Below are 144,179 nucleotides of genomic sequence, written 5' to 3' on the forward strand. Positions count from 1 at the left end.
CTTCAAGTCTCAGCTATGCAATATGTTATTGGTTCATTGTCCTTTTTGTGTATTAGTCTATATTTTACTGTTGTTAATGACACAGTACCATGAACCCATTATGTGATCTGTAAAAAGCTACAAACAATACATTGTTTATTTTGGTTCAGTGTTCTGGACCAAGGTTAAGGGGCTGCATGTGAGACTGGATTTCTTGGTACCACATGGCATCACATGGACACAGATATAGAGCCTACCTCTGCCTCTCCTGGTTTATGTTCCTCTTATCAGTCATAATTATCTTACTTAATTACATTCTGAGGACCTGTAGTCTAATTTTCCATCCTCATAATGTCTCACATGGGGGATTAAAGTAAAAAATAGGTTTTGAACAAGATGAAGCAATTTGGATCATAAAAGCTGATGATACACATCTTTGAGAAATGTGTATAGGACTCCTGATTTCCCTTACTAGGAAAATTTCGATTGTCAGTAGATGAAGCAAAATTCCCACTTGTCTCATTGTTTGGCATACAATACTGAACTAACAAATCTAAATTAGTAATTTTTCTCAACCTAACTTAATATCATCAGCCATTTAATGAGATGCATGGACTTTTCATGTTGTGAAAAGTTAGGACCTAGGGGTAGGGGCTGGGGTACAATGACAAATAACTGTACAATTTCTACTTCTAATTTTGTTCTGAAACTGTCCTAAATTTGTTCTGAAATCTTACCTTTAATATATATATATACATATACATATATACATATATATGTATTCTCAAAGATACATTTATTCTGATGTAGGGCTTACATTAGCAAGACAGCATAGTTTTAAAGCTGAGAGAATCATGCGGAAATATTTCAGGTAAGTCCTGGAAAATCAATATATCTCCATAGACGTTCCCTACGTGTCTCTCTGCCTGTAATTACTAAGTCCTTGATGTCGTGCCCTCTACTTCCCTCTACTGGAATATGTTGTGCTAGAATCATACACTTAGGCGTGTGTCCAAGATGCTTATAAATGTGTGCACGGGGCAGGTGCAATTTCAAGGACAGTGACCATTTTCATTTATCTTTTATCCTCAGTCCCTAAATATGATCATTCCATAGTCAGCACTCAATATGTGCACATTGATCTGGCCTAAAATGGAGTACAAGTTGAAGATTTGAGATAAGTTTATTTTCAACTGAGATATATATATATATATATATATATATATAATATATATACTATATATATTATATATATATATATATATATATCTCCAAAAGCAACTGAAGGAGGAAAGGTTTATCTGGCTTATACTTCCAAGTCACAGTCCATAAGAGAAGGAGGCTGAGGCAGGCACTCAAGCAGGAACCTGGAAGCAGGAACTTGAGCAGAAATCATAGAGGAATTCTGCTTACTCTCTTGTCCCCATGTGCATATTCACCAATCTTCCTTAAACATCTCATGATTGTCTGCCTAGAGGGTCAAACTGCCCACAGTGGACTGGGCCCTCCACTGTGGATTTCATTAATCAATGAAATGTCTTGCAGACTCGCCCACAAGCCAACCTGGTTGCGATGTTTTCTTAATTGAAGTAATTTCTTCCAAAGATGACTGTGCTTTGTGTCAAGGTGACCAAAAACTAAAAATCACAAGTATTGATTTTGAATATTTTCTTCGACTAAAATTATGAATTATCTAGTGGTTACACGTAAATCAGGGTTTGCTTTAATATGAAATTATTACAATAGTCATCAGGTAAAATGAAGATAAGAATCACGTAACTGGACTTTTGGTTACTTTATTGGGTACTTTTATCTACTATCCTTCTCCATACTTCAACCACTACCTACCCCCCAAATACTAGGTGGCAGAGAAAGAAGATTAGAGGGGGAAATGACACCGAGTTCCTTGAGGCAAGTCCAATTTCTTCTATTTAACAAACAGCAACCAACAGCATCCAGCCAGCCACCAGCCACCTACTATCATACATATATGATTGCTGCCTTTGCTGTATTTTTTAGGTGATCACCAAGACAGAAGTTGAGCCCACACTCATCAAGAGATAATGATGCAAGGGCATGGTTGATAAGATCCCCTATGGAGTTCTGCTACATTTGCAAATTTATTGAGCACCAAGATGGACAAGAAAGGGATACTTAAAAAGGAGATCAAGGAAGCTGTAAAGGATGACACTTATATTCACTATCTTGACTGTAGAGATTGCAATATGAACTGCATGACTGTAAATGCATGTTCCAGCTTTGTTAAGCATCCTAGTTAGTAGAAAAGTTGCCTAGGATTCAGGAATTCTAGGTTTAATTCTCATTATCACAAACACTAGGCATTGTGGCACACACCTATTATCTCAGAATTTAGTAGGTAGACACAGGGGGACCTTGGCTACAAAATGAGTTTATGGCCAGCACATGATACTTAGACTGTCTTATATAACAAAATAGAAATGGAAAACATATTAAATCATAGTCATCCCTTAGTACTCATCAGAGGTAGATGTAGGACTCTTTAAGTCTCCCTAAATTTAGGGATGGCTCACAGTCTTACATAAAATCATGTACTGTTTGATCATGACCTAAAATCTTCTTATATTTCGTATGTTCTGTAAATCATCTCCACGTTCTTCATAAAATCCAGTTCAAGGTAGCTGACGTGTAAATAGTCATTATGCCACATTGCTCATGTAATAATGGTAAGGGGAAAATCTTCACATATTCCAATATAGTTTTTCTCTCCAAATATTTTTAATACATGGTTGGTCAAATATTTACAAATGATACTCCTAGATATGGAGGAACAATTATATATAGTCAAACTGTAAAGTTTCTTGTATGTCAATGATCTACTGACAAAACTATCTTTTAAAACAGAATTATGATTCATTATGTAGCCAGACTAAAATTGATGGTAAGAGAGAAGCAAGTAGAAATATCATTGGCATTTCCTTAGTGTGAGCTCCTTGCAGGGAGCCCACCAATACACCTTTCATTCTTCCTGTGTGAAAGTATGCTAATGCTACTGCTATTGCCAGCTTTATGTAAACAAATGCAATTGCACGAAACATTGATGCAGCTGACATCAATTTAAATGTTATACAATTATGAGCTGTAGTTTATGTCTTCTCAGGAATAACAAAGAAAAATGCAGCTCATGTGTTTTTCAACTGGCAAGTTAATTCCTTGCATAAAGCATGGACAGAATAAGAAAATAATCTGTCACATTTGTGAAACTGGAGACATAGCTGCTAGACAGGTACATTATTTTAATGATACAATGCAAGTTCTTTTACAGTTTTTCATGATAATGGAATTATGCAAATTTGCTTTATGACATGGACAAACAATGTATAATGATAGAAATATGGATATTAAACTGAATTGCTATTATGTTGATGTTCAAATGGATATGGAAGATCTATCGTCTAAAGTCCAGAAATAGACAAGACAGTCATATATTACTTTATGATAAAAATAAATTCTGGTAGATTAATATAGTCTATACATAAGGAGAAGGAATACATGAAAATTTTCTTCTCTTTTTTCTCTTCTCCCTCCTTCTTCCTTCTTCTCTTCCTTCTCTTGGGATTGAGTCTGGGGCCTTGAATATGCAATGTGTGTCCTATACCCTCTACCATTGAGGTACATCTGCAGCCCTCAAAGACCTTACATTCATAATGAGAAAATGATGGAGAAATTGTTGAATAGTAGCAGTATAGTAAGAAAGAATGACAAGACTGAGGAGATGGCACAGTGGTTAAGAGCATCAGTTTCTCTTCCAAAGGACCTAGGTCACTTCCTCGTTTTCTTCTTGCGTTTCAGCTTCTCTCAATGTCCTGCCTTGCATACTGTTTACTTATTTTTGAACAGTTATATAAAATTTTATTTTATTCATAATGAAGTTATTGGTAAACATATTTTTATTGAATATTTTTTATTTATTATTCAAATGTTATTCTCTTTCCTGGTGTCCTGTCCATAAGCCCCCTATCCCCTCTTCCTCTCCTTCTTCTATAAAGATGTTTCCCTTCCATCCATTTCCCCCTTCCAACCCTCCAACATTCCCTTACACTGGGGGTCCAATCTTGGCAGGACCAAGGACTTCTCCTTTCTTTGGTGCCCAACACGGTGATCTTCTGCTACATGTGATGCTGGAGCCATGTGTCAGTCCATGTATAGTCTTTGGGTAGCCGTTTAGTCCCTGGATGCTCTGGTTGTTTGGCATTGTTGTTCTTATGGGTTTGCAAGCCCCTTCAGCTTTTTCAATCCTTTCTCTAATTAATCCAACAGGGGTCCAATTCACAGTTCAATGGTTTGCTGCTAGCATTTGCCTCTGTGTTTGAAGTGCTCTCTGGCTGTGTCTCTTAGGAGACATTTATATCCAGTTCCTGTCAGCATGCCCTTTTTAGCTTCATCAATCTTATCTAGTTTTGGTGGCTATATATATGTGGGCCGCATGTGGGGCAGGTTCTGAATGGCCATTCCTTCAGTCTCTACTCCAAACTTTGCCTCCATATCCCCTCCTATGAATATTTTAGTTCCCTCTTTTTAAAAAGGAGTGAAGCATCCACATTTTGGTCATTTTTTCCTCTTGAGCTTCTTGTGATCTGTGAATTGTATCTTGGGTAACTCAAGCTTTTGGGCTAATATCCACTTATGAGTGAGTGCATACCATGTGTGTTTTTCTGTGATTGGATTACCTCACTCAGGATGATATTTTCTAGTTCATTCATTTGCCTATGAATTTCAAGAAGTCATTGCTTTTGGTAGCTGAGTAATACTCCATTGTGTAAATGCACCACATTTTCTGTATCCATTCCTTTTTTGAAGGACATGACAGCTCTTTCCAGTTTCTGGCTATTATAAATAAGGCTGCTATGAATATAGAGAAGCATATGTTTTTGTGGTATGTTGGAGCATCTTTTGGGTATATGCCCTGGAGAGGTATAGCTGGGTCCTCAGGGAGTGCAATGTCCAATTTTCTGAGGAACCTTCAGACTGGTTACCACAGTGGTTATACCATTTTGCAATCCCACCAACAATGGAGGAGTGTTCCTTTTTCTCCAAATCCTTGCCAGCATCTGTTGTCACCTGAGTATTTTATCTTAGCCATTCTGACTGGTGTGAGGTGGAATCTCAGGGCTGTTTTGATTTTCATTTCTCTGATGACTAAGGATGTTGAACATTTCTTTAGGTACTTCTCAGCCATTTGATATTCCTCAGCTGTGAATTCTTTGTTTAGTTCTGTACCCCATTTGGCTCTCTGGAGTCTAACTTTTTGAGTTTTTTGTATATTTTGGATATTAGCCCTCTATCAGATGTAGGATTGGTAAAGATCATTTCCTAATCTGTTGGTTGCCATTTTGTCCTATTCCACTGATCTACCTGCCTGTTTCTGTGCCAATACCATACAGTTTTTATCATGATTTCTCTGTAATACTGCTTGAGGTCAGGGATGGTGATTCCCTCAGAAGTTCTTTTATTGTTGAGTATATTTTTCACTATCCTGAGTTTTTGTTATGCCAATGAATTTGCAAATTGCTCTTTCTAACTCTGTGAAGAATTGAGTTGGAATTTTGATGGGGATTTTATTGAATCTGTTGATCGCTTTTTGCAAAATGGCCATTTTTACTATATTAATCCTGCCAATCCATGAGCATGGGAGGTCTTTCCATCTTCTGTGATCTTCTTCAATATCTTTCTTCAGAGACTTGGAGTTCTTGTCATACATATCTTTCACTTGCAAAACAGGCCTCAACAGACACAAGAAGATGGAAATAATCCCATGCATCCTATCAGATAACCATAGACTAAGGCAATATACAGCAAAGCAGTAGCTAATATTAAACTAAATGGAGAGAAACATGAAAAAAATCCCACTAGACAAGACTATCCACCCTCTCCCTACTTATTCAATACAGTCCTCGAAGTCCTAGCCAGAGCAATCAGACAACAAAAGGAGGTCAAAGGGATATAAATTGGGAAGGAAGAAGACAAAATATCACTATTTGCAGATGCTATGATAGTATACTTAAGTGACCCCCAAAAGTTCCACCAGAGAACTACTAAGCCTGATCAACAACTTCAGCAAAATGGCTGGGTATAAAATTAACTCAAACAAATCAGAGCCTTCCTCTACTCAAAGGATAAACAGGCTGAAAAGGAAAGAGGAAAATGACGCTCTTCACAATAGTCCCTAATAATATTTCCTTATTCATTACTTTTTAAATTCAGAATTAATTTATCTTTTTTAACTTTCTCTCCAGTTCATATTTTAATGCCTCTTTATTTGTTATTTATTTAGTTTCCTCCCTACTGCAGCCTCTCCTTGCTCTCCTCCCATCCTCATCTTCACACTTCTTTCCATAGCTTTAATTTTCAAAGCCTACTTTTAATTATAATTTTAATAATAGTTCTTCGACACTTTAACCTCGCTTCTAACCCATCACCCTCCACAGGCAGTGGAGAGAAAGCATATGCGAGCAGTGGACCTGTTTAGAAATTGTTCTTTGGAACAAAATTTATACAACTTGTCAGGAAATCAGCAGTTCAGTTCTCAGGTCAGCAGTGGCAGCTCAATCCACTGGCAAACACTTCATGGCTATACCATCAATCCAGTTCAGTAGAGTCAGAAGAGCAAACAAGTATCAGCTGCAGTGACTTGACCTAGCAGAGACAGCCAGTCCTCAGTTGGATAACACAAGCCACCTGGAGAAACGTGGGCCAACAGGGACGCCAGGAGTTCTCAGGTGTGCCTCTCTCAAACAAAGCAAAGATCAGCAAAGACACAAGGCTAAAAAGCATTGTACGGCTTGCTCTACAGGCAAGACTGTAGAGTCCTATTTATATTTTCTTCAAACATCACATGTCCTCCAAGGGTCTCGCCTCAACATGTTAGTCTCTTAGCAAAACTCCATGTACGTCTGTCTTAGCTGACATCATCTGCTATATCAGTAGAAGTGGCAAGAACCCGTAGCACACCACCGGAAGTTTTTGGTGCATTTCTCTGTATAGATTCCTGGAAAATGTAGCTCAACTATGCAATGTAAGGTAGACCAATACATGTGTATCATTGGTGAAGAATTCTTCATCATGTGTCTTTCACATTCTTGCTTTATCAGAACATCATTTTGTCTGTGTCTGCTTCAGTGAAATGTTCCTTCGTGTGTTTGCCCCAGCAAAACACTGTCCAACACAACTGACTTTCCAAAGAACCCATAAGTTTCCACTTACCCTCCCCACCCTTCCTCCTTTTCTCCTCAGAAAAGCAGAGCACCCCCCCACCCCTTCCTATGGCTACCAACCTGCCCTGGCAATCAAATTTCAGCAGGACTAAGTGCATGGTCTCTCACTGAGGCCAGAGAATGTAGCCCAGCTAAGGGAAGGGAATCCAAAGGCAGGAAGCAGAGTCAGAGACAGCCTTTCCTCCATTTCTTAGGACCAAACTGGTGTACATCTACTACTTATGTGTAGGGAGCCTACTCCAACCCAAGCTTGCTCTCTGGTTTGGTTTATGATTCCATCTCTGTGAGCCCCTCTACTCTGTGGTCCCAGGTTAGTTCATTCAGTAGGTCTACTTGTGCTGTTCTTGACCCTGTTGGTGCTCCCAATCATTACTCTTCTCTTCCACAAGACTCCTCAAGCTCCTCCTACTATTTGGCTGTGGGTCTGCATCTGTTTCCATCAGCTGCTGGATAAATAAAGCCTCTCAGAAGTCACTTATAATATGCTCCTGTCTGTAAGCATAACAGTATCGTTAATAGTGTCAGGGGTTGGCTTTCTCCCATGGGATGTGCTTCAAGTTGGGCCAGTCATTGGTTGGCTGTTCCCTCAATCTCTGCTCCACCTTTATCCCTGCACATCTTGTAGGTCAGTCAAATGTGGGGTTGAAGGTTTTGTGGATGGATTGGTATCTCCCTCCCTCTACCAGAAGACCTGCCTGGCTACAAAAGGTGGCCCCTTCAGTCTTCACATCCCCAGTTGCTGGAGTCTCAGCTAGGGTCATTACCATAGACTCCTGGGAGCCTCCCTTGTCCCAGACCTCTGGCTAATCCCAAAGATGACCCCCCCCACCCTGGCTCAGATTTCTATTATCTCTCTCAGTCCTCTGCCTAGTCCCCACAACTCATCCCACTCCCATTTCCCTCTACACCCCCTCTCCCATCAAGTTCCCTCCTTCCATCTACCTCCTGATGTGTAATTTATTTCCCCTTTGAAGTAAGATTCAAGCATCCTCCCTTGAGCCCTTATTACTTAGCTTCTTTGGGTCATTGGATTGTAGCACTATATGTCTATATTACACTTCCATTGTCATGTACCATTGTACATGTTGACCCCTGCATGTGATTTACCTCATCTCGTTCCCATGTCCTTTGCTTCTTCCAGTCTTTACCTACTTCCCCTTTGCCAGCCCCTACTAGTTCCTCAAATATCCCCTACATAAAATTTGCATGAGACAAATTCTTTGGCGTGGGTAGCATGTGCCTCATGACAGGAAGGGCATGTAAGTCTCTTTTCTATTTAGCCTAACAGTTAAGAATGGCTTTCATGAAGTGCAGGCCGACAGGAACTGGATGTAGCTCTCTCCTGAGAGACACAGCCAGAATACATCAAATACATAGGCGAATGCCAGCAGCAAACCACTGAACTGAGAACGGGACCCCTGTTGAAGGAATCAGAGAAAAGACTGGAAGAGCTTGAAGGGGCTCGAGACCCCATAGGAACAACAATGCCAACCAACCAGAGCTTCCACTACCCAAAGACTATACATGGACTGACCCTGGGCTCCAACCTCATAGGTAACAATGAATAGCCTAGGAAGAGCACCGGTGGAAGGGGAAGCCCTTGGTCCTGCTAAGACTGAACCCCCAGTGAATGTGATTGTTGGGGGGAGGGCGGTAATGGGGGGAGGATGGGGAGGGGAAGCCCACATAGAAGGGGAGGGGGAGGGACTAGGGGGATGTTGGCCCGGAAACCGGGAAAGGGAATAACAGTCGAAATGTAAATAAGAAATACTCAAGTTAATAAAGAAAAAAAATGGCTTTCATTTGTTCAAATAGTTGAAGAATAACAAAAATAAAATAACATTGTGATGCCTGAGCGTTGAGTGAATGTCAAGCATTGGTGACCATTGACATGTTTAGTCTGCATGCAGCCATACCCATTTATCTATACATGTATGTGGCTGCTCTTGTAGCACAGGGGCTGGACTATGAGAGAGGTCATGGTTTCATAAAAACTAAAATATTTACTCTGTGGCCTTTTATAGAATCGTCATACTGATCCCTGCATAGAGCAACATTCTGAAGTGGATATTTCTGTAGTGACAGAAATGTTGAGAATTACACTTTTATTAAAAGAGCAGCTGGTATATTATAGTGATTTTAATTGAAATTTATATTACTTAAAATAAAATGAAAAATCAGTCTTTTATACACATTATTCACATATGACTGGTGGCTGTGCTGTTGTGTGGGGGAGCATTTAGAAATTGAGGTTTGTTATGCTAGCAGCTCCTTAGTTACATAGCACCTTGAACATAATGGTCTGTGTATGATTAAATGTAATGTACTGTTTAATAACTTCCTAATTTATCCTTTTGTTTCTGGCTCACAATAAATCTTTTGGAGAAAGTTATTTTTATTTTATTGGACTTTGGAATTTAGGGCTTTTGTAGTAGTTGAGATAGGTCAGGACCTTAATGTGTCTTCCTTATGCTTGAAGTTTACATCCACATATTTACCAGCTATAAGTTGAAAATATTCAGAAAATTTCATATTTATTAAATACATACTCACTTAATTTTGTAACTATTTCTTAAACAGTAGAGTATAATGGCCATTTCCATACACATTTAAATCGTATTCTGTATTTTTGTAATCTGGAAATGAATTTAAGTGTGTGGAAGGAGGGGTGTAGGTTATGTCAAACACCATGTTACTTTATTTTTTAATCAACGAAATAACATACAATGACATACAGAAACTACCACATCAGAATTGGCAAAACAAACAGAAGGAAAAGGGCCCAAGAGAAGGAATTAGAAACAGACTCACTCATTTGCACTGTCAGGGTTTATATAAAAAAACACTAAACTGGAAGCCATAATACATGTAAAGAATCTATAGCATAAAAGGAGAATAATATACATAGATAAAATTAAAATACAACAAAAATATATAAGATAAAATTTTAAAAAGGGAGAAGTCCTACCACAGCATTAAAAGATGAGGAGCCCCAAAGAGGCCACTGATTTTCTTTTTGCCACCTACTGTTGGGCATTATGCCTAGATGATCCTGGCAGGTGGAGGGAGGGGGAATGTGGGAGGGAGAGAGGAGGAGAGGGATAAAATAAGGGGGGCATTATCAGGAATTGGAGGTACAGAGGGTCAGGAAATCGAGTAAGAATATGTTATGGAGGCGATGAGGAGATGGGAATATTTTAGTAGAGAAGGGGAGATAAAATCTGTAGAGATTACCTCCAGTACACAGGCATGGCTTCCGGTCAAGAGATGGGTCTATCCACACATCTCAAAGTTTTTAACCCAGAAATGTTCCTATCCAAGGGAGGAGCAGGGACAAAAAAAATGGAGTAGAGACTGAAAGAAGGGCCATCTTGTCAGCAGACACCAAACCCAGCACTGTTGCAATTGCCAAGAGGCAATTGCTGACAGGAAGCTCCTTGGGAGGAGCTTGGTGTGGTTGCTACTTGGGAGGTTCAGTCCGCACCTGACCAATGTAAACAGACATGGATGTTCTCACAGCTAACCATCAGACTGAGTCAGGGACCCCAGTTGGGGAGCTGAGGTAAGGACCGGAGGAGTGGAGGAGGATTGCAACCCCATAGGAAGTACAATGTCTGCTGTCTGGACCACCCAGTGCTCCCAGGAACTAGACCACCAACAAAGAAGTGTCCTTCCCAGGGAAGAATTCATGGCTCCAGATACATACGTAGCAGAGGATGGCCTTGTCTGACAGCAATGGCAGGGGAGGCCCTCTGTTCTGTGGAGGTTTGATGTTCCAGGATGCTGGAGGGGTGGGGAGGGAGAAGATAGGTGGGGAGGGGAGCTCCTCATAAAGGCAAAGGGGAGGGAGGAGAGGGAGGTTATGGGATAGGGGGGAGCTTGTGGAGGGGTAACTGGGAAGTGGGATATCATTTGAGATGTAAACAAATGGAATGATTAATTTGAAATAAGAGTAGTTTGTTTTTGCAATGAGACTCCCTTGGAGGAAACTATATTTTCATTTGCAAGTGTTTATTGTAATCTCAATTGGCAATTGCTTCTGGGTTAGGGATGGGGCATGTGTAAACTCCTTTTTGTTCTAGAACTCCATCTGCCGCTCAGTATGAATACAGCCTCAGTCTCTGTGGATTCATATGAGCTTTGCTCATGTTGATATAGAGGGCCTTGTTTCCTTGTTCTCCTCCATCACCTGTGGTTGTTACATTCTTTCCATCTCTTCTTCAGGGTTCCCTTCGCCCCAAGGGGAGGGATTTGATGGAGACATCCCCTTTGAGGCTAAGTGTTCCAAATTTTATAATGCTCTGGATAATATCTCTGTATTTATTCTCTTTTTCTGACAATGCCTGAGCAGGATGTTGATTTATGACTATAGCAAAATTTCATAGGGGATTGTTTTCTTACTATTAAAAAAAGAACAGTAAAGTAGTATTTGGTATAACCCTAAGTCCTTGTGCTATCTAGTCTCAGGTACTTGGCTGCCCATGCTATGTCCAGTATGGTTTTGATCTCATGGAGTGGGCTTTACATCAAATCAGTGATTAGTTTGTTACTCCCACAAGTTTTGTTCAATCATTGCACTAGCCTATCTTCCAGAATGGACACTATGGTAGATCAAACTGTTGTGGCTGGGCTGTTGTTTATCTTTCACCTGTGATAGGGTGCAGAATACAAAAGAGCACTGCACGTAATAGCATGCACAGTCCTAAGATGTACTTCCTGTACTGAAGTTGCTAGAACAGGGGTGGGAAGACTCAATGTAGGCACTAACTGTGCTTGCCCATGTTCAAGGTGTTGTGTAGGTGTTGTCTTCAGTAATGGGTCCTCGCCATCATTCGTGTAGAGCAAACTATAGTCTTGGCTATAGCTTGGGTTGTTTAGGGATTCTTATCAGATCCATTTGGTCAACAACTCAATTAGATATAACCCAGTTGCAGGTACTAGAAGCATCATTTGGTGACAAGAGATATCCAGTTTGGGCTATCTCCTACATTATTTAGCAAGTCATTTAAATTCCTTTCACACACACACACACACACACACACACACACACACACACATATATATAACATATATAATATTATATCATATTATAAATTATATACCACATGTTATACACTATATAACATATATATCATATATATTATATTGCATATCATTTATGACCTATGATTTATAATGATATATTTATTTATTCAAATATATTCCATATATATGTGAAAACTTTCTACTGTATTAGATTTCACTTTTGTTATTATACAGGCTTTAGGAATCCAGTATAACATGACTGGATTTGTTAGAATGAATAATAGGATGATCATGACTCAGTATAAGCCAGAGACAACACAGTGTCTAATTTTTTGCTCTTATAACTAAAGTTACTATACATATAAATTCCAGTGGCCTAACTTTTATTGTTAGAAAGAATGATATAATTAAAATGAAGTGGTAAGTCATTTTTACAGACTGTGATGGATAATCTTGGTCATTAACTTTACACCTCAGAAGACAGACCCCTAATTCAAGGAATTGTCCCCATTGCATCGGTCTGTGGAGACATGTTTTTGATTGTTAATTGATGTACAGGGTTCAGTCCACTGTGAGTGGCACCATTCCTAAGCAGGTGGGTCTTGACTGTAAAAGAAGGTTAGCTAAATATAAGCTGGAAGGGAAGTCATTTAATGGCATTCCTTCTTAGTCTCTGCTTCAGTTTCTGCCTCTGAAGGATCAGGAAAAATTCAGACCCCCTAACAAACAGAGTAGAGCCAAAAATGTAGGTTAGCCATTTAAGTAACTCTACTCCAGGAACCAGGGACCACAGAATGAGTAATTACACCAGCTGGTTCAACAACTCTCTCCCAGGAACTAGCTGACCATAAAGTTAGATTAAAATCTTAAAAAACAATCTTGAGGAACAGGGAGTTTCCCCTTGTGATTTTTCACTGGTATTCTCGACATTTTCCAATGACGTCATCCCTACCCCCTTGAGTTGTGGTTTCTTCCTTTAAATACCCCTAGCTACTCAGGGTCAAACTCTTCTACCCCTGCTTGGGATACCAATCTCAACCTCAGTGCACTGTGGTTCCTATCATAAACCTTTGTGATTACAGCAAGTATGGTCTCATGTGAGTTCTTGGGGGTTCATGTCATCCCAAGACTTGAGTAAGGGTCTCCCCTCTCTGGGGGGTCTTTCACCTCCAGGTTTGTGTCTTGAATTCCTGTTCTAGCTTGATTGGAGGTATATTGTGGCCTGGAAGTTCAATCTGAAGTAAATCCTTTCTTCCAAAAGTTGTTTTCAGCCATGAAGTTTATCAAATCAAGTAGTGAATTGTTGGGCCCTACCTTGGGATGTTTTCCTTCCCTCTCACTGAGCCTTTTAGCTTGCTATAGCAAGAAGTTGTTTTCACCCTTGGTAGCTGCTCTGGGCACCTGATTTGGGGCTGGGACTTTCCATGGCACCCTCCCACCCACTCCCCCACCGAGCATTCCAGCTTGTTGTTGTTAAGAAGTTGTTTATGCCCCTGATTGGGCCCGGGACTTTCCACCACACAGATTTTCCTGTTTTCCTGGTTGGGGATTTTCACGTGCCTTGTTGTTTTTCCATGGCTTTTGCCTCAGGTATATAAGAAGATTTCAGTAAAGCCTTGGTGACACTCTCTGAAAATGGGTGACCCGTGTACGTGTTTTCTTTCAATACCACAGACCTATGTCCAATATTCACACATTGGCGGCACAGGCACAGTCATCTGGAGGTTCCACTGAGATCAGGAAAGAGAGGACAACTTGACAGGATTGTTCCAAAAGGCCACCCATCAAGGAAGCGGAACATATTGGGAACAAGTGGTGACCACCGGGCAAAACTGAAAGTAAGTAGCCTACAAAGGTTTTGTCTTAGCCATGGGAACTACAAGTTCCTCATTATTGGTCATAGATCAGCTTGTAAGTTTACTCAAACAGCAAGGTACTGGTATTAAGGTAAAGACAGCCCATGGTTTTGATAAAACTATATAGAACAAGTCAGTCCTTGGTTTATAGCTAATGGTGGTTTGAATATTCCAGATTGGAAACAGCTTAAAAGGGACAAGGTAATAATGGTAAAATATTTTTGTGTATGTGTTCTTTTAGAGTTATGCTAAAATCTAGAGAAGTGAAGTCAATTCTCATTGATGCTTTTAGTCTTTGGACCCTGACTAGAGACAGTTTACACCCTAGACAAGAGAGAGAATGGGGTTGAGAAAAACAGTCCTCCCGGACTCTCCACAGAAGCTTTGTCGAGAGAAGGAAAATGAGCTTAAGCTTTGTAAAAGCTCTTCAAGGGAGAGAAGGAAGGTAGGAGACAGTCCTGCCTCCTTGCTGGTATTGGAGAAGTGCTTATTTCTGGTTCTGGGTCCTTTAGGTAGGATATCTGGGTCCCTTTCATGGGACACCATTTAGTTTTTTCCCCATGTGTTTGTCTGTCCTTGGTGCACCACGCTGTCCATGTATGTCAATTTATGTCTGGCTTTTGCTTCTCATTGCTTGAATGTTTTGTGTTTCATGTTTTAAAAAAATGGTTAAAACTTTAAATGCTGGTTGATTCACCCCTTGATGTAGTTTTAACTTCTTTCAAGACAGGAACAAATAAATAAAAAGCAGTTTCAGTTGGCTTTTGGAGCCCTGCATCTGTAGCCAGGACCTTAGGTCCGCTGGGAAAGCTCTCCAGGAGGCTGGCTAAATGTTTACACTAGCTGATCCTAAAGGGTCCAGGAGCTTCACAGATTCTATGGTAATGGCTGTTTCTCTTAGAAAAATCTTTGACTGTGATTATTGGACTCAACAGCTGACAAGGTGCTTCTCTTAAAATTATAGTTAGAAAAGGTAAAAATGGTGTTTGATCTAAATATTTAAGATATGTGTACCCACATTTTTGTTTCTGATTAGTTTTAAATGTATAATACGCTCTACATGTCTTGGTGATAGTTTACTGACTTTTAAGTTATTGGGTATGGTTAAAAATTTGTAACATTGATAACATAATGTTGGCTTAAAACTGATAATTCAGATGGAGTCATTTTAGACAACATATGGCATGAACCAGTCCAGGGAAACAGGCCTAAATTGAGATAATATTTTAATATAATTCTTATCATAGAAACCAGACTTATAAAAGAATTTAGGGCAATGTCTCTTTGTTGAGGAATTAGAGACTGCACCATCGTTCATTCATATGCAAGAATTGGCAGTCAAACTTTAAAGCATGAGGAATGGACATGGTGTTTTGGAGAGACTGGATTTTAGAGAATAGATGGTTTGTTGGAAGTTGAGTTTTGCTTTCCAAAATTATGGTTGTGCTCTGGTGATACAAAGGAAAGTTAAAGATTATGGTTAATCATTGTCAGTGTTACATTGACTACAGTTTTACAGTTCGATCACAGACAGTCTCAGGATTCTAACTCACACATATTTGTAATTAAAAAAATCAAATAGGTATAGATTGTTAACTTATAAGAACATTACAGCCTGTTTGCTTACTCAAACTGCTATTTCAAAAAAACACATGTAAAATTATTATAGATTTAAAAGTTTTTATGCTGTTTCTTTACTTACTGTCGATTGTAAAAAAATTTTCATTTAGTGAGCTTGCTTATAATTTTGGAGAGCCCATGAAGTGATAACCATTGGAAAGTTGTGCCTTGAGGAATCATTTTGGCCCTATATTATGTAAAAAAATTTTTGTCACTGCTTCAATACAAGAAGACCTACGCCCGATATTCACACACTGGTGACACAGGCATTGTCAGTGAATGATACTAGGATACAGATACAATTAATATGTTACTGAAAGGTATTATATACATTATAATAGTGAATCCTATATCTGCATTGCTGGAGTCCTGTAGATAAAGGCTAACCTACCATATATTCTCTCTCACGTATCTTATGATTCTAAATATATATATATCTTTTAAAAATAGTTTTTAAAAGTTCAGGAGAGTCAGCACCATGCTTTTCAGTAACAAAACATCCCAATCTGTAGAATTTTGTGACTATGTACATAACCACTTGAATTAAAATTATGGTGCTGCAAAGGATACCAACTAGCCATCTTCTACATGCCCTTATCTTTCACTGTTGGTGTTAAGCTGATCATATGAAATCTTCTAAGTAAGAGTAAATTAAATGTCTGAAGGATGCAGAAAGATGTGACCTGCAGGTGCTTTCACTGAAGATGGAGTAAGGCTTTCATTGAAGATGGAGCCAAAGAATGTGATGGCACCCAACTCCTGAAAAGTAAATGAAGAACTTCTTCCTTTGAACTTCACAAAGACCAGCAGTCCAACTCAACACCTGGACATTAGCCTAAAAGGCCAGTGACCTACAATTGGCCTATAAAAGAATAAAGTACTAATTCATGCTGCCCCAAGCAACTGAAAAACAACAGGAGCAAGACGTAATGCTAGGTATGGTCACTTTTAGTGCCATTCTTAGTTCCTACAATTGTGTAGAAGACATTTTTTATTTTATTAAATTGTCATCATTACTAGATATCTTCTAACGGTCAGCATCACGAGTGTCACACGAAGATTTGAATTACTCTAGGGGATTGGAACAGACTTTAAATAAAGTGAATGATTCTTTGATGCAAAACGTCAGCAATCCAAGATAAATGAGAAGGGTAGGTACTTAGAGTGAAGAAAATAACATCTGCTTTCTTGAAATCTCACCCCATGGGTGGTCATGTATTGCATGCCTATTGGTTAATTCCCAAGGTGTTTGAGTAATATGGCTTTATTTAGTTGTATGGTGAAGAGATAATATTTAGTTACAACTATCTTTGTTGTTAGTGTAGAACAACACTAAGCAGTGTTTTAGTTAAGTTAACAACACTGAATTTCCTAACTCCAAATTGATGACTGTCAACCAATATTACAGGGAGAATCAGTTTTTCCTATAGATGATCCCCTTGATAGATTATCTCAAGCCCAAGTGCTCTTTCCTAAACACATATACATACAAAAACTACTGAATGGAGTCAGTAGGAGTGTGTGTGTGTGTGTGTGTGTGTGTGTGTGTGTGTGTGTATGTGTGTGTGTGTGTGTGTGTGTGTGAGAGAGAGAGAATTTGAGAGGAAGTAGTGGGGTAAGAGGGAGGGATAGAAATGATGTAAATACAGTACTTACATGTGAATTGCTTGTTAACAATAAAATTTAATTTTAAAATGTGATGACTTCTTAATCAGAATGTACTCAACAGAGATGCAGTAGAATTAGGTCCCCCAGATGATGGATTCCCAGCTGAAGTTCAGCGACTAGTTCTGAGCTAAGGAAAATAGTATTTACACCTAACACAGTGGCAATGCAGAGCATCCTCAGGGGTTCAACAAGCTTATGCTTGTGGTTGTTTTCCAAACAATGTGGATGTTTGTAATCAAATCTGGGGCTTCTGTAAGCGTATCCAGCACTTTAAACTGCTGAGATATCCCTCCAGCCCGTAATCATAAAATTGATGGATATATAGTCATTTGCTGAATTTTTAAAATCATCTATCATCTATCTGCCTATCTGTCTGTCTATCTATCTATCTATCTATCTATCTATCTATCTATCTATCTATCTATCTATCTATCTATCATATATATATCTCTCCACCTATCTATCATCTATCTACCTGTCTACCATCTATCTATCTATCCATCTATCTATCCATCCATCCATCCATTTATCATTTATTTCCTGTCTGTCTGGCTGTCTATCTATCTATTTTTCTAATCTATCATTTATAATTATTGTCAAGAACACAGTAAGACAGGAATTTACTCTTAGCTTTTTGTGTGTGTTTTTATTTTATTTCTGCTTTCTTAAGTGCCTAGAATTACAAAGTGTTTTGCAAGTCAGATGAATTTTCACTAAAGTATTTATCATCCAAAACATTTTGTCCTTTTAGCAAATGAGTGGAACAGAAAGAAAATATATTTTGTTGCAGAAATTTCCTATAGCTATGCTTTAATTTGAAGATTTTCTTAAGATTATGTGAGTAACATGAAAATATGTTGTTGAAGGAAATTTTTTAATTGCTAAGATTATGTATTTGTAGAGTAAAAAAATCTATCATAGTGTCTATATTAGATCTACCCTAACCCCCAAGACAAATATTATAAATGTGCTACATACATCCTAGACAAGCTTCCTTATTTCATATGTATGCTGGGTTTAGTTTCAATGTTGTGTGATCATTCTGGAATTATTTTCCTGTGAGATGCCCTTCTAAGCCATCTCCTCTTGCTATGGTCTGTTGCCTAGCACCAGCCAACACCTAAAAGCAAAGGTCTCATTACCTCAATCCCCAATTAAGACCTTCTCATTGTGAGTCAAAACATTTTTTTTTGTGTTTATTAACCTGATTCATCTCAGATATTGCTGTAGTAACAGACAGTAGAATAATGCTCACTGTGTAACAAAATCTCTCTAATGACTTTAAAGGATAACCACTTATTTCTTATTTGAAAGCACATCATTATTTTATTTGTACTGGTGTTTTGCCAGCATGTATGTCTGTGCACCAACTATGTTTGTGATTGCTACATGCAGAGAATAGAGGGGAGTATTAGATCCCCCAGAACTGGAGTTATAGATCATGTGGATGTTTGGAGTGAAACCTAGGTTTTCTGGAAGAGTTTGCAGTATTCTTAACTGCTGAGATATCTCTCTAGTGCTCATTTATAATTTGGTATGAGTGATAGTCATTTGGTGATCCTTTGGATAGTCTATCGTGTCTCTCTCTCTCTCTCTCTCTCTCTATATATATATATATATATATATATATATATATGTATTTACATATATTTATATATTATATATCTATATATATTATATCTATATATTTATATAATATATTTAATCTATTTTTATGTGTTTATTGGCAGGCTGGTAAGAAGTTAGCAGGCCTATGATATCTCAACTGGGAAACTTGGCCTTTCGTCATATCTCTGTCACATCTCTTATGCATAAGGTCATATAGGTGTATTGTAATGGTATAAGGGGGAATCCTGGAGTGCACATAGATAAAAGCAAGGTCTCTAAGCTTCTATGAGCATAAAATTTGCTGTAGTCCTATTGATAGATTACTAGGTAAAGCCTAGTCCAGCAGAGACAGAGAGGAATATAATGTGTTGATAATGAAAATTATGAAAAGGTCACAAAATATAACATGTGATACAACATATTATTGATTCCATGTAGCATGATCCAGTAGGGTCGTATCCAAATTTATTAATTCCGAACCTCTGGACAGACACTGAGATTTCTACTAGCTTCACTGAGGCAGACACTGCTTCATACTTTAGCATGAAGCTTATATTCATGCTTAATTTTGGAGTAGTAATAAATTTTTAAAAATTGGTATTCTTTTTTTCATTGAGAGAAAAAGAAATTGTGAAATATAATCTTTCTTTCGAAAATGTGTCAAGAAAGCTATTCTGTCAAACCTACTCACTGCTCTCTGTTTTCACATTTTATGACCCAGAGTTCAGTGTTTGTCTTCCTGTTGTGAAGGGGAGAAGGCAAAGGGGAAATGGCAAATGGCCAGGCTTCTGTTGATTTTCTTCTAAGGCTCTCGCTGGTTTAAAGTAGGTCCAGTAACAAGAGGGAGTTAAAGAGTTGCTGAAATATAATTTCAGGTGAATGCTCTTATATTCTGTTACCATTTTCTCTAATCGACTATAATCTTATCTTATCTCATGGCTTCAAAAATTATTCTGTGTTAGGGCATTGAGGGATATAGATCAGCTGTTAAGAACACAGGATACTCTTGCAGAGGACACAGGTTCAAATCCTAACACCCACATGTCATCTCATAATTATCTGTAACCTGGGCGCAGGGGGTCTAATGCCTTCTTCTGGTCTTGATGGGCATGTATCTTGTGCATGTGGTGCACAGACATATAGACAAAACTGCATACACATAGTATAAAAGGCATTTTTAAAGTTATCGTATGTAGTTACTTCCTCTGAATAAAGTAAATGTGACATTGGGGTATTTAGAAACATTAAAAAAATATATGAATCTTGTTCATGTCCTGAATGTAGTGTTTGGATCACTTTCTAGTACAAAATATGTTATTTAGTACATTTTTACTCAATATTGAAGATTTGTCATAACTTATGCAGTAGGTTCTGTGCATAAGAGAGGTTATATACAACAGAAAGTGAACTGATGCCCAAGAACTGGAAAATCTTGTGATTTTAGCTCACATACACAAGGATTCTGGTTCTCTTGATCATTTAGTCAGTGTCTAAGGTGCTAGAATAATAATTTTCTGCCATTTCATATTTCTGCTCATGACTAGTTATGAGTCCATCAGTTGTAGCATAAAGATTGGCATACTATAAATAGATCTGTGAAGAGCCAAGGTCTTGCGTGTGGGTCACACAATTAAAAAATAAATTCTAAACCATAATGAGAGCTTCTGAGGCCTAAAAGCTAAGAATTTAAAGGGAACAGATGTAAAAGGGGAGGATAAACACCGTTGTTATTTGAAGAATGTTCTCTTTCCTACTCTCAAATTGAATTTCCTAACAATCCGAACTCAGCTTCTTTCATTTATTACTGAATAGACCCCTGTGACCTGCCTTCTCCTTTGATTGCCAAATTTGGTTCTAAGAATAAAGAACAAATGGTGTGCCTTTGGTGCCTTAGAGGAAAGGTGATTATATAATTAAATTTTATTAGGATGTAGAAAACATCTTTTCCAAATCCATTGTCTGTAAAAGCAGTATGTTTTCATTGTAATTGGTTAAAAGAAACAGTCTAAAACAAGTTAACAAATTAGCACTCTTTTTTTTTAAATATCCTGGAAGAGTTGTTAAAATAAAGCTGATTCTTCTATTAACAATACATCTCACCACTAGCAATATGTAAATCACTCTATGATATTTGTGCTTTCAAATGGACAAATTGATTGACTCTATAGAAAATTCATTTTTTTCCCCAGTAAGTAGCAATCCTAAAGAAGGACAATGTAGCTGCACTCAGACTGTGTTTTAGAAAAACTCCTCACAGGAAATGCTGCCTAAAAATATATTTCTTCAGGTAGCACAAGGTTCAAGAGGCATCATTTGAGAATCACTGATCTGTACTGGCAGATTCGACACCATCTGCTCATAAGGAGCCCAGGGGCCTTGCCGCTATACTCTGGCAAAATCCCACAACTGTCTCAAGAGTGAGGTTTTCCTCCTCTGGTGCACAATTACGGTTCCTCACCATTCTCTGGGTACTTCCTCCTTGATTCTGTTTGCCTCATTGCCTAGGGCTGTCACAGGAGCACAATGCAGGCAGCCTGAAGATCCTTTCTCCCAAAATTGCTCTTCCACGTCAACTGATGACATCACCATACTCTTCCATAAAGGATGTAAACACAACCCTTTTCAGGGTTTTGATTTGCATTTCCCCGATGACTAAGGATATCGAACACTTCTTTAAGTACTTCTTGGCATTTTGAGATTCCTCAGTTGAGAAATCTCTGTTTAGCTCTGTACCTGATGTTTTAATAGGATTATTTGGTTCTCTGGAGTCCAACTTCTTGGTTTTTTGTGTATTTTGGATGTTAGTCTTCTATAGGATGTTCAGTTGGTAAAAATCTTTCCCCAATCTGTAGGTTACCAATTTGTCCTATTGACATTGTCCTTTGTCTTACAGAAGCGTCTCAGTTTTACGAGGTGCCATTTGTCAATAGTTGATCTTAGAGCCTGAGCCATTGGTTTTCTGTTCTGGAAATTTCCCCCTGTACCATGTGTTTAAGGCTGTTTCTCTTCTTTTAGATTCAGCATATCTGGTTTTATGTGGAGGTCATGGATCCACTTGGATTTGAGCTTTGTAGAAGGAGATAAAAAATTTGCATTCTTCTACATACTGATCACCGGTTGAACTAGTGGCATTTTTTGAAAATGCTGTCCTTTTCCACTGGATGGTTGTAGGATGCCATACAGGTGAAGGCAGGTACCAGATAGAATGAGGCCTGTCATTAAATGAGAAGGAAGGATGGACAGGAGAAAAGTTTTAGGAAGAAGGGGAGACTGGAACAGAAGAGGACTGGGGAGAAAAAACAGCCAAGAGAACATGGAGGCTGATGTTAAGATTCCACTCTGCACCTTTACAGGTCGTTATGAATGTTCTTAAGGGATGGATGTGTACAGGGCTTTGTATGTTTAGGTGGGCAATTACATCTTATCAATTGGGTCAGAGGTTATTGTGTTATGTGTTCTTTCTTGTGGCAATTGGAGTTTGGGAGAGTGTGTGGCAGCTGGGACACTAGGCCGTCACAGAATTGGGATGTATGTTTTTGGTATGATGGCAGCCTGCCTTGGCAGCTGGATTGGTGGAGGGATTGCTGTCAGGCTCAGAGAGGGACCTTTGGCAGTGTGATATGGGGTGGAGCAGAGCTGGTGAGAGACTTTGCTGATTGAGATTAAGATATCTACTAGATATCTTGGGTCAGTGCAGTGCCGGCCCTAGTGGGGGTGAAAGACAGCATTTTATTTTATTTTATTTTTTTATAATTTTATGGCTTCTTTGTCAAAGATGAAATGACCATATGTGTGGGTTTATTTCTGGGTCTTCAATTCTATTCCATTGATCTACCTGTCTGTCTCTGTACCAATACCATGTGGTTTTTATCACTATTGCTCTGTAGTACAGTTTGAGTTTGAGGTCAGGGGTGGTGATTCCTCCAGAAGTTCTTTTATTGTTGAGAATAGTTCTTGCTATCCTGGGTTTTTATTATTCCAAATGAATTTGAGAATTGCTCTATTTCTGTGAGGAATTGAGTTGGAATTTTGATGCAGATTGCATTTAATTTATAGATTGCTTTTGGTAAAATGGCCATTTTTAATTTAATCCTGCCAATTCATGAGCACAGATCTTTCAGTCTTCTGAGGTCTTCTTTGATTTCTTTCTTCAAAGACTTGAAGTTCTGATTATACATATTCTTCACTTGCTTGGTTAGAGTCAAACCAAGATATTTTATATTATTTATGACTATTGTGAAGGGTGTTGTTTCCCTAATTTCTTTCTCAGGCTCTTTACCTTTGTTTATATGAAGGCTACCGATTTGTTTGACTTAATTTTATATCCAACCACTTTGCTGAAATTGTTTATCAGCTGTAGGAGTTCTTTGGTAGAATTTTTGTGGTCTCTTGTCGGACCCTCCTGGGCTCCCTTGGTGTTTGCACCCTGCTGAGCCTTGCTCTGATGCATGGAGACTTTTGTTTTTAAGAAAAGAACATCTTGGCCTTTGCTGTTTGGCCAATGGGCGGTAACACCATTGAGTCAGTTCCTGTTTTTATCCTGAGAACATAAAATTTGTTTTTCCACTGTGCTTCCAGGTTTTCTTCAACCCTGTGGACTTGGTGTATATATTCTGTGAACCTCAGTAAAGCTTTAGCATTCTCGTAGCATGAATGACCCAAGTCTCTGTCTTCTGTTAAATCTACCAGGCCTACACCTGGTTCTCAGTACTGTGTTGGCGTGGGCACTATCAGTCTCTTAAGTATACTATCATATAATCAATCTTCAAATAGTGATATCTTGACTTATTCCTTTCCAATTTGTATCCCTTTTACCTCCTTTTGTTTTATAATTGCTCTGGCTAGACCTTCAAGTATTATATTGACTATATAGGGAAAGAGGAGGGGGCAGCCTTATTTTGTCCCTGATATTAATGAGATTTCTTCAAGTTTCTGTCCATTTAGTTTGATGTTGGCTACTGGTTTGCTGCATATTGCTTTTACTATGTTTAGGTATGGGTCTTGACTTCTTGATCTTTCTAAAACTTTTAACATGAAGGGGTGTTGAATTTTGCCAAACGCTTTTTCAGCATCTAATGAGATGATCATGTGGTATTTTTTCTTTGAGTTTGTTTACAGAGTGGATTATGTTGATCGGTTTCCATAGATTGAACCATCCTTGCATCCCTGGGATGAAGCCCCTGATCATGGTGAATGATCATTATGATGTATTCTTGGATTCAGTTTGTGAGAATTGTATTTGGTATTTTGGCATAATGTTTATAAGGGAAATTGGTCTGAAGTTCTCTTTCTTTTTTGGGCCTTTTTGTGGTTTTGGTATCAATATAACTGTGACTTCATCGAATAAATTAGGTTGTGGTTTTTCTGTTTCTATTTGTGGAATAGTTTGGGAAGTATTGGCATTAGGTCTTCTTTGAAGGTCTGATATAATTCAACACTAAAACTATCTGGTCCTAAGCTTTTTTTTTTTTTTTTTTTTTTTGGTTGGGAGAATTTTTCTGCTTAATTCTTTTTTTTTCTTTATTAACTTGAGTATTTCTTATTTACATTTCGATTGTTATTCCCTTTCCCAGTTTCCAGGCCAACATCCCCCCTCCCCCACCCCTCCCCTTCTATATGGGCTTCCTCTCCCCATCCTCCCCCCATTACCACTCTCTCCCCAACAATCACGTTCACTGGGTTTTCAGTCTTGGCAGGACCAAGGGCTTGGTTGGGAGACTTTTTAAAATATTTTTATTTATTTTTACACTCCAGATTTTATTCCCCTTCTGGTCCATCCTCTGAATGTTTCATATTCCATCCCCCAGTCTCCATGAGATGTCCCCACCCCACCCACCACACCAGACCTCCAAACTTCCTGGGGCCTCCAGTCTCTGACTGAATCCAGACCAGGGAGTCCTGTGCTGTATATGTGTTGAGCTGCCTGGTTGGTGATCCTAGTGTCTGAGAGATCTCAGGGGTGCAGGTTAATTACGACTGCTGGTCCTCTTACCGGTTTGCTCTTCTCCTCAGCTTCCATTTCCTCAGAGGTTATGGGACTGTTTCCAAGGTTTATCTGATCCCGATTTAACTTTGGCTCCTGATATCTATCTATCTATTTCCTCCAGATTTTTCAGTTTTGTTGAGTACAGGCTTTTGTAGTAGAATCTGATGATTTTTTGAATTTCCTCAGTTTCTCTTGATATGTCTCTCTTTTTATTTCTGATTTTGTTAATTTGGATACTGTTTCTGTACCCTCTAGTTAATTTGGCTAATTGTTTATCTGCTTTGTTGATTTCCTTAAAGAACCAGCTCCTAGTTTTGTTGATTCTGTGTATAGTTCTCTTTGTTTCTACTTGGTTGATTTCAGCCCTGAGTTTGATTATTTTCTGCCATCTTACCCGTCTTGAGTCTATTTGCTTTTGTTTTACAGAGTTCAGGTGTGCTATTAAGCTGCTAGAGCATACTTTCTCCAATTCCTTTATGGAGGCAGTCAGAGCTACGAGTTTTCCTCTTATCACCGTTTTCATTGTGTCCATAAATTTGGATATGCTGTGTCTTCATTCTCATTAAATTCTAAAAAGTCTTTAATTTCTTCCCTGACCAAGTTATCATTGAATGGAGAGTTGTTCATCTTCCATTAGTATGTGGACTTTCTGTTGTTGTTGTTGTTGTTGTGTTGTTATTGAAGATCAGCCTTAGTTCTTAGTCTGATAGAATTCATGGGGTTAATTCAATCTTGTATCTGTTGAGGCTTGTTTTATGTCTGATTATATGGTCAATTTTGGAGAAGTACCATGAGGTGCTGAGAAGAAGGTATATTGTTTTGTAATATGGTGAAATATTTTGTAGATATCTGTTAAATTCATCTGGTTCATAATTTATGTGAGTTTCACCGTGTCTCTGTTTAGTTTCTGTTTCCATAATCTGTCCATTGGTGAGAGTGGCATGTTGAAGTCTCCTACTGTTATCATTTGAGGTTCAGTGTGAGCTTTGAGCTTTAGTAATGTTTCTTTTACAAATGTGGGTGCCCTTGCATTTGGAGCATAGATGTTCCGAATTGAGAGTTTGTGTTGGTGGACTTTTCCTTTGACGAGTATGAAGTGTCCTTCCCCATTTTTTTGACATTTGGTTGAAGGTCTATTTCATTGGATCTTATAATGGCTACTCCACCTTGTTTCTTGGGATTGTTTGCTTGAAATTTTTTAGCCTTTTACTCTGAGGTAGTTTCTTTCTTTGTCACAGAGGTATGTTTTCTGTATGCAGCAAAATGCTGGGTCCTATTTATGTATCCAATCTATTAGCCTATGTCTTTTAATTGGGGAACTGAGTCCATTGATATTAATAGGTATTAAGGAATAGTGATTGTTGTTTCTTTTTATTTTTGTTGCTAGATTTGGAATTATGTTTGTGTGGCTCTCTTCTTTCTTGAGTTTGTTGCAAGAAGATCACTCTCTTGCTTTTTCTAGGGTGTAGTTTCCCTCCTTGTGTTGGAGTTTTCCATCTATTATCCTTTGTAGGGCTGGATTTTTGGAAAGATAGTGTGTAAATTTGGTTTTGTCTTGGAATATCTTGGTTTCTCCATCTTTGTTAATTGAAGAATTTGCTGGATATAGTAGCCTGGGCTGGCATTTCTGTTCCCTTAGGGTCTGTGTAACATTTGCCCAGGATCTTCTGGCTTTCATAGTCTCTGGTGAGAAATCTGGTGTAATTCTTATAGATTTGCCTTTATATGTTACTTGTCCTTTCCCCCTTACTGCTTTAATATTCTTTCTTTGTTTTGTGCATTTGGGGTTTTGAATATTATGTGAAGGGAGGAATTTCTTTTCTGGCCCAATCTATTTGGAGTTCTGTAGGTCTCTTGTATGATTATGGGCATCTCTTTCTTTAGGTTAGGAAAGTTTTTTCTCCTATCACTTTGTTGAAGATGTTTTGTTTACTGGTTCTTTGAGTTGGGAATCTTCACTCTTTTCTATACCTATTATCCCTAGGTTTGGTCTTTTATTATGTCCTGGATTTCCTGGATGTATTGGGTTAGTGGCTTTTTGTACTTTGCTTTTTCTTTGACTGTTGTGTCAGTGTCTTCTATGGTGTCTTGTATGCCTGAGATTCTCTCTTCTATCTCTTGTCTTCTGTTGGTGATGGTTGCATCTCTGACTACCATTCTCTTTTCTAGGTTTTCCATCTCCACTATTGTATTGCTTTGTGATTTTTTTATTGTTTCTATTTTCATTTTTAGATCCTGGACAATTTTATTCAATTCCTTCACCTGTTTGATTCTGATTATGTTAGAATTCCTGGGGGTCAAAGTGTTTCTGGGTGTGGACGGGGGGGGGGGATCAGGGCTGGAGCACAGGAACTGCTCCCAGGTGTATCTTTCAAATGGAAGGATGATGTATCTCAGGCAGGGCAGAATTTTCTGTGTTCCTTTGGCCCCTATGGGTCCCAGTTATGCCAGGTATTGGGATGGGGGCAATCTCCTGTTAGTCTTGGGGTACCATAACTCCTTGGGGTTTAACTGTCTCTGGGTGGGGGCAGGTTGGGGCTGTGGAGCACAGAATCTGCTTCTGGGCACTGATGCAAACTGGAAGGAAGGTGTCAATCAAGTACAAATTGTAAGTACAGAGTTTCCTGAAGAAACACAGGTTGGCATATATTCTGCTTAACATTTGGAGGGTAGGTTGTGATGATGGTGGTGGTGGTTATAGGGAAACTTTATCACAAATTAAGTCTACTCCAATAGTTAAAATTTTTATTCCTTTTCTCCATTTTGGCACAAGTGTTGTTCTTACTTTAATATAATGAATAACTTTGGCATAGTAACAATGTTAATGGCTAATGAAAATGCCAGAATAAAGTATATTATTTATGACTCTAATTATAAGACAACAATAACAGTTGTGTGCTGTGAAAATTATAATCCATTAAAACTTAATACATGTTATAGACTTTAACCCTGGTAACAATCCTGTGAACGTAGATGACTTTACATTTTACAAACAAGGAGACTAAGGTCCAGGGAAGTTAATAACTTGTACAAAATTGCAGGGTTAGTAATTGGCGAAGAGGCAATTCGAGAAGAGGTCACTGAGCTTAATTTAAATGAGCCCATTTCCCAGTTAACCACATGACTTAAAGAGTAGATTGTTGTTTGGTAAGTGTTTCAAATTGTTCTTGCACTCTAATGGTTGGATTCTATACATAAATGGGCACATTTCCATATCCTGTGAGCTTATACTACTGTATTCTGCATCTCCATACTCTAGTTTATGCCTCACTTGTCTCTCTTATCAAATCACTGTGATCTTTGGTTTTCATTATCTCTTGGTAATAATTCTCTTTTTACATCATACCACATCACACAATGTATACACACACATGCCTGTGGGAATGATTAAACATCTCACTACTTTTCTGCATTTTCCCCCATTAAACAGTTTCAGAGCTCTAAATTCAAAGGCTTATTACTCATCCTTTTTCATAGCCATGAAGTATATCATGGTCATGCAGAACTTTAAGTTGTCCAGAATTTGTATGATAATGACAACAATTTTAGTTTGCAATTTTAGTCAATCTGAGCAGTGGTTTAATAAACTTTCTTTGAGATAAGATTCCACTCTGGGGTTTAGACTAGAAACAGTAATCTTTAAATAGTCTATGCTACTCTCAAATTTCTGACCTTTCTGGTTATGTTTCTCATGGGGTGCTGTTGTAAATATTTGTCACTATGCTGAGGAGTAATTATGATTTCTATATGTATATTTTTTATGGATTTTGCTGTGAAGGGGTACAGGCATAATTTATTTCAAACAATTATTGATAGTTTGCTTCCAAAAAGATTACAGTAAGGACCTGTGATGAATGGTCAAATTGGGCTTTTCATCTCTGGGAATAACATAATATCTCTTGGTAGATTTAGTCAGGACTTCTTTCCCTGCTATTATATCTCTGGCTTTTTTGACATATAAACAAGTATATTTTATATAAATAAATGCTTTCTTTGTAGAGCTTTTTTTATGATTGCCTTCCTATATTCTTTACTGTAGTTTTCTCCGGGCTCATTTACATTATCATGAGCTACTTGTAAACTCTCCCAACATATTATTTTATCCTTATATAACATATTAATAGTTTTGTTTATATTAAAGTATTTTCAGACTCATTATATTAGGTTAAAGTGTTTTCTGTCATCCATATATAATATATTGCTTCAAATAGTCTTTCTTCTTTCTTTTATAGGTACTGGTTTTCTACATATATTAAAGATTTTCTCATATTTAATATGATATACAAATTTTACTTTTGCAATTTGTTCTGAAATTTATTTTTTGTACATGGTAAAAGAATGAATTGCTTTAGTACATAAAATGCTGCTGGTCGGATACCACCATTTGCTTTTTATTTGTTTAAATTTATTCATTTATATTTATGAGGCAGGGTGTTGTGTAGCTTGGACTTGCTATGCACCCTCAGAAGTAGTCAAAATCACAGAACCAGATATAAAGGTGATTGCCATGGGCCAGACAGATAAATAAAGAATAGTTAATGTCTAATGGAGGTAAAATTAAATACCACAACATAAAATGTTATAGACAATGCTACATAATACGTGAAACTCCTAAGGAAAAAGAGTGTAGGTGGTAAGTTAAATGTTCTATGCTATTATCAGAACAAAAGCAAGTAAAAAGTACCTGAAAAACAAGGAAGTTAATAAATAAGGGTTGTATAAATAAGATTACAATGATTAAATTAAGTAGTTTTAACTGGTATGCAATCTTCTTAATTTAGGCTTATTGTAATTTCCACTTAATTTCTGCTTGCATTATTTTAAAGTTTTTTTTCCCTTCTGACTCTGCTTTTTAGGCTGAATCTAGTTGCTTTCCATAATTTAGTGTTGTTTGATTTGTTTCTAAAGTTGCGTTTTAATAATTGTCATCTTTTTTGTTCTCTGTTCATTACATTAGAACTGATTTGTATAGCTCATGTGTGTGTGTGTGTTTGTGTGTTTGTGTGTTTGTGTGTGTATGTGTATGTGTAAATATCTCCTGTCGAATCCACTTCCCTTCTAGCCCACCACCTACTAGAGGTAGGGGAAAAGAAAGAGTAATAGGAAATAGGAGTTGTGGACTTGTTTAGAAATAGTTCTTTGGTGCAATTCTAATCTATGTTGTCAGTAGTCCAGTCCACTAGCAAAATATCAAACATGAATCAGCAGCAGTGGCTTAATCCAGAAGAAACTGTGAGGCTCCACCAATTGTGCTGTTTATATGTCCATTTGTTTACAGCTGAGCACTTGGAATTGTATAGGTTTATCTGGGAACTCATTACTGTAACTAATATTCCCTCTCCTAGATGCCATGGCTTAGTTCTTCGTCTCGAGATTGGACCCTGCAGGGCTTTCTCGATTGTCATGCTAACTGGAACAGTCCTTATTTGGGTCTTATTTAGGCAACCACGTTGTTGAAGTTTCAGTGGTAAAGCTTCTCTGTCTTGTTGGGAAGATGCTATCCCTCAACAGGCATCCCAATCCTCTGGCTCTAACAATTTTTCTGTTTCCTGTTTCATGATGCACCTTGAGACCAAGGTATAGAAGTTGTGTTGTATATGTATCAGTCGGGATTAGATACCCAGCAACTGCTCTTTCTTATAGGGTTAATTTTTTCAAAACTTATTTTAATTATGGTTCTTTAATGCTTCAGCCTCCATTCTAGCCCACCAGCTATACCAGAGGTAGGAGAAAAGAAAGATTAATAGGAAATGGGAATTGTGGATCTGTTTAGAAATAGTTCTTTGGTACAATTCTAATCTTCCTTGTCAGCAGTCCAGTCCACTAGCAAAATACCACACATGAATCAGCAGCAGTGGCTTGATCCAGAAGAAACTGCGAGGCTCCACCAATCATCACAAGTCTTCAGAATCAGCAAGAAGCAAGTGGAATACCACCAGGGGTTCTTTGTTGATTTCTCTATGAAGTCACAAGTAAAGATCAGTGAAGGAAGTAATGCTAGGGTGGAGATGCCCAATAAAGACCAGCGGTTATAACTTGAACCACTGAAAGATTGTCATTCACTCTCCATTGGGTTGTACCCCTTTAAATATCACATGTCCTCCCAAGCATCTGCTCCAGCAAAACATCATATGCCCTTTCAGAAGGCAACTTCCAGAAAAACACATGTCTGTTCTCAGCATAACAATTCTCTCGTGTGTCTGACCCAATAAAATTCTTCCACAAGACAGTTTCCAGAAAAACATCACATGACACAACCGAGTCCCAATGGAAATCACAAATTCCCATTTCACCTTTTCTTCATTTTGAGCAGTTATGGATCTCTGTAGTAGACTCTATCTGTTGCAGAAAGAATTGTCTTTGATGAGAAGTGAGAGCTACACTTTTCTGTGAGTAAGTTACTAGTGAGCAAAGTTTACTAGCTTGTGTCTGCTGGTTCATGTGTACAAGTATAATATTATACTAAGCCTAATATATTATGTGAGTTTCATATTGTTCTTTTGTATTTAAATATTTATATATGGGATATTATAAATTTCTATATATTAGAAACTTAGTGTTGCTTTGAGAAGTTAAATTTTGAAAAATATTTGAAAACTGTCTTCACTTACTAAAGCATTTTAAGCTTTCAGGAAAGCATCAAAAATAATATTAAATCTTAATGCCTATCATCTAACTTATATCAGAATTTGCAAATCGTTTTGAAGATAAGAATGAAGTAAAATGAATAACCCTTAGTATGTAATTACATGACATGTTTTTACAAAATCTTCATGAATTTATTTAGTCCCAAGTCTCATTTAACTGGGATAGTCTAGAAACAGTGAATATTAATTATTTTTAACAATTTCTCAGGTACGCAACACATTACTATTTTATTCTCATTAACTCAATCTTGGTTTTGAGAAATTCAAGTTTGTAGGAATCATTCTACTATACTAAAACCCCAAGACAGTGGTCAAACAACCTTTTTTACAGTAGTCTCCTGAGATCATCAGAAATACCAGCTATTTACATTATGGTTCATAGTAATAGCAAAATTACAGTTATAAAGTAGCAATGAAAATAAATTTATGTTTGATGGATCACCACAACATGAGGAATAGTATCAAAGAGTCACAGCATCATGAAGGTTAAGGACTGCTGCCCTAGAACAAAGACTTAAATGAAAGTCAAAACAGGTGACTCCTTGTGCACATAATATTTGCACAGAAAATACTCATGTTTTTCAGCATGTGGCAGAAGCATTTTTGTGTGGCACAGAATCATGTCATTGAAAAAAAACCCTATAAATCTCTATTGAGATGAGGTGAAGGATTATGTGGTTCTTTATGCAGAAAATATCCCCAGTTTCTCCTGCCCTGTCCTCTCATTTGATTTGAGATGAAGGATGTCAGGGTGGATAATAAGGAAGCCAGTTCTCATTTTCACCAAGACTGCCCAAATTTAATACATGTGCTTCAAGCTTCAATGTCCTCCTAAGTAATAAGCTTCCAGGTGTCTTACTTTGTATTTGTCAGATGTGTGCAAGGGCATTATGAGACTTATATTTGCTTTGTTCAACCACCTGTAGTAACATTAATTGAAGTGACAATTATTTACTGTGATCATTAAAGATTTTAGTGCTCTGCCGTCCTCATGTGATTTTAAAAGATTTTTCAGATTTATTGGAGTAATTAGAGGTGGTACACAAAAAACACTTCTGAGAATATTCCTAATGTATTTATACATTTTAAAATTCATGCCACAATGAGCAACATGTAGACTTGGATTATGAAGGACTTTCCTCTCTCTTACGGCATCACTTCCTAGTAAATTATTGACTTTCTATACATTAACTGCTTTTGTATGTTATTCTGTATCTATTTGGAATTCAGTCAAATATAAAAGGATCTCTTAAGACTATTGTAGAATCCTATTTTAGTTTTGTTTCAGAGAGAAAACATATGGTCATGCTCACATACACATCAAACCCACACACACACACACACACACACACACACACACACACAAACACACACACACAGAGAGAGAGAGAGAGAGAAAGAGAGAGAGAGAGAGAGAGAGAGAGAGAGAGAGAGAGAGATGCACACATACACAGGCACACGCACACACACAGATACCCACGCATAAAGGCAGTACATAGATGATTATGAGCTGCCTCATCAGCCCACATTTTATGCCTGAGAAGAATAGAGTAATAGTAATGAGTTTTTTGATAATGATAATAGGAGCTTTTCCTCAGTAGCCATTTCTGGACATAAAAATAGCAGAGGGATTTTGAACAGAAACAGAATTGCAATTCCTTTGTTCAATCATTAGTTAACAAAAATATTTAAGATTTATTAGAAAGAGCAACATAATTTGATTCTGTCTGCAATTAAATAAGGCCACCATTTACCTGAAAAGAAGGTATGCAGGAAATAGAATGGCTTCTAGGAGGAATTACCAGGAGGAGAAGATCAGTCACAAGGGGATTCTTAATTGTTTACTTTCATGTGAGGCACTATGTAAATTATAAAATAATGTGGTTTTTGGGACCATGGTCTAATATCATTAGAAGGTTTGACATTTATCTCCAGCATAAGCCCTATTTATACTCAGAGCATTAATGAAGGAGGCGAATTGAGGCAACGAACTGAGAGTTAGATGTGAACGGTTGACATAAGAAAAAGGGTCTGGCAAGACCTAAGCCCTCAGTGTTAGGTCTTGGTCTGACTTATAGGAAAAGTACAGCTCAAGAGATAAAGGTTAAAATAGAGACAGGGTTTTGATTGACCTGCTGTTAGGGGATATGGGCTGTCCTTTGAGAAATCATTCAGCAAATTTATCAGAACCTCAGAACATTGCAGTGATAAGACAAGGGCTGAGAGCCGAAACTGAAACCAGATCTGTAACTTTTACAAGGATGTACTTATGCAAGGAGCTGTTGTTGTCCTCATTCACCAATCTGTTTGCTATGACAATCTCTGGATGACATTCAAAGATTGTACAAAATATGCAAAGATAAAGAAGACATTTCTGGTTTTTGTTAAGATTTATTTATTTCATACATGAATATTTTGCCTGTCTATATGTATGTGTAGTGTGTGCACGTCCAGTATCCCTGGAAGTCAGAAGAAGGAATAGGATTGCCTGGAACTGGAGTTACAAATGGTTTGCAAATCACCATATAGGGGCTGAGAACTGAGTGCAGGTCCTCTGTAACACCAACAAATACTTTTTACTTCTGACCCATCTCTTCAGTTCTAAGAAGATATTGCTAAGAAATGAGGACAGTCCAGTCCCACACCCCTCTTAAAATGTAGTAAATATGAGCCATTTTCTCTTGTAGTAATTTCTTATTTTATTGGATATTTTATTTATTTATATTTCAAATGTTATCCCCTTTCCCAGTTTCCTCTCCGGAAACTCCCTATCCCATCCTCCTATGCTTCTAGGAGGGTGCTCCCCCACCCACCCACTCACCCAGTCTTGTCTCCCTGCCCTGGCATTTCCCTACAATGGGGCATTGAGCATTCCCAAAAAAATAAGGGTGTCTCCTTCCATTGATGTCCGACAAGGCCGTCCTCTGTTACATATGTGGCTAGAGCCATGGGTCCCAACATGTGTACTCTTTGGTTGGGGGTTTAGTCCCTGGGAGTTCTGGGGAGTCTGTATGGTTGATACTCTTGTTCTTCCTATGGGTTGCAAACCTTTTCAGCTCCTTCAGTCTTTTCTCTAACTCCTCCTCTAACTGGAGGAGGACTCTAACCCTGTTCTCATTCCAATGGTTGGCTATGAGCTTCTGCCTCTGTATTTGCCAGACTCTGGCAGAGCCTCTCAGGAGACAGCTATATTAGGCTCCTGTCAGCAAGCACTTCTTGGCATATGCCATAGTGTCTGGGTTTAATGTCTGTATATGGCATGGATCCCCAGGTGGGGCAGGCTGTGGACGGCCTTTGCTTCAGTCTCTGCTCCACACTTTGTCCCTGTATTTCCTCCCTTGAGTATTTTGTTCCCCCTTCTAAGAAGGACTGAATCATCCACATTTTGGTCTTTCTTCTTCTTGAGCTTTGTGTGTTCTATGAATTGTATCTTGGGTATTGTGAGCTTTTGGGATAATATCCATTTATCAGTGAGGGCATACCATGTGTGTTCTTTTGTGACTGGTCTAACTCACTCAGGATATTTTCTAATTCCATCCATTTCTTTCAGTATTTTCAATAGTTCTCATTACATCCTTGCTGTGAGCCTCTGTCTACACCAGGAGTCTTTACATGCAAGAGCAGAGGACGTTCTAGGTAGTAGATCCCAGTTCTCGGATTTCCTGTGACCAACCTTTATACAAAAATGAGTAGAATTTGGTAGGCTTTTTCTGTATATTCTATATAGCATTGATCCTTTTGAAATTCTTATTCTTTACTTTTTCTTTGTTCCTTTCAAAGATCTCTTTCTCATTATTTACCTTACATCCCAATCAATTCAAGCTTCCCCTCCTTCATCTCCTCCCAGTCCCTTCCTGTCACCTCTGCTTTCTCTTATCTACTCTTCCTCCCTTTGGCTTCAGAGAGAGAGAGAGAGAGAGAGAGAGAGAGAGAGAGAGAGAGAGAGAGAGAGAGAGAGACAGAGAGACAGAGAGACAGAGAGAGACAGAGATAGAGAGAGACAGACAGAGAGAGACAGACAGAGACAAAGAGAGACAGAGAGAGACAGAGAGAGACAGAGAGAGAGACAGAGAGAAAGAGAGACAGAGACAGACAGACAGACAGAGAGAGACAGAGACAGTCAGACAGACAGACAGACAGACAGACACACACAGAGGCCTATCACGGATATCAAGCAACCTTGGCATATCAACTTGCAGTAAGATTAGGCACATCATCTTCTATTGAGGCATCCCAGTTAGGGAAAAGGGATCCAAAGACAGGCTATGTAGTCAGACACATCCCCTGCTCCTGATTTAGGAGTCCCACATGAAGACCTGCCTGCATAGCTCTTACATATGTGCAGAGGGCCAAGATCTGTTCCATTCATGCTCTCGGGTTGGTAGTTCAGCCTCTGTGAGCTATGGGCTCAGATTAGCTGATTCAGTAGGTTCTCTTGAGTCCTCTGAATCCTTCAACTGTTCCCTTATTCACAAAGGTCCACTTAATGTTTGGCTGTGGGTCGCCACATCAGTTTTCAACAGGTGTTGGGCGAAACCTCTCTGATGACATTTATGCTGTCTGCAAGTATATCAAAATATCATAAATACTGTCCAGTAGGCTCCCTCTCATGGCATGGGTTTCAAGATGGGCCAGTCATTGGTTGGCCCTGCCCTCAAATTCTGCTCCATCTTTTATCTCTGTACACTTGTAGTCAGGGCAAACTGGGTCTAAAACCCAAGCCAGGTTTTGTGGCTGGGTTGGTGTCCCAGTAGCTCCATTGGAATACTGCCTAATTATATGAGATGGCTGGTTTGGGCTCCACATCCCCTATTGTTAGGAGTCTTAGCTAGGGCCAGTCTCATAGATTCCTGAGAGTTTCCAATATTTCTAGTAAAAGAATTATACAAAGCAAGAATGCAGTGATCTCCAAAGTGATAATTAAACAGCTAAGGGTAAATATCTTTTGAAATGAGCAGAAGACCACAATCTTCATGTCTCTAAGTTATCACTCACAGCTGTCAAATAGTTGAACATTTGAAGTTTGTGGCCGTTGGTGTCTTCATTTGGAATGACAACTTTTCCTAAATAAAAATTAAAAGAAGCCATCATTTTGGAATGTATTTCAGACCAGGATCATACCGAAGTGGGTTAAATTACATAAAAAGTTTCCCATTAAATTGAAACTAAACATTTTATTTGACCTTCTAAGAAGTTAGGGTAGAGATACAGCAGCCAATTTTCCTTCTGTCCTGATTGGGAGTCCTTCCTGCCTCCATCTTCCCACACAGAGAGAAAATGGGGAGCACCTCAATGCCGACTAGCCAGATGCTTTTCTGTTGCTCTGGCTTCCTGTCCTGGTCACATGAGGAAAAGGTTTTTGTGGTTATTGTTCTGTTCAGGTTACTGGAATATTTATTTATTCTTTTTTATGGATATGTAGCCTGATTCTAGACTTTAAAACTAAAGCCAATCAGGTTACTAAACTCGGTCATAGTTTGGTGCTTTGACATTTGTGTTACTTTATATGCCAGACACCACACTAGTACAAAATAGGTCCCACTAAAAGCCATGTTGAATTTTTATTTATATTTGCACACATAGAACTCTGCAAGTACCAAGTACTCATTATAGAGTGAATATATGGGATATTTTTCCTGTGTTGTTGGCTACAGTTGTAGGCCTTAAATAGATACTGTTATCTTTCCACACTAATGGCTCCTTTGTTCAGCTGACAAATTTCATAACATTTCCTATTCATTTCTCTCCTCAAAATTCCAACACTTCATTATTTTACTGCTACCAAGAAATTTGAAAAGAAATGGAAAAAGAATCTCATTTTGAGACTTTTCATTTGAAGCATAGGTAAATCTAATAGGTAAACTAATTACAGGTAAATGGAGGGTTGCCATGTTTTTCAAATTATTCATCCAGCGCGAGCCAGGGACGGCAAAGTTTGGAAATCAACAGAGATCATTGAAAGGGATAATGTATCAGTAAAATAGGGGAATTTAATAGAACCACTTTGCAAACTCTCCTCTAGTGATTGTTGTAATTGGAGATTCTGAATTGAAAATGTGATAAAAATGTCCATCAACAGGCAGTGTGCCAGCTCTCAGAACGAATCTATCCAGGCACTTCTCAGCATTAGCTCTTTTGAATGTTCCATTTCCTTGTTATTTGATCATGAGCTCATTATTTTCTTTATACAGTTGCGCTGACTAAAATTTGATCTGACCATCTAATACTGCAGATTCCCTTAAACGCGCAGCCACTGGCAATATTGCTGCATGCATCCTGAGCAAGCGGATAATGAAACTGCACTTGAGTTATGCAACTGCTTCGCAATTTCAGCGAGAAAGCATGGTAGTCAGTGGAGCACGAAGATGATGTGCCCACCAGTGCAGAATGTTAGTACCTTGCATACTAAAAGTTTAAATCCTTAGTTAAAACAGTCAGACATGCTTCCAAGAGAATAGCACCCACTCTGATATAATTCTGTGAATTCAGCCCTGTGAACTCTCTTTTCGGTATTTCTGTTTCAAGAAGGTTAGGACATGGAATGGTAAGTGTGGTAATATCCATGCTTTTCCATTTTGTGTTTTTGTGACGTGTGTGTGTTTTATTTCCTATTATATTTCTGAAAAGAGAGATAAAGAAAGGGCATGGAATTGGGTTGGTGAGAAGGATCTGGAGAAGCTAGAGGAGGGGTGTCTTAGTCAGGGTTTGTATTCCAGCACAGAACATCATGACCAAGAAGCAAGCTGGGGAGGAAAAGATTTATTCATCTTATACTTTCACATTGCTGTAAGGAACTCAGGACAGGAACTCACATAGGACAGGAACTTGGAGGCAGGAGCTGATGCAGAGGCCATGAATGGGTGCTGCTTACTGGATTGCTTCCTCTGGTTTGCTTAGCTTGCTTTCTGGTAGAACCCAGGACCACCAGCCCAGGGATAGCACCACCTACGATGGGTCCTCCACTCTTCATCATTAATTGAGAAAATGCCTTATTGCTGGACCTCATAGAGGCATTTCCTCATTGGAGTTTGTGATAACTCCAGCTTGTGTCAAGGCAACACACAAAACCAGTCAGTACAAGAGGAAAACGTGATCAGTATATACTGCATGAAAAAAAGTGTTTTGTGAAAATGGTCAGTGTTTTCTTGCTTAGCATCCTACCTCACTCTTTCCCTAAAAAGAAAAATCCTGACAGTAACCAGAGTAAATTCAGGTTTCCCAGCTTGTTCAAAATATCTCTTTTTGTCTGTTATTTAAGGTATAGTGGGATTGAAGCGAGAGCTCCAGAAGGCCTGGCATCCCCAGATGCTGAATGAGAGAAAACCACATACAGTTCTTCACAGTGCAATTGGCGTTCCTCACAGATAATGGGTATGGGCAAGAAGATGCTATGGTGGCCTGGCTCTTATTAAACCACTCCCTGAAGATCTCCAGTTTCTGTTCAAGAAGGCTCAAAGGAAGATTCTACTTTTGTTAGCTGATCAGATGATCAGAATTGAATACATGCATAAAAATAATCTTATATGCAGGCATTAAATTAGATAAGTTCCTAATACATATTGGGCATCATTGTATTAAATTACTCATTGATCTTGGTTTGACCAAAAAGTCCAGAAGCAGCTGTAGAAAGCAATATGTTTCATACAAAGAAGATAAAAATCTCACTGATGTTGCCCAACTCACTATCATTAATGTACATTTCAGTATAGTCACGAAGATGACATAGAATCTTTGGAATATGTCTTGATGCATTTTGATAGGACCAGTCTGCCAGGCAAGGGCTAAAGGCTGCAACAAAGAAGGAAAAATATAAAAAGATCAGTGAAAAGACCCATTCTGCTGAAGTTCTATGTAAGGGGTTTCTTGTAGAATTTGACATGTGTTTAAATTACTTTCATGGGTTATGCTTTGTGGAAGCTCTGGATTCCACATGTCTAAGGTAGCTCTTCTGAATCCTTTTTAGAACTTTTAATCAGCAACAGTTGATTGGACAATATAAAAGCAGAAACCAGCACAGCAAGCCAACCCCTTCCAGTTGCCAGGGTCAGTAGGTCCAACTCCCTGCAGGCAAACTGCCAACCCCAGAGTAGCATCGACCATGTCTAAAGCATGAACTGAAGTAGAGAAGTTATAGGGTAGATGATTAGAAAAATGTTTGCTTCTTCCCAAAGTTATGGATTTTAATTCATATGTAAACTAGCTAGTGGTTCTGCACAATCATTTACTTGGTGTAAAGAACTTAATTTCCATATAAGCTGTCTCTGATGCTGATTCTGGGCTGTAGCCACTCTGATGGTGAATATTAACTAATGTAGTAAATCAGGGTGTCTGGTTTTTGACTATACTTGTAGTCCCAAGTGGAAAAGTTAATTGAATGGCTGACACAGGAATTGGTTTAGAAATTGGGAATCTGCCCTTGTTAAAATCTTTTATTTTTGAACTATATTGCTTTGAGATCTCATTTTAGAAGAGCATAAGTAGTCATCAGCCACAGCTGTGATGGTTTTTAGTGTCCACAATTGTGTGTTTTTAGGGATTTTCCACCACTGGGATTTATAAGTTGTTCACTAAAATCATTCCTCAAATGGCTGGCTTCTTGGTTGCAAGCTTGCTGATATGGTAGCAACCAGACTCAAGTGCTTGAGCACTTGCAAGACTGTCCACTTACCTATGCCAGAAAGAACAGCATCAAAAGTAAAAAATTGAGGAAAAAAATCATGATGAATGTTGGATTTTACTTAGCACTCCACACGAGCTCTCTAATGTCCTTGGTATTACAAAACATAAGTTTATTTGTCACAAGAATTTAGTTACCATCTTACAAGTGAACATGTATGTGTGTCACCTAGGTAAATGTAGTCACTATTAAAAAAAGAAAGAAATTAAGAGATGGTATGGCAAATTCATGTAATCCAGACAGCAATCCAAATGTTAAGGAAAGGACATCATTGTAAGTTCAAAGCCAACTTGATAACTAAGTTGAAGGCCAGCCTAGGCTACCAGTGAGAACCTGTCCCAAAGTTCCAAAACAAACAAACAAAGAATAACACAGACCATTTCTCATGTGTCTTCTTGTCTGTTTCTATCTTGATAGCTAGTTTCTTTGTGTTACTGGATAATAGACCACTGTGTGATGTTTGTCTATTTGCTTAGTGATGAAAATCGTTTAATTACAACTACTGAAAATTATGAAGTCACTATAAATATTCTCGTGTAGGGTTTTATATGAATTAAGTTTTCAATACGCTGGGCTAAATACATACAAGTGTGATGGATGGATGATATCAATGAGATCTTTCAATTTTCCCTTCACAAACTTTTTGTTGTCTTAGCTCAGCCATTACCGACCTAAGATGACTTGGGTTTTCCCTGTGCCTTACTTTCTGGAGAAATCTTACAGTGCTATATGTTTTATTATGTGGTCTATGATCTCTTCTGAGTTAAACACTTGCAAAACTTGTAAAAAAACTGTACCCAGCTTTATATTGTGCATGTCATAGTGCCCTTTGTTCAAACCACCACCCTTTGGCTCTGAATTTGCTTTAGTTACCTTGTAGAAGCTCAGTTGGTCATATCTGTTAGGGATGTTAGGGGAAGTTTAGGCTGCTTTTCCCTCTTTTGATCTATTTGTCTTTTCCCGTCTGTTCCCTGCTATCTTGATTGCTGTAGCCTTAAAGTACTTAGATGTCTAGTGGCGCCAGTTCTCTATTTCTCTATTTCAGTAAGATATTATTGATAACACCCATAATTTTGTCTTGTCCCTAGTGTGTTTCTGAGGCTTGCATTGTTACCATTCTGTGCTTTCACATTTCGGTAGCCTTGACCTGTCTGGTTCATAAACAGCATATATGAAATGCAAGTGCATGGGTCTCTAGTTCCAACTTCTCTGCCGATTGGACTGGAAATTTCACATATGCTGTTGGCTGAGCAGCAAATACTTCCTGTGCTAAGGATGGAACCCAGAGCCTTGTATATGTGGGTGAGGATTCTACTTCTGAGCCTTGCTTCAGCCTTTGTCCCTCTGTCTCCCTGGGAAAGGATTCTGAACAGACTCAGGTATTCAGTGCTTTCTGCTGGGATCCATGTTCCACAGGAGGCTGGTTGATGTGGTTAGGAGTGAGGCTAGCAGAACATCTCATGGTCTTGGGAGTAGGTTTGGGTCTTTCAGAGAGCAGCAAGCTTCTCAAATGTCTATATTTCTTTACCCCAGCGTGGCTGATCATGAAGATCCCTTCCCCTTGCTATTGACTGGACTGGGATTAGTTAGACTCTAGGGCTGGGGCTGGTTAGATTCTGGGGCTGGGATATTTTAGACTCTCTGGCAAAGCCTCATTGTCTAGAAACTGATAAAACAGTTCTTGCTGAAGACAGGCCTTCAGTAATGGAGGTGTTAGGGGTGGGTGCAGAATAGTAGGGATCAACCAGAAGGTTGCCTTTCTCTTTCCTGCTCTAGAACTGTGTGAAGAGTTTCTTCCACTCTTCTTTTTTTTCTTTTTCTTTTTTTTTTTTTTGAGCTGGGGACCGAACCCAGGGCCTTGCGCTTGCTAGGCAAGTACTCTACCACTGAGCTAAATCCCCAACCTCTTCCACTCTTCTTAAAACATGTTTCCTCCCGATCCTGACTACTGTAACCACTTCTGGCAAAATCTCCAATCTGGTCTAATCCTATTACTATCCTTCCCTGGACTTGTGGTCAGGTGATCAGTTTTATGAAAGAAAATCAGTCTTAAATCACAAATTCCACCCCTATGGATTCATTTAGGAAGCAGGTTTTAGTGTTCAGCTTGCTTGATGTGTCAGCAGCTCGTCAGATTACCACTTACTATGTCATCTGATGTTTTATTATTAGATTGTATATATATATCTAATATTGGTGTGTGTGTGTGTGTGTGTGTGTGTATGTGTGTGTGAGAGAGAGAGAGGGAGAGAGAGAGAGAGGGAGAGGAAGGGAGAGAGAGAGAGAGAGAGAGAGAGAGAGAGAGAGAGAGAGAGAGAGAGTTTGTGTGTACCTGCATGTCTGGATATGACAACATCACATGTAGAGAACAACATTTGACAATGGCTTCTCTCTCCTACCATATGGGTCCTGGGGAATCAGTAGATCACCAGGCTCAGAAAGGAATCACCTTTAACCCCTGACTAGTTCTACATTTTTGAAGTCATTATCCACCCTTGCATCTTCTAAGATCTACACAGTCTTAGGACTACTACCTATCTACTCCTTAGTCTTCATTTTTAAATATTGTTTAGTGTGCGTTTGTGTGTATATGTACACATGTGCCATAATACATAATTGGAGACCAGGGGACAACCCGTTAGAGTGAGTTCTACCTTCTACCATGTGGGTCCAGGGCTCAAAGTCAGTTTATCAGGCTTGATTTCAAGTATCTTAACCCACTGAGCCATCTCAGCAGCCTTCCCCAGTTTTCCTATTGGGTTATTCACAACCGTCTCCCTGAATATTAAGTAGAGAACCCTGTGCTGTTGGGTCCCCAGTCATCCTCCCTTATCCTTGTCTTACTGACAGGAATTTCGAGGCTCTCCTCCATATCCTGACATCTCTTCTGCATTTCCTGTTACCCACAGTACATTGCATTTGTTGATAAATGCCTTTCATTCTGGAAGTGTAGAGGAATAACCTGAGAAATACAGTCTTATGTGATTTTGTCACTGTGGAACTATCATGGAGTCCAGTTACACAAACTATATTAGTGGTGATGTCACTAGGCAACATAACCTTAAGAGGCCAGAAGTATATAATGCAGTCACCCTTCAGTTGAAAAGTCACTTCATGATGCATACCTGCATTCAAATATGAGCTCATCATATCTACACAGCTCATCTCCTTTATTCTTATTATCTTCATATGTATTCAGTGTGAGTAGTGTTTCTCTGAACTTTTTCATCCAGAAAATATAAGCAGCTAATAACTCCTTTCCATTGCAAGTGTTCAAATGTTCCCTGTGCCTTCTAGGTATAGTGCACAGGTTACTCTTAGGGGAATAAACTTTTTAGTCATTTTAGAATTTCATCATGAGAGGCTGGAGGGAAAAGGTAGCTTCATTAGTTATTTATGACCAGAGAAATGATTATTTATTCCAAGTGATCTGTAGTTTGAAGTCAAATATGTACTTATAAATACATCCCCTAGAAGAAAAGAGACCCATCTGTGAACACTGCTGGTTTAGAAAACCTGTGAAAGAGAGTCTAGACATAGCCTAAAGCTTCGTCTCTTTACTTGTCTCCTTTGCCTTGAGTCCCATGCAGGGATCAGGGTGTGTGTGTGTGTGTGTGTGTGTGTGTGTGTGTGTGTGTGTGTGTGTGTGTGTGTTGGTGGGGGTAGCTAAGAAAGAAAAAAATTGACCACTGTGGAGGCAGGCTTTATATGTTCAAACTACATTCATGGTAGGACACAATCTCCTCTTTTCTGCCTGTAGACTATGATGTAGAAGCCTCAGCTCCTTCTCCAGTACCATGTCTGCCATGATGCCGCTACGATGCTTCCCACCATGACGATAATGGACTAATCCTCTGAAACTAAGCTAGCCTGAATTAAATGTTTTCCTTTGTAAAAGTTTCCTTGGTCATGTTGGCTCTTCACAGCAATGACACTCTAGCTAAGACACCATATATGAAAAGGCAGACTGAGTTGATGTTACACCTTGAAGTAAGGCTGCACAAATAATCATGTGAGCCATGAAATCATCTTCAGCCTGTGGGGATAAACATTGTTTCCTATGTTGTAAACATGGTTCTTTTCCTTCCCTTTCTTTTCTTTTCTTAGTACAATTAAAAAATTTATGGGATATATTTTTATTTACATTTCAAATGTTATTCCCTTTCCTGGTTTCCTGTCCATACGCCCCCTATCTCCTCCCCCTCCCCTTCTTCTATAAGGGTGTTTTCCTCCCATCCACTCCCCTTCCTGCCCATCCCTCAACATTCCCCTACACTGGGGGGTCCAACCTTGGCAGGACCAAAGGGCTTCTCCTTCCATTGGTGCCCAACAAGGCCATCTTCTGCAACATAGGCAGCTGGAGCCATGAGTCAGTCCATGTGTAGTCTATGGGTCTTCCCTTTCTTTTCTACATAGTTCCTTACGGTGCCGTCTCTTATCAAGTAATTCTTCCCTAGTCCTCATGTGACCTGGTTACAGTTATCATTTGGAAAGCATCCTGAATCTGTGATTTCCTTGAAGAATCTCTGAAGTGTTTTCCCATTGATATTAGGGTATAGAGATCTATACCATGTCATACTAATGCTGCATGAACTGGCTTGTGTCTACTTCACCAACTGTGAGGAACAGGGTTTCTCTTACCTTGGTAGGTTTCAGCCACATGTGTTACCTATTTCAATTCAGAGCCTTTGTGAAGGTTTTTCTTTCACTCTTTGGTGAACTCTGATAAGTCCTTCAGTACATTCATCAACCCAATCATCTCTCTCCATATATATATGTGTGTGTGTGTGTGTGTGTGTGTGTGTGTGTATTTCCTGAACTTACACTTTTACACTTTATGTAATCACTAATGTCTATTGCTTCTCTTCCCATTCTCATGAGCTTAAACACATGGTCTTTCCTAGAGTTTCCAGGGCAGTCTCCAGGAGAGAAAAGAGTATGCACTTGAGGAAAAGATATGAATGAATCATCAGAGCACTGATGTGGAATGTTTGTTCTATAGACGAAGTTTCTTAACTGGAAACAAAGTAACTGGCAACAGGCTTTAAAAATACAACTGAAATAGATTTTGCACAACACATTAATACGTTAAAGTGAACTCAGTAGCATGCCATACTTTTGTATTAGTTTTAAATGACTACCTTTGTCTAGTTCAACTTTGTTCATCACCCAAAGGAAACCTTAATCTCATTATGTACTTATTTTCTGTTTGCCTCTTTGGTACTCATTGATGCGATTTGTGTCTTTACCCTTCTTGGGTGTTGGCTCTTTGTTCTTCTGGATTTCTCATACAATAGGAGTTGTGAAATCTGTGATCTCTGGAGTTGGATACTCTGACTTGGAACAATGTCTCCAAGTTTCGCCCATGTCACACTTACCAGCATAAAACTCCCTTGAAAGGCTGAATAATATTCTATTGCTGTTTATATCCAGTCTATAACCTCTTTGTCTTTATCCACATCATCTATATCTGTTTCTCATTCCGTGTCACAGTTATTTTTCACAAAACTTACCTTTAAGAACAAATATATGTTCTGAATTTATTTGAAGTAATAGTATATCTCTTTACAGAGAATTTCGAGCTTGAAAACCTAAAGATCCCATCTAGTATAAGTAAAATCATCAAACTGTATATGTTGGTACTTAAAGAAATATGAGAACTTATTTTCAATTCCTTTAGGCATCAAATATTCATCTTAAATTGGTTTGATGAATGCTACAGTACTATAATAACTTGGGAAGATACTATGCACAAATCTAGTTTAATATCTGTGTTTGTAAATGAAATTCTGTCAGAAAACAGCTACATCTATTCATTTCTATCTTGCCTCTAATTTTTTCCATCTTACAAAAAAATTGCGTAGCTTTGACAGAGACTGATATGGCAGAGAAACATTCCTATCTCACCCTCTGTAGAAGAAGCAGACTAAACCCTGTTCAGGATTACTAAAATTCATATGAAATTCCTTTTCAGCCAGGATCTCTTTGGCTTGAATCTCTTCAAGAGAAAAATTGAAAACAAATGATATGTCTCTTATTTTCCTCCTGGGAGTTATTGATTAAAAGTAAAAAATAAGAACTTAGAATTTTGGTCTAGTGAAACCATCCAGACCATGATGGCTGCTTTGGGAATGATTTCAAAGCATGGGAACCCAAGAGAATTACAGATTGCTCACAGCAAATTTTGAAATGATTTTTTTTAAATTATGTGCCCTAAATATTTCTTGATAAAGTTAAGAATAATGACCTCTTATTTTAGGAGGAGAACAAGACTAACTTTCTCTGAATAAAAACATATTAGAGTTTAGTTATTGAGCAATAACTTTGAGTTATTATTTCAATTACCATTGACTCCCATATCACCTTCTGCTGCCATCAATTTTGTAGGGAACAGTTCTGAAATAAAAGTCTTGGACCTTCTGAACCACTTTGTCCAATTAGTTTTCAACACACTGTCTAAACGTCATCTATGTAGACATCAAAGACAAAGAGTACTCATATCTTCTTTCACTTGGATAAAATTGCTTTTCTACCCAATTTTATTTTCAGGATTCTGTTGGTTCCTAAGAAAATGGATTTCAATTGGCCATAGATGACATGATATATTTGAAGAAACTTGTTTGTATCTATAAAGTTAAGATATAGCAATTGAGTTTCTTATTCTGACTTGAGTCTATAAATTAATTTATACTCTTAAAGCCAAAAGTCAGTAACAATATTTCTTTCAGGCCATAGTGATGATGCTTTTTCATTGTTTTCCTTGAGTGTCCACATGTGTAGTGTATGCATATGTGGCTGTGCAAGTACATGTGCCTGTGTTCACATGTGGAAGCCACAGGAAGTTGTCAGGTTTACTGCTCTACAACTTCTCTGCTTTATTCCTTCGAGATGGGACATCTCAGTGAACATGGGCTAGTCTGGTGGCCATCAAGACCAAACAATCCTCCTGTCTGGGATTATAGACAAACATGTACTGTGCTAGAATTACAGTCACATGCTGCCATGCTTGCAATGTTTTGAATGTGGCTGCTTGGGAGTGAACTGAGGTCCTTACGTTTTTTGCATCAAGTACTCTTTTTATTACTGAAAATAGATTACCTCATACAATATCACGATTATAGTTCTCCCTCTCTCCACTACCCCATGTTCCTCCCCACATCTTCTCCCTTCCAGATCCATTCTCTTTCCATCATCTCTCATTAGAAAAGAACAGGCTTCTGAGGGAAAACAAGCAAACATGACAAAATGAAACATGAGATGAGGCTATTCTAGTGATGCTGGATACATCAGGAAAAACGTCTCAAGAATAGGCAAAAGTGTCAGGGATTTACTCATTTTCATAGTCAGAACTCCCATAATAGTAAGCTGATAGCCACAGTATACATGTAAAGAACCCAACACATATCCACATTGCTCTGTGCTTGCTGCCCTGTCTCTGCAATCTCATATGTGCCTTGCTTAGTTGACTCAGATGGCCTTGTTCATCTGGTGTCCTCCAGTTCCTCTGACACTTACAATCTTTCTGACTCTTCTTGCAAGGGATTCCCTGAGTTCTCAGGGAAGGGATCTGTTGGAAATCTCCAATTTAGACTCCCCATCTCTTCCCGTAACGGCTGGCTATAGGTCTCTGTATTTGTTCCTATCTCAGCAAGTACTCTTACCCATGAAGCCACCTCCCCCGTACGATGATGCTGTTTTCAAACAGGCTGATGATTCAGTTATATTGTTTGGTTTTTGTGGTTCTAGTATTAGAAGGTAAAATGATCTAGTTTTTTTTCGTTTGTTTGTTTACTTTCTATTTATGTTAAGTGATGAAAGAATTGCAGGCAGATTTCACTTTCCTGAAGATGATTATACAGTCTGTGATTTTTGTGTGTGATGATTCTCTCATCTGATTGTTACTTTTTCAATGTCTCTTTGTTTCTACAGTGATTTGAAGGGACAAAAGTCTCCCAAAGGTCCCCTGTTGGTGGTACCCATTTAAGGAGGTCGTGGAATCCTTCGGAAGTGGAAACTTGCTGGCAAGAGTATGTCACTGGGGGTGAGCTCTAGAGTTTATAGCCTCTCCTTACATCCTCTCTGACTGCTCTGCTTTCTCTGTCATGCTTCTCACACAGACTGTTACAGCCATCGCTCCCTCAGTAGCACGGACTCTGCTCCAAATGAAGTTTTTCTTTTGTAAGTTACTTCAGTCATGGAGTTTTATCACAGGAAAAGAAAACCAAAAACCAAAACCAAATAATTTCTTTATTAAACTCTAGAAAATAGGAAAAATTATTGCTACTTAAAAACTATTTTAAGAAAACAGATTGGAAGGTTACTATACTCACACTAGCAGCACTGTGACAGCAAGAGTTTTTAGAAAGATATTTTACATGTTTAAGAGGCACATATGTTATGTTGAGAATGAATTTACTAAAGATGTATTTTGGTTTTCCTGATAAACAATTCAAAATGGCATTTGCCACCTTTTAAAATTTACAAGGCAGTTTGATCTTAAACTCAAAAATTAAAATGTGTTATCTCCAAAAATTAATATTAGTGGCTGTAGAAATGATGCTTTGATAATGGATTTATACTTTTCGCATGCACAGGCAATTTCTGTTTCCTTGGATTGAAGCTGAGTTCCTATGACTGCCTGAATTCCCAGCTTAAATCACTTTTTGTCTGTTATGCGGGTGTGTTGGTCTCAGTGCCTAAGCAGTTGTACCAGCGATACCAGTCAGTAAAACTTCCTTAGCCAGTTCTCAGTGTTTTTCATGCTGGGAATATAAGATTTTTCTGATTAATTTCTGTATTTCACTTTGGTAATTAATGATTTCGTGATCAACAGCATTAGGATTCCTAGAAACATACAATCTGAGTGTTGGTTCACATGGTAATATTTCAGTTGCAATCAATAGAGTCTAATCAGGAAGTCCTAAAAAAATGGAGACATTCATGAAAAGGATAATAGATAACGAAGAGTTTACAGATGAGTGAAAAGTTTTGACAGCTGGGCTTGGTAAGGGATGGAGACTGTATAGATAGCAGAACCACCTGTTCACCAGATGAAGCAGGGACAGGCCACTGCTTCGCTTCAGCTGGGTTCTGGTTCCATTTCCTACTAAGTTTTACAGTCAGGGAATGAAATCTCAATTACTCCTGGGACTCACATTCTCACCTGTTCTTTACAGGAGAGAGTGAGTCAATGGCTAAAAATATTCCTTCCTGACTATATCAAAACAGCAGAAATTAATTCTACAATGAAAATAAATTTGCTGTTTTGAAGGAATATGGAATGACTGTGAATGGAAGAAAACTCAATATATATCTTATGAATCTGTATTTATAAAAAGAGTGCAGTTTTATGCTCTTTTTCAATTTAACATACTTAAAGGTTGGTATTTTGATTAGATTTTACAATTTAGTTAATGCTATTGATTTTAGGATTATAAAATTTGATACCTTTTATACTTATTTCTTTGGGAGTATTAACAATTCCCTGATTATAGTTGCTAAAAGAATGAATTTGAAGGCTTATGTGAATTATTTTTAACTAATTGTTAAAATGAAATATTTCTAAGATTATACTAACACAAATTACGTATACATACATATATACATGTAATTTCTAGATTCTCATCTAAGAAGCTGCAACTATATTAATAATGGAAAGTAAATATTTCCAACCAAACTTCAATTACCATTTTGTAATGCCCCAAAAGTATGCTCCTTACTTTCAGATGTTGTACTTTTACGTTAGTTGTCTAGCAGTATTTAGCATCCTTACCGGTGTTCTGGTTTGGATTGCTCTCGGTTTCCACAATCTTGCTTGTAACATGGTTCATTCTCTATCCTTAGTGCTGCTAGCTGCTTGCTTGCTGGGAGTTCAATTTCAGAACTTGCTGAGTTCAGTTTAAGTTTCCACAAAGGGTATCTGCAATCTCCCTCCTTTGTAAAGACAGAGGGATGTACTTAGGTTTCTGATTAGTGATACTAGAACCCCCTCCAGTTTGGTAGAAACTCAGCTTGGATGTAGCCTTCCATTTCTTTCTTTCTTTTTGTTTTCCCTTCACACTTTGCCCAATAGCTTCTTATTGATTTCAGTTGCAGTTGCCAGCTGGGCTTGTTAAGTGGTTGTTTGTGCGAAATCATGATCTTCGGCTTCTAGTACTCATTTATCACTGTCTGGTTCTGTTTCACCCTTGTGTGGAGGACCCAGAACCAAGTGACAGCAAGAGTTTAATAGGCTTCTTAGAACAGTGGTTCTCAACTGGTGGGTCACGACTCCTCTGGGGGGGTCAAATGACCCTTTCATGAGAAGGTCTCCTAACAACATCAGAAAACACAGATATTTACGTTATGATTCATAGTAGTAGCAAAATCACAGTTATGAAGAAGTAACAATGAAAATAATTTAATGACTAGAGGTCACTACAACATGAGGAACTATATGAATGGTTTGCCGCATTAGGAAGGTTGGTGCTACAATTTTTTTTTACAGTGTTCTTCCTGCCTTGCAGATACTCTGAAGGTTTTCCTGCTGTGGTACTATCAGCAAATCTGACCAGGAACATTATCATATAGGAAGACACTCACTGTAGTTGTCTCAAAGAATGGTAGAAACTCATTGTGCTTATCCAGAGAAGAAAATAAAGTGCCACGTTATAAGGTCATGTCGTATACAAGAAAAAATATTTAAAAATTATGAGACACAAAGCCTTTAAACTATCTTTGTTATTCTGAAGTGACAGAATAACATTATTTTTAAATAACTTAATATTTAACAATTATACTGCATGGGTATAAATTACAACTTCAAGATTATAAAAGAAAGAAATGAAAATAGCACAGCAGAGCACTAAAAAAACTATAGCAAATGTCCAACCTAAAGGCAGGCACGAGGAGAACACTGCCTTTCTGTTTTCTTAAACAAGCCAGCAGCATTTTCTTCTTGTTTCTGTTCCTAACTCTGCTGCATCCCTTCAGTTTCTTCTCATTTATGCATTTCAGATGAAACCTAGTCAATCTTAGAAGTCACTCCATTGCTCCAGCCATTTCCTACACTCACAGCCAGGAGCCCCACAATCTCCTCTTTGTGAATCCCTTGTCCTACCTTTCCATATTTCTTTCTGTCACCGTGAGATAGATCCTTCTTTTTGTCCTTGACCATGTTGCAAATCTCTCTTGCCATCACCCTATCGACCCAGCCACTCATGGGAAGTCTGTTTATGTGTCAAGTCATTTTCTATCTGAGCCCTAAGGAAGCCATCATCAATCAGTTTGTCAAATATTTATCAAGTTCACAATAAAACATCAAATTCTAGTGCCCCAGCTCCATTGCACTTTCCTAATATGTGCAGAATCCTGGTAGATGTCTTCTTAGAACTGCCAGCTAGGTAATTTTTATCCAGCCTTTGTAATACTTCCTATATTAAGCTAGGGTTGGCTCTTGATACTCTCATATGTTCACTCATTTTTCTCAGAAATGTATTAGCTCTCCAAGGACTCGTGGGTATATGAGTTTATTGTCTTAAAAAAAACTATTGATTTGGGTACCCTCCAGGGCAGGGACAGAGGCAAGGATTAAGAGAGCATAACCAAAATTGAAAAGGAAGAAACAATGTCCTCTGAGCTGCTTTTGGCTCTGTAGAAATGAAAAATGATGCAAACTCTCAGAATGAAGTCTTAGGCACCAAATAAATCTATCGCAAACACTACAGTCTAGACTTCATCTGGTATATACTCAGGAAAATTTGATCGGGAAGTCTTTTGCTTTTAATGTAACCTGCAGGCTACTGAGAAGTTTAATGTTTAAGGGTGTGGAATGGCAATGAAAAGAGAAAATAAAACCAACAAATAAAGAAAAGCCGCAGCCTTAGTGTTGTGGTCGTAGCACAGCCACAGAGATGTCTGGGTAGTGTAGAGAGAATATCTTTTGTATTTTATGGATGCATCACTGCCAAGAAAACAAAGCAAAACAAAACAAAACAAAACAAAACAAAACAACAACAACAACAACAAGGAGCCCCAAACAAACCTAGGCCCATAGGAAGGGTAGAATACAAAGTGGGCCATCCAGGAGGCCAAAGGCATTTTTTGGATAGAGGCAGGTGCACAGGAGGATTTGTCTCAGGATGTGAAGGAGGACAGACATATGAAAGCTAAGTAGAGGTAACCGGTCATGTGGTAGAACTTAGATAAGAATAAATGGTATATTAAGTTTGTATCTAGCCAGAGAATAGGCCAAAGCTTATGTCCAAGGTGTTTGTAAATATAATAAAGCCTCAAAGTTTTTATTCCTGGGAACAGGGGCATGGGTGGAAAATTCCCCACAACAGGCCAGGGTACTTTGTAATTATCCCTTCATAGGAATTTATTACATTTTTATTTAACGTAAGAACTCCGTAGTGTTGGGTGTAAGACACCCTTAATAGGTCAAATTGCTGCTTATTTGATTAATATTAATTTCTTGCTCAGGAGCCCTTCTTTTTAAATTTTATATAAATAACTTAAATTGGTACCATTTGACTTTACTTTCAAATTTTATATGTGTCTCTTGCCTGCAAAGTGGAAGAGTTCATTTCCATCTTCTGAGCTGGGTGAAGAATTCTGGGTATTGTAGGAGTGTGTTACTTCCTGGGTGTCCTTGCTTTTGAGGTACAGGTGCTGAATTAGTAACTATATAAAGCTGAGTTCAGTTTATAAAGTAGCCAAATTTGTGTGTTCCTGATTTGGTATCTCTTTGGATTTGGTCACCATTCATAATGATTATTTGTTAGATCTTCAAACTTAAATTCCAGGGCTGTCAAGAGACTTTCCATCTCCTCCCACAACATGCTTCTCACATTTTCTTCCTTTCACAAAAGTCTTTTTGGAACACCTAATCTGTCCCAGGTCACACCCAATATACAATGATGAGCAGTGTAGTATTCGTTTGCATCACTTTTTCAAATAAAGCATGTAAATTGATAAATATCAATAGATGCTGTAAAGTAATACTAAAAAAAACCAATAATACAAACAGGGTGAGGAAGATAGAGGAGCATGTGATGGTCAGGTTCTATTGCTGGATTCCCTTTTGACACCAAGGCCCCCCGATTCTGGCTCCTACTTTAGTAAACCTGTGGACCTGTACTTTGCAACCCAGTGCCACCCAGCAATTCACTCCACAGGGATTCCTTTTATGTCAAACCTTTTGCTGTTCTGTCTTCATGGTTTTGCTCTTGTTTGTGAGTTGATCAGTTAGGTTTTGGGACTGCTGTGTTCTCTATAAGGCATTGTTTACTATACATTTTTTACTGACATCTTTTAAATCTTTCCCTGTACTCCTATAATTTTTCTTTTTTAACTCTTCCATTTATGTCTTAAATAACCTTCCATAACTTTTATGACCTCTAGAACCTGAGACTACAATGGTATCTCAGCTTTTTGTCTCGTAGTAATTTTACACACATTGGTATTTTTCTTTTCAATGACAGGCTATTACTAACACCTATCATAACCTACCCTACTTCCCTCTAGCTTCTAATTTTATTAACTAAAACTTAACTATACAGCATACAATAATTGTTTATCCTTCAATAGTCATCTAAGTTGAAGAGATTACTGTTGTTAATAGGCTAGTACAGCATTGACTTAATGTAATATACAAAAAGTTGTGGTTAATGGTTAATATTTACTTATAGAATCCTATTCAGTAAGCACAGGGAACTTCGAGTTACTAGATTTAAAAACTATTTGCTGAAGTATAAACCTTAACTCAACCACATCCATATTTCACTTGAATGCAGCAAATATTCCAACTGAAAAATGCTGCTAAAAATGAAGGGGTGAAATAGCCCCTAATTCACATATACAACAAAGGAAAGTTTAACAAAAGGAAAGAAAATCCAAAGCAACATAACTTCTCCTGGAAAATTACTAAGCTTCCGGTAATGACATTCATTGAGAGTGAGATACACAAACTCCCAGACAGAGAACTACAAAGAATGATTATAAAGCAAGTCGAAGAAAAGCAAAATCTCCTGAGAGAAAACCCAGACAGCTAAATGGACTAAGGAAGGTGATGGGAGATATAAAAGTGGAATTCAAGAAAGGAATACTGAAGAAAAGGCAATCTGAATTGCCAAAAATGCAAAATATGATACCTCAAATAAAAAGCTCTATGGAAAAGTTTAACAATAGATTGAACACAGAATAACCAACCTTTTCAAGATGTACTAATTGGAGAAATCCAACAAGGAGAAAGATAGAATAATAGGAAGGTATGAGTTAGAATGTTAGAATTTTCATGTATTCACATTATCAAAATATCAATCAATGGGTTATGGGAATAGGAGGGCAAGAATATTTCTAAAGCTATAGGAAATATTTTAAAAGAGTCATAATGGGAAACTTCCCAGAGTTAGGAAAAGATATTCCAACCTAGATAGTGGAGGTGTTTAACATACTGCACAGATAAAACTATAGCAACTCATAATAAAAATAGCAAAAAAATGTATATTGAAACTGGCAGGAGAGAAACACCAAGTAACATATGAATGTAGGCCTATCAAAATGATAATAGATTTTCAACAGAAACTTTAAAATATAGTAAGGGGTTAAAAAGTATAATTTAACTTATGGAGGATTATTGCCAACCCAGTCTATTATACCTAGCAAAGGTATCAGTCAGAATATTAATGGTCTCCTTCCCCCTAAAAGGCACACACTAGGAAAATGGAATTAAGAGTAAGAAAACCATATGCTTGTTACCATTAAGAAATTCAGATTACTCTAAAAGACAGACATTGCTTTAGGGTGAAAGGATAGAAAGAAGGTATTTCAAGTAAAAGTACCTTATATACAAACAAGAATCATTATTCTAATATCTAGGAAAATACTTTAAAATCTATTTAAACTATTGAGAAAGTACTACAGTGACGATATCACTAATCTGCACATTCCTGAAACAGGGGGACAAGTGCACACACATCTTCTTGTAGTACTTTTCAAAGTGCTTACACTTTTGGATGTAGTGGATGGCTATGGTCCTCTGTATCTTCATCTTAGTCATGATACCAGAAAAGATCTGACCTCTGATAGAGACATTGACAATGAAGGAACATTTCTTGTCTATGTATGAGCCCTCAACTGTCTCTTGGTGTGTCTTGAAGCCTAGACTGATGTTCTTGTAAAATATTAAGGGAACTCTTGCTAGTTTCTCCCAGCAGAACCTGCTTCTTGTTTGAAAGATCATGGGCTCCTCTTGGCATGCATGCTCTCTTTAAATGTCTGTCACACTCTGGCAGCCTGAGGAAAAAGAGACAATGTTATTATTAATGTCAGGGCAGAAATTAACGAAATAGGAAAAAATCCAAACAATTTAAAATACCAATGAAACAAAGATTTTTAGAAATAAAAATATCACGTCGGTAGACAAGCTAACCTAAATTGATAAAATTAAGAATTAAAAGAGAGTTGGGCTGGCTACTCTTATGTCAACTTTATATACAAATGAGTTATCATAAAACAGAGAATATGTTTCAATAATATCTGAAGGTAAGTAATTTTCTTTCTTTTTTCAACAAAACATTTTTATTGATTCTCTTAGAGTTTTCATCATGCACCCAGATCACTTCCGCCTCCTTTTCCTTCCATGCCTATTCCCCAACAAAAAGTTCAAAAAACCAAACCAAACCAACCCAAAACAAAAATGAGTCCAATTTGTGTTATCTATATACTTACTGGAGCATGGTTAAACTCTCATTGGCCATTCCCTTTAATACAACTAAGTCCTTTTCCTCCCATACCTCCACCAGAAACCTTCAATTGTACAGAGCTATTCTTCAGTATCCATACCATACTCTTAAGAGTTCTTTTCAGTGGCCTCATGTCTAGGCTGTTACTTTTGGTGACAGGGAGTTTGGGGAGTGGTAACAGAAGCATTCTGCCTCTCTCCCTCTCAACAACTATGTCTGAAGTGATCATACCACAGCAAAAGTAACCTCATTGCCCTTCATAGTCAGTGGGAGTGTGGTCTTATAAACACTTACTGGCAACAGCACAGACCACAAACACAGCTCCCTGTGCTGTAGCTCATGGAGATGGACAAGTCCTTCAGAGGCTGTCCAGACCACAGACATCAGTATGGCCACAGGTGGCAGCTACTCACATCAGCACAGCTTCAGAAAGCATCACAGACATGGACAAGTGCAAGACCTTAGATGGTAACTAGGGCCATGGGCATCACACAGATTCTGAGCACGGTAGGACCACAGATCCACAATGGCCTTCAGCAGCAGACTACACCCAGACTCTCCTATGACCTCAATAGACAGCATGGGTCACTCCCATCATTATGGCTCCAGCAGCTGCACAACCCACAGAACTCAACATGGCTTCAGGCTATAGCATAGTTCATGGACATCTACATAGCCCCTGGTGATAACATGTGCCACAGACATCAACACAGGCAGGCATGGTATGGTTTCACTGGCTCTTTTCCACCCTCAAAGTAAGGCATTTTCTTAATTTGTGATTGATTGTGTAGGGCCTAGCCCATTGTAGATGGTGCCACCCGTCTCTTGGGTGGGTGGTCCTGAACTCTATAAGAAAGGCTGAGAAAGCCAGTAAGCAACACTCCTCCATCCTCTTTGCATTAGCTCCTGTATCCAGATTTCTGTCCTGCTTGAGTTTCTGTCCTTACTTCCTTTGGTGATGAACAGCAATGTGAAAGTGTAAGATGAATAAATTCTTTAATCCCCAACTTGTTGCTCATGGTGTTTCACTGAAGAAATAGAAACCATAACTAAGGCAGGAGTCATTATGACACATGCCAAATTTCCTACTCCTTTCCAATACGGCCACTCCCTGGAGATTAAACATTCACATCTAGGAGCCTATATGGACTATTGCCAATCAAACCAGCATATTATACTCCCTGGTCCTCACAGGCTTGTGTCTGTATCATAGTTCAAAATACATTCAGTCCAACTTCAAACGTCCTCATAGTCTATTACCGTCTCAACACTGTTTAAAAGACCAAAGTACAAAGTCTTTTCTAAGACTCATAACCATCTCTTAAACTGCAAACCCCTGTGAAATCAAAATAAAAAAGCAGATCACATACTTATAACATACAATGGCACAGAATATACTTTACCAGGACAGAAGGGGAAAAATGCACTGTGAGGAAAAGCAAGACCAAAACCATCAGGGCAACTCCAAGCTCTGCATTTTCATATCTGATGTCAAAGCACTCTTCAAATCTCCAACTCCTTTCGGTTTTGTTCAGTGAAATACACTTCTCTCTCTTGGGCTGCTTCCACACTCTGCTCTCCTTGACTGATATCCTATGACTCTGGCATCTCCACTATCTTGGAGTCTCCAGTGAAATTGCCACACTGGGCCTCCATGCAGGGACACTCCTGACATATGGTTGACCATAGTGGCAGCTTCAGAAATTATTTCACAATTCTTTTCTTTTATCATTGACTCTAAAAAGCTAGAATCAAGTAACCAAGTACTACTGTTGGTTGGAGTTGGAACTTGACCCCCTTTTCAATTACATTTGCATCAGATTTCTATTGAAGCTTTCCTTCACTCATTGCTCAACTTTCTATTGTTGGCTTCCTTTGCTTCTTTTAAAAATTCCTTTTCAGAATTTGGAACCTTAGCTGAGCATGGTCTTACTCTGTGGTCATGTCTCCAATTACTCCATTTAGCATTAAACTTTTCTATAAACATTTTATTCCTTTGAGCACTATACTTATCTTTAATACACTTTCTGATGCTCCTTTTCTTCTTAAATTGTACATTAAATTTTTTTTGATTAGCATGCTCTTTCTTGTTATAGATATACTTAGAGTGACCATTAAAATTTATATGACAGATTTAATACTAGGCTGTCTTGAAATCTCCTCTGCCAACACCATTAATCCAAAACTTTTCAATTTAGCTTCAAGCAGATTTTTTTGTACAATGTCATAAAGCAGCCATATTCTTTACCACAATGTCACAATAATGGTCTCTAGGCCACTTATGAATATGTTTCTCCTATGAATCTTCTTGATGCAGGCCATCGAAATCTACATTGCTTTCAGCACCATCATCCTCCATGATTCTACTATTAGGGCCAATTACGTCCCTCTAAAAGCTTTTAACACTTTTTATAGTTGAAAGTCCCAGTGTTTACATTCTGCCAACAAGTAGTATTGTCAGCATGTCACAGCTCCCTGGAACCAACTTCTGTCTTATTCAACATTCTACTGTATGAAGGGGCACTATGACCAAGGCACTCTTATTAGAAAATGCGTTTAATTTATGCTTGCTTACAGTTTCAAAGTTTAGTCTGATATCATCATGGGAGGAAGCTTAGCAGCACAGAGAGACATGAAGATGGAGAAGTAGCTGAGAACTACGGCCTGATCCACTGACAGAGACAGAGGAAGAGAGAGGGAGAGAGAGGGAGAGAGAGGGAGAGGGAGAGAGGGAGAGAGGGAGAGAGGGAGAGAGAGAGAGAGAGAGAGAGAGAGAGAGAGAGAGAGAGAGAGAGACTGACTGACTCTGACTCTTGTCTCTACCAAGGCTATATCTTCTAATCCTTTCAGATAGTTCCATTTCTTGGTGACCAAACCTTTAAATCTTTGAGCCTATGTGACCATTGTTATTCAAATCACCAATATGTAATTCAGTTCATGTTATTAATTACACAAATGGTTCAAGGGTAGACATAAGACACTCATCTGTAGATATAGAAAAGATTTGAGAAAGCTGACATTTCAGACATAAGAATTCTGAAATAACTTGGAACACAAGGCATGTATCTCAACATAATAAAGGCCAGATACAACAAACCACTCCCTAACATTATATCAATTGGAGGAAAGTATGAAATTTTTTTCATTAAAAGAAAAATCAAGACAAACGTGTTCTCTGCTTCTATTCTTTTTTTTCATATTTTTAAAAGTTTTTATTGTTTATTGTGTTTATTTTTTTTCTTTTTTTTATTAAATTGAGTGTTTCTTATTTACATTTCGAGTGTTATTCCCTTTCCCGGTTTCCGGGCAAACATCCCCCTAATCCTTCCCCCTCCCCTTCTTTATGGGTGTTCCCCTCCCCACCCTCCCCCCATTACTCCCCTCCCCCCAACGATCACGTTCACTGGGGGTTCAGTCTTAGCAGGACCAAGGGCTTCCCCTTCCACTGGTGATCTTACTAGAATATTCATTGCTACCTATGAGGTCAGAGTCCAGGGTCAGTCCATGTATAGTCTTTAGGTAGTGGCTTAGTCCCTGGAAGCTCTGGTTGATTGGCATTGTTGTTCATAAGGGGTATCGAGCTCCTTCAAGCTCTTCGAGTTCTTCCTCTGATTCCTTCAACAGGGGTCCCGTTCTCAGTTCAGTGGTTTGCTGCTGGCATTCGCCCCTGTATTTGCTGTATTCTGGCTGTGTCTCCCAGGAGCGATATACATCCGGCTCCTGTCGGCCTGCACTTCTTTGCTGCATTCATCTTGTCTAATTGGATGGCTGTATATGTATGGGCCACATGTGGGGCAGGCTCTGAATGGTGTTCCTTCTGTGTCTGTTTTAATCTTTGCCTCTCTATTCCCTGCCAAGGGTATTCTTGTTCCCCTTTTAAAGAAGGAGTGAAACATTCACATTTTGATCATCTGTCTTGAGTTTCATTTGTTCTAGGCATCTAGGGTAATTCAAGCATTTGGGCTAATAGCCACTTATCAATGAGTGCATACCATGTATGTCTTTCTGTGTTTGGGTTAGCTCACTCAGGATGATATTTTCCAGTTCCAACCATTTGCCTACGAATTTCATAAAGTCATTGTTTTTGATAGCTGAGTAATATTCCATTGTGTAGATGTACCACATTTTCTGTATCCATTCCTCTGTTGAAGGGCATCTGGGTTCTTCCCAGCTTCTGGCTATTATAAATAAGGCTGCAATGAACATAGTGGAGCACGTGTCTTTTTTATATGTTGGGGCATCTTTTGGGTATATGCCCAAGAGAGGTATAGCTGGATCCTCAGGCAGGTCAATGTCCAATTTTCTGAGGAACCTCCAGACTGATTTCCAGAATGGTTGTACCAGTCTGCAACCCCACCAATAATGGAGGAGTGTTCCTCTTTCTCCACATCCTCGCCAGCATTTGCTGTCACCTGAGTTTTTGATCTTAGCCATTCTCACTGGTGTGAGGTGAAATCTCAGGGTTGTTTTGATTTGCATTTCCCTTATGACTAAAGATGTTGAACATTTCTTTAGGTGTTTCTCAGCCATTCGGCATTCCTCAGCTGTGAATTCTTTGTTTAGCTCTGAACCCCATTTTTTAATAGGGTTATTTGTTTCCCTGCGGTCTAACTTCTTGAGTTCTTTGTATATTTTGGATATAAGGCCTCTATCTGTTGTAGGATTGGTAAAGATCTTTTCCCAATCTGTTGGTTGCCGTTTTGTCCTAACCACAGTGTCCTTTGCCTTACAGAAGCTTTGCAGTTTTATGAGATCCCATTTGTCGATTCTTGATCTTAGAGCGTAAGCCATTGGTGTTTTGTTCAGGAAATTTTTTCCAGTGCCCATGTGTTCCAGATGCTTCCCTAGTTTTTCTTCTATTAGTTTGAGTGTGTCTGGTTTGATGTGGAGGTCCTTGATCCACTTGGACTTAAGCTTTGTACAGGGTGATAAGCATGGATCGATCTGCATTCTTCTACATGTTGACCTCCAGTTGAACCAGCACCATTTGCTGAAAATGCTATCTTTTTTCCATTTGATGGTTTTGGCTCCTTTGTCAAAAATCAAGTGACCATAGGTGTGTGGGTTCATTTCTGGGTCTTCAATTCTATTCCATTGGTCTATCTGTCTGTCTCTGTACCAATACCATGCAGTTTTTATCACTATTGCTCTGTAATACTGCTTGAGTTCAGGGATAGTGATTCCCCCTGAAGTCCTTTTATTGTTGAGGATAGTTTTAGCTATCCTGGGTTTTTTGTTATTCCACATGAATTTGCAAATTGTTCTGTCTAACTCTTTGAAGAATTGGATTGGAATTTTGATGGGGATTGCATTGAATCTGTAGATCGCTTTTGGTAAAATGGCCATTTTTACTATATTAATCCTGCCAATCCATGAGCATGGGCGATCTTTCCATCTTCTGAGGTCTTCTTCAATTTCCTTCTTCAGTGTCTTGAAGTTCTTATTGTACAGATCTTTTACTTGCTTTGTTAAAGTCACTCCGAAGTACTTTATATTATTTGGGTCTATTATGAAGGGTGTAGTTTCCCTAATTTCTTTCTCGGCTTGTTTCTCTTTTGTGTAGAGGAAGGCTACTGATCTATTTGAGTTAATTTTATACCCAGCCACTTTGCTGAAGTTGTTTATCAGCTTTAGTACTTCTCTGGTGGAACTTTTGGGATCACTTAAATATACTATCATATCATCTGCAAATAGTGATATTTTGACTTCTTCTTTTCCGATCTGTATCCCCTTGACCTCCTTTTGTTGTCTGATTGCTCTGGCTAGAACTTCAAGAACTATATTGAATAAGTAGGGAGAGAGTGGGCAGCCTTGTCTAGTCCCTGATTTTAGTGGGATTGCTTCAAGTTTCTCTCCATTTAGTTTAATGTTAGCAACTGGTTTGCTGTATATGGCTTTTACTATGTTCAGGTATGGGCCTTGAATCCTATTCTTTCCAGGACTTTTATCATGAAGGGGTGTTGAATTTTGTCAAATGCTTTCTCAGCGTCTAATGAAATGATCATGTGGTTTTGTTCTTTCAGTTTGTTTATATAATGGATCACGTTGATCGTTTTCCGTATATTAAACCATCCCTGCATGCCTGGGATGAAGCCTACTTGGTCATGGTGGATGATTGTTTTGATGTGCTCTTGGATTCGGTTTGCCAGAATTTTTTTGAGTATTTTTGCGTCGATATTCATAAGGGAATTTGGTCTGAAGTTCTCTTTCTTTGTTGTGTCTTTGTGTGGTTTAGGTATAAGAGTAATTGTGGCTTCATAGAAGGTATTTGGTAGTGATCCATCTGTTTCAATTTTGTGGAACAGTTTGGATAATATTGGTATGAGGTCTTCTATGAAGGTTTGATAGAATTCTGCACTAAAACCATCTGGACCTGGGCTCTTTTTGGTTGGGAGACCTTTAATGATTGCTTCTATTTCCTTAGGAGTTATGGGGTTGTTTAACTGGTTTATCTGTTCCTGATTTAACTTCGGTACCTGGTATCTGTCTAGGAAATTGTCCATTTCCTGAAGATTTTCAAGTTTTGTTGAATATAGGTTTTTATAGTAAGATCTGATGATTTTTTGAATTTCCTCTGAATCTGTTTTTATGTCTCCCTTTTCATTTCTGATTTTGGTAATTTGGACGCACTCTCTGTGTCCTCTCGTTAGTCTGGCTAAGGGTTTATCTATCTTGTTGATTTTCTCAAAGAACCAACTTTTGGTTCTGTTGATTCGTTCTATGGTCCTTTTTGTTTCTACTTGGTTGATTTCAGCTCTGAGTTTGATTATTTCGTGTCTTCTACTCCTCCTGGGTGTATTTGCTTCTTTTTGTTCTGGAGCTTTTAGGTGTGCTGTCAAGCTGCTGACATATGCTCTTTCCTGTTTCTTTCTGCAGGCACTCAGCCCTATGAATTTTCCTCTTAGCACAGCTTTCATTGTGTCCCATAAGTTTGGGTATGTTGTACCTTCATTTTCATTAAATTCTAAAAAGTTTTTAATTTCTTTCTTTATTTCTTCCTTGACCAGGTTATCATTGAGTAGAGCATTGTTCAATTTCCAAGTATATGTGGGCATTCTTCCTTGATTGTTATTGAAGACCAGTTTTAGGCCGTGGTGGTCCGATAGCACGCATGGGATTATTTCTATCTTTCTGTACCTGTTGAGGCCCGTTTTTTGACCAATTATATGGTCAATTTTGGAGAAAGTACCATGAGGAGCTGAGAAGAAGGTATATCCTTTTGCTTTAGGATAGAATGTTCTATAAATATCCGTTAGGTCCATTTGGCTCATGACTTCTCTTAGTCTGTCTACATCTCTGTTTAATTTCTGTTTCCATGATCTGTCCATTGAAGAGAGTGGGGTGTTGAAATCTCCCACTATTATTGTGTGAGGTCCAATGTGTGTTTTGAGCTTCAGTAAGGTTTCTTTTACATATGTAGGTGCCCTTGTATTTGGGGCATAGATATTTAGGATTGAGAGTTCATCTTGGTGGATTTTTCCTTTGATGAATATGAAGTGTCCTTCCTTATCTTTTTTGATGACTTTTAGTTGAAAAGTGATTTTATTTGATATTAGAATGGCTACTCTAGCTTGCTTCTTCTGACCATTTGCTTGGAATGTTGTTTTCCAGCCTTTCACTCTGAGGTAGTGTCTGTCTTTGTCTCTGAGGTGTGTTTCCTGTAGGCAGCAGAATGCAGGGTCCTCTTTGCGTATCCAGTTTGTGAATCTATTTCTTTTTATTGGGGAGTTGAGCCCATTGATGTTGAGAGATATTAAGGAATAGTGATTATTGCTTCCCGTTTTATTCATATTTGGATGTGAGGTTATGTTTGTGTGCTTTCTTTCTCTTTGTTTTGTTGCCAAGACTATTAGTTTCTTGCTTCTTCTAGGGTATAGCTTGCCTCCTTATGTTGGGCTTTACCATTTATTATCCTTTGTAGTGCTGGATTTGTAGAAAGATATCGTGTAAATTTGGTTTTGTCATGGAATATCTTGGTTTCTCCATCTATGTTAATTGAGAGTTTTGCAGGATACAGTAACCTGGGCTGGCATTTGTGTTCTCTTAGGGTCTGTATGACATCAGTCCAGGATCTTCTGGCCTTCATAGTTTCTGGCGAGAAGTCTGGTGTGATTCTGATAGGTCTGCCTTTATATGTTACTTGCCCTTTTCTCCTTACTGCTTTTAATATTCTTTCTTTGTTTTGTGCATTTGGTGTTTTGACTATTATGTGACGGGAGGTGTTTTTTTTCTGGTCAATCTATTTGGAGTTCTGTAGGCATCTTGTATGCCTATGGGTATCTCTTTTTTTAGGTTAGGGAAGTTTTCTTCTATGATTTTGTTGAAGATATTTACTGGTCCTTTGAGCTGGGAGTCTTCACTCTCTTCTATACCTATTATCCTTAGGTTTGATCTTCTCATTGAGTCCTGGATTTCCTGTATGTTTTGGACCAGTAGCTTTTTCCGCTTTACATTATCTTTGACAGTTGTGTCAATGATTTCTATGGAATCTTCTGCTCCTGAGATTCTCTCTTCCATCTCTTGAATTCTGTTGGTGAGGCTTGTATCTACAGCTCCTTGTCTCTTCTTTTGGTTTTCTATATCCAGGGTTGTTTCCATGTGTTCTTTCTTGATTGCTTCTATTTCCATTTTTAATTCCTTCAACTGTTTGATTGTGTTTTCCTGGAATTCTTTCAGGGATTTTTGTGATTCCTCTCTGAAGGCTTCTACTTGTTTCTTAATGTTTTCCTGTGTTTCCCTAAGGGAGTTCTTCACGTCTTTCTCGAAGTACTCCAGCATCATGATCAAATATGATTTTGAAACTAGATCTTGCTTTTCTGGTGTGTTTGGATATTCCATGTTTGTTTTGGTGGGAGAATTGGGCTCCAATGATGCCATGTAGTCTTGGTTTCTGTTGCTTGGTTTCCTGCGCTTGCCTCTTGCCATCAGATTATCTCTAGTGTTACTTTGTTCTGCTATTTCTGACAGTGGCTAGACTGTCCTATAAGCCTGTGTGTCAGGAGTGCTGTAGACCTGTTTTCCTCTCTTTCAGTCAGTTATGGGGACAGAGTGTTCTGCTTTCGGGCGTGTAGTTTTTCCTCTCTACAGGTCTTCAGCTGTTCCTGTGGGCCTGTGTCTTGAGTTCACCAGGCAGCTTTCCTGCAGCAGAAAAGTTGGTCTTACCTGTGGTCCCGAGTCTCAAGTTCGCTCGTGGGGTGCTGCCTATGGGCTCTCTGCAGCGGCAGCAACCAGGAAGACCTGTGCCGCCCCTTCCGGGAGCTTCAGTGCACCAGGGTTCCAGATGGCCTTTGGTGTTTTCCTCTAGCGTCCGAGATGTATGTACAGAGAGCAGTCTCTTCTGGTTTCCCAGGCTTGTCTGCCTCTCTAAGGTTCAGCTCTCCCTCCCACGGGATTTGGGTGCAGAGAACTGTTTATCCGGTCTGTTTCCCTCAGGTTCCGGTGGTGTCTCAGGCAGGGGTCCTGCCGCTCTTGGGCCCTCCCCCACGGGAGCCCAGAGGCCTTATACAGTTTCCTCTTGGGCCAGGGATGTGGGCAGGGGTGGGCATTGTTGGTGGTCTCTTCCGCTCTGCAGCCTCAGGAGTGCCCACCTGATCAGGCGGTGAGGTCTCTTTCCCACAGGGTCTGGGAGTAGAGAGCTGCTGCGGGCCGGGATCCGCGGGCGTGGGACCTCCGGCAAACACAGGATGTGCCCGGTCCTAGATGAACTCTGCCTCTGTGTGTCCAGATCTCACCAGGCAGCTCTCTTGCAGCAGACAAGTTGGTCTTACCTGTGGTCCCGAGGCTCAAGTTTGCTCGCAGGGTGCTGCCCACGGGCTCTCTGCAGCTGCAGCAACCAGGAAGCCTCTGCTTCTATTCTTATTCAATATAATGTTAGAAGATTTTTTTTGCTAGAGAAATAGGACAAAAGAAACAAAATGATACTAATAGGAAAAAATTATGTACCATAACTTAAAGATATGGTTCTATACATAAGAGGCTTTAAACCTCACCAGAACCTTTTAAACTGTTCTTTGAACTTGTAAAAATCCTACAAGTGGAAAGATATAAAATTAACATACAACAGTTAGTAGCTTCCAATATACCAATGATTGGAAAGAAATCAGAGAAAGAATTCCATTGACAGTAGCATCAAAACTACCTCATCTAAAACCTAGGTAAGGAAATGAAAGACTTCTATGATAAAAACTAAAGAAACTGCAGAACAAATGTAGGGAAGACCTTAACAGATGTAAAGAACTCCTGTGATCATTCATCAGAAGAATTAACATTTATAAGTGGCCAGCTCTCAAAGGAAGTGTATAGATCTGTGCATTATGAGTTGAAAGTTCAAAGCCATTCTTCACAGAAATAGTAGAAAAAAAGGACCCTTAAATTGATACAGTAGGGAAAATATCCTAGATTGCCAAGACATTACTGAACAAAAATTCCTACTAGAGGTATCAACATACCTGGTTTTAAGTTAGATAATAAAGCAATATTTGAAAAGCAGCATAGAATTGGTCTAAAAGCAGACATACAGATTAATGGAATAGAACAGATGATACAGATATAAACACATACACACCTATTTCTATCTGTTTATTGACAGAAACTAAAAACTTCAACAAATGATGTTAATTAAACTGGATGATAGCACATGCAGAATAATGAAACTATCTCATTCTGCAAGATAGGCTACATTCCTCAGAAGGTCCCATGGCCAGGAATAGATGGGCAGCATAACTGAAGCTGAGGAGGTTAAAGAGAAGTTGACAACTTGAATTTGTTTTGTAGGGGTTAAAGTTGAATATGATAGGAACTGGATGATATGTTGAATATGATGAAAATGCTTTGTATGAAATTATCAAAGAATTAATAAAATTTCAGTAAAAATGTTGAATTTTATGTTATCTAGAATCTTCTGTGGTTTGCAATAGTAAGGACAATTCTCCCCATCTCAGACTTTGTTGTTGTTATTGAAAATGGTTTGAATATACTTCCTTGAAGAGGCTGTTTCTGCCTTGCTGTGAATCATCATTCAGATACATCCTCTGCAACTTGTTAACAGTTTATAGCATTCCCCATCAATTTTTAAAGGAATTTATCTTTAGAAAATATTTAAGTTTATAGTACTCATTAATAGAGGTTAGAGTTTTTCCTTATGTTTCCAACTCCCTACAGGTATGGCTGACCTGACTGTCAACATGCCATATCAGAGTAATGAATTCTTTTCATACTTGATGAACCTCCATGGAAAAACAATAAGTGATGTATATAAAAGTTCTCTGGTGGTCTTGAATATTTTATAGTTCTGGAAAAATACATAAATAGGCATTAGCCATTGTTATAATGGACAGAGTGGTTTTATTTGCCTTAAGCATCTAAGCTCTTCCTATTTTTTAGTTCTTCTCTCATTTATCCCCATCTTTATTAAATTGTGTACTTCTTATTTACATTTCAAATGTTATTCCCTTACCTGGTTTCCAGGCCAACATCCCCTTAACGCCTCCCCCTCTCCTTCTATATGGGCGTTCCCCTCCTCATTCTTCCCCCATTACCACCTTCCCCTAAGAATCCCTTTCACTGGGGGTCCAGCTTTGGCAGGACCAAGGGCTTCCCCTTCCACTGGTGCCCTTACTAGGCTACTCATTGCTACCTATGCAGTTGGAGCCCAGTGTCAGTCCATGTATAGTCTTTGGGTAGTGGAAGCTCTGGTTGGTTGGCATTGTTGTTCATATGGGGTCTCGAGCCCCTTCAAGCTCTTCCAATCCTTTTTCTGATTCCTTCAACGGGGTCCCGTTCTCAGTTCAGTGGTTTGCTGCTGGCCTTCGCCTATGTATTTTCTGTATTCTGGGTGTGTCTCTCAGGAGAGGTCTACATCCGGTTCCTGTCAGCCTGCATTTCTTTGCTTCATCCATCTTATCTAATTGGGTGGCTGTATATGTATGGGTCACATGTGGGGCAGGCTCTGAATGGGTGTTCCTTCAGCCTCTGTTCTAAAATTTACCTCCCTATCCCCTCCTAAGGCTATTCTTGTTCTCCTTTTAAAGAAGGAGTGAAGCATCCGCATTTTGGTCATCCTTCTTGAGTTTCATGTGTTCTGTGCATCTAGGGTAATTGGAGCATTTGGGCTAATATCCACTTAACAATGAGTGCATGTGTGTTTTACTGTGATTGGGTTATATTACTCAGGATGATATTTTTCCACTTTCATCCATTTGCCTATGAATTTCATAAAGTTTTGATAGCTGAGTAGTATTTTCTGTAATCCCTTCTGTTGAAGGGCATCTGGGTTCTTCCCAGCTTCTGGCTATTATAAATAAGGCTGCTATGAACATAGTGGAGCATGTGTCTTTATTATCTATTGGAGCATCTTTTGGGTATATGCCCAAGAGAGGTATAGCTGGGTCCTCAGGTAGTTCAATGTCCAATTTTCTGAGGAACCTACAGACTGATTTCCAGAATGGTTGTACCAGTCTGCAATCCCACCAACAATGGAGGAGTGTTCCTCTTTCTCCGCATCCTCGCCAGCATCTGCTGTCACTGTAGTTTTTGAACTTAGCCATTCTGACTGGTCTGAGGTGGAATCTCAGGGTTGTTTTGATGTGCATTTCCCTTAGGACTAAAGATGTTCAACATTTCTTTAGGTGCTTCTCAGCCATTCAACATTGCTCAGCTATGAATTCTTTGTTTAGCTCTGAACCCTATTTTCTAATAGGGTTGTTTGGTTCCCTATAGTATACCTTCATGAGTTCTTTGTATATTTTGGGTGTAAGCCCTCTATCAGTTGTAGGATTAGTAAAGATCTTTTCCCAATCTGTTGGTTGCCGTTTTGTCCTAACCACAGTGTCCTTTGCCTTACAGAAGCTTTGCAGTTTTATGAGATCCCATTTGTTGATTCTTGATCTTAAAGCATAAGCCATTGGTGTTTTGTTCAGGAAATTTACTCCAGTGCCCATGTGTTCGAGATTCTTCCCCACTTATTCTTCTATTATTTTGAGTGTATCTGGTTTGATGTGGAGGTCCTTGATCCACTTGGACTTAAGCTTTGTACAGGGTGATAAGCATGGATCGATCTGCATTCTTCTACATGCTGACCTCCACGTGACCTGGCACTATTGGCTGAAAATGCTATCTTTTTTCCATTTGATGGTCTTGACTCCTTTGTCAAAAATCAAGTGACCATAGGTGTGTGGGTTCATTTCTGGGTCTTCAATGCTATTCCACTGGTCTATCTGTATGTACCAATAACATACAGGTTTTTTTAAATCACTATTACTCTGTAATACTGCTTGAATTCAAGGATAGTGATTCCACCAGAAGTCCTTTTATTGTTGAGGATAGTTTTAGCTATCCTGGGTTTTTGTTATTCCAGATGAATTTGCAAACTGTTCTATTTAACTTTATGAAGAATTGGATTGGAATTTTGATGGGGATTGCATTCAATCTGTAGATCAATTTTGGTAAAATGGCCATTTTTACTATATTAATCCTGCCAATCCATGAGCATAGGAGATCTTTCCATCTTCTGGGATCTTCTTTAATTTTTTTCTTCAGAGGCTTGAAGTTCTTATCATACAGATCTTTTTCTTGTTGGTTAAAGTCACACCGAGGCACTTTATATTATTTGGGACTATTATGAAGGGTGTTGTTTCCCTAGTATCTTTCTCAGCTTGTTTCTCTTTTGTGTAGAGGAAGGCTACTGATTTATTTGAGTTAATTTTATACGCAGCCACTTTGCTGAAGGTGTTTTTCAGGTTGAGCAGTTCTCTAGTGGAACCTTTGAGATCACTTAAATATACTATCATATTATCTGCAAATAGGGATATTTTTGACTTATTCCTTTCCAATTTGTATCCCTTTGATCTCCTTTTGTTGTCTGATTGCTCTGGCTAGAACTTCAAGAACTATATTGAATAAGTAGGGAGAAAGTGGGCAGCCTTTTCTAGTCCTTGATTTTAGTGGGATTAATTCAAGTTTCTCTCCATTTTGTTTAATGTTATCTACTAGTTTGCTGTATATGGCTTTTAGTATGTTCAGGTATGGACCTTGAATTCCTGTTCTTTCCAGGACTTTTATCATGAAGGTGTGTTGAATTTTGTCAAAAGCTTTCTCTTCATCTAATGAAATGATCATGTAGTTTTTATCTTTCAGTTTGTTTATATAGTGGATTACATTGTTGATTTTCCATTTATTAAACAATCCCTGCACACCTGGGATGATGCCTACTTGATGATGATGGATGATTGTTTTGATGTGCTCTTGGATTCGGTTTGCAAGAATTTTATTGAGTATTTTTGGGTCGATATTCATAAGGGAAATTGGTCTGAAGTTCTGTTTCTTTGTTGGGTCTTTGTGTGGTTTAGGTATAAGAGTAATTGTGGCTTCATAGAAGGAATTCAATAGTGTTCCATCTATTTCAATTTTGCAGAATAGTTTGGATAATATTGTTATAAGGTCTTCTATGAAGGTCTGATCGAATTCTGCACTAAACCCGTCTGGACCTAGGCTCTTTTTGGTTGGGAGACCTTTAATGTCTGCTTCTATGTCTTTAGAAGTTATGGGGTTGTTTAAATGGTTTATCTGTTCCTGATTTAACTTCGATATAGGAAATTGTTCATTTCCTCCAGATTTTCAAGTTTTGTTTAATAAAGGCTTTTGTAGGTAGGATCTGATGATGTTTTGAATTCCCTGTGATTCTGTTGTTATGTCTCCATTTTCATTTCTGATTTTGTTAATTTGGACACTCTCTCTGTGTCCTCTGGTTAGTTTGGCTAAGGGTTTATCTATCTTGTTGATTTTCTCAAAGAACCAGCTTTTGGTTCTGTTGATTCTTTGTATAGTCCTTTTTGTTTCTACTTGGTTGATTTCAGCTCTGAGTTTGATTATTTCCTGCCTTCTACTCCTGGGTGTATTTGCTTCTTTTTGTTCTAGAGCTTTTAAGTGTGCTGTCAAGCTGCTGATATATGCTCTCTCTTGTTTCTTTCTGCAGGTACTCAGAGCTCTAAGTTTTCCTCTTAGCACAGCTTTCATTGTGTCCCATAAGTTTGGGTATGCTGCACATTCATTTTCTTTAAATTCTAAGAAGTCTTTAATTTCTTTCTTTATTTCTTCCTTGATCAGGTTATCATTGAGTAGATCATTGTTAAACTTCAATGTATGTGTGGGCGTTCTTCCCTTATTTTTATTGAAGACCAGCTTTAGCCCGTGGTGGTCTCATAGGATGCATGGGACTATTTCTATCTTTCTTTATCTGTTGTGGCCTGTTTTGTGCCTGGTTATACTGTCAGTTTTGGAGAAAGTACCATGAGGTGGTGGGAAGAAGGTATATTCTTTTGTTTTAGGATAGAATGTTCTATAAATATCTGTTAAGTCCATTCGGTTCATAACTTCTGTTAGTTTGTCTATGTCTCTGTTTAATTGCTGTTTCCATGATCTGTCCATTAATGAGAGTGGGGTGTTGAAATCTTCTACTATTATTTTTTGAGGTGCAATGTGTGCTTTGAGCTTTAGTAAGGTTTCTTTTTTATATGTAGGTGCCATTGTATTTGGAGTATAGATATTTAGGATTGAGAGTTCATCTTGGTGGATTTTTTCCTTTGATGAATATGAAGCGTCCTTCCTTATCTTTTTTGATGACTTCTGGTGGAAAACTGATTTTATTCAATATTGGAAATGACTACTCCATCTTGCTTCTTCAGACCATTGCTTGGAAAATTGTTTTCCAGCCTTTCACTCTGAGGTAGTGTCTGTCTTTGTCTCTGAGGTGTGTTTCCTGTAGGCAGCAAAATGCTGGGTCCTCATTATGTATCCAGTTTCTTAATCTGTGTCTTTTTATTGGGGAATTGAGTTCATTAATGTTGAGAGATATTAAATAATAGTGCTTGTTGTTTCCTGTTATATTCGTATTTGGAGGTGAGATTATGTTTGTGTGCTAGTCTTCTCTTTGTTTTGTTGCAAAATATTTAGTTTCTTGCTTTTTCTAGGGTGAACTTGCTTCTTTGTGTTGGGCTTTACCACTTATTATCCTTTGTAGGGCTGGATTTGTAGAAAGATATTGTGTAAATTTGGTTTTGCCATGGGATATCTTGGTTCCTCCATCTAAGTTAATTGAGAGTTTTGCTGGATACAGTAATCTGGACTGGCATTTGTGTTCTCTTAGGTTCTGCATGACATCTGTCCAGGATCTTCTTGCTTTCATAGTCTCTGGCGAGAAGTCTGGTGTGATTCTGATAGGTCTGCCTGTATATGTTACTTGCCCTTTTCTCCTTACTGCTTTTAATATTCTTTCTTTGTTTTGTGCATTTGGTGTTTTGACTATTATGCGACAGGAGCAGTTTCTTTTCTGGTCCAATTTATTTGGAGTCTGTAGGCTTTTTTTTATGTTTATGGGCATCTCTTTCCTTAAGTTAAGGAAGTTTTCTTCTATGATTTTGTTGAAGATATTTACTGGTCCTTTGAGCTGGGAGTCTTCACTCTCTTCTATACCTAGTATCCTTAGGTTTGATCTTCTCATTGTGTCCTGGATTTTCTGTATGTTTTGGGCCAGTAGCTTTTTCTGTTTTATATTATTTTTGACAGTTGTGTTGATGATTTCTATGGAACCTTCTGCTCCAGAGATTCTTTTTTCTCTCTCTTGTATTCCGTTCGTGATGCTTGTATCTACAACTCCTGGTATCTTCCTTTAGATTTCTATATCCATGGTTGTCTCCCTTTATGCTTTCTTTATTGTTTCTATTTCCATTTTCAATTCCTTCACCTGTTGGATTGTGTTTTCCTGGAATTCTTTCAGGGATTTTTGTGATTCCTCTCTGTAGGCTTCTACTTGTTCATTTATGTTTTCCTGCATTTCTCTAAGGGAGTTCTTTATGTCTTTCTTAAAGTTCTCTATCTTGCTTGTATTTTTTAAATCTAGATCTTGCTTTTCTGGTGTGTTTGGATATTCAGTGTTTGCTTTGGTGGGAAAATTGGACTCTGATGATACCATGTAGTCTTGGTTTTTGTTGCTTGGGTTCCTGCGTTTGCCTCTCACCATCAGGTTTTCTCTGGTGTTACCTTTTTCTCCTGTTTCTGACAGTGGCTTGACCATCCTTAAAGGCCTATGTGTCAGGAGTGCTGTAGCCATTTTTTCCTGTTTTCTTTCAGCCAGTTATGGTAACAGAGTGTTCTGCTTTCAGGAATGTAGTCATTCCTGTCCACTGGTTTTCAGCTGTTCCTGTGGGCTTGTGTCCTGAATCCACCAGGCAGGTCACTTGGAGCAGAAAAGTTGGTCTTCCCTCTGGTCTTGGGCCTGATGTTGCTCCTCAGTGCTAGTTTTCAGCTCTCTGTGAGGGCAGCAACCATAAGGGCCTGCCCCTACTTCTTGTTCCTTGTGTGCAGGGGACCCTGATGGTGCTACGTGTTTTCCTCTAGAGTCAGAAATGTGGGCAGAGAGTAGTCTCCTCTGGTTTCCCAGGCATGTCTGCACCTCTGAAGATCTAGCCAAACCCACGGGATTTGGGTGCAGGGAGGTATTTGACAGCGTCCGTTCAGATCCGGGCACAGTCTGGACTGCAGGGCTCCTGAAGCTTGACTGCCCCTATCTTCCTATTCCCAGAGGTCCTATACAGTTTCCTCTTGGGCCACGGATGTGGGCAAAGGTGGGCAAAAGTGGTGGTCTTTCCTTTTCTACAGTCTCAAGATTGTCCACATGTCTGAGCAATGAGTTCTCTCGCTCACAGGGTTTTGGAGCAGGGAGCTCTAGTTCTTCTCTCTGAACATGAAAATTTGGCAACTCCAGTCTAAGCTTCAGTAGCTATTCATACACAGGTTTTTATGTGAACATATCTGTTCAATTACTGTTGGTTAGTGACAAAGGGCATAACTGCTGAGTCATGTGGTAGAAATGTATTTAGTTTTCTTGTAACAAACTGACAAATTGTCTCCCAAAATAGCTGTAAAATTTTGCAATTCCACTAATAATGTAGGAACTACTGCTGTTCCACATTCTTGACTATGTCCTTGTCGTTGGTATTTCAGGTTGTCTATTCTCGTTGTCATTTTAATTAGCATATCAAAGGTGCCATATGAGCTAAAAATTATTTCGCAGGGCTTACTATTTATATTTCTTTATTGATGATATATCTTTTATCCTTCTGGTCCAGTTTTTAAGTAAGAATTCTTTGCTCACATTGATAATAATAGTTTGAAAGATATGGTTCATATACTTTTCCCTCTTATTGGTGGCTTATCTTCTCATTGTACTGGCCATGTTATCTATTACAGACACTTTCCTGATTTAAAAAAAATGTTGCTTGGCCATTAATTCATGGATTGTGTTTTCAGTATACAATCTAAAGAGTCATTGCCAGACCCAATGTCATCTATTTCCTATCCTGAGTTGTCTTCTATTCAGCATTTGCCTGCCTTTTGTTTAGGGCTACAGTCCAGCTTTAGTGAAGTTTTATAAATTGTGTGTGTGTCTGCATTCATTTATTTGCAAGTGGCTGTCCAGTTATTCCAGCATGGTTAGTTGAAAAAAAATGTTCTTCCTCAGTCTGTGAATTTCCTCATTTGTTAACAGTAAGTTGACTGTGCTAGCAACATAGCTGAGTGGTAAAATGACTGTCCTGTATGTGAGTGCGTAGGTTCAGCCCACTGTTCTGAAAAATAAGACTAGGTGACTCTATTATTATGCATCTGTTTCTAGTGTTTTACTCTTTCTTACTGACTTTGTATAGTAAGTGTATGGCTCACTGCACTGTCTTCCCAACTCCTTCTTTTCTTTTTCTTTTTTTTTCTTTTTTCAGAGCTGGGGACCGAACCCAGGGCCTTGTGCTTGCTAGGCAAGCACTCTACCACTGAGCTAAATCCCCAACCCCGTCTTCCCAACTCCTAATTTGATTTTTTTTATTCTTTTTTGTGATTATCCTTGAGTTTATAAGATACATTGCTATTTAATCTGTTTATTCTTAAACAAAGAATTCATGGAATGAATAAGTATGAGTCTTTTATTAATAGCAAAATAATCCTAATTTCTGTTTCCCATACTTTTTACCACGTTTATCTACAATAATATGTATGTATATATATATGCATTTATAACCACATAGATTATTCATATAAAATTGAGTTATTTGTATAATGTGGAATTATATTCATATCATATTTGAATTTTTAAAATTCAAATGAATATTTGAATATGTTGCTATTTTGAATAATTTTGTTCTGTTACTCAATAAAAATATGAAAAATACAATTTATATTTTACCAGCACTTATTACTTCTTTACTTTTTCTTTTTTATGTCTATATGAATTAATGAGCTGTATCATTTGTTTTTCTCAAAAGTACTTCTAATAATTCTGGTAACACCAGCTTACTGGCAACAAGTCACCTTACTTTTTGCTTAGAATGTCCTAAGTTCTATTGAAAATTATAAAGATAGTTTCACAATTCAGTTTCAGTGAGCTTTATTTTGTTTGTTTGTTTGTTTGTTTGTTTGCTTTGCATGTTTTAAATAGCTGCTATTGCTTGTGTAGGGATTTGAGGAAGCTTACTCTAATTCCTCTCTATAGTTCAGTTCCCTCTCCAACCCCTGGCTCATTTCAAAATTTATTTATGGAACACTAACCATAACCAAAATAAAAACAGGCTTCTAGGCTTTCATTTTATAAAACTAAGTGAAACATGCAAACATCTAAAAGTGATATTTTGAAGAATTCTATGAAGGCCTATTCCCACATCCAAACTTGAATTTGACTGATCTTATTGGTCAGGAATTCTTGGAGAAGAAGGATTTGACAGGGGCAGGGGAGGTAGTCCATCCTTTAAGGGATGAGTTTTCATGTTGTATTTGCATGGAGAGCTGGACTTTTATACCTGAGAGAAGCAGGAATGATTCACTTTGCTTAGTTTCAGAGGCTGTTGTCCTTGGGTCACCTGGCTGCAGTGCTGTGGGCCCGAGGCATGCACAGTGTCATGACTTAAGAACTTGTAGAGTGATGCACCTCACTTGATTGACTGGAAGCAGAAAAATGAAAGGCATATGGAAACAGGGCCAATATTAATGAAAAAACATGCCATTATAACCCATTTCTTCCAACTGAGCTCCACCACCTAAACTTTTTCCACCTTCTGTGCTTTAGAAAATAATACATTGTTGCAATCTCTTTTATTTTTTTCTTATGCTACTGTCTTAGGATTTTTTTACTTGGCTCTTTTTTTGAGACAGGGACTCTGATCTTGGCTGCCTGGGACTCCCGATGTAGATGAAACTAACCTTGTATTTAGAGAGATCCCCTGTCTCTGCCTCCAGGTTGCTGGAATTAAAGACACATAACTACCATGGCTGGCTCTTGGGTTTCAGTCTTCAGAATTTTTATTCATGTGTAACTATACAAGGCTAGGAATTTTGCTGATATTTGGCCATTTGAGTATAGTGTACTTTTATTACTTTCACTCATCTTTTACTCTTTCCTAATTATGAACAAATGACTGAAAATTGAACAATAGCATCGACACCTAAGAAATCATATCAGTTGCCATTCTGTTGACTTTGACTTTTCTGTTGAATGGTACTGTGATACCACTGTCAACACATGGTAAATGTTTTAAAGAAGGTTTTGGATGTGGTAAAGATTTGTTAGCCCTATAAATCCTTTGGTGACTTAAAAAAATAAGGTAATTTAAAAGCAAGGTAATTTTAAATATAGGAGAAATACAAATACATTTAGATTAATTGTTTATAAGGAATGAAAATAAAAATGAATGGCCACTACTGTGGGAGGGGAATAGGATTTCAATGATAAACAATTCCCAAGAGTATCATTTAGCAACACATTCCATGTATGTCTGTGCCTCTTAGATACACTGAGAAATATGTCCTGTGGTGAAACATCATATGTGTTTATCTCTGAAACTCCCATATCTGATAAAGGGCATACTATATGATAGATTTGAGTACATTCTTACTAAACTTATAAGTCAAGGGAAGTGATTGTGGATGACATTGAAATGTAGCATTATTGTTTTTTTATAATCATATGTGAGTCATATGTAATTAAATGCTGTTTGTGATAGTGTTATTGTCTTTATAGAGTCTAGGAGTATCTGGAAAACAGTTTTCTGAACATGTAAGTGGAGGTTATCATGATTGTATTACTGAATGTGAGAAGACGTATCTTAACTGTGGGTGGGACCCTTCACAGGAGTCAGGAATTGTGTCAGAGAAACAGAGAAGAGAAGAGGCAAGTCTTCATCCAGTGCCTGTGTTTCTTAATTAAGATGTAGTTAACAACTGCTTCAAACTGCGCTTTTTTTTTTTTTTACAATGCTAGACTCTATCCTAGAACTGGATGCTCAAACCAATCATTTCTCTTAATTTTCCTTGGCAGAGTATGTTATATCAGCAACAGGGAAAGAAGCTAAGGTGGTGTGAGAAACTAAAACATTAAAGTAGAATTTTATTTTAGGAGGAATCCATCCTTAAACATCTAAATTTGCAACTGTTATTTTATTTCTAGTAAGGGATCACTGACCTCTTTTCATGTCCCAACTAAATAATTCAAACTGAGAACATTGCATTATCCTCAGTTTTACAGTAAGTTTACCGATTTATCTGGGGAGTTGTCACCATTTTAAATTCAGTTTATCTCACTTGTTTGAAAATACTATGGCAAAAAGTAGTAAGGGAGAAAGGATTTCTTCATATTTTCCACCATGACCAGCATACATTCCTTGTTTTGTTGTTATTCTTGTATATAAGCAATTCCAGACACAGAAGTTGAGTGTAGAAAATGTCTCTCACTGGAAAGTTAGCCGTTCACAGGACTTAAATAAAACAGGAGCTATTTGCATGGGTTAACTTTTGGTAGAGTTAATTAAAAATTTTGAAAACATGCCCACTAAATGAAGGACAAAGAAAATGGTACATAAGTTGTTTAAACATCCTGATGGGGTATTCAAAGTCATAGGATGTAAGAATGTAAAATTGCATTTAAAGCAATCAGTATAGCAATTGAATTGTAAATATTGAGGAGAATGTTCAGTGGGAGCTGGGAAACTGTGCACAGTGTTATTTTCATTGAAGTAAGAGGGGCCGTTGCTCATTCTTAGCAGATACAATGTTGAATTGTTACTCAGTTTTAAAAACCAAAAGTATGTCCTGCTGAGATATGGCCTCAATCACCCAAGGGCCTGGCTGATAACTTGATTGCAAGTAGAGAGTCTTATTTCACTTACAAGTGGAGTGCTAGCAGATGCCCTTAGATTCTTGTGGAATTAATAGTATGAACAGTATGAATTTCTCTTCAAACATGTCCCTCTATGCTGGCATTTCTATTGAATTAGAAATTGATAGGGTGTCCAATTCAATCCTATCAGACCCTTGAAATCATTACATCAAGAATCATATCCCGGGTTCACTCCTCCCTCATTTCCAGCTCATTTAGTTTCCATCTAGAAATCCATTTGGTGCCCTATTACATAGTGAATGATTCCCCAATTTAAACCATTTTCATTCATATTTTACCGACTTTTGTTTTGTTCCAAAAGAAATATTCTTTAGAATAAAACTTAATGATCACTGCTAATTAAAAATTTACAAACAATCCACTTAATCCTTTTGAAGTTTACATTTGCTGAGGGAATTGGGGATTTTGTAATTTGGCAGTATTCGTGAGGAAACATGATTTCAATCACTATAGTGGGGGCTAATATTCAAGTCTTCTTTAGAAACAAGAGTTGAGGTTGTAGGGCTTTGTATGGCTGACCCAGAAGGCTGATGAACTGAAATCATGGTCCATTTCTATACATACTTATATTTGATTGGAAGCCTTATTTATATGATGAAATCCATCATAAGATTCATATATTAGAAACTTGAAACCTAGTGTGATACTATTTAGAGATAGAAATTCTGGGAGATAATTAGGTTTGTTTAAGCTAGTGAGGGCGGATCTCTCAGAACTTAGAATTTAAACAGAGACACCAGAAAGCTTGTTTCCTCTCCATTTTCCAGTCATGTGAGGGCATAGGAGGAAGGTGACCACTGTTTGGGTGTTTCAGCTCCTAGTACAAGATTATACTTTAAAACTGGCTCCTAAAAAAGCTGCTTTCTTTAGAGTTTCCAGTGCCTTTATCTTCTTTTCCTTCTACCCTTAAAGCTATTTATATAGTATATTTCACCTAATATACTATTAGTGAAATATAGTATACTAACATACTATACTAGTATATAGTATATTGTCACCTAATAGGCCAATTGAAGGGTTAAGCTATGAGAGATTTTCTAATTTCAGCCTCATATATAGCTCAAGTTAAGAAGAATCTCACATAAGAATCTTATTTTTATGGGATCTCATAAAACTGCAAAGCTTCTGTAAGGCAAAGGACACTGGGGTTAGGACAAAACGGCAACCAACAGATTGGGAAAAGATCTTTACAATCCTATAACAGATAGAGGGCTTATATCCAAAATATACAAAGAACTCAAGAAGTTAGACCGCAGGGAGACAAATAACCCTATTAAAAAATGGGGCTCAGAGCTAAACAAAGAATTCACAGCTGAGGAATGCCGAATGGCTGAGAAACACCTAAAGAAATGTTCAACATCTTTAGTCATAAGGGAAATGCAAATCAAAACAACCCTGAGATTTCACCTCACACCAGTGAGAATGGCTAAGATCAAAAACTCAGGTGACAGCAGATGCTGGTGAGGATGCAGAGAAAGAGGAACACTCCTCCATTGTTGGTGGGATTGCAGACTGGTACAACCATTCTGGAAAACAGTCTGGAGGTTCCTCAGAAAATTGGACATTGAACTGCCTGAGGATCCAGCTATACCTCTCTTGGCATATACCCAAAAGATGCCCCAACATATAAAAGAGACACGTGCTCCACTATGTTCATAGCAGCTTTATTTATAATAGCCAGAAGCTGGAAAGAACCCAGATGCCCTTCAACAGAGGAATGGATACAGAAAATGTGGTACATCTACACAATGGAATATTACTCAGCTATCAAAAACAATGACTTTATGAAATTCGTAGGCAAATGGTTGGAACTGGAAAATATCATCCTGAGTGAGGTAACCCAATCACAGAGAAACACACATGGTATGCACTCATTGATAAGTGGCTATTAGCCCAAATGCTTGAATTACCCTAGATGCCTAGAACAAATGAAACTCAAGACGGATGATCAAAATGTGAATGCTTCACTCCTTCTTTAAAAGGGGAGCAAGAATACCCTTGGCAGGGAATAGAGAGGCAAAGATTAAAACAGACACAGAAGGAACACCCATTCAGAGCCTGCCCCACATGTGGCCCATACCTATACAGCCATCAAATTAGACAAGATGGATGAAGCAAAGAAGTACAGGCAGACAGGAGCCGGATGTAGATCTCTCCTGAGAGACACAGCCAGAATACAGCAAATACAGAGGCGAATGCTAGCAGCAAACCACTGAACTGAGAATAGGACCCCCGTTGAAGGAATCAGAGAAAGAACTGGAAGAGCTTGAAGGGGCTCGAGACCCCATATGTACAACAATGCCAAGCAACCAGAGCTTCCAGGGACTAAGCCACTATCCAAAGACTATACATGGACTGACCCTGGACTCTGACCTCATAGGTAGCAGTGAATATCCTAGTAAGAGCACCAGTGGAAGGGGAAGCCCTGGGTCCTGCTAAGACTGAACCCCCAGTGAACTAGATTGTTGGGGGGAGGGCAGCAATGGGGGGAGGATGGGGAGGGGAGCACCCATAAAGAAGGGGAGGGAGAGGGATTAGGGGGATGTTTGCCCGGAAACTGGGAAAGGGAATAACACTCGAAATGTGTATAAGAAATACTCAAGTTAATAAAAAAAAAAGAAGTGTAAGTCAAATAAAGCCTTTCCTCCCCCCCAAAAAAGAATCTTATTTTTAAAGGTTAATTTATTTGTTTATGCATATATATGTACATGAGGGTATGTGTACATGTGTATACTAATCCCCATGGAGGCCAGTCATCACATCTCATGGAACTGGTGTTCTGGTGGCTGTGAGGCACCCAGTGTTTGTGGTGGAAACTCTGGTCCTCTGGAAGAGCAAAAAGTATCTTTAATTTCTGAGCTGTTGATCCATCTCTCCAGATCCAAATATGAAAACATAAAGACAACCTTATAACTAGTCAAATGATTGAGACTAACCAATGAAATAAAATCTATAATTATCTTGTTACTATTAGTCAGTTCTTTGAAAATTATGTCACTCTTATACACATATAAGCATATAAATACACTTATACAAACCATATCCATGAATCCATACTTACATATACACTAGTATTTGTGACCAGGGATCACTTTAGTATTGTGTACCTTGGCCCTGCCTTTCTAGGTCTGTCTTTGTGTCATCCATCTCTGATCCTTTTCTTTATAGAATTTTGTCCCTTATTTTTGTCAGCTTTTAACACATATATAGGAATTATCAACTTTGGCTTATTTTTTAAATACTAGGAGCCATGTGTCTGGCTACTTATAGAAGTTTGGTGGTGTTGTCCTCTCACCAGCTAGACATATGGCTTCTTTGTTTAGACGTCTCTTGTCAGTCTCTGAGCAAATGCAGGGCACTTTCTGAGACGCACTCCTTATTAAAGTTTGACCTACTCCTGGAGCCTGTTGCTTAGGAACACTTTTCATATACTTTGGAGGTTTTAGTTTCTGGCCTGTGAACTCTTGGACTGCTCTGTGTCAGCAGGGAGAGTCTGTAAAAATTGGAGAAGAAGAGGGCAAGTTCTGGGGTTGACAGTAATCAGGAAAAAGTGTTTTGGTATGCAGACTTTATGACACACTCTCTCTCTCTCTCTCTCTCTCTCTCTCTCTCTCTTAACATAGAAAATATGTTTCTGGATTTTGTGACCTCTTTGCTCTCTCTTTATTTATACCAAGTGTAGAGTACATATGCCCTGCTTTCAAATGTATCATCTTATTTGATTTCCCTCACATCAATGTATGTTAAGATGCTAGAGAGTCTATGTTTTTGAAAACAGATGAGAGCAGTCCTGACTAAATATACCCTTGGTAAAATAAATAAGCAACATTTATAACAGCAAGAGCAATAGCAACAGCAGCAGCTCTCTTTAGTGTCCTGACATAAATGCAATTTCCTGAGGCTGTAGTCAAAGGCAGGTGATTTTCTGAAATGAGAAATATGTAGATTAAGATTTTAGAAATTATAGTTGTGATATAGAGAGGTGTGATGTCAACAATGTTTCTAACCATGAAGCATCTAGACACACCCTGATTACACATTTCTGACTTTTCTCCTCTTGGGTCATTTTACCTCTTCATCATATTATTTTTTACATATTTTTCTTCTTGCTGTTGCCTTTCCTCCTTGTTCTCTTGTTTTCCTCAGATACCATTCTCTATGTGCAGCTCTACCATTTGTCTTTTCTGGAAGCCAGGTAGGAACCCCCATTCTTTCTTTCCCTTGCATTTTTGTCTCCATGGTGTGCTTAGAACACACCTGGCATTCAATGATGAGATGCTGAAAGTGATTTTTTTGAGTAGAGGCAACAGTGCCTTACTTCATTTTGGGCCTCCTTAGAATCTGGTAAGTCTTCACATGGACATGATGTGTGCTTGCTCATGCTCAAAGGAAAGGAGCAAAGGAACACCAATTAAGGCTTATGCCCTTCTGCAATAGCAACATAAATGAAAAAAAATGAAGAGAAACAGAGTGACAATCATAGAAGAGCAGAAAGTGCTCACAAGCGTGTCTTCATTATTAGTGTTTTGCAGAAATTATTGTTGTCAAAAAGCATTTAGAATAGAACAGCAATGTCTATCATTTTTACTCTGTCCAAAAGAATTACAAGTTTTTCTTACTTAGTATATTCATTGATTCAGTAAACAGTGAATTGCCTATTCTATGAAAGTCATTGTAAGGATGCTAAGGATGTTACACTAAGTGACAGATAGCTTTTGTATTTATAGAGTGTGGTCTATTGAGATACAAAGAGAATGGAGAACAGCAGGATGATAGAGTTCTTCAGATTGTGTTATGGTCTTATAGCTTGAATGCCTACCACAACAAGGGCTTATATATTGAAGGCTTGGTCCCCATGAAGTAATGTTGATAGATTGGCAGACTTCTAACTACTGACTTAGTTTTTAGTCAGTAGGGTCATTGGGATGTAACCTTGAAGAGGCTGTCGATCTGATTCCTTCTCTTTGTTACTTCCTTGTCATCTCATAGGAAACAGTTTTCTTTTGATGTTCTCCTAACATGATGTCCTGTTCTGCCCCAAGTCCAAAGCAACACAGCCAAGTGATTGTGGGCAGAAAGCACAGAAAACATGAACTGTTTATTTCCTCTTTTAAAGTTGATTGTATCAGGATTCCTAACAATGAAGCAAAGCAGACTGACACAGATCATAAGCAAACTAAATGAAATACGGTGGTGACACCAACAGGAGAGATGTAGGAAGGTTGGAGACCAGTTACTGAAATAAAAAGTGTAATACTTAGGCATGGTATATGTAGGGGACCTAGGAGTTTCCACCCTTTAGTTCCTACCTTAGTTTTCCCCTTGCAGAACTGATTCTCATGCAGGTTTCCTTCTCTCCATGGTAAGTGGCTCATTTTTTTTCTTTTATTAACTTGAGTGTTTCTTATTTACATTTCGAGTGTCATTCCCTTTCCCGGTTTACGGGCCAACATCCCCCTAACCCCTCCCCCTCCCCTTCTTTATGGGTGCTCCCCTCCCCATCCTCCCCCCATTGCCGCCCTCCCCCCAACAATCTAGTTCACTGGGGGTTCAGTCTTAGCAGGACCCAGGGCTTCCCCTTACACTGGTGCTCTTACTAGGATATTCATTGCTACCTATGAGGTCAGAGTCCAGGGTCAGTCCATGTATAGTCTTTAGGTAGTGGCTTAGTCCCTGGAAGCTCTGGTTGCTTGGCAGTGTTGTACATATGGGGTCTCGAGCCCCTTCAAGCTCTTCCAGTTCTTTCTCTGATTCCTTCAACGGGGGCGCCGTTCTCAGTTCAGTGGTTTAATGATGGCATTCGCCTCTATATTTGTTGTATTCTTGCTGTGTCTCTCAGGAGAGATCTACATCCGGCTCCTGTCTGCCTGCACTTCTTTGCTTCATCCATCTTGTCTAATTGATGGCTGTATATGTACGGGCCACATGTGGGGCAGGCTCTGAATGGGTGTTCCTTCTGTGTCTGTTTTAATCTTTGCCTCTCTATTCCCTGCCAAGGGTATTCTTCTTCTCCTTTTAAAGAAGGAGTGAAGAATTCACATTTTGATCATCTGTCTTGAGTTTCATGTGTTCTAGGCATCTAGGGTAATTCAAGCATTTGGGCTAATAGCCACTTATCAATGAGTGCATACCATGTGTGTTTCTCTGTAATTGGGTAACCTCACTCAGGATGATATTTTCCAGTTCCAACCATTTGCCTACGAATTTCATAAAGTCATTGTTTTTGATAGCTGAGTAATACTCCATTGTGTAGATGTACCACATTTTCTGTATCCATTCCTCTGTTGAAGGTCATCTGGGTTCTTTCTAGCTTCTGGCTATTATAAATAAGGCTGCAATGAACATAGTGGAGCACGTGTCTTTTTTATATGTTGGGGCATCTTTGGGTATATGCCCAAGAGAGGTATAGCTGGATCCTCAGGCAGTTCAATGTCCAATTTTCTGAGGAACCTCCAGACTGATTTCCAGAATGGTTGTACCAGTCTGCAATCCCACCAACAATGGAGGAGTGTTCCTCTTTCTCCACATCTTCACCAGCATCTGCTGTCACCTGTGTTTTTGATCTTAGCCATTCTTACTGGTGTGAGGTGAAATCTCAGGGTTGTTTTGATTTGCATTTCCCTTATGACTAAAGATGTTGAACATTTCTTTAGGCATTCCTCAGCTGTGAATTCTTTGTTTAGCTCTGAACCCCATTTTTTAATAGTGTTATTTGTCTCCCTGCGGTCTAACTTCTTGAGTTCTTTTTATATTTTAGATATAAGGCCTCTATCTGTTGTAGGATTGGTAAAGGTCTTTTCCCAATCTGTTGGTTGCTGTTTTGTCCTAACCACAGTGTCCTTTTCCTTACAGAAGCTTTGCAGTTTTATGAGATCCCATTTGGTGATTCTTGATCTTAGAGCATAAGCCATTGGTGTTTTGTTCAGGAAATTTTTTCCAATGCCCATGTGTTCGAGATGCTCCCCTAGTTTTTCTTCTATTAGTTTGAGTGTATCTGGTTTGATGTGGAGGTCCTTGATCCACTTGGACTTAAGCTTTGTACAGGGTGATAAGCGTGGGTCGATCTGCATACAAGGGCACCTACATACGTAAAAGAAACCTTACAAAAGCTCAAAACACACATTGCACCTCACACAATAATAGTAGGAGATTTCAACACCCCACTCTCATCAATGGACAGGTCATGGACACAGAAATTAAACAGAGATGTAGACAGACTAAGAGAAGTCATGAGCCAAATGGACTTAACAGATATTTATAGAACCTTCTATCCTAAAGCAAAAGGATATACCTTCTTCTCAGCTCCTCATGGTACTTTCTCCAAAATTGACCATATAATTGGTCAAAAAATGGGCCTCAACAGGTACAGAGAGAAAGAAATAATCACATGCGTGCTATCAGACCACCACGGCCTAAAGCTGGTCTTCAATAACAATAAGGGAAGAACGCGCACATATACGTGGAAATTGAACAATGCTCTACTCAACGATAACCTGGTCAAGGAAGAAATAAAGAAAGAAATTAAAGACTTTTTAGAATTTAATGAAAATGAAGGTACAACATACCCAAACTTATGGGACACAATGAAAGCTATGCTAAGGGGAAAACTCATAGCTCTGAGTGCCTGCAGAAAGAAACAGGAAAGAGCATACGTCACCAGCTTGACAGCACACCTAAAAGCTCCAGAACAAAAAGAAGCAAATACACGCAGGAGGAGTAGAAGGCAGGAAATAATCAAACTCAGAGCTGAAATCAACCACGTAGAAACAAAAAGGACCATAGAAAGAATCAACAGAACCAAAAGTTGGTTCTTTGAGAAAATCAACAAGATAGATAAACCCTTAGCCAGACTAACGAGAGGACACAGAGAGTGTGTCCAAATTAACAAAATCAGAAATGAAAAGGGAGACATTCTACAGATTCAGAGGAAATTCAAAAAATCATCAGATCTTACTATAAAAGCCTATATTCAACAAAACTTGAACATCTGCAGGAAATGGACAATTTCCTAGACAGATACAAGGTACCAAAGGTAAATCAGGAACAGATAAACCAGTTAAACAACCCCATAACTCCTAAGGAAATAGAAGCAGTCATTAAACGTCTCCCAACCAAAAAGAGCCCAGGTCCAGATGGGTTTAGTGCAGAATTCTATTAGACCTTCATAGAAGACCTCATACCAATATTATCCAAACTGTTCCACAAAATTGAAACAGATGGATCACTACCAAATACCTTCTATGAAGCCACAATTACTCTTATACCTAAACCACACAAAGACTCAACAAAGAAAGAGAACTTCAGACCAAATTCCCTTATGAATATCGACGCAAAAATACTCAAAAAAATTCTGGCAAACCGAATCCAAGAGCACATCAAAACAATCATCCACCATGACCAAGTAGGCTTCATCCCAGGCATGCAGGGATGGTTTAATATACGGAAAACGATCAACGTGATCCATTATATAAACAAACTGAAAGAACAAAACCACATGATCATTTCATTAGACGCTGAGAAAGCATTTGACAAAATTCAACACCCCTTCATGATAAAAGTCCTGGAAAGAATAGGATTCAAGGCCCATACCTGAACATAGTAAAAGCCATATACAGCAAACCAGTTGCTAACATTAAACTAAATGGAGAGAAACTTGAAGCAATCCCACTAAAATCAGGGACTAGACAAGGCTGCCCACTCTCTCCCTACTTATTCAATATAGTTCTTGAAGTTCTAGCCAGAGCAATCAGACAACAAAAGGAGGTCAAGGGGATACAGATCGGAAAAGAAGAAGTCAAAATATCACTATTTGCAGATGATATGATAGTATATTTAAGTGATCCCAAAAGTTCCACCAGAGAAGTACTAAAGCTGATAAACAACTTCAGCAAAGTGGCTGGGTATAAAATTAACTCAAATAGATCAGTAGCCTTCCTCTACACAAAAGAGAAACAAGCCGAGAAAGAAATTAGGGAAACGACACCCTTCATAATAGACCCAAATAATATAAAGTACTTCGGAGTGACTTTAACAAAGCAAGTAAAAGATCTGTACAATAAGAACTTCAAGACACTGAAGAAGGAAATTGAAGAAGACCTCAGAAGATGGAAAGATCGCCCATGCTCATGGATTGGCAGGATTAATATAGTAAAAATGGCCATTTTACCAAAAGCGATCTACAGATTCAATGCAATCCCCATCAAAATTCCAATCCAATTCTTCAAAGAGTTAGACAGAACAATTTGCAAATTCATGTGGAATAACAAAAAACCCAGGATAGCTAAAACTATCCTCAACAATAAAAGGACTTCAGGGGGAATCACTATCCCTGAACTCAAGCAGTATTACAGAGCAATAGTGATAAAAACTGCATGGTATTGGTACAGAGATAGACAGATAGATCAGTGGAACAGAATTGAAGACCCAGAAATGAACCTACACACCTATGGGCACTTGATTTTTGACAAAGGAGCCAAAACCATCCAATGGAAAAAAGATAGCATTTTCAGCAAATGGTGCTGGTTCAACTGGAGGTCAACGTGTAGAAGTGACTCTTTTTAATTTCAGAATGACACACAACTTAACATGTATGATATGTTATTTTTTTAAAAATATTTGTTTTATGTGTATGAATGTTTTATCTATATGTATACATGTATGTGTATGTATATGTGTGTACCACATGAATTCAATGCTTGTGAAATCTGGCAGAGGGTCAGAAATCCTGGAACTGGAGTGTCAGTCATCATGTGAGTCTGGGAAATTTAACCCAGGTCCTCCACAAAAGCCACCGACTATAACATATCACTCCAGCCCCTGACCTCAATTTTTGCAGCCAATGTGACTTCTTTATGGGTTCAGTATTGCTTGGAAGGACTGGATAGAGTTTTGCATCTATGGTGGCGATAGTTGAATTTTTGTTTGCATATAAGTCAATTAAAATATGTTTTGCTAAGAAAATTATGTATGTTTCAAGGAAGGAAGAAGTGCTGATAGTAAAAAAAATGAAATAAAAAAGCTATGCTTACTACAAGTTCTATTGAGAGGTAAAATTGTTGGACTAGAAGATGAAGAAGATCTGTGAAGAACTGGAGGAGGGGAAAATATGACCAAAATATATTGTATGACTTTTTTCAATAGAAATATTATCACAATATCATAGACTGAGAAACCACTGCTGTTCACAGTCTGAGAAACTGTAACACTAAGCTGTGGATAACTGCATCTTCCATATATAGAGAAGCAGTGATGATGGAAACATCTGTGGAAAGCATGCAGGCTGATACACCTGTGATGATAGTGTCACAACACTGAGAACTGGGCATAAGCCTGTGAGATTTAAGAAGAAACACATACTTGGGTCATCTGTGTAAAGAGAATGAAATCTGGGCTTTACTGAGATCTCCTTATATACCAGAGGCAAAAGCCATAGAAAAATAATAGAGCAGGTGAAAATCCCCAACCAGGAAAACAGGAAAAATCTGCATCCTGGACAAGAGCAGTTGTCAAAGGTGTAAACAACTTCTTAACAACAAGGAGGGGGAAGGTTGTCATGGAAAGTTCCGGCCCCAAATCAGGGGCCAGATTATCTGCCAAGGGTGTAAACAATGTCTTACCATAGCAGGCTGAAAGGCTCAGCGAGGGGGGAGGGAAACACCCCAAGGTAGGGACCAACACACTTGTGCGCCAAGACACTAGATTCCTACACATTCCATTAAAGGGGGCCTGAGAGTTAAAAAGTTTTAACAAACTTCACACCAAAGGGACCATTATAAGAAAGAGTTATCATACAGAATAATTAAAGAATGGATACTCCAAAATAGAAAATAATCTGGTAATATAGCTCAGCAGAAGAGTACTACATTAGCAGCCATTCACTGCTTCGTTAGATCTCTACCACCAATAACACACACACACACACACACACACACACACACACACACGGGCACAGACACAGACACACAGACTCACATACTCTCACAAAAATACATGCATACACACACATACACACTCACATATACTCACACACACACTCTCATACACACACAGCCTTAACCACATACCACACATTCATACACTCAGATGCAGTCACACACATACACACAGACACACACACACACACACACTCTCACATATACTCACACACTCATACACACCCACACCCAAACATTCACATACTCATGAAGACACACACACACACACACACACACACACACACACACACACACAAAATATATATGTGGTAAGTCTTAAATTGCTCAGGCAATAAAACACAATTGAAATATTCAATTAAAAACCAAGAAGAAAATATATAGCTGGCCTTGTTCATTAAAGTTGTCAACCCAACAGAATGACAGAAAGACTGTTGGTGTGGATAAATAGTGGACTGAGGTATACAGCTGAGAAACTCAGAAGAGATGACAGAGATAGAAATGAAAAACATATCAGATTTTTAAAAATCTAGTTGCTGTACAGGCATGGCAAGTTATAACACATTAGAAGCCCAGGAAGGGAAAGTGGAAAATAGAGGAGATACAAAATTCAAAGAGATAATGAATAGAGAATAATTTTTTAAAGATGTGGCAAGAATCAGAATTGAAGATACTCACTGATTCTTTGGTTAGATAAATGAAACAGATCCCACATAGCCACAATATGAACACACAGAACATTTGGCACAGGGGAAGCATTTAATACAACCATAGAGAAAAGGCAATTACTGCAAATGTCTGACAGTTGTGCAGGTAGCAGACTTTTATCTCAGAGCCTCTCCAAATGAAGACTACATTTAGAAGCTGTAACCTAAAATTCAAAACTCTGCCAGCCTTTCATTTCCAAGCGAAGTTTAAGGAAATGAATAAGCATCTTGGGCTGGTTTTTTATCTCAAATCACTGCTGAGAGGGCCAGTAAAGGATGCTTGTGCACAATCAGGGTCTCCCATCTAGGAGCGAGAAAGGTATTCAAGAAGCAAGTCAGCAAGGAGCCAGTGGAAGTATGAGGAATTCTATGTAACCACTAGCTATGACACAGACACACAGTGTGTGTGTGTGTGTGTGTGTGTGTGTGTGTGTGTGTGTGTATGTCTTCATGAGTATGTGAATGTTTGGGTGTGGGTGTGTATGAGTGTGTGAGTATATGTGAGAGAGTGTGTGTGTGTGTGTCTGTGTGTATGTGTGTGACTGCATCTGAATGTATGAATGTGTGGTATGTGGTTAAGGCTGTGTGTGTATGAGAGTGTGTGTGAGTATATGTGAGTGTGTATGTGTGTGTATGCATGTATGTATGTGAGAGTATGTGAGTCTGTGTGTCTGTGTCTGTGCCCGTAATAACAGGGGTCTTGCAGCAACAATAATTAGAATTGTTCACTTTAAAGACTGAGTATTTAAAATATGTAAAGAAAATATAGGCATATAACATGTGAAAATACAGAGCTTTTCTATGTTCTCCTTTGCTCTGAATAATAGCCTAGAGACCTGATACATTTATGAAATGCTTCAAGGCAGTAGAGCTGAGCAGGTACTCAGCGACTCCAAGTGACTATGCTGGCCTTCGACTACCTCCCAGCCACATGGTGCTATCTGTCATCTTGGTTCACACTGGCACCTCTTTCTTCATTCATGTCCTGATGGCGCCTCTCATCCATCCTACCTGAGACCCTTTCTTACTCTCTGGGCTCGGAAGTCCTGCCTTATCTCCTGCCCAGCTATAGGCTATTCAGCTACTAATTTAGCCAATCAGGATGCCATGGAGAACAATGTTTTACAAAATACTGTATCATACCAAAGTCAGCACTTCAACCAGATCCCTGGGTATGGACATCTGCATATGAATACACAGTGCACAGAAACATCCCCCAACAATGCCTAATATATATCAAAATGTATATGGGTGAGATGGTTGTGTGGACAAGAATGCTTGCTGTTCAAGAATGAGGGGTATGAGTTCAGATTTTCTGCCCTCATGGAAAATGTTGGGAGTGACCATGTATGACGGTTACTCAGACACTGGGGATGAGGTAGCTGAGATAGGACCACTAAAGCTTGCTGACCCTACTCTAATTGAAATATGATCTTCAGATGACTGAAGTGCAGATGCTTCAGTCCTTCTGAAAAGAGGGAACAAAAATGTTTATAGGAGGGGATATGGAGACAATGTTTGGAGCAGAGACTGAAGGAATGGCCATTCAGAGCCTGCCCTGCCTGGGTATACAGCCCATTTATATACAACCACCAAAACTAGATAATATTGATGAAGCCAAGAAATGCATACTGACAGGAACCTGATATAGCTGTATCCTGAGAGGCTCAGGCAGAACATGTCAAAGTCAGAGGTGAATGCTAGCAGCAAACCATTGAACTGAAAACAATTCCCCCATTGGAGGAATTAGAGAAAGGATTGAAGGAGATGAAGGGGCTTGCAACCTCATAAGAACAACAATGCCAACCGACCAGAGCTCCCAGGGTCTAAACCACTACCTAAAGAATACACATGGACACACCCATGGCTCCAGCTGCATATGTAGCAGAGGATAACTTTCTTGGTCACCAATGGGAGGAGAAGCCCTTGGTCCTGCCAAGGCTGGACCCCCCCCACCCCAGTTCAGGGGACTGTTAGGGGAGTGGTAAGGGAGGTGGTTGGGGAAGGGAAATACCCTCATAGAAGAAGGGGAGGAGGATGGGATAAGGGGTTTATGGCCAGGAAACTGGGAAAGGGGATAACATTTGAAATGTAAATAAAAATATCCAATAAAAATATGACCTTCAAATGTACTGGCACACACACACACACACACACACACACACACACACACGTGTGTGCGCGCGCGCGTGCACACACACACACACAAACAAAGTTAAATTTTAAAATATGGTTGCTTCCAATGTAGTCTAGACAGGATGATATTAAACAACTGTAAAGTGCTTTTTAGTACAGTATGATGAGAAACATACTTTAACATAATTTAAACTAGCAAAACAAATACTATCAGTTGTTATAAGAAGATGAAAGAAGTTTCAAGCAAATTACAGAATGAAAAGCTGATAATACAGAGAGACATTCTACAGATTACAAAAATAAATTCCTGAGTATGTTTCTTCTAAAATTATTTATAAAATTAAATACAGAAAATATCAATTATAAAAGGTTTCAAGGAGAGAAAAATAATTAAATTTAATATCATTTTGGTAAACCTTTGGTTGATATATAAAATTTGCTTATAAATTATATACTTACAACAATATGTATAAATTATTCCACAAAGTTCAAAACCTTCTCAACAGTGGAATAGCTGTCAAAATTTTAAGGAAAGAAAATATCTTGATTTGCATTTGCTGACTTGTCCTTTAGTTCTGGGCTTTATTTCTGCTAAGGTCAATTTCCAGCTAGCATAGGAACTCAAGTAGGGTTTGGAAGGACATGTGTTCTTTGAATGTCCTGCGAGCCAGTAGGTGCCAGCCTAATAGAGCAGTGCCTGTGTTCTTTTGTAGTTTTCATTTGAAATGTTCATCAAAGGCCCAAATGTTAAAGGCTTGTTCATCAGCCAGAGTGTTACTGGGATATGTTGGGTCCTTTAAAAATTGGAGCCCATGGAGAGGAAGTTAGGTCACTGGGAGCATGCCCTAAAGAAGACTTGGGGCCCTTCCAATAGTGATCCCACACATGGGCATGCTGTGATGGATTGCTTCATTATAGGTCAGAAGCAATGCAGCTAAACAATTACGGTCTGAAACATGGACCAAATACTGTCTTTCCTGATAGGTTGATTTTTCTCAGGTGTTATTGTCACAGCAGTAGGAAGATGACAAACACAACTGTCTTTGAGGGTGGAAGAGTAAACAGGAGGCCGAGAGAAGAATGACTTCTTTAGATTTATTGTCCTTCTAGTTCTGTACCTACAAATTCATGCTGGCTTGTGGAATGAATACTACAGATTAACAGACAGACATCCATTCATCCATCCATTCTTCCTTCCTTCCTCCCTTCCTTCCTTCCTTCCTCCCTTCCTTCCTTCCTTCCTTTCTTCCTTCCTTCCTTTCTTCCTTTCTTCCTTTCTTTCCTTCTCCTTGTTTGTTTTTGAGACAAGTTTCTCTTTGTAGCCTTGTCTATCCCGGAACTCATTCTGTAGACCAGACTGACCTCAAACTCACAGAGATCCACCTGAGTCTGTCTCCCGAGTACTGAGATTAAAGGAACAGGCCACCACCGCCCAGTTTAGCGTACATTCTTATTTCAAATACTGGCTTTCTTTTCCTATATTAGTAAAGTCTACAGGAATAATTACACAGTAATTCCCAAGAGTGCATTGTCAGCAGTAACAAGGACAATTAGTTCCTCACAGAGGGAAATCATATAATAGAAACCCCTAGTTTGATAGCAGCCCAGGGCAACTTTGATAAGAAACACTTACAAAGGAACAACTGTAAAGTCACTATCAGCTTTGCTTATGATTCTTTCATCTTTAACACCACCAACCGACGCCTTATCCTGGAATTGATCTTCCCTGTGATTACAGTTTGTGCTGGTGATTATTAGGCCAAAGTGCAGCCTTCAGAAACAGAGAATCGGCACACCCTTGAACTTTGATATGTGTCTACTTCCCCAGTAGCTTCAAGTGGCAAGGGCGGTGACAATAGGCTGACAAGCCATGTGTCAGAAGGAAGAAGAAAGGCAGGGGAGAGCTATGACACAGCCAGGAGCTGCCAATAAAATTCTGAAGCTCATGTCAGCCGTGTTTCAGCCTAAGGATTCCTTCTTCACATCCCACAGACGTTAATATTTCAGAGTTGAGTCTGTACTAGTCCAAAAATAAAAATTTCAGTCCTCTCTACATAAGTAGTTTGGTAAATGAGAAAGGCAGATCACCTGTCTTTCTGCTTTATTTTTTACTGAAGACTTTCTTAAAGAGAAAAATATTTTTCTCATTTTCCCTTGTATACTCAATTAAGCTGGGTTGTTAGACAAGAATTATTCCAGGTGCAAACATGAGTATTTTTTGACCGAATCTAAAGCTTTTAGTAGATTAATGGCACTCTTTAGTCTATAGTTAAGGGGAAAATCTCTTTAAAATGGAGTATTCAGGTAATTCAAAGCTGTGTCTGGGCATATATTTTAATTGTAGACATTTTCTTCCTCTGTCTTTCACTTGAACTGAGAAGGTGACTGCACGGTGAAAGCTTGTTTACTAAATACACTTTCAAGTATAAATTGGGCTCCGATCTGTACATGGCAGTCAGAATAATATTTGGGTGCGTTAGGCACCTGAAGCTGTTTATAGATGATTTGACATTTCACCTAATTGACATAGAGTTTTCAGCTTGAAAATTATTTGAGGAAATATCAAATCAGATGGCTTCCACAGGTGACCCACTGACCTGTGATTTTTTATGTATTTCTGTAAATTCGCCAAATCAGAGTCGAGACATCAAACAATAAAATAATAAAGCACTTTTTGTCCAAATCTTAAAAGACTACACGCATGCACTCACAAATCCATCAGATGGAAAGATGTCTAGAAAAGTTTTGAGAGGAAAGTATTTAGAATAATTAAAGTGTTGGTTTACATTGTGGAGCAAAAGTAGACATACTATACAATGTCAAAGATGGATTTGAATAGAGAGGAGGTACGTTCTTCCTCCACCATTTACTCTTGTTCTGTCTCTATCTACTCTTCTTACTTCTCCTCTGCTTTTTCTATATCCTTTTTGTCCCCCTCTTCTCCTTTCCTCCCTCCTGCTCTTCCTCCTCCCCATTCTCTTCTCCTCCCCACCTCGTCTTTTACTCCTTTTCTCCCTCTTCACGATTGTTTGAGTCAGAACCATCCTATGTTGTCTAGGCTGATCTCCATCTCCCTGTCCTCTTCTGCCTCCAAGTGCTGGAATGATAAGTATAAGCTACATTTGTCCACTGATTGATGTGTGCTCCAAAAGTCCTTTCAATGTTTTGTAGTCATTATCAGATGTGTGGTTTTGGAAAATTGCCCAGTACATATGTTTCCAGGTGAGGTGGGACAAAGCAAAATTCTGTTTTTTCGTTTGTTTGTTTCAATGTTCTTAAGCAAGTGTGATTGAGAGCTATATTGCATACCATGATTTTGTTGTTGATTTTGGTTGGTTGACTTGTCTGTTTTTTATTTCTGTCCTATTTGTATATGGCTTCCTCAGAAGAAACTGTCCATTAACTAATTTACTTTCAGGCATGAGTTATAGTGTGTCTGGCAATATGTTTAATACTAATCTATCAACTCTAAATATATAAGCACATTCATAAGGGAGCAGCAAAGTATTTAAAAGTATCTAAAACAAAGACAAGAACAAGGCTACCAATGAGTTAGTTAGTTGAGGGAAGTTGCAATTGAAGACACACATGAATTTATGGTTGTGTCTCAGACATCTTCAGTATTTTCTAGTTAGTGTATTTGTAGAACCCAACTGTAGAGAACCATGAGACTTAACCACATATACAGTGTGTGATGTGAAAGAAAGCTTGGTGTATTGATGACGTATCTGCAATATTCTCGGGTGGTTTCCGGGTGTTGTGTCAAGAAAATCAGTCAGAATTACAGAATATGAAAACCCAGTTGTATGAGGCAAAGACTTTTGTTCTTAAATAATTGATTTGAAAGAAAGAGATAGCCAGGAAGCCAGTCTTATTTGAATAACAACAGTGCATGGAAGTCATCTCTATGGGAGAATGTGTGGCTCTTAAAGTTGGAAATACCATTGGCATCTATCTTGTTAAGTGATCTGAGAACAAAATATGAGTTATAGCTGGTTAGAAATAAAATAATCTATTTATTTTTTGGACATTGACTATATAATCTTATAAGAAATTTGTCTTACTATAAAAACTTAAGTTAATATTTGCAATTATGGGACAGATAAAGCAGATTATGGGAGAAATCTTGTCTAGGACACACAAAGCCCTGAATTAAATCTTTTTCATTATCCAAGATTAGCATGATAATGTGTTTTTAAAACTAAATGCAACAAGCATGCTCAGGTAAACACACAGATTCCTCAACCGAACCAAAGAGGCAAACAAATGACATCAACACACCTACCTAAAATCAAATGAAGAATATTCTTGGTAATTTGAATGATTTATTCAAGGTGGCACTAAAATAGAAAGTACTTTGAAACTGTGGGAGGGTGAACTGGTTGTCTGTGCCAAAGGTACTCTAGCTGTTTTCTGGAAAGCCAACTCATCTTCCTGCTCTTCATCCATAGAGAGCTCCAGTTGAGCCTAGGACCCTCCAAAGTACTGTTTTCTCCTGGCCATGGGGATTGGCTTTCTGATAGGGTTGAGCTATGATGGAGACAAGGTCATATGGCCAAGGACCATCAGAAATAGGGCTATCTTCCTAGCCCTATTAACTCCCAGTCACCAAGAACTAGGCATGCCTGGCTTTGAGCACAACTTCTGATACAATCTGATAATGAGGCCAGCAGAGCTGAGTGAAGGAGAAAGGAACCCTGTGTGGCCCCCCATCTGGTTAGGCTCTCAGAAGGGAGAGTAAGGGCCTCCTTCTTTGCCCTTTGGGGTTCACTTTAAAATTACAATGTAAATATGGGTTTTATTCATATGTCTAGAGATGCTCTAAAATACCGATGCTCTACCATTTAGAGTTCTGAGGAGGTTTACAACAGATGAGAATACTCAGGGTTAAATCTTGCCTCTCACTTGCTCATCAAGATGTGAAAGCGAAAGGCACGTCCTTTTATTATTATATTTTATTGCTTAAAACAATATAAATTTTAAATATATTTTGGTTGTATTCTTTTTCTTCCCAAAGTCCTTCCAGATTCTCTCCCCTGTCCTACCTACTCAACTGTTTTTCTTAACAAATAACCAATTGCATTGACAAAACCTCATAGACTAAGAAATCAAAATACCCCACAAACAAACAAACAAACGGCAAACTGTAACCAAATAAAAGCGTACAAAAGCCACGTGGAGTCCATTATATGTTGGTCAACTACTCCTGAATATCAAATCCACTATGGAATTGTTTATAATAAAATACTCCAAGAGGTATATCCTTGAGGCATGGTCTCATATAACTCACCTAACTAATAATTATTTTTGAAGAAGGAATACACTGGAAATGTCCACCTCCAACATAGTTTGTACTCAAATACAGTTTTGGTTACCTAATTTTTTACTTAAAACTGAACACACTTAAAATAAGATACCATGAATTATTTTGATAACAAATATACAATATACAACAGTCCAATATACAAATATATAATAGTTTCACTTTTCACCATGTTCTAAACTCAGTTTCAATTTTCAGGGAAACAGCGTACTTATTGAGTATAATAGCTTCATTGACTTAGCAGTAAAATGTGGGAAATTCAAACGATCATCTCCATATTACACACTTGTAATAACACGAAGGTCAAGACGTAATTGGTCTCAGTTCCTAATATTCTCAATATAAAAACTAAAGTTTATAGACTATAACAGATTTTATGCATATCTTTGCCAAATTTGTTCTGCCTTTTAGGCTTTAGTACCTGTTAGGAGAATGTAATTTAGTGTTAGCTAATACTCCTGGGAGGGAATATACTACTTAGTTGTCCTGCCAATCAAAATAATCAGTAGATCTAGCTCCCGCCTGATAAAGTCCACAGAGAGAACTATGGCTTCAGGAAACATTTTATAAACTTGACCTTTATTATGAGAGAGCAGATTGTACAGCTTTGATTTGGGCATTTTTGCTATGCTATGGCTTCAGGAAGGGCTCACCGTACTATATTACATTTCTGTACAAAATTTACTTTCAAAAACATTGCTCTGTAATAAATTCAGGAAAATAAAAATATTTTAAAAGTCACATAGAGAGAATGCGGGTAAGCATAGCAATGGGCAAAGCTAAGTGTCAGGGGAACATATTCATAAAGGGTCAGTCTATCATGAAATCCACTGGGCACCCATCAGCTTTTACAAACACGTTGCCAAGAAGGGCAGAGGTGGAAAAATGAACATGAGTTAGATTATGCCAGCCATATTTCACAGTGACCTTGAAAATAGTCTATTAATTTACCAAAGATGAGGTTTGAGAAATGGTGAAAGATGTGAACCATGGTATTTATAATTCTTTACAAAGAGTAATCCATTATTTTTTTAAAACCAGTGTAACAAAAGAGAAAATTTCTACAGGCGTACAGACTTACAGAGAAAAGGAAACTGAGAGAGAACATTGATAGATGAGCTGATTTAATTTTATTATTTATTTGCATGTATGTGAGTATGTGTGTACATGTGCCATGGCACTCATGGGGAGTTGAGTCTCTCCTTCCATCATGTGCATCCTGGGGATTAAAGTCAGGTTGTCAGGCTTAGTGGCAGGCATCTCCACCTGCTGGGCCAATTTGCTGTAAATAAATAATAACAATAATAGCAATAAAAACATTAATGATAATAATACAATTATTACTCCATATATTGAGAGACAAGATCTTTGGGTTCAGAGTCTGTCTTAGAGAGCTTGACCTAAGGTTGAACTCAAGTTAACTAACAGGCTGGTATCTAGCAACAGTTTCCAGGTTATCCCCCCAAAAATCTACACATCCAAGTTATGATCCTGCCCTTGACACTTCCCTTTCTAATAACCACCAATCAAGAGAAAAGCAAAGATTAAGTTTATGGATTGGCTCCCAGCATCAGCCATTTATGTTAAAGGCCACAATGGCTCCCAAATCAGATACGTGCCAGGCTAGATACCTTCCTTTTGCCTCTGTAAGTGTCCTGCTGTGTCGAGGCTGGCAAGGGGCCCAAGGTCCAGCTTGTAATAAAGAGATCCTAGCCCAGACCCGGTGAGAGAGAGACCCAACCGCCTGGTCAGGTGGGCACTCCTGAGGCTGCAGAGCGGAAGAGACCACCAACACTGCTCACCCCTGCCCACATCCCTGGCCCAAGAGGAAACTGTATAAGGCCACTGGGCTCCCGTGGGGGAGGGCCCAGGAGCGGCAGGACCCCTGCCAGAGACACCGCCGGACCCTGAAGGAAACAGACCGGATAAACAGTTCTCTGCACCCAAATCCCGTGGGAGGGAGAGCTAAACCTTCAGAGAGGCAGACAAGCCTGGGAAACCAGAAGAGACTGCTCCCTGCACACACATCTCGGACGCCAGAGGAAAAAGCCAAAGGCCATCTGGAACCCTGGTGCACTGAAGCTCCCGGAAGGGGCGGCACAGGTCTTCCTGGTTGCTGCCGCTGCAGAGAGCCCCTGGGCAGCACCCCACGAGCAAACCTGAGCCTCGGGACCACAGGTAAGACCAAATTTTCTGCTGCAAGAAAGCTGCCTGGTGAACTCAAGACACAGGCCCACAGGAACAGCTGAAGACCTGTAGAGAGGAAAAACTACACGCCAGAAAGCAGAACACTCTGTCCCCATAACTGACTGAAAGAGAGGAAAACAGGTCTACAGCACTCCTGACACACAGGCTTATAGGACAGTCTAGCCACTGTCAGAAATAGCAGAACAAAGTAACACTAGAGATAATCTGATGGCGAGAGGCAAGCGCAGGAACCCAAGCAACAGAAACCAAGACTACATGCCATCATCGGAGCCCAATTCTCCCACCAAAACAAACATGGAATATCCAAACACACCAGAAAAGCAAGATCTAGTTTCAAAATCATATTTGATCATGATGCTGGAGGACTTCAAGAAAGACATGAACACACTTAGGGAAGCACAGGAAAACATTAATAAACAAGTAAAAGCCTACAGAGAGGAATCGCAAAAATCCCTGAAAGAATTCCAGGAAAACACAATCAAACAGTTGAAGGAATGAAAAATGGAAATAGAAGCAATCAAGAAAGAACACATGGAAACAACCCTGGATATAGAAAACCAAAAGAAGAGACAAGGAGCTGTAGATACAAGCCTCACCAACAGAATTCAAGAGATGGAAGAGAGAATCTCAGGAGCAGAAGATTCCATAGAAATCATTGACTCAACTGTCAAAGATAATGTAAAGCGGAAAAAGCTACTGGTCCAAAACATACAGGAAATCCAGGACTCAATGAGAAGATCAAACCTAAGGATAATAGGTATAGAAGAGAGTGAAGACTCCCAGCTCAAAGGACCAGTAAATATCTTCAACAAAATCATAGAAGAAAACTTCCCTAACCTAAAAAAAGAGATACCCATAGACATACAAGAAGCCTACAGAACTCCAAATAGATTGGACCAGAAAAGAAACACCTCCCGTCACATAATTGTCAAAACACCAAACGCACAAAATAAAGAAAGAATATTAAAAGCAGTAAGGGAAAAAGGTCAAGTAACATATAAAGGGAGACCTATCAGAATCACACCAGACTTCTCGCCAGAAACTATGAAGGCCAGAAGATCCTGGACTGATGTCATACAGACCCTAAGAGAACACAAATGCCAGCCCAGGTTACTGTATCCAGCAAAACTCTCAATTAACATTGATGGAGAAACCAAGATATTCCATGACAAAACCAAATTTACACAATATCTTTCTACAAATCCAGCACTACAAAGGATAATAAATGGTAAAGCCCAACATAAGGAGGCAAGCTATACCCTAGAAGAAGCAAGAAACTAATCGTCTTGGCAACAAAACAAAGAGAATGAAAGCACACAAACATAACCTCACATCCAAATATGAATATAAAGGGAAACAATAATCACTATTCCTTAATATCTCTCAATATCAATGGCCTCAACTCCCCAATAAAAAGACATAGATTAACAAACTGGATACGCAACGAGGACCCTGCATTCTGCTGCCTACAGGAAACACACCTCAGAGACAAAGACAGACACTACCTCAGAGTGAAAGGCTGGAAAACAACTTTCCAAGCAAATGGTCAGAAGAAGCAAGCTGGAGTAGCCATTCTAATATCAAATGAAATCAATTTCCAACTAAAAGTCATCAAAAAAGATAAGGAAGGACACTTCATATTCATCAAAGGAAAAATCAACCAAGATGAACTCTCAATCCTAAATATCTATGCCCCAAATACAAGGGCACCTACATATGTAAAAGAAACCTTACTAAAGCTCAAAACACACATTGCACCTCACACAATAATAGTGGGAGATTTCAACACCCCACTCTCATCAATGGACAGATCATGGAAACAGAAATTAAACAGTGATGTCGACAGACTAAGAGAAGTCATGAGCCAAATGGACTTAACGGATATTTATAGAACATTCTATCCTAAAGCAAAAGGATATACCTTCTTCTCAGCTCCTCATGGTACTTTCTCCAAAATTGACCATATAATTGGTCAAAAAACGGGCCTCAACAGGTACAGAAAGATAGAAATAATCCCATGCGTGCTATCGGACCACCACGGCCTAAAACTGGTCTTCAATAACAATAAGGGAAGAATGCCCACATATACGTGGAAATTGAACAATGCTCTACTCAATGATAACCTGGTCAAGGAAGAAATAAAGAAAGAAATTAAAAACTTTTTAGAATTTAATGAAAATGAAGATACAACATACTCAAACTTATGGGACACAATGAAAGCTGTGCTAAGAGGAAAACTCATAGCGCTGAGTGCCTGCAGAAAGAAACAGGAAAGAGCATATATCAGCAGCTTGACAGCACACCTAAAAGCTCTAGAACAAAAAGAAGCAAATACACCCAGGAGGAGTAGAAGGCAGGAAATAATCAAACTCAGAGCTGAAATCAACCAAGTAGAAACAAAAAGGACCATAGAAAGAATCAACAGAACCAAAAGTTGGTTCTTTGAGAAAATCAACAAGATAGATAAACCCTTAGCCAGACTAACGAGAGGACACAGAGAGTGTGTCCAAATTAACAAAATCAGAAATGAAAAGGGAGACATAGCTACAGATTCGGAGGAAATTCAAAATATCATCAGATCTTACTATAAAAACCTATATTCAACAAAATTTGAAAATCTTCAGGAAATGGACAATTTCCTAGACAGATACCAGGTATCGAAGTTAAATCAGGAACAGATAAACCAGTTAAACAACCCCATAACTCCTAAGGAAATAGAAGCAGTCATTAAAGGTCTCCCAACCAAAAAGAGCCCAGGTCCAGACGGGTTTAGTGCAGAATTCTATCAAACCTTCATAGAAGACCTCATACCAATATTATCCAAACTATTCCACAAAATTGAAACAGATGGAGCACTACCGAATACCTTCTACGAAGCCACAATTACTCTTATACCTAAACCACACAAAGACATGGGAAGGGGAGGCACAGGTCTTCCTGGTTGCTGCCGCTGCAGAGAGCCCGTGTGGAGCACCCCACGAGCGAACCTGAGCCTCGGGACCAGAGGTAAGACCAAATTTTCTGCTGCAAGAAAGCTGCCTGGTGAGCTTGGGACACAGGAAAGCAGAATTTCTCTAGGACCGGGCACGTTCTGTGTTTACCGGAAGTCCCACACCCGCGGATCCCGGCCCGCAGCAGCTCTCTGCTCCCAGACCAGGTGAGAGAGAGACCCAACCTACTGGTCAGGTAGGCACTCCTGAGGCTGCAGAGCGGAAGAGACCACCAACTCTGCTCACCCCTGCCCACATCCCTGGCCCAAGAGGAAACTGTATAAGGCCTCTGGGCTCCCATGGGGAAGGGCCCAGGAGCGGCAGGACCCCTGTGCCTGAGACACCGCCGGAACCTGAAAGAAACAGACCGGATAAACAGTTCTGGGCACCCAAATCCCATGGGAGGGAGAGCTAAACCTTCAGAGAGGCAGACAAGCCTGGGAAACCAGAAGTGACTGCTCCCTGCACACACATCTCGGACGCCAGAGGAAAAAGCCAAAGACCATCTGGAACCCTGGTGCACTGAAGTTCCCGGAAGGGGCAGCACAGGTCTTCCTGGTTGCTGCCGCTGCAGAGAGCCCATGGGCAGCACCCCACGAGCGAACCTGAGCCTCGGGACCACAGGTAAGACCAAATTTTCTGCTGCAAGAAAGCTGCCTGGTGAACTCAAGACACAGGCCCACAGGAACAGCTGAAGACCTGTAGAGAGGAAAAACTACACGCCAGAAAGCAGAACACTTTGTCCCCATAACTGACTGAAAGAGAGGAAAACAGGTCTACAGCACTCCTGTCACACAGGCTTATAGGACAGTCTAGCCACTGTCAGAAATAGCAGAACAAAGTAACACTAGAGATAATCTGATGGCGAGAGGCAAGCGCAGGAACCCAAGCAACAGAAACCAAGACTACATGCCATCATCGGAGCCCAATTCTCCCACCAAAACAAACATGGAATATCCAAACACACCAGAAAAGCAAGATCTAGTTACAAAATCATATTTGATCATGATGCTGGAGGACTTCAAGAAAGACATGAACACACTTAGGGAAGCACAGGAAAACATTAATAAACAAGTAAAAGCCTACAGAGAGGAATCGCAAAAATCCCTGAAAGAATTCCAGGAAAACACAATCAAACAGTTGAAGGAATTAAAAATGGAAATAGAAGCAATCAAGAAAGAACACATGGAAACAACCCTGGATATAGAAAACCAAAAGAAGAGACAAGGAGCTGTAGATACAAGCCTCACCAACAGAATTCAAGAGATGGAAGAGAGAATCTCAGGAGCAGAAGATTCCATAGAAATCATTGACTCAACTGTCAAAGATAATGTAAAGCGGAAAAAGCTACTGGTCCAAAACATACAGGAAATCCAGGACTCAATGAGAAGATCAAACCTAAGGATAATAGGTATAGAAGAGAGTGAAGACTCCCAGCTCAAAGGACCAGTAAATATCTTCAACAAAATCATAGAAGAAAACTTCCCTAACCTAAAAAAAGAGATACCCATAGACATACAAGAAGCCTACAGAACTCCAAATAGATTGGACCAGAAAAGAAACACCTCCCGTCACATAATTGTCAAAACACCAAACGCACAAAATAAAGAAAGAATATTAAAAGCAGTAAGGGAAAAAGGTCAAGTAACATATAAAGGGAGACCTATCAGAATCACACCAGACTTCTCGCCAGAAACTATGAAGGCCAGAAGATCCTGGACTGATGTCATACAGACCCTAAGAGAACACAAATGCCAGCCCAGGTTACTGTATCCAGCAAAACTCTCAATTAACATTGATGGAGAAACCAAGATATTCCATGACAAAACCAAATTTACACAATATCTTTCTACAAATCCAGCACTACAAAGGATAATAAATGGTAAAGCCCAACATAAGGAGGCAAGCTATACCCTAGAAGAAGCAAGAAACTAATCGTCTTGGCAACAAAACAAAGAGAATGAAAGCACACAAACATAACCTCACATCCAAATATGAATATAAAGGGAAACAATAATCACTATTCCTTAATATCTCTCAATATCAATGGCCTCAACTCCCCAATAAAAAGACATAGATTAACAAACTGGATACGCAACGAGGACCCTGCATTCTGCTGCCTACAGGAAACACACCTCAGAGACAAAGACAGACACTACCTCAGAGTGAAAGGCTGGAAAACAACTTTCCAAGCAAATGGTCAGAAGAAGCAAGCTGGAGTAGCCATTCTAATATCAAATAAAATCAATTTCCAACTAAAAGTCATCAAAAAAGATAAGGAAGGACACTTCATATTCATCAAAGGAAAAATCCACCAAGATGAACTCTCAATCCTAAATATCTATGCCCCAAATACAAGGGCACCTACATACGTAAAAGAAACCTTACTAAAGCACAAAACACACATTGCACCTCACACAATAATAGTGGAGACTTCAACACCCCACTCTCATCAATGGACAGATCATGGAAACAGAAATTAAACAGTGATGTCGACAGACTAAGAGAAGTCATGAGCCAAATGGACTTAACGGATATTTATAGAACATTCTATCCTAAAGTAAAAGGATATACCTTCTTCTCAGCTCCTCATGGTACTTTCTCCAAAATTGACCATATAATTGGTCAAAAAACGGGCCTCAACAGGTACAGAAAGATAGAGAGAATCCCATGCATGCTATCGGACCACCACGGCCTAAAACTGGTCTTCAATAACAATAAGGGAAGAATGCCCACATATACGTGGAAATTGAACAATGCTCTACTCAATGATAACCTGGTCAAGGAAGAAATAAAGAAAGGAATTAAAAACTTTTTAGAATTTAATGAAAATGAAGATACAACATACCCAAACTTATGGGACACAATGAAAGCTGTGCTAAGAGGAAAACTCATAGCGCTGAGTGCCTGCAGAAAGAAACAGGAAAGAGCATATGTCAGCAGCTTGACAGCACACCTAAAAGCTCTAGAACAAAAAGAAGCAAATACACCCAGGAGGAGTAGAAGGCAGGAAATAATCAAACTCAGAGCTGAAATCAACCAAGTAGAAACAAAAAGGACCATAGAAAGAATCAACAGAACCAAAAGTTGGTTCTTTGAGAAAATCAACAAGATAGATAAACCCTTAGCCAGACTAACGAGAGGACACAGAGAGTGCGTCCAAATTAACAAAATTAGAAATGAAAAGGGAGACATAACTACAGATTCAGAGGAAATTCAAAAAATCATCAGATCTTACTATAAAAACCTATATTCAACAAAATTTGAAAATCTTCAGGAAATGGACAATTTCCTAGACAGATACCAGGTATCGAAGTTAAATCAGGAACAGATAAACCAGTTAAACAACCCCATAACTCCTGAGGAAATAGAAGCAGTCATTAAAGGTCTTCCAACCAAAAAGAGCCCAGGTCCAGACGGGTTTAGTGCAGAATTCTATCAAACCTTCATAGAAGACCTCATACCAATATTATCCAAACTATTCCACAAAATTGAAACAGATGGAGCACTACCGAATTCCTTCTACGAAGCCACAATTACTCTTATACCTAAACCACACAAAGACCCAACAAAGAAAGAGAACTTCAGACCAATTTCCCTTATGAATATCGACGCAAAAATACTCAATAAAATTCTGGCAAACCGAATCCAAGAGCACATCAAAACAATCATCCACCATGATCAAGTAGGCTTCATCCCAGGCATGCAGGGATGGTTTAATATACGGAAAACCATCAACGTGATCCATCATATAAACAAACTGAAAGAACAAAACCACAGGATCATTTCATTAGATGCTGAGAAAGCATTTGACAAAATTCAACACCCCTTCATGATAAAAGTCCTGGAAAGAATAGGAATTCAAGGCCCATACCTAAACATAGTAAAAGCCATATACAGCAAACCAGTTGCTAACATTAAACTAAATGGAGAGAAACTTGAAGCAATCCCACTAAAATGAGGGACTAGACAAGGCTGCCCACTCTCTCCCTACTTATTCAATATAGTTCTTGAAGTTCTAGCCAGAGCAATCAGACAACAAAAGGAGATCAAGGGGATACAGATCGGAAAAGAAGAAGTCAAAATATCACTATTTGCAGATGACATGATAGTATATTTAAGTGATCCCAAAAGTTCCACCAGAGAACTACTAAAGCTGATAAACAACTTCAGCAAAGTGGCTGGGTATAAAATTAACTCAAATAAATCAGTTGCCTTCCTCTATACAAAAGAGAAACAAGCGGAGAAAGAAATTAGGGAAACGACACCCTTCATAATAGACCCAAATAATATAAAGTACCTCGGTGTGACTTTAACCAAGCAAGTAAAAGATCTGTACAATAAGAACTTCAGACACTGAGGAAGGAAATTGAAGAAGACCTCAGAAGATGGAAAGATCTCCCATGCTCATGGATTGGCAGGATTAATATAGTAAAAATGGCCATTTTACAAAAAGCAATCTACAGATTCAATGCAATCCCCATCAAAATACCAATCCAATTCTTCAAAGAGTTAGACAGAACAATTTGCAAATTCATCTGGAATAAAAAAAACCCAGGATAGCTAAAGCTATCCTCAACAATAAAAGGACTTCAGGGGGAATCACTATCCCTGAACTCAAGCAGTATTACAGAGCAATAGTGATAAAAACTGCATGGTATTGGTACAGAGACAGACAGATAGACCAATGGAATAGAATTGAAAACCCAGAAATGAACCCACACACCTATGGTCACTTGATTTTTGACAAAGGAGCCAAAACCATCCAATGGAAAAAAGATAGCATTTTCAGCAAATGGTGCTGGTTCAACTGGAGGGCAACATGTAGAAGAATGCAGATCGATCCATGCTTATCACCCTGTACAAAGCTTAAGTCCAAGTGGATCAAGGACCTCCACATCAAACCAGACACACTCAAACTAATAGAAGAAAAACTAGGGAAGCATCTGGAACACATGGGCACTGGAAAAAATTTCCTGAACAAAACACCAATGGCTTATGCTCTAAGATCAAGAATCGACAAATGGGATCTCATAAAACTGCAAAGCTTCTGTAAGGCAAAGGACACGGTGGTTAGGACAAAACGGCAACCAACAGATTGGGAAAAGATCTTTACCAATCCTACAACAGATAGAGGCCTTATATCCAAAATATACAAAGAACTCAAGAAGTTAGACCGCAGGGAAACAAATAACCCTATTAAAAAATGGGGTTCAGAGCTAAACAAAGAATTCACAGCTGAGGAATGCCGAATGGCTGAGAAACACCTAAAGAAATGTTCAACATCTTTAGTCATAAGGGAAATGCAAATCAAAACAACCCTGAGATTTCACCTCACACCAGTGAGAATGGCTAAGATCAAAAACTCAGGTGACAGCAGATGCTGGCGAGGATGTGGAGAAAGAGGAACTCTCCTCCATTGTTGGTGGGATTGCAGACTGGTAAAACCATTCTGGAAATCAGTCTGGAGGTTCCTCAGAAAATTGGACATTGAACTGCCTGAGGATCCAGCTATACCTCTCTTGGGCATATACCCAAAAGATGCCTCAACATATAAAAGAGACACGTGCTCCACTATGTTCATCGCAGCCTTATTTATAATAGCCAGAAAATGGAAAGAACCGAGATGCCCTTCAACAGAGGAATGGATACAGAAAATGTGGTACATCTACACAATGGAATATTACTCAGCTATCAAAAACAACGAGTTTATGAAATTCTTAGGCAAATGGTTGGAACTGGAAAATATCATCCTGAGTGAGCTAACCCAATCACAGAAAGACATACATGGTATGCACTCATTGATAAGTGGCTATTAGCCCAAATGCTTGAATTACCCTAGATCCCTAGAACAAACGAAACTCAAGACGGATGATCAAAATGTGAATGCTTCACTACTTCTTTAAATGAGGAAAAAGAATACCCTTGGCAGGGAAGGGAGAGGCAAAGATTAAAACAGAGACTGAAGGAACACCCATTCAGAGCCTGCCCCACATGTGGCCCATACATATACAGCCACCCAATTAGACAAGATGGATGAAGCAAAGAAGTGCAGACCGACAGGAGCCGGATGTAGATCGCTCCTGAGAGACACAGCCAGAATACAGCAAATATAGAGGCGAATGCCAGCAGCAAACCACTGAACTGAGAATAGGTCCCCTATTGAAGGAATCAGAGAAAGAACTGGAAGAGCTTGAAGGGGCTCGAGACCCCAAAAGTACAACAATGCCAAGCAACCAGAGCTTCCAGGGACTAAGCCACTACCTAAAGACTATACATGGACTGACCCTGGACTCTGACCCCATAGGTAGCAATGAATATCCTAGTAAGAGCACCAGTGGAAGGGGAAGCCCTGGGTCCTGCTAAGACTGAACCCCCAGTGAACTAGTCTATGGGGGGAGGGCGGCAATGGGGGGAGGGTTGGGAGGGGAACACCCATAAGGAAGGGGAGGGGGGAGGGGGATGTTTGCCCGGAAACCGGGAAAGGGTATAACACTCGAAATGTATATAAGAAATACTCAAGTTAATAAAAAAAAAAAAACAAAAACAAAAACAAAAAAAAAAAGAAAACTCTCTCATTGGTTGACAAAAAAAAAAAAATAAAATAAAGAGATCCTAATGAGATTGCATGGGAATTGGCTCCTCGGTAGTCTTTTGGAGGTTTTCAAACACTTCCTGGAACAACGGTACATGTGTTGTGAGTACATGCTTATGTGGGTGAATGTTTGCATGCTTGTATGAAGGTCAGAGGTTAAGTTTGAGTGCTATTCTCATCAACTGTCTCTTTGTTTTGAGACAGGATGTCTCCTCTGATCTCGTTGAAGATCTAATCTGTACCACTGACCTAGCTTTCTTCTCCTTCCTGTATGCCTATAATTAGAAAACTGGTCTTTCCATGGTGGCTCGCAGTTCTTGCATGTTCCTTCCGTGTTTTTACTTTTATTTGTGTTCTTTGTTTGTGTGATTTAATTCCTCTACTTTATCTCCAGTTTCTGATATCCTTCCTTCTACTTGATCCGTTCTTCCTGTGAAGGTTTCCCTTGGGATTTCTTACCGGATTGTAGAGTCTTCAATTCCATCTTCCCTTCAGTTTGATTTTTTTTTTTTTTAGTGTTCCCATCTCTTTATTGAATTTGGTTTCAAATCACGGATTGCCTTTGTTAATCATTCAGACTTCTGCTTGTATTTATTTAGACGCCTCTCAGGAATTTACCGTCTGTAAGTTTTCTGAGCTGTATGTGGCTCATTTATATTCTTTGAATTAAATAATTAAACTTGTTTTAATGTAATTAAAAATGTTTAAAATTTAAAATTGCCTTACAATGTACCCAGATAGGGTATAAAAGTAGAATGATATCTTAGATATCGATTCTTACAGATATGGTTATTTTACTTTTCTCTATTATTTCAATAAATTTATTGGTCCTTGTATTGACATTCACCAGATTGTCATAATATTCAGATTGCTTAGTAGTTTTTGTATCTAAGAATACATATTTTCTTTTTTTGTCTGGTTTGGATTTTTCACTACTCTTTAAATAAAATTTGATTTTTTTTATAAACACCATATTCTGATTATGGTTTCCTCTTCCAGTTCCTCCCCACCTCCCTATTTAGACCCACATCCTTTCTATCACTAGTTAGAAATCACACAGACATCTAAAGAATAGTAATAAAATAAAAAATGTAAAACAAAGTCCAATAGTAACAGTATAAAACAAGCCAACAGAAAAAAAGGGCAAAGGAAAAGGATAAGAAACACATGTAGATTCAGAAACCCATCTGTTCACACTCACAGGAATCCCATAAAAACACAATTAAGTTTATGGGTGTTCTTTTAAGATCTGTGCCCTAGGGTGGTCTAGGTTATTCTCACTTAAGAACAATTTTTGAGTGGCCTGGAGCTGTCCAGGAGGACTGGGTATTCCAGGGAATCTCAGGAACTCTGGCCTCTATATACCTAGTGTTAGAATTCTAAGTGTTCACTGCCATTCCTGGATTCATTCTTTTTATTGTCATTATCATAATCATTGCTATTTGTAGCACTGGACATTAAACACAGGACCTTGGTCATACAAGGCAAGAACTTTTCTAGCCTGGATCTACATTTGCAGCCCAGGTTCTCACTTTGGAAACAAGGAATCAAGCTCACTTGAAATAAGACGCATGGTCTGGAAAAGGTGGAGATCCATCCCTGAACATATCCGACGTCAACCTCTCATCCACAACCCTCCCCAAACACACAAATACACCCACAAAGTATATCCACATTCATGCATAGAAGCACAAAAGAGGGCTGAGGATGAAACTCAGTGATCAAGCATTTGCCCAGCATATGCAGTCTCTGGATTGTACCATAAGAACTGCTACAGGGGGATTAGGTAGGAAAAGGCATGCAGTCAGGTATTAGAACCTTAAAAATTATGTTAACGTAAATAAGAAATACCCATTTAATAAAAATGGAAAAATTATGGTAAGAATTTAACTTGTTTTTATTTACTTTAAAAAATTAAAGCGTAAGTTTTATACATCAGATAGATGTCCATAATTTCTAAGTTAAGTTGCATCACCTTGCATCTAACTTTGCAAAACAGCTTGATTTGAACTGATAATAGTGTTGATATGATGATGATAGTAATATGCAAATATATGACCAGATTAATGGCATTGTGTCCTAGTATAATGTTTGCTTTGGACAACCGTTTGTGTATGAAAAAGTCCTTAGAAAAGGAGCACAGTTTAGGGTACGCTCAGGTTTTTCATTCACCAGAGAATATAGCAGCTAGGAACTAGCCTTCAGATCAAACCTGAGTAGACTAGAACTTCTCTGATTCTTACTGCTGCCCTCCAGGTCCACCCCTGCTTATCATTTATGATGGCACAATTTTGTGATATTTTGTGTGGAGTCACATTTTCTGAATTCTGTATCTTCCTTTTTTTTTATTCAGTTGATTTTCATAACGGACTTCATTTATTCATTCTGTGAGTAAGATCGCTTTTAAAACATCTTTTAATCTTATTTCTCTGAAATGTATTGTATTTGACTTTGGATGCAGTGTATTTAATATTCTGCAGACTTGTAGATTAAAATGTTACTGTCAGCTCATCATTCTGAAGCATGGACACAATGTTTTGCATGTGTTAATGTTGAGGTTTAGAGGTTACATGTTTGGTCTATAGCCTCTTGCAAGAATATTGCTTACCTCTGAAAACTTCAGAGATATTTTTATATTCATATGAGAATTTAGAGCATTGTATTGATATGATTTGTTTTATTTATTTTTAGTGTATTTTAATTCACTTTACATCCTGATCACAGCCCTGCCCTGACCCCCCTCTCTCCTTCCCAGTCCCACCCTTACAATTTCTCTTCCTATTGCCCCATCCATTCTTCTCAGAGAAGGGAAGCCCCCATCGGGTACCACCCTAGTCCAAGGCATCTAGTCCCAGCAGGTCTAGGCACATCCTCTTCTACTCAGGCCAAACCAGGTGGTCTTTGGGTCTTTGATTTTCCTGAGTCCTAAGAGTCTCATGTTCGTCATCTCTACAGAGAAACCTTTCCTCTCTTTAGGACTAGAGGAGTTGGAAATATGGACCTTGTCTTTAATGAGTAAGATTTAACCTCCTCCCAAATGTCAGCATTCCTTCATACGTAGGCTGGTTACCTCTACTCTCTAGCGCTCTGCTTGGGGACAGAAATAGGTTTCTTACGATTGGACTCTTTTGTAAGAGGATGTTTTTCACCACCTGCCCTGTCAATTACTTCTTTCCCATCTGCTATCCACCTTGGATATTATGTGGACCTATCTCACCTGTTATATAGAATTCCCATTTCTCTTCTTTTAAAAATTTATTTTATTTTTTTCCTCTTATTGAAAATAGATTATTTTCTCACATATATTTCCTGATTATAGTTTTCCCTTCCAGTTACACCTCCCAGTTTCTCCCCCTCTCCTCTCTCTTCTGGATCTACTACCTTTCTGTCTCTTATTAGAAAAGAGTGGGGCTGGGGATTTAGCTCAGCAGTAGAGCGCTTACCTAGGAAGCGCAAGGCCCTGGGTTCGGTCCCCAGCTCCGAAAAAAAAAAAAAAAAAAAAAAAAAAGAAAGAAAAGAGCATGCCGCTGAGGGATAATGAAATATAACCAAATAAAATTTAATAAGTTTCTTTGAAAAGGAAACATTTCATATTGGAATTAGACAAGATAAGGGAAAGAGTCCAAGAGATGGCACAAGATTCAGGAACCCACTAATTCACATTCCTTAGGAATTCCATAATGACATTAAACTGGAAGCCGTTATAAATATGTAGAGGACCTGGTGTAGACGTGTGCAGGCCCTGTGCATGTTGCCTCAGTCTTTGTGAGTTCAAGTGAGCTTTGCTCAGTTGATTTACAGGGTCTTGTTTTCCATGCTTCCTGGCTCTTATGTTCCTTCTACCTCCTCTTCCACAGGGTTCCCTGAGACCTGAGGGGAGGGACTCAATGAGACATTCCTACTTACTAAAGCTGTTAAGGCCAGAGTTTCCCTCCAATGGATCCTCGTTAAAGGATGTAAAGTGGACTTAATACAATTACAGGGCCTCCAAAGAGTCCTGTATAGTGTGTTTTTTCATCACTACCTCCCCAGTTTGGGAGTGGGTAATTTGTGTGGCTGTGTAGCCATTTCTCAGGCTCCCTCTCTAGAATTGAACCCTGATTCCCACCCATAGTCAGCATGGAAGGCTGTTGAGAACTTCAAGGAATTTGGCATGTGTTACTGGCCTCAGACAAGGAAGTAGGCTCAGATAAGAATATTAGAAGCAGTGACCATGGGGCTCTGTTCACTACTTTGCTTAATTACTACCCTCTGTTATCTTTTTGTTTACTACTTTACTTAATTATTGCCTCATGTGATCCTTTTGCTTACTTCTTTGTTTGATTACTCTCTTGTTTACTATTTCGCTTGATTATTTTGTCCTTGATCTAAGAACTGACCATGAATTTTGGAAGTACCTAGAATAATATAAAAAAAAGCAGGCTGAAGGAAAATGAAGCTGCTTCAGCCATAGCACTGACTGGAGTCATGTTACAGTTTTGTCTAAATGTCTTTGTCTCTTCAATCCTCACTCCCTCCCTTGAGACCCTGTTGACTCACTGAGCTGGCTTGGAGTAGGCTTGGAGATTATCAAAAGATGATAGGGCAGACTTTCAAATGGGTTGTTGCAGCCATTGGTCCAAGGTTATCTGGAGTCACCAAAGGCAATGACCATGGTAAGCTCATCTCTGCATGGTGTCTAGCTGTGGGTCTCTGTATTTCTTCCCATTCTCTGATCACTGGTGATGGCTAAGCAAGAAAGTTATCTATGAGTATAGCAGAATGACATTAGGAGTCATTTTTCATTGCAATGTTGTCGTTTTGTTGTTTTTGTTTCGTTTGGTTTGGTTCTCTTGTTTTGTTTTTTAGACCAGAAATATTTGGTTTTAGTTTAGGTCCTTTGGTAATCTAGTCTCTGGTTTTTGGTCCATAACCATGTTGTGTTAGGTGGGAGTTTCATCTTGTAGAGTGGGCTTTAAATCAAACCAGATATTCATAAATTCTCACAAGATTTGTGCCACCCTTAACCTCCTTTAACTTTCAGGAAAGACAATGGGGTTGATTAAAGGATTTCTGGCTGGTTTGGTGTTTCTGTTTATTTTTTGGTAGTGTGCAGAATGCTGAGAACAATGCTGTACCAAAGACACTAGAACTAGAATGTAGGGGTAAAATCTCTATCTAGGAACCAGCATGACTTCTCCATGTTCAATGAGTTGTGTAGATGTCTTCAGCAATGGGGCCTTAGTGTTTCTTTTTGAAGAATACCCCATTTGTCTTTGCAACAGCCTAGTTTCATGTGAGGAATTTTGGCTTTTAGTTTAATAATTCAATTAGATATAATTCAGTGTTGTAACTGCTGTTTCATTTAGTGACAAGAGATGGCCAGTAGGGGTTCTGTTTCTCTCATTATTTGGAAATTTCAATTAGATCTCCTTCATATATGTATACATTTAAGGAAGCTTTAACTTTATTAGGTTTCCAGCCTACCCTCAAATGGCCCTTCATTTTAATCGTCTCTACCCATATTCTCTTCCTCATCTCCCTCTTCCCACCTGATCTTATTCTAGCATGCCCCCATCTATAATTTTCTATTCTAATTCCATTTACTTAAAAGAACTGTACCCTCGAATCAGTTACTCCATACATATCCTCTGTGGTTCTATGGGTTGTAGCTTGGTTATCATTTTCTCAACAGCTAATATACACATATAAGCGAATTACCATATTCGTCTTTTCTGAGTTATGGGACATACCACACTCCGGATTTTTCTTTTTCTATTTTCATCCATGGACCTGCAAATTTCTTGATACCATTTTTGTTAGCAACTGTGAAATTCTCTATTGTCTGAATGTGCAACACTTTCCTTATCCATTCTTCTGTTGAGGGACATCTAGGTTGCTTCCAGTTTCTGGTATTATAGGTAGAGAAGCAATGAACATGGTTGAGCATGTGTCTTTGCAGTAGAATGATTCATGCCCAAGAGTGGTATAGCTGAGTCTTGAGGTAGATTTCCATCTTCCTGAGGAGTTGCCACATTGATTGCCATAGTGGCTGTACAAGCTTGGCTCACCAGCAATGGATGAGTGTTCACTGTGTCACAAATCCATGCCAGCATGAACAGCCAATTGCTTCATTGATCATTGCAGTTCTGAAGGGTTTAAGATGAGGTCTCAAAGTACTTTGGATTCTCATTTCTCCAATGGCTAAGGATGGCAAACATTTCTTTAAGTGTTTCTCAACTACTTGAGTTTTCTCTATTGGGAATTCTTAGTTTAGATCTGTACCCCGTTTTAATTGAAATGTTATTTTGGCATCTAATTTCTTGAGTTCGTTATATATTTTTGGATACTTGCCCTCTATTTGATGTATAGTAAAAGATTGTTTGCCATCCTGTAGGCGGCCACTTTGAATGATGGTGTTCTTCATCATGCAGAATCTTCTGAGTTTCAAGAGATCAATTAATTGTTGACTTTAGTGTCTGTGCTAACAGTGCTCTGTTCATAATGTCTTTTTTTTGTGCCAATAAGCTTATAGCTATTCTTCACTTTCCCTTCTTTTTGGTTCAGTGTAACTGATTTTATGTCAAGGCCTTTGATCCACTTATAGCTGCATTTTGCACAGGTTGATAAATATGGATCTTTTGGATTCTTCTACATTCATCCACTCAGTTTGAGCAGCACCATTTGTTAAAGATACTGTGTTTTTTCCTACTGTGTATTTCTGGCTTCCTTATCAAGACTCAGGTGTCCATAGATATGTGAATTTATGTCTGGGTATTCAATTTAATTCCAGTGCTCAATGAGTCTGTGTGTGTGCTGATATCACGTGGCTTTTATTACTATAGCTCTGTAGTACAACTTGAAATTGGGGATAGTGGATATAGTGATATCTCCCTCAGGTTTTTTTTATTATTATTGAGGGTTATTTTAGCTAGTGTGTGTGTGTGTGTGTGTGTGTGTGTGTGTGTGTGTGTGTGTGTGTTTGTTTCTATATGAAACTGAAAATTGTCACTGTGTGGAATCTTGACGGTGATAATATTGAATTTATAGATTGCTTTGGGTGGGATGGGCATTTTAAAAAATGCATGAATTTCTTTTTTGAAAAGTTTTTACATTCATGCTATGATGTATAGTATGGATTATAGTACAAAGTAGAGATGATTAACACCCCAGTTAATTGTAAGAGACTCATTGTTCCTCTTTAGAAGAGGAGTCATTTTGTGTTCCCTGCAAACAGATCTCTGACTCCTAAATCTACAGTGTTCTCAAGAGTAATTTCTGTCTCTCAAATCCCTCGCCAAGTGCTTTTAGACTGAGTTCATAATTCTTAGGCTTATAATAAGCTAGCCAAGGGAATAGTAATGGAGCATTTTCTTTATGTGTTTCCACAGTTCTGTTGGTCCCATTTTTCATTTTTATATTAAAATGATACATAGTTCTCAGAGGCTTTTAGTTCAAGGTGAGGTAGGAATCTAGAAAGTTAATAGCATCTTTTCCTTGTTCTATATAAACAAATGGCTAAAAAAGAAGAGGTTTCAATGAATAACTTCAGATAAAAATTATAGTACTTAGAGTTTATAATTATGCAGTACTGTGAATTGTACACAAAAATAAAAATAAAATATTACTATAAAGTATTTCTGATTTAAACATTTTTCTAGCTTGTTAAGTATGTTTTTTTAACAGATGATAAAATTTTACTCAAAATGTGCTTTGATCTTAACTTTCCCTCTTTGACCTTTGCTTTTCCTCTTCAGCTAAGTGGTGTATATACATTCATTCTCTCCTACATGAAACAAAGAATATTTTATTGCTAATCCCATCATTTATTTTATCTAAGAAATGAAGACACCAACAAGGGAGTAGAATTTAAACAGTTACACTTATATTGGAAAAGGAACTATTTTGGATTTCTCAGTCCTTCCTTTATATGTTAAATTTTTACTAATTAAACTTCCCAGAAAAATTCCACCAAATAAAACCCACAGTAGAAACTGACTTCATTCATTTGCATTCTGGCCAGCTTACCACAGTAAACTCAGTTGGCAAACTTATTTCAGAAAGCAAGAAAACTTGCTCTCACTCAAATACTCCTTATTTGTTAGGGCAAACATAGTAGCCTGATTTGCATTTAGAACTTGATTGCTATCTTTTGTTAACGTTTGATTGCTTCAGAGGTGAACTTTCTACTCCCTGGTAGAATGACATAAAAGTGAAGAACTTTTGGAATGAGTCAGTTATCTAGGTAGATAGCTGAATATTAAGTTTTCAATAAAGAATTCAGGTTTGATTTTAGTTAGAAAGGACTGGGAATTCACATGTGAACAATACCCAGAATTCTGTCATAAAAGGAAACTCTAAAATTGGAGGGCAGTGCAGTAGACTCTATTTATTCATGTGTGTTTCACTTAGCATTGTTGCATAGCAACCACCGTCATACTGAGGGACTTAAAACATCAAGTATTTTATCCCATTTTATGCATTGAACAGTTGAGAAGAGCATGCAGAGTTTGGTTATGTAATTCCTCGGCACTGTATGCTGGCTGCTAAGCCTATGGCACTCAGCTGATTGACCAGTTGATACAGAGTCTCTAAGTTGGCTTTAATTTTACTTTAGAGACTTGACAGCTGTTGGTAATGAGATGGGTTCACTGGGGAGGTCACGATGTCACCATAACCTCTCTAGCAGGGCTTCAGCGTATTCTAAGTTCTTATATGGTAGCGGACTTCCCTAAATATGTCAAGAGAACCGAGCAGCAGACATGTTACCTTGTAAGTTCCATTTTAGAAGTAATAGGCATCACTGTGCTACTGTCTCTGGGTTTCAATTTCCCCACCCAGGTTCATGTATAAATAAGTAGCTCATCCAATCAGATCGTTGATTGTATGTCATGGGGTATATACCTCTGGTCAAATTTGGATAACTTACACTGTCACGATGTGCTAACGGATTATTGGTTTTACTTAGCTTGGTAGCTTTGTGACTTTGGACAAATTAATCATTTTTCCTTCATTTGATTATCTGCAAAATAACAAGAATCTCCAGAGGTGGAATGAGAAGTGAAATAGAAGTGCGTAAGGAGAACCATTAAGTTTCAAGCACTCAAAAGAATGGTTAGCACTATTTATGACTCTATGGTTACTGAAGAGAAAGACTACAATTTGGGCATTATCGAAAGAGCACCTTCTTACTATTGGGAAAGCTGGGAAGTAGTAGTATTTTAGCTGTATCTTTCTTCAATACCACTCCTTGAAGGTACGCTAACTTAATTCATGCTGATTGTCTCATGTTGTCACAAATGTTAAAATGTATTATCACGCATTATATTAATTCCTATCATATCCTAGTAGTATTTGTCTTCCTTCAAATAGAAGAAACAAGGCAGAGGACTTGCCCTATGTCCCTAAGCTAAAGTATTGTGAGAGCAAGCAGAGGAATGACTTGAGTTTTGTTTCAGAACTCATGTTCTACCTTCCTAATTGCCATTCTCTATTATTAAGACAACAATGACTATAATTTCCTAAAGACTTGGAGAAATAGTCATCATATAAGTTATTTGACTTATACATAAAAATGTTCCAATATTTGTAACTTTTCCCAATTATTTAATTAATCTTTTTTTCTCACACAGTTTATAATTGGCACAGACTCAACTCCTGGTGTGTAAACAAAAATATCTGATATAATTTTAAAGGACTTTATATAAAGAAATATATTTATTTGATATATTATTAGCAATTATTTACTTAGTTTAGATTGTTGATCTCACATTTCTGGGGTATGATGTAAAAGCTTGCCAATGATTAAAATGGGACACATACTCTAGAAAGAAGGAAGTTGTAGGTATTCTTCTTTAATAACATATAACAATATATTTTAATTTTTAGTGATGTTTTAATATAATTATATTCTTAAATGTATTTAGGAAATTGGCAACATTTATTAAAATCATGGTAGTTATAATGTGAACCTCTTTTCTCTACATTCCGTTTTATTCCTCTTGACGTTACACTGATTGTTTTATGGAGATTTTCATTCAGTTTATTACATTGGCATTGTTATACTACCAAGAAAATCATCGTCAAATTTATGTTTCAACTCTAGGTCTAGTTTCTAAGCTGTTAGCAGGCATTTAATGTGAGAAAAGTATGTTGTTCAAAGAACTTTGGAAAGTAATCTACTATATACATTTCTCCTGGAGATGTCCTGAGGCATTCAAGCATGATATACCTATGATTTGTGTTTTGCCTGCTGTGGTATTTCTTGTACTAATGTGAACATGTTTTAAGTGGGTTCTTGTTGCTACCTTCCTCATGAGCTCGGTAAATATGAGCAAAATTGCTCTGAACCTTAGGGCAAAGAGGCTCCGGGAAACATTTTATTGGTTTCAGATTTGAAAGCTTGGCATGACTCCAAGCAATGTTTTCTGTTCCCATTTTATTCGGTGTTCCTAGGTGTTTGTGGAAGAATTGGTCAATCAATAACTAGGCGACCATTCTATCAATATAATTCGTCCAGCTCTATTCCTGATGAACTCTGAAAACAACTTTTTACAGTCATTTTTGACATTTGTAAAGCTGTGCACATTTAATGCAGACACTTGATGAGTTTTGGGAGAATATACACCCATAAAACCATCTGTATCTTCTATTCCATGAACATATTCAGCACCTATAAAATTCTTAATCCCCCCTTCACATGGAAAAGGATTATTTTTGTGCCAAATATGCATGTAAATATATCTTAACAAAAATTTGAACGCTATTAACTATAGACCATAGACAGTAGATCTGTATGATACATTTATGTTTTATAATTAAAACATTTTCTCTTTAGTCATTTTCCTTCCCTAATACTAAATCCTGTTAACTAACAGTCCTCTCCATGTTTCTAGCTCACTGAGAGTTTTAGATTCCTCACACAAATATGGTCCTGGCAATTCTGTCTACTGAAATAAATTGGAATGAACATATATCTTCCTTTCTGTGTTCAGTGTAGCAGGATTCAGAATATTTAATGTTATAGATATAGTCTTAGTTCATTGATGGATAAATAAAAGTGTAACAGTTAAAACAATGATATCAACGTTCACAAAGAATACAATTCTAATTCTACCAGTTATGACAAGTACATGAGCCTATATGACATCACAGTAACATTTGGCATTGATGGATGGTTTCACTGGAATAGAATCCTAGCCCATCAGTTACTGTGCATTGGCTGTTGAAATATATTACTTCATTTTCTTCTTAGTTTCATTATTTGATATTTTTTAGGATGTTTCATTTAGATGTGTATTTTGTTGGGCAGTAAAACCATTTGGTAGGGCACATGATGTCATCTAATATCATTTTCAATTATTTACATGTCTTCCTTTAGCTATTCCTGTGACATCAAGCTTGCTTACATTACTTATTCTGGCCAGTGAATTTCAGGGGGAATATCACCATGGAACTTATATACACAACTTAAAGAGTAGTTGTGTAATTTTCTTCCTTTTGCTTTAACAATACTTCTAAAATGAGGTAAACACAAAGAAGATCCAAAATGAGTGGGCAATATAAATGAGAGGTAATCTTGTGTTGTCACAAGCCAGTACAATTTGGGCATACATATTTTGTTTCCAATGTGAACATTACCAAATCTGAATGATACTAGGTTCCTCTTTTTTTACTGGATGGATATTTTCTAGACCTATGAATTTTTATTTTTCATAAATTTTTGTTTTTTCTTTAAAAGTAGACAAAAATATTTTGGGTCAAAATGAGAATATCATATTTTGAATGGATTTAGTTCTCTGTAAAAACTACCTTTTCTAATAAGCCTACACAAATAGGACATGAAAAAGTGAATACTGTCCTTGGTCTTGGTCTATTTTAGAGCCTCGGAGTGTGTCTTTCCACTCTGTCTTTGATAATGCCAACTTTACTCTTACTTCCCTTGGCAACACAAAGAAGAGGAACCTTCTGTAACCTTAGCATAGGAGTGGGAACACTTCTTTCTTACATTTTCCAATAAGATTTTTCTTGTATTTTATATGACAGAAATCGAGTTGACCACTCATTCCTGCTCCAATAACTCCAGCAAATCATCCCAGACGTATAATGAAACTCTTCATAGGGGTGGTTAATTCACTCCTAAGACATATGAGAAAGTGAAGTTTCCCAAGAAATAGAAGTCAGAATTTACATAATTGGATAAATTATAATTCCAATCATATATGAGCATGACTGACTTTAATTATTATCAATATATGAATATGTGACACATTTATATACATCAGTTAATTTGTTTACCATCCATACAATATTGGGAATATGAGATAGGGTATCTCTATGTAGCCTTGGCTGTCCTGGAACTCCCTCTATAGACAAGGTTGGCCACTGTCTGGCTTTGTTTATTACATTTTAAAATAAACCTATGCATTTTATAAAATGGGAAGATATAGTCAAGGAAGTTATGGTCTGGGTAGCACACAACCCATTCTGCACCACTGGATCCAGTCAACAGGTTTATGATTTATAATCTAGCACATTTACATATGGCAGATGTACAGCATTTCCAGGATTTTGGTCTTCTTTAACCCAACTGTCTATTTACCAATTCACCTTCCAGCCCTCCCACCCATCCATTCTAATGTTTTTATCTATATCTCTAGCATGTATCTCTCTATGTGTCTGAGGACATGTTATGTCTATCTATCAATCTATCTGTCTGTCTGTCTATCTATCTATCTATCAATCAATCAATCATCTATCTATCATCTATTCATCATCACTCATCTATCTATCAAGGTTGAGAAGAAACAGGAGTAGAATAGGAAAGAAGGAGGGAGAAATAATATATTAAAGTATTAAACAATTGAAATATGTTGGACTTTTTAACATAAAAGAATAAATATTGTTTATTCTTTAAAAACATATATCTTTAAGTGTATCAAGACTCATCCCAGTGTGGTATATGTTAGATTCCTGGGAAGGACATTTATTTTAACATAAAATCTCAGAATAAATAACTTTCAGACTTCTTCTAGATGGTCCCAGAATTATTATTCTTCAATCAAACATAAAAATTATAAATATTTGGCTTGTTTCACTATGGTTTTCTAACCACCAACCAAGTATTCAAAATATACCAATCAAACTATGACAAATCCACTGGAAACCTTGCTTTTTCTTCTTCCTTATTTATTTAATTCTTAGACAGGATGATCAAAAGTTTTTGCTGAGACACTATTTCATTTTGAATAATTTATAATCAATGTTGTTTTTCTGGTTTTGTTAGATGGCTGATCATTTATTTATTGTTGGACTATTTTGAAATAGAATTTTAATGGTCACTAAATCAAGTAGAATACATTTAACAATCATCGCAGATTAACTGTATTTGGACACCTACACTTTTTATTTTGATGAATGTGCATTGGAAAAGACCATACCTAGAACTACAGAGAATCTTATTAAGGATAAAGAAAATGTAGTAACAGAAAAATTCCCATTTTGATATATGATGTAGGCTCTTTAATACATTCTAGAATTTCAGAATTTCATATTTGATAAGAGAATGGCTAGTATACAATTTAGTGGTTTCTTCATAGAGCACACATGTAACATTTAAAGTTGGCCGCAGTTAACTTCCCTATCACAAAGCTGTAAACACCTACTTTGGTGGGTTTTTTTTTCCCTAACCTTAGTCATTCACAGTGCAATCATCAGGGAAGATGCCCAGGGGAAATTAATTCTGGGAAAACTCAACCACAGAGTTCTGCAGTGAAGAGATAGGCATAACAGTTCAAGTTCACAGGTGAAAATGTAGTCTTCAAGTGATGTAGTATACTTTTTTCATTATAAGTAGAAACCAACGGCAGCATTTGTCTACAGCATGGGTATTGGGACGTTCCTTATTGCTTCAGATTCGATCTGAGAGTTCCACCTCCTCCCCTGGAATATGGAGTGGACAGTAAAATATATCCTGAATATATTCCAGGAAAAACAATTGCCTTGGATCAGGCAAAAATAAATAATTTCACTAACATCTAACTAGTCCTGTAACTTATAGATAAATCACTTCATCAGCATGACTCAGTATCATTCCTGAGACACATTCTGCTTCTCCTTAACGTTGGGAGAAGGATAGGGTTAGGCTAAGATTTGCAAGCATGACTCATTCTACCACAAGGAAAGACCAAATCTTTGTCTTCCTTTAGACACACCCCTGCCCGTAAAAGGAAGTGAGAGAGTTCTGGAGGTCAAGGAAACCATTTTTGATTTGGGTGAGCACTGGCTTGCAGTTAGACTATGTCTTCTAAAGCTTAGCGTAGAATCCTGCAGATGCATTTGCTACTTCTTACACACTGGAATGTAGGCTCATACCACCCAACATTGTAAAGAATTGGGAAATCATTTGTACATAACCATAAATATACTCTGCCAGGAAGAAAACTCCGAGTCATGGAGTTGAATACACTTCATTCTAGGGCTGTGAGAAATCCTTTTGTCCTTTGAGTTCTAGTACGAAGTTGTAGGAGATGAAGTATGTAAATTGATAGAGTTCACAGCTTAGCATTCGGTGGGCTCTCAATGGACTTTATACCTCGGGGCTCCATCATCAAAACACATAAAAGAGAGCTGCCTCAACTGTGTCCAGTTTTAATTCTGTACCTGTCAGCCCAGGCTTGGCTGTGTGCATGTCTTGCTTGGTATGTCCTGAGCTCCAGTTGTCACAGAAAATCGTATAATCACTCAGTCAGCACGGTGTGAAGTTGTGCTTCAAGGTAACTTGTATATCTGGGTAAAAACTTCAGGTCATTTTAGAGAAGCTGCCTGCATTTCATTTACTTCTAAAACGTGTACGAAGTACTCTGATGACCTTGGGTTTAAATTTTTATTTAAAATATTTGACACGGGCACCTCTCTTTTCAAACAAAAGTTTTATATATAGTATATAATGAATCATTTTGACATCGGAATATACAGTGGTAATTATATTACATGTTCCATCAGTTGGGAAGCAATAAGAGTTTATTGCTGCACTTAAAAATCTAATTCTAGACACAACCATTAAATTAGTTTCGAATGTTTTATATTCAGAATATTATGTATTGTGAGTGGCCGTGCTTAACAATCCTAGCTGCTGCCAGCCCCTGATATATAAATTCAGCAGTAGGGATGCAGTTTGGGGATTATAGGTAAAGTAGTTAAATATGAATATAGAATAGGTATTAGCAATGGCTGTGAAATTAGCTTGGACTGTGATGTGCAATGTTGAGGAATTGGGTTGTTTTGTAGCCTGTAGCAGACAACCAAACCCCTCTCTCTTCTCAATAGCTAAGTTTTCAGTGTTGTTCATGAATAATTAGTCTTAGGATGAGGAAGCAGAGACAATGGCCTCATAGATACAACAAAACTTTTATGATCAGATGCATAGATTTACTGTTTAACTTTCCGAGATGTTAGCATAGGTCTCTTAAATTGAAGTTGATTCTTACTGCACTCAACCCAAGAGTATCTTCTTTGGTAGTGAGAGGTTGGGGGAGGGGGTCAAGTGCCATTTTCTTCTGTTCACTAAGGTACAAAAACAGTGGTTCTCAAACTGTAATAGTATTAACATAATAGATATAATATAATGTAGTAACAACATAGCATAAAACATATAAGCTGTTATTAGGACCCAGATGTCATAATGAGACTCACTGATACAAAGGAAGTACTTCACCTGGATGTGTTGGGTGTCAATATCAGACTTCAGTGGTTGAACATGAAACCAATCTTACGGACTCCAGAATGTGGAGGAAAAGTCTGGACGATCCAACAGGACGATGGGTCATTGAGCGTATCCCATCTTTCTATGGTTTTTAAACATCACATCAGCTATGACTGCAACACTTTTAGCCAAAATGGTGAGGAGTGACAGTGTAATGGTGCCATTGGGAACTCAGCAAACACCAGAGGGAAACTTGTATATAGTGTTAGCAAAAGGTCCTCTGACTTCTGTTTTCCCAAAAGTGTTGAAATAGCACAAAACACGCTGATTATTTCATCCTGATCCCTTTCTTTCCTCTTTTTCATTCATCTCCACAAACATTGAATCATCTCCGCAAAACACTGTCTCCACCATCTTTATGCACTATGCTAACTGCTTGTACCTACCTTCTTCCTTTTCATCTACACAGAATTTGAAGTACATTTAGGACAGTAAGTTATTGTAGTTTGGCTTTAAGAATCTTCTAGTGTTTTCTCACTTTTTTCTGTTGTGCAGAGGCGTAATTTCTTTCTTCTTTGTTCCTTCCTAAAGTTCTTATTGCTACTCCTTTGGGAAACGTTTTTGTGTGAAGCAATAAAGAAAGCTTGGTGCATCTTGAAGAAAACTGCTTTGAAGACATGGAACACGTCACTGACTGATTAGATGCCCAGTCTGTAGAGAACCCTTTGTTTAGAACTCCCAGGATTTTCTCTTATCCTGCTGCATACTGTCTCCTCAAGGTTCTCCCTCCTGTCCTCTTCCTATTTCTGCAAAAGCAATTCCAAAATCTTTGCCTCATTTCTGTTTTCTATTCTGATATTCCTGAAATAATGTTCAACTTTGACTTCAGAACATGCCGCAAATCTAATTATTTCTCACACATCACAGCTATGACAGTGGTCCAATCCAACATTCTCTTATCTGGTTTCTCTCTTATCTAAGTGTTCTCCGGGCTCTCACCTTAGACTTCTTAAATTTATGCTCAACATGGGAGTCAGAGCAATTCTATTAAAATGTAAATAAGACCAAGCACTACTCTGTTTAACATCCCTCAGTGGTTCCTTATCTTTTTACAATTAAGAGCCAAAGGTGTGACAGACCTCCAGGGTTCACCAGTGATCTGTGCTCCTTCAAACCTCTCAGCTCCGTCACACCAGAGGTGTTACCACCCTGGGGGTCTTGCTCCTGCTGCTGCCTATTTACCTTTATCCATTCTCTATACACTTCAGGTTCTATCTCATATCCTCCCTGCTTGCGGGGGTGAGGGGGTCTTTCCTCATTCTGTTTAAAACTGCATCCTTTACCTCTGTCCCTCACCTGTTCTTACTATGTTGTGGTTTGCCCTGGAGTTATCTGTATTTTGATGCTAATTCCACTGCCCCAAGGACAGCTGCCTAGTCAAGGACTCAGAACTCAGGTGACTTCACCAGAACCACCTCTCCACTGAATTTGTAAAGTACAGGTGAGGGGCAGGTACAGGATAGAAGGAGGCCTGTCATTGAAGGAGAAGGAAGGATGGGCGGGAGAGAAGTTTGAAGGAAGAGGAGGAGACTAGAACAGAAACAGGAGAGAGAGAGAGGGAGAGAGAGAGAGAGAGAGAGAGAGAGAGAGAGAGAGAGAGAGAGAAGAGAAGAGAAGAGAAGAGAAGAGAAGAGGAGAGGAGCGGAGCCATGGCAGGTGATGAAAAGCGATCTACAGATTCAATGCAATCCCCATCAAAATACCAATCCAATTCTTCAAAGAGTTAGACAGAACAATTTGCAAATTCATCTGGAATAACAAAAAACCCAGGATAGCTAAAGCTATCCTCAACAATAAAAGGACTTCAGGGGGAATCACTATCCCTGAACTCAAGCAGTATTACAGAGCAATAGTGATAAAAACTGCATGGTATTGGTACAGAGACAGACAGATAGACAAATGGAATAGAATTGAAGACCCAGAAATGAACCCACACACCTATAGTCACTTGATTTTTGACAAAGGAGCCAAAACCATCCAATGGAAAAAAGATAGCATTTTCAGCAAATGGTGCTGGTTCAACTGGAGGGCAACATGTAGAAGAATGCAGATCGATCCATGCTTATCACCCTGTACAAAGCTTAAGTCCAAGTGGATCAAGGACCTCCACATCAAACCAGACACACTCAAACTAATAGAAGAAAAACTAGGGAAGCATCTGGAACACATGGGCACTGGAAAAAATTTCCTGAACAAAACACAAATGGCTTATGCTCTAAGATCAAGAATCGACAAATGGGATCTCATAAAACTGCAAAGCTTCTGTAAGGCAAAGTACACTGTGGTTAGGACAAATCGGCAACCAACAGATTGGGAAAAGATCTTTACCAATCCTACAACAGATAGAGGCCTTATATCCAAAATATACAAAGAACTCAAGAAGTTAGACCGCAGGGAGACAAATAACCCTATTAAAAAATGGGGCTCAGAGCTAAACAAAGAATTCACAGCTGAGGAATGCCGAATGGCTGAGAAACACCTAAAGAAATGTTCAACATCTTTAGTCATAAGGGAAATGCAAATCAAAACAACCCTGAGATTTCACCTCACACCAGTGAGAATGGCTAAGATCAAAAACTCAGGGGATAGCAGATGCTGGCGAGGATGCGGAGAAAGAGGAACACTCCTCCATTCTTGGTGGGGTTGCAAACTGGTACAACCATTCTGGAAATCAGTCTGGAGGATCCTCAGAAAATTGGACATTGAACTGCCTGAGGATCCAGCTATACCTCTCTTGGGCATATACCTAAAAGATGCCCCAACATATAAAAAAGACACGTGCTCCACTATGTTCATTGCAGCCTTATTTATAATAGCCAGAAGCTGGAAAGAACCCAGATGCCCTTCAACAGAGGAATGGATACAGAAAATGTGGTACATCTACACAATGGAATATTACTCAGCTATCAAAAACAACGGCTTTATGAAATTCGTAGGCAAATGGTTGGAACTGGAAAACATCATCCTGAGTGAGGTAACCCAATCACAGAAAGACATACATGGTATGCACTCACTGATAAGTGGCTATTAGCCCAAATGCTTGAATTACCCTAGATGCCTAGAACAAATGAAACTCAAGACGGATGATCAAAATGTGAATGCTTCACTCCTTCTTTAAAAGGGGAACAAGAATACCCTTGGCAGGGAAGAGAGAGGCAAAGATTAAAACAGAGACTGAAGGAACACCCATTCAGAGCCTGCCCCACATGTGGCCCATACATATACAGCCACCCAATTAGACAAGATGGATGAAGCAAAGAAGTGCAGACCGACAGGAGCCGGATGTAGATCGCTCCTGAGAGACACAGCCAGAATACAGCAAATACAGAGGCGAATGCCAGCAGCATACCACTGAACTGAGAATAGAACCCCCGTTGAAGGAATCAGAGAAAGAACTGGAAGAGCTTGAAGGGGCTCGAGACCCCATATGTACAACAATGCCAAGCAACCAGAGCTTCCAGGGACTAAGCCACTACCTAAAGACTATACATGGACTGACCCTGGACTCTGACCTCATAGGTAGCAATGAATATACTAGTAAGAGCACCAGTGGAAGGGGAAGCCCTGGGTCCTGCTAAGACTGAACCCCCAGTGAACTAGACTGGTGGGGGGAGGGCGGCAATGGGGGGAGGGTTGGGAGGGGAACACCCATAAGGAAGGGGAGGGGGGAGGGGGATGTTTGCCCGGATACCGGGAAAGGGAATAACACTCGAAATGTATATAAGAAATACTCAAGTTAATAAAAAAAAAAAAGATTCCGCTCTGTGTATTTACAGGTTGTTATCAATGTTCCTAAGGGATGGATGGTACCAGGATTTGTATGTTTAAGTGGGCAATTATATCTTACCAATTGGGTCAAAGATTATTGTGTTGTGTGTTCTTTTATGTGAGGGTTTGAGTGTAAGAAAGTGTGTGGCTGAGATGTGTGTCTGCCAAGATATCTAGCAGATATCTTGGGGCACCGCGGTGTGGACCTAGCTGGGTAAAAGACAACTCTACTTTTTATTATTATATTTTTACAACAACATTACTACATCTCCTTTATCTGCCATGATTTATTTTTTTATTTCACATCACATTTATGTAGTATTTTATCCATTCATTCTTCTTGTATTCTTCCAGTAGAATGCAAGTTTTATGCATCCTATTATCAGGAGTGAGAAGAGTATCAAGTTCAGAGAAATTGTGAGAGAAATGGGTTGACTGCAAGAATAATCATCACACAGTAACATAACATTTATCATAAACAAATATAAAATAAGGATATGGAATCTATGTTGCTCACTCAGACTTATCCATGGTATCACCCTCTCTCCTTCACTATGTAGGTCCCTGGGTTCAAACTCAGGCCATCGTACTTGATAGCAAGTGACTTTGCCACTGTTGCCATTTTCCTGGCCCTGTATAGATTTCCATATGGAATGAAATAGCACTGAGGATTACTTGATAGCACTTAGATACCATTATCAAATATTACTTATTGAATTATATTTTCCCTTTTCAAATATATTTAGGTCATCAGTTGATTTATGTTGTACTATATGAATAAAGGAGGATTCTATTTTTCTTTTCCCTTTTCCCAGATGAAATTATACATGAATACATACAGACATAAATATATATGTATATATTTGTATATATGCATGCCAATCTTGTCTTCAGTTTTCAGAAATGCATATGCCTTCTTCTTTTTATTATAGCATATTTTATCTACCTAGAAGTTTCTCTCAGGTGTCCTCCAAGGCAACCGTTTCTGCCACTCTTACCCCACCAGGCCAGGTACTAATTACTTTGGCATCTTTTCACCACTAATTTAGTTGACCCTGTTCCAGAGCATCATGTAAGTTGGATCCTACTGTATAGGTCTCTTCAATTCACTTTGGCTCCATTTATGCAGATAAAGACTACGATACTTTATTTTAGAATGATTGAGAATGTTCACTCATGCTTCTTTATGTATTAGTAATTAGTTCCTTTTCATTGGAAAGTAATATTTGATTATATGAGTATAAGGTGATTTATCATTCTGTTTTACCAGTGATGGACATCTGACATTGCTTTGTGACCCAGAAAATGGCCTGTCTAGATGAATTTTTCATGTTAAATTGAAAAGAATATGTTTTCAGCTCTCATCTAAAAGCTGCCATAATTGTTATTGTACAAGTCCTTTGGGGAGGCATGTGTTTTCATTTTTTTGGATAAATACTTGGAAGTATCATAACTGTTAGGCCCAAGTGTGTGTTTAGCTATACCAGAAATATTAAACATATTTACAAAGTAATTGCAGCATTCTTACATTTCCATTAGCAGTGCTTTATGGCTTTAATTTATTTGCTTTGTGGAAAACTGTATTGAGCAAGTTACCTTTTACTTCTTTGTCAGGTGCCTTTGTAAAAATATGTAATGTGTTGTGTTTATAAGACCTTCATTAGCTCCATGGCCATGAATATATTTATAATTGGTGGCTTGTGATGAATTTTCTAAATGATATCTCTTAATGAGGAATTTTTAAACTTTGGAGAAAGTATGGCCTATATTTTTCTTATTATTTGTTTCTTTTTTATGTCTGCGTATTTATTAATTTAACAAATACAAGCTGTGTCCTTTAATAAAAATGCCAAGGTGCACGTTAGACCTTGGGACTAGAAAGCCTGCTTCTGACAAGACTGCGCTTCTTAGGAAAGTTCATAGTCCAGTGGGAGAAATAGATGTCTGAACAGAGAATCTCAGTAAAAGGAAACTGAACATTTTCCTAAGAGGAAAATGGTAACAACCGAGTTCACTTTTTTAAGATGGCGCAAGTAAATCCCATGACCCCAAGACAAACAAAATGCGAAACAACTCAAAACGTCCACTAATGAGAGCATTATAGAATTGGGTTAAACACAATTTCTTTCCTATGGCTTCTCTCACAGCACAGAATTTTTTAAAAAGTATTCAAATAGCCTGTGAATTATGGAAATTTGAAACATACAAGAAAGACAAGCCTTTCAAAATCAGGCAGAGGAGACAGATCAGTCAGTGAAGGACTTGTTCTGAGAGCACAAGGAGGTCTAAGTTTGATTTGCAGAACCACCAGAAGAAAAGAAATGCAAATGAACTTCTGGGAAGGCCCAGAGGATGAAGGCACTTGCTGCCAATCTGACACCGTGGAAGCCCCATGGAGAAGGATAGAGCCACTCTCACAGGTTTTCCTGGACATTGGCTGCATATGGGATGCATCTTCAGGTGGGGCAGTGTCTGGATGACCTTTCCTTCAGTCTCTGCTCCACTCTTCTTCCCTGTATTTCCTCCCAGGAGTATTTTCGTTCCCCCTTCTAAGAAGGGACTGAAGCCTCCACATTTTAGTTTTCTTTCTTCTTGAGCTTCATATGGTCTGTGAATTGTTTTTTGGGTATTCTGAGCTTTTGGGCTAACACAAACTTATCAGTGAGTGCATGCCATGTGTGTCCTTTTGTGATTGGGTTACCCCACTCAGCTTTTTCTTACCTTAGTTTACAAAGAGATTTCTTTATGTCTTGTCTTAAACATATTAGGATGATATACTTCACATTTGGATTCTATTTTGTCTCTGAATAATTTCAAGATAAAAATTATATTTGGTGGGGTAGAAGGTATGATAGAGCCTAGTTGTGGTGGGCACAAGACAAATTGTGGGAGTTTGTTCAGTCTTTCCACCATGTACATTCATGGGGCCACTCTTAGGTGACTGCAAGTGAATTAACCCCTGATCTATCTTGCTGGTTCTGTATAGTTTTACACATGGCATAAAATGGGAATAGAGACTATTTACTATCATTTAAATACCCACATTTCAATATGACTCAATAACCGTTTCCCCTTTCTGTTGTATCTTTGTCAGTTATCAGTTAACCACTTAAATATGCGTTTGTATCCAGACTTTTTGCTATCTTCCAGCAATCAATTTGTTTTTCTAAATCATATGAAGTCCTTGAGTATCACAGTAAATCCTGTAGTCAAGTGACATATCCCCCCCCCTTTTTGTGTTTTACTGGATTATTATTACTCTTTTAAAATACCCGATTTGCTTTCTATATAACTGATCAATTCCTATGAAGATTCTTTGGTAGCATATATATGATTGTTTTTTTTTCATGGCTCAATACCTGACTTACTTAGCATAGAGTTGAAAAGAAATATATTCAGTCTGATTCTGGAATACTGCATCTAGGTAGAAATCTCTACCCTATCTTTGCTAGACAGAAGTTTTCATTACAACTATAACCACAGACCTGATGCCTGAGGACTGCCCTGTGCATTTCCCTCAGATAGCACTCCTATCCTCTCTGTGACCCAACCCATGCTCCCCTGAAGACCAATCACAATCCTGTGAACCTTCCACAGACCTCTGAGAATCAGCACTGAGAACCAGCTCTGTGGTGTTTGCTCTTGTGCTCAGATACTATCACAAGTCTAGGCTGCCACAGTGCCATGTTTGATGTTCATACTTCAACACTGAGTGACCTTAAAACTGAACTCCAATAACAATTTGGCTGATTAAAATCTGAAAAAAAATATAGGTATCAGCAAATAGAGATCAAAATGTCCACTCAATAAAGGTGGGGCAGATATCTAAGAATGCAAAGAGAGTAAAATGACCACTCAATAAAGTCAAGGCAGATAGCCATATTTAAAACAAAACACTATAAACAATCCATTACAGATAGATGCTCATGTTTTATGGCAAAAATATAAAGAACATAAAAAGCAAGCGTGTGTCGCCTCAGAAAAGTATAATTTTCTCCCAGAATAATTCTCTTGATAAAGCAGGTTTAAGACATCTATGCCCACCAAACCAACCTATAGAGGATTCTATGGACTGAAAACAAAAGAATAAGCAAAATGAAATTCTGATAGCAGAAAATTAATAACAATATTAAGCTAGCTATTAAGCAGAGAAATGCTAAGGAAGCAAAAAAAAATTAAAATCGACAAAATGACAGGAATCAGTGTACATCTCTAAGTAATATTTCAAATATTTTCTCAATTCTTTAATCATCAAACAACGCATACTAACAGATCAAGTTAAAAACAGCACTCATTATTTACAGCCTCCAAGAAACACATCTCACCACCAACGACAAAAACCATGTTGGAGTGAGGAATGGGCTAAAGGTATTCCAGGGTTTCATAAAAGTTCATGCCATACTGATTGTTCAAGGGAACAATCCATCAAGTATGTACTAAACTCAGGCATACCCAACATCATAAAGCAAGACAAAGCAAAAAACTAACCTCACCACATTAGTAGTGACTTCAGTATCCCACTTTTACCAGTGGACAGACATCCAGACAAAAAATGAGTAGAGGAAGAAATAGAGTACGTAACTTAGATCAAATGAATCTAACAACTATCTCCAGAGCATGCCATCTAAAAACATTCTTCACAGCAGTCCATGGAACATTCATTTAAACAACAACAACAACAACAACAACAACAACAACAACAACAACAACAACAACGTTGGGAAACAAAGTATCTCTCAAGAAAGAATAATGATAGAATTACTTGATGGTAAAGCCCTATTGTTGAAGATATCCCATAGTGGAGTCATAGAACATGGAGACATCATGAAATAACCTGGAAGATTCTATACTCCTGTGTCTCTTGGTGATAGATAATACTATTTTCTCTATAAGAGAATTAAAATAATCCACAGTTTTAGTTAGAGATGAACCCTACGGCTTACAGTAGAGAGTATGCTAACAAGACACGCCCACTGGTGCAATAGTGTATCCTATTTCTTAGTGTATCCGTTTTCTTATTGGGTTTAAGGTTACAAGTTCATAAGATGAACTCACTTCTTTAAAAGGATCAGGAGTCAGTATCTGGATAGATCATAGTCTCTAGAGGGTGAACTCCTGCTATTGTTCCGTTAAGCAGACTTAGTATTACACCATCTTGAGTATTTATCTTTAACCAATATCTGAGTGTATCTCTTAACTTATCAGAAACTTTTATTTTGCAGTGGATATTGATTAACACAGAACTCCCTATTTATCAGGATGGATAAAAAAATATGGAAAGTTCAGTCCTAACTGAACTGTTCTTTGCTCCCAACACAAGGAAACATTATGAAAGAGGATACTGAAAGATTGTTGGAGGCAGAAGCAGTTAAGAACAATAACAAAACAATGTTTTCTAAACAACTGGCCATGAAAAGTCACAGTGTCTGTGGTTGCATAGACAAGACATGGTAAGATCAAACCAGGTAAAATCACTGTGTAGATATGGGATAAAGTCACAAAGTTCTACCTTTTCCAAGGAGTTATTGACAGGTGATGGAAGTTGGAGGAGGGATAGGCAGTTTTATACAGTGATGTAGCCCCTAAGAAATGCACATGCTCTGATATATATATATATATATGCATATATATGTATATATATATATATATATATATATATATATATATATGATCTAACTGTCATGCACATATGGGCAGCACAGAGTGGACTTGGGTATAAAGATGTGCTCATGAATTTTAGAGGGAATTGTGGTACATAGTAGGAAAGGAATTGTAGGAGAAGGAATGAGGTGAGCTTGATCAAAACACATTACAAACATGTATGAAATTCTCAAGGAGTAAACAGAAAAATATATTCTTCTGTTTGCATATATGGTACATATACATTCAATAAGATTATTGTGATGGTTTGAATGAAAATAGCCCCTAAGAGCCCCTTAGGAGGTGTGGCCTTTTGGAGGACGTGTGTCACTAGGGATGAGTTTTGGGGTTTCAGAAGGTCAAGCCAGGCCTACTGTTGCCCTTTCCTTCTGCTGTCTGGTGATCCCACTGTAGAACTCTCAGCTACTTCATTGGCATGTCTGCCAGCATGCTGCCATGATTCCTGCCATGACAAAAATGGACTAAACCTATGAACTCTAGGCCAATCCCAAGTACATGTTTTCTTTTATAAGAGTTGCTGTGGTCATGGTGTCTCTTAATAGCAATAGAACTCTAAAGTAATCATGGTGGTGATAGTGTATTAGTTTTCTCATTAACTAGGAGATACAAAATATTTCAACTTGGTTTTGGTGCTTGGTGTTTTCTGTCTTTTCCCCTGGCTCCCTTATCTTCTTCTCTTCCCTTTTCTCCTCCTAACGTCTATTTTCTTCTCTTCTCATCACCAATTTTGGGCTTAGCAGATTTCCCTGTGACTTCATTTCCCTGAGTGAGCTGAGAAGACAGATTGAAGTTTTCACTCATGCAGCTTTTATCTAGTTGCAGTGATGACACCTCTGTTCTGCTCACGACAGCCTAGCCATCAGCAGTCAGCCGACTACTGGAAGACACAAGGACAACTGGTAGAACCTTTGTAGCCAACAGAGGTCTGTGGCTTAAGCCACTCAGCTTGGGATACATGATGTTTATATACATATATGAAATGTGCTGAGTACTATGTAACTGCTTTTTTATATATATTCTAAAATGGACAACATTTATCTGTCCAAACTATTCTGCCATTACTCTGCATTAATACGGAGCAACCCTTGAGACACTGTATTTCTCTCTACAAGAGTGCAAACTCAGAATTTTGCCATAAGCACATTTACATAGATGATTATATTTCTGATTCTATCATGTGGATAGAATCAGAATTCTACCAATCTACCCCAGCAATTCCTTACTGTATGGTGATTCTGTTTTCTTACAAAAGATTATCTTACTTCTTTGGAACAATTGGGGTTAAACTTGACCTTTCCTCTCTAGTGGTCAAACTGTCTACATTTCGTTTACAAGAAAATAATGCTTATTATATTATGAATTAATAGTGTAGCATGGCATAATGGTTCTGGGCAAAGTAAGACAATCTGAGGTTGTATCCAATTCAAGGAGAAAATTGGCCAATGCTCTGAAGAGAAAGCTAGGTAATCCACATTGTAACACAGACTATGATAAAAGCAAAGTGAAGAAATGTGGTAGAGTGAATATGTGAATTTTGTTTGTGTCTGCTTAGGTCATATGTGGAAGAGTTTAGTGTACTGCTCATATAGTCTTTGATGTCAATGGCATATACGGTTGGATGATTCAGCAGGCCTGACTGATCTTCACATTCTGTTGGGTCAGATACAATATCTCTAAAAAGTATCTCTCAGCCAGCTGATGAGCTGATAAGCAGCAGCAGCTAGCTTTGCAGAGATTTGTATGAATTGACTTCACAGCAGCAGGAAGTGCAGATAAAAGTGTCCTTGTGAGCTGAAATAGAATGAGTGACAGACATGTTGCCCGGGTCCAGATTATAGAGGAACTGCAATTTTTATTCCATGCACCATTAGAAACCATTAAGAGTGCTAAGGCAAGAGCAGTTGATTGTGATTTATAATGTAAATTAATTATTCTTTTTCAGATTCTACACAAAAGTGAATAATACAGTATTTGTGTCTCTGTGTCTGGCTTATTTCACTTATGAAGTTTCCCAGGCTCACTTGGAAGGTTGTACCCATAAGAGTCCCCAGAGTTTAGGAGCACTGCAAGAGGCAAGGGGTGATGTTGGTCAAATGGAGCATAGTTCCTTAGAAGGAATACATTTACTTTTTAATTGTGTTGTGGTAATACTCTTTGTGACCAGGGCAGGCTGTTTGAAATAATGAACATAAAAGAAAATAGATTTATTGTGGGTCACAGACTTAGTCCACATTGTGGTAACACCATTGTTTGTAGCCCTGTGGTGAGAAGCAGGTAGTAGTTGGATAAAGTTGCTTACCTCCTGGTGAATTAGAAGGAGAAAGAGAGAGGAGGAGGAAGGTAGGAAGAGAAAGATAGGCAAAAGGAGGGAGAAAGAAGAGAAGAGAGAAAGGTCCAGAATCCTAGCACCCTCACTCCAAAGGTATGTCTTCAATGATTCGAATTTTTTCTAGTATAGCCCCACCTTAAACATTCTACCATATCCTAATGGCATCAAACCAGAGATTAAGTCCTTAGTACAAAAGCCTTTGAGGATATTTAAGAAACAATCTGTGACCCAATTATGGCATAACATGGTGACTTCAGTTAATAATATATCATAAAATTGTTAGAAGAATAGATTTTAAATAGTCTCACTATCCATACATAGAGGACAAGTAATTAGAATGATAGATATATTAGTTATCTTAATTTAGTAGATGCAAAATAACAAAGAGATCAAAACATCACATGGTACCCTAGTCAATGTGGACCTACTATATGCTAGTAATCTTGTCATCATCTCATGACTAAGATGTGGAATAGTAGGGAGAACAAACAGACGGTGTCATGTAAGTGGCAGTCATATAAATGAGTGTTGAGGCTCAGCTATGCAGTCCCTTTGTTTTAGAATCATGATAGAGTATTTCTACAAGCAGACAGAAGAGATCTTCTGCTACTCCATGGATATGGAAGGCCATAGATCCTTAACACTCTAACACAAGTCCCCGGAATGAATGTGAGAAGTCAGTAACAACACCTTCATATTTAGCTATATTTTCATCAGCTCTAGAGTCTGCCTAAAAGAATTGTCATCTTCTGAACATGACCCCTAGTTTTCAAGCTCTTTACTTCTTCCAATAATATTTATTTTTGAAGAAGAGTCATTTTTTTCTTGTCACTTAAGTATTTGTTTTGGACATCTCATCCAAAGACTATCAAGGTCATTTCCCCCAAGCGTGTGTGATGACAAGCTGCCTGTTATGTTTCATGTGAAGTGTATTCTGTGCTATTCTACACTTAAATAGCTATTTCTTATTGTCGAGCATGAACAGATTGAAGATTTATCTTAATTTCATGATAACATTTGTGATTCTCAATTTCACACATACTGATCTGCAGTTCTAAGAGCCCAGAAAACAAGTGATACTTAGGTATGAGACATGGTGTTAGAGTTTCTTGGATTCCTTTTTGTTCTCTATGACCAGAGAAGGTTGGGTGAATACTGTATATTAAACAGCTTTGTATCAGTATTGAGAAAACTCAAAATTTAGGAAATTTAACTATTGTAAAGGGCTAGATATCTTTCAAGAATTTTTGGATGAAGGAAAATATTTTATTTGTAATAATTGGATACTTAACAAACCTGATTTCTGTTCCCACTATCAGTTGCTGTTTATTCTGAAAGCATCCTATAAGAGGTAGGCTACATTAGAACTTGACTAGTGTTGTATGTAGCATAATGAGGGATCTATGTCTTTTAGTGGCTTTAACATAGTGTTCAAATCTTATATATTGTGTCACACATGTCTGTACTCCAGTGCACATACATACTTAGGAGATAAATACAACATATGTTTTGAGTAAATGTTGCTATTTATATTGCCTCTTTCTACTGTCTACATTTGCCCAACTCTTACCAAACTGGGTTAATATCAATTTAGTCTATTTCATTTAAAGGCTTACTTAAAAAAATAAGTGGTCTATTACTTGTCTTTTTACCTACTTTGGAGGTCAGGTGACATGGGAAACTTGACTTTTCAGATAGTCCTTACATACTGTGTACTTAAAGCATAAGATATACAACTAGAAGATGTTTCATAAACAAAAATGATCAGTTGTAGGAAAGGAATCATTTCTCATTTGAATGTAAACTTAGAGGCAGAGGATAGAATCCTTAGATAGTAAGCAGATGAAGTTGTTTGAGAAAGGGAGCCTATGTTCTTAACACTCCCAGCAGAGAATTCTCTAAGGCAAGCCCTGTAGCATCTCTACAGTAAACTGTCTTTTATTCAGGGATATTTTTCATTGTGAGGGATTTTCCCAGTCATTTCAGAAAATCTAGAATCTTTCATTCTCAGGCCCATGTGCCAGGCAATCTCTCCAGGTACTATCTATTATAAATAAATAAATAAACAAACAAACAAATAAATATGTATATATTTGTCAAAAATACCCTACAGCCAGAACAAAATATAATGAAAAAATATGCCCAAAGGGGTCATATTGTTCCTGGTTAGGAAGTAGTTGGTGAGATGAAAAAGTTTCAAAGTGATGAACCGTCTGTCAAGATCAAGATAAATTCTAATCCTGCATGGAGAGCAGTTACTAGATTTGAGGACACACGATTTCTGGCAGAGTATTATTCTCCTTAAGGTAAACTCCACAGATTACATTCCAGATAGATGTGAACTTCCCTGTGAAACAATTTAATTCTATATATTTGACTTATACTTTTAAAATCCAATAGAATTTATTCATTCACTTGTCCAAGATGTTTCCCAAGTTGCTGCTGGATGATGCATATTATTTTTCCGTTATATTAGAGTGAGGCATTAGATAAAGAAATATCCTAAGTCTGGGAGTTATTTATTAGGAGACTGAGGTGGATATTTTTTTCTCCACTTGACATGAACTAGAATCTGCTGGGAAGAGAGAACCTCTGTTGAAGAATCACACCTGTCCCTGGATTGACCTTTGGACATGTCGGTCCATCAATCATTTTCTTGACTAATGCTTCATTTGGCAGGGCCAAGACTACTGGGCTGGTACAATCCCTGAGCAGAAAGTCTTGAGCTGTATAAGAAAGCAAGCCAGTCAGTCAATTATGGAGAGCAAGTCAACAAGGAGTGTTCTTCTAAGGTCTCTGCTTCAACACATTTGTTCTTTGTTCCATCTTGAACTGAAGCCAAAGAACCTCATAGACCCTTTCTTTCCCACATTTCTTTTGGTTATGATGCTAACCACAGCAATAAGGCAAACTAGGACAGAGGAGATAGATAATGAAATCATACAAACAAAACAAACAAATTCACGTAGAACTAAGTCGCTAAAGATGCTAACAGCCATGGGACTAGGAATATAACTCAGAGAGAGAACTTGCCTAGCAAGGGTGAGGTTTTATGTTTGATACTTGTCTTAGTTAGGGTTTTACTGCTGTGAACAGACACCATGATCAAAGCAAGTCTTATAAAGGACAACATTTAATTAGGGCTGTCTCACAAGCTCAGAAGTTCAGTCCATTATCCACAAGGATCATGGCAGCATCCAGGCAGGTATGGTACAGGAGGAGGTGAGAGTTCTACATTTTCATCTGAAGGCTGCTAGCAGAATACTGGACTTCAGTCAGCTAGGATAAGAGTCTTATAGCCCACACCCACACTGCCATGCCTACTCCAAAAAGGCTACACCTATTTTAACTGGGCCACCCCCTTCTAATAGTGCCACTCCCTGAGCCAAGCATGTTTAAATCATCATAATGCTCAATGATAGAATACAGGACCACCACCACCACCACCACCACCACCACCACCACCACCACCACCACCACCACCACAAACAAATGCTTCCTGAAATTTATAATTGAAGATGGATGAAGTTCCTATTTAGACTCCTGGAAGTAGAGTAAGACTTCCAGTGATAAGGAAGTAAAATGAAGTAAAATATAAAAGCCAAAGAGATAAGGCCTTGGAATGACTGGTGGGGTTTGTTCCAGAGCAAATATGTTGAAGAAGAAGTTGAATGTGTTTCCTTTGTCAGTTAGACATTGGCTGAGTGACTTTGTGATAAAATGATAACTTTCATAATCATGAAAGCAATGACTCATTTCCCAAGCTGTTAAAGGGACTACACATGCATTATTATACTCAGTTCACACAGCACTCTGTATGCTGTGTATGATTCTATGATTACCAGTCAAAGATAGGACACTGTCATGGAGAGGCTTATCCCTTTGAATACAAAATTCAACCAGGCCACTTGGGTAACACCCCTACCATTCACTGGACTCTGTCTATCTCTGGACTATTCATTCGTTTTGTGGTCTTATTTTGCCTTCTAAATATAATTTGAACTTTACTAAAAATAATTGATTAGCTAATTATAACAAGATGCCATAGACTGGGTACCTTAAATCTGGACTCTGAATATTTTCCAGTTGGGACTTCTTTTCAAACGTGAAATTATTATATAACCCACAGGCATATAGGTCTGTAAAGTAGGCATGTAGATCAAATATTTGCGACATATGATATTTACCATCTATAAAAACACCAAAAGTCCAATTTTATAAAAGCGAGGTGGGTATTTTTATTTATTTTACTTAAAAAATTAAGTCTGGCTACACATTTGATTCCACAATAAAGGGCATTTTTAATGATATTTAGAATTGAACAGTATTTCAATTGCATAACCATGTATGCATTAGTGATATCAAGTTAACTTAAAGACCTGGATCCTCAAGTAAGTTTAGCTGTGGCTTTAGATACTCTTTATGTCCTGCTCTCGAATACCCTGAGTTAACACATTCCACTTTTCCGTCCTACTCCAGACTCCACCTTATTTACCAGCACTTTCAGGAAAGTTTACTTTGTCTTATTGCCTTAAATGCTGTCTTAGCATACCAGGTATTTACTGATTGCTGGCTGATTTGTTTTTACATTCTTCTGACACAGAAGCTCCTTAAAACCATCACACTTGTATTCCTGTTGTTTTGTGGTGTTAATAGTTGTTAGTTTAATCGGTTTTTTATTGGATGTTTATGTACTTATGTTTCAAATGTTATTCCCTTTCCTGGTTCCCTCCTCTCCCATTCCCCATCTCCCTGCTTCTATGAGGGTATTTCCTTCCCACCCACACACTCCCACCTCAACACCCTGTAGTTTCACTTACCTTGGGGAAAAAAACCTTCATAGGACCGAGGGCCTCTCCTCCTATTAATACCAGACAATGCTATCCTCTGCTACAGATGTGGTTGGAGACATGGGTCTCCCCATGTGTACTCTTTGGTTGGTGGTTTAGTCCCTGAAAACTGTGGGGAGTCTTGTTGATAAATATTGTTGTTCTTCCTATGGAGTTGCAAACCTCTTCAGCTCCTTCAGTCCTTTCTCTAACTCCTCCACTGGGGTCCCCATGTTCAGTCCAATGGTTACCTGCAACCATCCTCATCTGTATCAGTAAGGCTCTGGCAGAGCCTCTCAAGAGACATCCATATCAGGCTCCTGTAGCAAGCACTTCTTGGCATCGGCAACAGTGACAAGGTTTGGTGGCTGCATATGAAATTAATCCCCAGGCTTGGCAGTTTCTGGATGGCCTTTCCTTTAGACTCGGCTCCAAAATTGTCAGCATGCACTTCTTAGCATCACCAATTTTATCTAGGTTTGGGAGCTGTATATGGGCTGTGTACCCATATGAGACAGGTTCTGAATGGCTTTTCCTTCAGTCTCTGCTCCAAACTTTGCCTCCAATTCTCCTCTTATATGTAGTTTTGTTCACCCTTCTAAGAAGGACTGAAGCATTCACACTTTGATCTTCCTTCTTTTTGAGCTTCATCTGGTTTGTGAATTATATTTTGGGTATTTTGAACTTTTGGGTTAATATCCATTTATCAGTGCATACCATGTGTGCTCTTTTTTTTGACTGGGTTACCTCACTCAGAATGATATTTCCTAGTTCCATTCATTTGCCTCAGAATTTAATGAAGTCATTGTTTTTAATAGCTAAGTACTACTCCATTGTGCAAATATACCACATTTTCTTATCCATTCCTCTGCTGAAGGGCATCTGGGTTCTTTCCAGCTTCTGGCTATTATAAATAAGGCTGCTATGAACATAGTGGAGCACGTGTCTTTGTTATATGTTGGAGCATCTTTTGGGTATATGCCCAGGATCCTCAAGTAGTACTATGTCTGATTTTCTGAGGAACCTCCAGAGTGATTCCAAGAGTGGTTGTATCAGCTTGCAATCCCACCAACAATGGAGGAGTGTTCCTCTTTCTCCACATCCTCACAATCATCTGTTGTCACCTGAGTTTTTGATCTTAGCCATTCTGACTGGTGTGAGGTGGAATCTCAGGGTTGTTTTGATTTGCATTTTCCTGGTGACTAAGGATGTTGAACATTTCTTTAGGTGCTTCTCAGCCATTTGGAATGCTTCAGTTCAGAATTCTTTGTTTAGCTCTGTAGCCCATATTTTAGTAGGATTATTTGGTACTCTGGAGGCTAACTTCTTGAGTTCTTTGTATGTATTAGATATTTGCCCTCTATCAGAAGTAGAATTGGTAAAAATCTTTTTCCAACACATTGATTTCGATTTTCTCCTACTGACATTGCCTTACAGAAGCTTTGTAATTTTATGAGATCCCATTTGTGGATTATTGATCTTAGAGCATAAGCCATTGGTGTTCTGTTCAGGAAAATTTCCCCTGTGCCCATGTATTCTAGGCTCTTCCCCACTTTCTCTTCTATTAGCTTCAGTGTATCTGGTTTTATGTGGAGGTCCTTGATCCACTTGGACTTAAGCTTTGAACAAGGAGATAAATAAGAATGGATTGACTTCCATTCTTCTACATGCTGACTGACAGTTGAACCAGCACCTTTTGTTGAAAATGCTGTCTCTTTTCCATTGGATGCTTTCAGTTCCTTTGTCAAAGATTTACTGATCATAAGTGTGTGGGTTCATTTCTGGGTCTTCACTTTTATTTCTTTGATCTATCTCCCTGTCTCTGTACCAATACCATGTAGTTTTTGTCATGGTTGCTCTGTAATATAGCTTGAGTTCAGGGATGGTGATTCCCCCAGACATACTTTTATTGTTGAGGATAGTTTTTGATATCATTGTTTTTTTGTTATTCTAAATGAATTTGCAAATTGCTCTTTCTAACTCTGTGAAGAATTAGATTGGTATTTTGATGGGGCTTGAATTCAATCTGTAGATTGCTTTTGGTAAGATGGCCATTTTTACTATATTAATCCTACCAATCCATGAGCATGGGAGATCTTTCCATCTTCTGAGATATTTTTCAATTTCTTTTTTCAGAGACTTAAAGTTCTTAACATACAGATTTTTTTCCTTGCTTGGTTAGAGTCACACCAAGATATTTTATGTTATTTGTGACTATTGCGAAGGGTGTCATTTCCCTAATTTCTTTCTCAGCCTTTTATTATTTGAGTTTAATTGTTCTTTTAAATTGATATGTGACTCCTGGCGATTGTGCCAACCCATGACTCTTCAGAGAGTGCAATAAACTGATGGGTAGATGTCTTTTTTATTTTACCCCCTGCCTCCTGTCCATTAGTTATTTGTTCTTCTTGAAAGTTGTTTATCTTACTTACAATACACCTCATGATTCAGGTATGGAAAGCAAACCGTGGCAGGTGACCTCAAAGCAGATGTATAGTTCTATGATGGTAGCTATAATTTCTTTAATGCAAAAGGTAAAGCAATACAGCAATTGTTTTGCCTGAAGAGGACCTCTTACTGCACTTAAGATAAAGACAGTAGCCTTTCCTGAATACCATATACAGTAGCTTAGTACTGTGGAGTTAAGGTCTTCAATTTGCCTGAATTAAGTTGCAATGGCCTATAGACGTAGTTAAAGTAACAATA

At 38.4% G+C, this 144,179-nt stretch overlaps 1 pseudogene; it reads left to right on the forward strand.

Moving 5' to 3' along the window:
- Positions 1–37,933: 37,933 nt before the first annotated feature.
- Positions 37,934–39,693, forward strand: Csnk1a1-ps1 (casein kinase 1, alpha 1, pseudogene 1; annotated as a pseudogene).
- Positions 39,694–144,179: the final 104,486 nt, after the last annotated feature.

This window comes from Rattus norvegicus, chromosome 17, assembly GCF_021556685.1.
Source record: "Rattus norvegicus strain SHRSP/BbbUtx chromosome 17, alternate assembly SHRSP_T2T, whole genome shotgun sequence".
In the NCBI taxonomy this organism is placed as follows: Eukaryota; Metazoa; Chordata; class Mammalia; order Rodentia; family Muridae; genus Rattus; species Rattus norvegicus.